Here is a 141772-nt window from a genome sequence, read left to right as displayed (position 1 = left end):
GCTGCAGCTGAAGACGGAGCGAGGGAGGAAGGAAGGAGGGAGGGAGGGAGGGAGGGAGAGAGGGAGAGGACCGTTAGAGGAAAAAGACGAGTCCAAATCTCTGTGCCTTTATTTTCACCCTTCCCTTTGACCTTTTTGTCGAAAAAAGCAAACCCTCGTTGTCCAGCGAGCGAAGAGGGGCGTGAGCAGCTGCTCTTTGTTTTGATATGTACTGATGCACAAGAATGAGGAAACAAAAGCACTGAATGTGTACATGGCGAGCACCTTGGCTATTATCGCCAGAAGAAATTTGCACTAGTTGTCAGAAATCGACGCTCTTTAGAGGAACTGCGGTGTTTATTCCCCACTGAAGGCGGTGGTACACTGGGCAATCGTTTGGGGCAACATGCGGTAGATTTGCAACACTTTGTGCAACAGATGACAAAGTGAGACACGCTGCAAGCAACCTGGCTAATCGAAAATAAACAGAAAAACTCAATAATTAATCAGTAATATAACTTCACAGCTTCCCATCGACTCCATTTTCTGTCCTTTCTCTAAAAGTTATAGAGAACCGGGAAGCTTTGAATGCCTGGAGTAAACTTGCCGTCCATTTTGAGTTATTGTTCATGAAACAAAAGCTGGGAAACAAGAAAGCGCAGACATCTGATTGGTTGATGAGAGTGAAAAGTTCGGCCCTGCCCAGCCTTTCTCTGCTGACTTGTGGGAGTTTTTTGAGCGTCCGCACATCGGCGCGTGGCGTTTTCCCCGTCGCTCGGCGCTGCAGGAAATGAAAGCATTTCCGGTGACTTGTTTATCTCGTTGCTCGCAGCGTGTGAGAGGTCAAATCAGTCTGATCGTTTCCTGGCAACAAGATGTTCCTCTGTGATTGAAGCAACAATGCTGAAGCCATTGCCTAAACAGTTGCCCTGTGTATCACTGCTTTTTTTAAAAAAACAAAAAACAAAAATACAAAACCATGTTCCAGTCGACTCCCACAGAAGCTTTTCATCCACTGCATTAAGCTGCTGCTGGAAGATTTGTGGCACAAAGCGTCCGGCCGGCCTCCTGGGTGCGGGCCTGACTCACACAGGAGGAGATTAGATTAAACAGTGTTCATTAAACATGGTCCGCCTGGCTCTTATTGCAACAGATGCTTATTCACAGCAAACCTTACGCTCTCTCAAACCAAACCGACCCGGACACACCTTAAGTTCACCGTCTTTTTTTTTTGTTTGTTTTTTTATACGCAGAATATATACCAGTCCTTGCCGTTAACAGCATTTCTATACATTGCTTCCTTTTAAAACATATCCATTTTGTTGATTTGTCAAAGATTTAATACTGTATATGAGCTATTACTTAGATCTTTTTTTGTCTTCTCATCATAGTGTCTTGAAGCCTATTTTCTATTCAGTATTCATTAAGCGTCTGTGAGTAGGTGTAGCCCCGCTGGTCGAAGATTGCTGGTCACCGTACAAAGTTTCACTCTGGGGTTGATAAGTACAACCTTAAAAAGGAGGATGGTAGTGAGGTAAAACACTATTTTCTCAAAGTTTTCCTGAAAAAAATGAGATTTGTACTATAATTTCTCTTTGGTATTCTGGTCCCAAATATCACCACTCCTCCTCTGAGGTACTTTATTGTATGCATATGGGAGTAATGGATTTGAGAATATTAATAGAATGAATAACAGTATTAACAAAATCCATGTTACGTGTCATTTTTGTGGAGAGACATCAGTGTATTGCTCTGATTTGTTAAGTATTAACACTAGAAAGGAAATGGGGTTCGGAGGGTCTAATAGAAGACCAACAAGCCAAGTCAACTGAAAAGGGTAAAATATGATTATAACTACTATTTCCTTGCATGATTGTGGAAATCTTAAAGTGCAGGTTTGTTCAGACATTGGTTCTAGGAAAAGTCATGACAGCTGAGATATTTCAATTCTCAAATTCAAAATAAAAGCCAGTTCACGCTTCCGAAAAGAATACTCTTTGAAAGAAATACAAAAAATAATAAAAACATTTTTTTAGGCCTCCTTCTTATAAATCCATTCTACAATATACCAATGTTAAAGAAAATAAATATGAACTTATTTTTTCTGAGAAAGAGACTACTTCTTCCCAGAATTACCATGACTTGGTATCAAAAACTGATAAGGAACCGAATTGATAAGCAGAATTGTAATGGATGAAGTTGTAGCGATACCCAAACCTGAACCAAACCCAGAGCTAAAATAACTGGTCAGTGTCCCGGGCCTCCTGCATGTGTCAGTCATCACACAGCGGCCTGTATTCCCCGACCTGCAAGAAAACAGGACAGGACCGCTAAAAGCAGCGCGAGGTCATCTGGAGTTTCTGAACTTGGTTGAATCAGGGAGGGAAATAAACACCAAACACAAGGCAAATACTGCTGTGTTTTGGCTGTGGTTGGTAAAGATTTGTCAGTAGGGCCGGGCGATAATTCAATATTATCGTTTATCGTCTTGCAGTGGAATCATATCATGATGATTTGGTGATTTTTGGGATATCATGACAAACAATTCTGTCTAAACTGATGATAACAAGCAAATTGTATTTTAAAAACTCTGACAAAATGAGGTATGAAACGCTTTTAAAGGAATATTTAAAAATTTCAGCTTTGTTTGACACCTAACATTACCACTCGGTTAAATGGGATGGACATTAAGTTGATTATTTAACGTGATTTTGCATCCTGAGACATATCATGATATACATCGATATTGGAAAAAAAAAAATTATTATTATGGTGATATTGATTTCAACCGTATCGCCCAGCCCTACATGACTTGAAGCTCTTATTCTACCCTAAAAATGTTGGCAGGTAAAACGGTAAGAGTGGCTTGAGGATTTAGAGACACTAAGTTTCATGCTGTAGGTTGAATGTAGTCACTGAGGAATGTTTTGTCTGTATATTTCTTTGAACCAAAGTTGATTTATTTAAGCGCACTTTTTTTAGGTTCCTTAGTTACTGTTTGTTATTATTGCTTTGCCTTTTTTTCTGTAAATGACAGGAATGTTTCTGCGATGGCAAAGGTATTGCATTTTTTTTTTTTTTTTTTTTTTTCAAAAATCAATATGTTTTTTTGAGTCGCCTTTAACTGCATTGATTGTGACGGGCTTTTGCGCTTGTACAAAAAAAGCACACTGAGACTGGAAAGAGTTGTGTGAATGCTCCATGGATAGTTTTGTTTTGAATTTGTATTCCTACCGCAAAATAAAGACGGCGAGTCTTGATCAGTGTTATGTTGATGTGTTTTATTCCTGGACCAGCAGCTCTCCAGAGGAGACGTGGGAACTCGACACGCAGCTTTAACACTGATCACAAATTCCACAAACCTTTAAAATGCCTCGTCAGGCTATTTTAAGAAACATATTACCAAGGGAAGCGGGATAAAAGACACTTCATGCACTACAGATTCACTCCCTGCAGTCGACTGAGGCATTAAAATTTCAGCTGACTCTCATGCAGAGCAGGTAGGAGGACTCTGGAGGACTCTGACAGGACGCAGGCTGCAGGATCAGACCCGCGTCCTTCCTGTCTCAGGACAGGACACCATGCTGCCAAAAGATCTGATCTGTAACTCTTTGATCTTAGTCAATTTTACCATCAGGAATCAACAATGGAAGACAGAAAACTGCAACAGATGAGTTACAGGATGACCTGAATCCAGAGCTTCCTTTACACAGGAAAAGAGAAACTGATTTTTAACTCCTTGAGGTCCAGATTTGATCTTTTCATGGCTGTTGAAACAGGGAGAAACCACATGGAGTCTGTTTTTCCTTCTCTGTTTCATCATATCTGGGCCACTGAGATTAAAATCAAATGTTCTGTTTCTGTGTAAACGCAGCCTAACATTTGACATGTTTCATTCCAAAAGTAAATATCCACCATTTGAATAAAGCGACACTTATACATACATGGTTAATGGTTAAAAGCACAAATTTAAAACAAATTTGGGTAACGTCTTAAAGGAGAGTGGATACCTCAGGTACTTGGTTGATAAAATGCTTCTAAAAACAGTTATATTGACTGGAGTCTCTCTATTTTAGATATGAACTTCAGGTGATGACTTTTTCCCAAAATGGATATATACAGTTTTGGAAATAAACTTAATTTAGAGAACAGGATCAGGCTCGTAAGATCAGTGTGTCTCTTGGAAAGCCACCCAGATAAAGGCCGCTCCTGTGGCCCAGTTTTATTCACTAGCATCCAGAGATGGAAAGTAACTAAGTACATTTACTCAAGTACTGTACTTAAGTTCAGTTTTGAGGTACTGGCACCTTACCTTTCAGAGGGAAATCTTGTACTTTTCCCTCCACTACATTTCTCTGCCGGCTGGAGTTACTAGTTACTTTGCAGAATAAGGTTTTACATGCAAAACATACGATAAGCTCATAAAATATGTTGCATTGTTAGAGTTTAAACTCCCCAACAGTATATGGAGCAGTTAGACCGACAACATTAAAATACTTCTTACAGATTAATGCTTCAATAATTTAACTCTCTGAAAGAATGAGGACTTTTACTTTTGATACTTAAGCACACTTTACTGCTAATACTTCTGTACTTTTACTTAAGTAAACGTTTGAATGCAGAACTTTTACCTTTAATGAAGTATTTTTCAGTGGTGGAAAGTAACTAAGTACATTTACTCAAGTACTGTACTTAAGTACAATTTTGAGGTACTTGTACTTTACTTGAGTATTTCCATTTTATGCTACTTTGTACTTATACTCCACTACATTTTAGAGGGAAATATTGTACCTTTTACTCCATTACATTTATTTCACAGCTATAGTTACTAGTTACTTTTCAGATCAATATTTTATATTTAAAACATCTTGATCATCTTTATAAAATAACTATAAAATAGCATTGTTATAGTCTAGACTACCCAAAAGTATAGCTTAATTGTTAAGATTAGCTTCACGTTGACAACTTTAAAATGCTGCTTACATGTACATGTATGTCAATAAATCAGTATTAATATTCCAATAATTTATGAAAAATATTAAGTAAGATTTAAGTAAGATTTTAAATGCAGGACTTTTACTTGTAATGGAGTATCTTTACATTGTTGTATTGCTACTTTTACTGAAGTAAAAGATCTCAGTACTTCTTCCACCACTGGTATTTTTCCATTATGGGTTAGGGTTAGGGCTTTTTCCACCACTGCTAGCAACCATGTTGTTACTGATAGCAACACATTCCAGCTATGGCCTGACTTGGACACTTAAGTATCAGTACAATTAGAGACAGTGTGTGACCCTAACCCCAACCCCGAGACCTTTACATGAACCAGCAGTTCAGTATCATCCACTTTGACGTGAAGTTTCCTTTGTTTTCAATATTTATTATGGATCTGTTTTACTGAGCCTTTGTTCTAACCTTTAAAAGGGCATTAAGTAATCTGTGACCTTTGTCTGTGACATTTATCGACCTCTATTGGCAACAAAGATATTTACTGGCACATAGCACAAAATTACCATAATAGTATATCTGTCGGGGGTTGGTGGGGTCATTGGTATATCAATACCAATGACTCAATGATTGATTACTTGGCCGGCTGCAAAGACTTCTGTCTTTCAAAACTTTCTGGCCCGAACTCTGTTTTAGAACAAAAACTCCCCACCTTTTTTTTTTTTGGAGGATCAGCCATCCCAGCCACTAGAGATGAGCTGTATTCCCTTCTCTGTCTATTAAAAACTCCCCACGTATTGGCATTTCAAGACACACACACACATACACACACACACACACACACACACACACACACACACACACACACTTAGTCTCATTTTAAACTGGAGCGAGCGAATGGCATCATGAGACGTTTCAGCTATACGAAGCCTAAAAAGCCTTGTTCTCAATCCAAAAGCAGTCAAAAGCAAATGACAAAGCAGTTTTTTTTATTATTGCAGTATTCTGCATGGTGATATTTTACCTCTTCACTAGACGTTTCTGTTGGATCTCTGCTCTAATTAGCCTACTGCTCTCTGTTGAGAAAATGTGACTTTACTGCTGTACCAGAGACTTGTGTTGAAGGAGAAGAGTTCTTTCAGTGTTGCTGCAGTTCCTACTGATCGCCTACAGAGGTCGATAAAGATCACAGATTACTTAATTAATAGAGAGCCTAAGCCCCGCCCCTTCCGCTGTCCACCATGGGACCTTATTTCGGAAAAAAATATGATACGGTGAGAGACAAATAACTGTTTGATCCCGTTTGAATTGTGCCATGAATTACACATATGATGTTTTGTCAATTTAAAAGATAATTTTCAGAGTCAAGAAAGTGGCAGTTTGTGGTAAAACAGTAAAGTATCATTTCGTTTTGTGTGAAAGTGCTCAGTGAACTACATCTCTGTCTCACGGACACCAACATGAAGGAAACATAGGAAACACACAGGCATGGTGTTAACGTTAGCCCCCACTGTACTAAAACTATCCTAAAGCAGTTTAAACCCGTTCTTCCTGTCTACCTTCCAGGTTGTGTATAATACTCCTGCTGTCTGAGAGGGACTGAGCTTCAGGCTCTGGGCAGCTTGTGGAGAGAGAAAGTTATGATGTCACTTACGCCACTTTTGGGTGTGTCGTCTTTCTAATTACATATTCTCACAGTCCTATACTTCAACAGTTTTACGACTTGACTTGCAAAATTATCTTTTAAATTGACAAAACATCATATGTGTAATTCATGGCACAATTCAAACGGGATCAAACAATTATTTGTCTCTCGCCGTTGACTACCGTACATATTTTTTCCGAAATAAGGTCCCATGGTGGTCCACCGGAAGGGGCGGGACTTAGGCTCTCTATGCCCCTTTAAGCGTCCGTGTCGTCCACACACTCTCATACACACTCGAGTCATTTGCATAAAGGTAGACCTAGTAGGTAGACCTAGTCTTAAGGATGAGGATGGTTTTTCTAGGAAATCGCAGCCGGCCCACATCTTTCTGATTGTTGTAGATCTCTAATGTGTTGTTTCTGTCTCTAAAGACTCATTCTCTTCTTCTGGCTCTTTCCAAAAAAACAAAGATTTGACCAAAGACAGCTTCAGTATTTAAACTTCCCGCTCTGACAGTTTTAGGCCGACTCGTTGCCATAACAACAAAGTTCATCTCACTCAAGCATAGCCAGTGGGGGGGGGGGGGTAACTTTGGCTAACTTTCCTACCTCAAAATAAGTCAGTCTTAATATTTAGAATTAGACTAGTCTAACCTGAGAATATAAGACCAGTCTAAGGCTTAGACCAGTGGCTCTCAACGTGGGGTCCAGGGACCACCAGGGGTCCTTGAGGGGGTTCCAGGGGGTCCACTGTTATCTCTCTACCTACAATACAGATAGTCATGGAATTCTGGACAAAATCACATCTAACAATAAAAATATTCTAAGATTTGGGTCTGAGAGACAAAATCTCATCAAATGGGGGTCTGTGGACCTAATGAGGACTAAATTAGGGGTCCTTGATATGAAAAAGGTTGAGAATCACTGGCTTAGACTGTCCTTAAACTAGGTTCATGGGATGCAGCTCAGATCTTTGTGAGGTTTTTCCCATGTCACTGTCATGGTCCATGTTCCTGTCACTGCCGTCCCGGTGGAGGATCCCTCTGTGACTCGACCCGCCAAAGGTTTCTAACATTTTTTTTTTTTTTTTTCCTTACAAAGTTTTTCTTGGAAGTTTCTCCTTGCATGCATTGAGGCTCTGAGGCTGGTGGAGCCGGTCGGTTATGGCTGTTATGTCTCGATAAAATCTGCTTTTGTGTGTCTTGCTCTTCCCGATGTTTGTCCCATATCATTCCAAATCCCTTAATTTTTACCCCTGAAATGTCCTGAATTTTTTCCATTACATAAACATTAATTATCCATTAAGAATAACAGCTTTAAAAAAGTAAGGTTAGTATCATGGTGTTTTTAAGGGATTTATTCATGGGTTGGTTCATGAAGACACTAGTAATTAAGGGATTTTTCATACCTTTTGTGCAGGTTTACAGGGTTATTAAGTGGAAATGAATGGAAAAGTTCCCGTCTCCCTGAATTTTTCATTAAATTAGAAAGTAAGGAGTCAAGGTTTCAATGGGATCTCCTCCATTAATTTATTTTAAGGGGATTTTGCATGAATTAAAGGGTGAGTTAATGTAAATTTATGAAAATATAAGGTTATTTTAAGGGATTACTGGTTCATAGATGTGGTTGATTGTAGATCAGCCAGAACTAGTTCGGCTCTTTCTCTGTTCAGTCCTTTGAGGCACACATGTGATAAAGGGCTTCAGAAATAAACTAAGCTTGAACTTGAACTTGAACTTCTCCAGATCTGTGACTCAGTGGGAGCCTGGGCCCGGACGAGACGAGGCCGCCGTCACGTTGTCCGGTCCCTGAGCGCCGGGCCGCCACACACACACACACACACACACACACACACACACACACACACACACACACACACACACACACACACACACACACACACTCTCTCTCGCTCTCTCTTCATGTGTGGGATGGGATGTCCTTTCACACTCAGAGGTCAAGACTGAGTCACATCTGCTCCATCAGCCTATAAGGTCACGTACATTTACATTTTAGGCATTTAGCTGTCGTTCTGATTCAGAGCAACTGACAATCAAAACTGACTAGATTGCCAATATTTCCCCTGTTGAGGATTTCTGCCAGATGCCATATTGCTTTCCTCTTCTCTGAGATATATGCTTCAGGTACAGAGCCAAAGTGTTTCTGTACTGCAGGGAAGCATATTTGATGTGGTTTAACATTACAGCTTAAGCTATTGATTACACCAGAAGTAGCATAATGAATTACTACTACTCAAATAAAGGCGTAGCACTCTGAAACTACTGGATATCACGTCAATGCATAATATATTTTTCTTACATTCAGGGATGTAGGGAAGCAAATCCACCTTTTTACATACCAGTTAGATTTCACTCATCTTTTAAAGACGACAAAACCATATAGTAAATAGTAACCAAATGATGTGGGTTGTACAATTCTTATTCTGTTTAAATATTATCTATATATTTTTAATTAGTATTCTACCTAAATGTACGTTCAGTGTTGACTGGCTTTGAATTGTATATGAATGTATTTTTAATTTTTTTTATTTCATATCAATGTAAGCTTGCATTTTTTTTTTTTATATTAATGTATATTGATGTAATTTAGTGTATAAACAGATAAACTGAAACGCAGCCATATTTGTAAATACAGAACTGGTATTCAAATACTAGAGAGTCTATCCTTCAACTGGAAGACCTGGGTTCAAATCAACCATAAAATGTCACATCACATTATTATTATGATTACAAGACACGTAAAAGAACCTGGTTAGGGTTAGGATTAGGATTAGGGTTAAGATTAAATTTACCCCCATAACGTGGTTAGTTAGGGTTATAGGACAGTAAGACAACTGATTCATAAAACAATTCCGTATGTTGAAATGTGTTTCTCCTTAGCTGATAGTCAATATACTCAGTTGATGAAGTCTATTGATAAACACTTGAGATTCCCCTTATAGTCCACTAGTGGTTTGTTGAATACATGTTACTTGTCTGTTGAGACAAATCTTGTTGACAGTTAACTGTTGTAGAGAATCAAGAATAAACTACTGTAAGAAACAACCATCATAGCAAAATGTTAACTTATTTCTTCTCAAAACATTATTCGTTATGTAATTAATTTCATCTGAAAAAAAAACAGATTATTATTATTTTAGGAAAGTTACAGTTAATTAAATGGTGTATTGTATTTGTGACTTTGAACATCATCTGACCTTAGGAAGAGCAGTATTTAGGGTCACAGAGCACATGAGGAAATCTGTGTCTGCTGCATCTGTGTCTGTCTCCTTCAAAATGACTGACAGAGTGCCCCTACCCCCCCTGATAGTGTGTGATACTTTAAATTAGGACCCATGGCAAACATGAACTCAATAAATAGTTCCATCTATTAAAACTGCATAGGCGGAATCGAGTGCTTTTGACTGGGGTCCCCAAGGACCCCGATACATTGGTGTTTTTAAAAAGCACTAATTAAAACAGAAACAGAAAAAAAATGATATGAAGTCATTAGGATTTAATTTAAAAGTATACCTCTGGGGTCTGCAGGTACCCCAGTTGGTAGGATGAGGGTTAAGACGACTACTACCTGGGACATCCCTGGTTTACACATGACCACCAGAGGGCGCCACATTACAAGCTCAGCCTGCAGCCTCTGACCCTGTAAATGTTCATAACACATCGGGGTGGAGGGGGGGGGGTTGATGAGCTGTTCTGGGCGAGGCTCCATTCACACATATTGATGATTACACTCTGTGGTCAGGCTCTGTGGTGATTGCATAAGCTGTGACACAGAGGTGATAAACACTCAGAACATTTCACTGCATCGACAACATGGATCCACACCGCTGCATTACAGGGAGTTACAGGCCTCAGGGGCGCGGCTCATCTCATTCTTCAAAGCCACAAGTCAGACTTTTGCTGCAGTAGAAACATTAAGAGTTCAATTCCAAACCTTATAGTTAGTTAGTTAGTTTATTTTTATTTCTGTGTCATGCCAAACATCTGGCCCATCCCACATGGGATTACAGGACACCACCATTTTACAAAACATACATCTTCTGGTGATACATATAAGAGCAAAAAAAATATTTGAAATGATAGGTTTCAAATGAACAATACACTGAAAATAACTGCTACAAACTTACAGTTTATCTTGATAAAGAGCTTTTTTTCTCATCTCCCAGGCTTTCTCCAGGTAACTAGCCAATCTAAATGTTTCATAAGCGAACAGCCAACTCAATCTTTGTGCATCATCCATATTTACAAAATCAATATCTGTTTTTATGTTACTAAACAAAGTATTGTGCAGTTCCCAGTAAAAATATTTATATTTATTTTTTGAGGACGACACATGACATAACACCATTCAAAATCTCTTGTAGAATCCAATATGTCACTGTGTTTCATTTTGTCAAAACAAGGACTTGAGTTACCAAAGTAAGAGATAAGTAAGGGTCTTTTATTTACCAGCTGGGCATTATCCCACATACCAAAAAACACTATAATCATGTGACACTCAATGTTGATTTAAAATGATTTTATTACAGGCTAAAGTAACTTACAAGCTTCCACCAACAAACTTAGTCCAGCTGCATACAAATCAGTATAATACAGCTATTCACATTTGGTTCACGACAATCTAAAAATACATGGATTGGCTGTATCCATGTATTGGCTGGGACTACTGTGTGTTTTTCCCTACATTTTTTCAGAGCCTAACCCTGCGTTCAGAAACATCAGACCTCAGAATGCATTCACTGGAGAGTCAGAATTGAATATTCAGCAAAGTGGTGTAATAATATGCTTCAAAAACGTACCATGACTTCATTTTGTCTCTTCAATCGCAGAATCACTTTTCTCCAGTGTCAGATACCTGAGGGGAAACTAGATCAGTGTCAAATTTGTTGAATCCATTCCCCCGCCTGCTGGATGTGTGACACAGGTCAAATGGGTTAAGAGTCCATTTTAACCCCTCGGCTCCCAGTTATAGCTGCTTACACTAATCAACCCCCCCCCCATCCACCCACCCCCCCGGCTCCTCCTCCTCCCTCCAGGCCTTTTCTCACCCAGTAAAGAGGCTCTGGGAATATTACATAACCACTCCTCCCTTTCTGCACCGTTACCCAGCTGACAGAGCGAGGGACCAAGCTGCATTCTGCATGACATAACCCTCCACACACTCAACACACTGCCTTCCCTTCATCTCTCTGTGTTTCTCTCTCCATCTCATCTCCCCCCCCTCCCCCGGCGCTGATCTCTCTCTTATCCCCTCTGTGTCTCTCTCTCTCAACTCAAAGTGCTTCTCTGGTGTGGCTGGTTTCACACGGGCAAAGCAGACACACTGCAACTGTAACGACTGCACAACATGAATGAACAGGGATGTAATTATGGGCAGAGAGCAGAAACTGAATCTGAATTGCATTAATGTGAATTTCTGATGCTTGAATTGAATCATTGCAGCCTGTGCAAAACACTGAAACGGAATTGCAGAATTGGAATTTGTCTCGTCAAATTTGAAACTGAATGTAATGGATTGAAGTTGAATTTCAAACTAGTTTGAGGTAAAAAAAAAAAAAAAATTAAACCCTCAATACGCTTTCAAATTCAGTTCTTGCAATTCAATTTAAAATCTCTAAGATTTATGGTGCATTCATGTGTTGGTGGGAAAGTCCGACAGCTGGGACTTCCAAGCCAGCAAATGTGCTTTTTTTGTCGGAAAATCAAACCAGGAAGACAAACAGTAAACAAACACAGACGCCCTGCAGCTAAACAAGATAATTTGACCAACTTCATTCAAACAAATGTTAGGTTAGTCTGGCTAACAACAAGGCGCATGTGTATGTGAAAACTTTATTTTTTTTCACCTTGTTGAGAAGGTTAAAGGTCACCAATTCTCAGAGTTTCCGACTTAATCATCCAACTTTGGAGGGTGTTCATGTGAAATTTCCAAGTAGGAAATTTGTTTTTCCGATGTATATATCCGATGAATGCACAAACACATGGGGGGTTTAGGTGGGCATGGCTATAACTTGAGGTGTGTTTGTTTTCTGCTAGCACTAATCTCTGCCCATGTGTAGTACTGTAGTTTGAGTCTTTTCTGAACATCTTGCACTTGTCTCGGCCTCATGCCTGTTTTGACTCGGCCTTGTCTCGGTCCTGGCCAGTACTGGATGACATAACCCTCCACACATTAACACACTGTCCTCCCTTTATCTCCATGTTTCTCTTCTCCATTTCCCCCCCTGGCGCTCTTAAAGCAATATTCCACTTAGTTTTAACATGGGGGTTATTTGCCACTTGACCGCCATGAAAACCAGAATATAAACTACTCAACAAGATCGGATGCAGTTGGACGAGTTTGTAGCGTTTTATTAAGGCCACGAGAATAGACTGAAAACTGACTGATTTAACATGTTTGTGAACAGATTCAACAACAGATCCCGCTTTTAAGAGAATAAAGTAGTCATTGGTCCGTTGTCATTTTGCATTTCTATTCATGGTTTACACTAAAAGTACATGCAGTCTCCCAAACAGAAACTATCTCTCCTAAATGGTATCCCTCCACTATGTTCTCGTCTATCAATAAAAATGCTATTTGGCAAAATTCTGTTCTGAAACGTTGGACCAACAGTCAGCTGAAAATCACAGCAGCAGGATCTGTTGTTCAATCTGTTCACCAATGTGTTAAATGTCAGTTTTCAGGCAATTTTCACTGCTGTTTGCTAGTACAGTAGCATGATTGACTATTTGTTAGTTGCATGTTTGTAGTTATATTTATTTCTTAGTAAGCTGAAATGTTCAAGAAAGTTTTATGTTGGCTTATCTTTGGTGTTTTTAGCATGCTAGCTAACATCCTGTTTGCTAGTAGCATGGTTGGTTTTGTTAGTAGCATGTTTTGATTGATTTCTTTGTTGTGGTTGCTCGGGCTATTTGTTAGAAGCATATTTGCTGGCATATTGATTTCAAATCCTTTTTATTGGTAAATACCCTAAATACCCGGTCTTTACTCAAACTCGACTGGACCTGGATTCAACTCGACAAAGTTGGTCTTGACTCCAGCTCTGCATGAACAGAAATAAAAGAATAATAGCCTAAACCCCAGTTTTCTTTCTCTCTCTCTCTCTCTCTCTCTCTCTCTCTCTCTCTCTCTCTCTCTCTCTCTCTCTCTCTCCTGACCCCTCTCTCCCCCCCCCGCTCCATGTCAGCAGTGTTACATGCTGTTCACTGTTGTGGATTCAGAGTGTATCTGTGAACTTGTTAGCATGGTAGAGCAAATACAGCTGTACGCTGAATGTGCAAAACATCAGGACCGCCTTCCTCACACTGAGTTGAATCCACCTCTCAATTGTCTCATCCATTTACATCTCCGCTTAATGGCTGAAGTGGATTTAATGAGTGCAAACAAAAATGGATCACAGCTTTAGACTGGATTCACCTGCTCAGTCTAACGGGAAGACAAAGCCAGCCTAATATTTTATTCAGCCTCATATAAACTGAAAGAATGGGAGGATGTGCACTGATTCATGTTCAATCACATTTTACACTGTGCTCAAGGCCTCCAGCAGTGGCATTTGAATAGATTATGAATTTTATGAGCCCCAAGGAGAATTTGTCTTCAATATAAAGAGATCCAATTCTCATTTACTGCAGAAATTAAACCGTTCATCCAGAACGAAGCAGAAGACTGGAAGAACATAATCCTGAAAAGAGTTTAGCAGTTGAAATGGAAGACGCTCTGTTGTACTCGGATAACTTGAAATTAGTCATTTATTATCGCCTGCTTTTCTAATTAAACATCATGGGATAGTGTAGTGTGTGTGTGTGTGTGTGTGTGTGTGTGTGTGTGTGTGTGTGTGTGTGTGTGAGAGAGAGAAGGGGGGGCTCTTTGTTAGCTTTTCACATATTCACAATCAAATATCGCCACTATTACTATATACATATTGATATTTTTATATTTTACAACGCTGTGTTTATACATACCCATATGTATACATTAATATAGCAAGTCTGTTTATACATACCTCTGTTTATTTATCTATATATCTATTTAAATGTACTTATGTAGGCCTACTGCACAAATTTCATGTCTATTTTGCATTGTTTTACCTATATTTCTGCACATTCTCCATCTTCAAGTGTTGAAATTGTCAGCAGCTACAGTTACATAACCCTACAAAAGTTTGTATTCTACTTAATTGCTTTTATTGCTTTATTACTTTTACTATTTTCACTGTTTCTACTATTTATTGCCAACTTTATGTTCTATTTGCTCTTTTCTCCCTGCTGAATCCTGATACTTTTGCTGCTGCAGTGACCTAATTTCATCAATAAAGGTTCATCTGATCTGATCTTATCTTGTGTGTGTATACAAACACACTGTCACAGCTCGGTTCAGATTAGCTGTAAGCGAGCGGCAGATGGTTTATCTCAACAACATCAACATTTTAAAAATCCTTCTTAGTCAAGCTGACCTTAGACATGTTCCAAACATACTCAAGTGACTTCACCGTTGTGCAAATACACATTCAAAAAAGGATGCTGGAAAATCTGCTCTGAACATTTTTACTGTACAGTCCTGTGCTCTCCCGCCGGGGTCAGGGGGGGCGTTTGGTATTTAGGGGAAAGTGAAGCGTCCCAGTGTGTTTCCAGCGGAGCGGAGCTGTTGGCCCGGGACCCGAGGCCCCATCTGCCTGAGCTGTAAGTGGGTTAGGATGACTAGTTTTGCTGGAAACCTCGCCAAATAAACACGCCAGCTCCGGCTCGGACGACAGCTGAGAGACTCATTTTCCCTCCGGCCTCCCTGTGAGAAATTCTGTGGCTTAACAGAATTTATGCACAGTCAGTCAGTCAGTCAGTGAACAACAGCCACAGATCTCAGACGAAGGGAACGCAGAGGACAGAGGAGGTTTTTTTTTTTTAAGCTTCGTTTATCCGGGGAAGGATTTTTCGGAGCACACATGGTCTTTTTCAGCAACGCCCTGCTTCACCGTCCTTCAGTTACACACAGTCAGACCAGCAAGCAACTCCTTTTTTTGAATGAAAGAGGAAATTCACTGAGAGTTTCATTATGACTCAAATTCCAACACATTGCATTAGGTGCATTCCATAAAAATGAAATAAAATCATTCCATCAAATCTCATCTGCTGACTCCAACACTTATCTGATGGTTGCCTTTCTTGTTTTTTTTAATATATAAAATTTGCATGTATTTTTCTAGTGATAACATACATATAGCCTCTCTATTCATAGCATTCCCATGATGTCACATACTCCTCCTGCCAGTAGGCTCATTTTACAGCTCATTGACTGTGGCTGTCATTTGATTATAATCATCTGTTCATTTATTACAATCACCTGTTATTTCTCCTACAAAGATGGTGATGTAACAGAATATTTAATATGCATACTAAGCATCTCCACAGGAGTGCCTTGCTCATGGGCAGCTTGACAGTAGTTGTTGAGTGAGGAGAGAGCCTGATTCACTCTCCATTTCCCTGCTAATTCACTTTCCTCCTTCCAGATTTTCCCAGCCAGATTAGGGATTCAAACTGGCAACCTTCCAGTCACAACAGTGAGGCAGACATTTGGAGAAAAGACATTACGCTCCAGTTGAAACAGAATTTCCAATTTACATAACCCCATTCAGTCCGGGTCAGGAGTTACCTACTTTGGTAGAAAGAACAGAGACATTTTGGAGAAGACTGGGTGGGAATATGTTTCAGGACAAGAGGGAAAATACTTGGAACAGACCTGAAAGAAAAATCCACAGTTTCCCAACTGAGATTAACTAGCTAACTAACCGCCTGCCTGTCTGTCTATACATGTACAGTATGTATGTCTGTATGTATCAGGGTTTACACCGACATATCTGGCCAATATTGAGCTTTTTTAAAATATCAGATATCCGCCAGTCATGTCATCCACCTCTGATATGATGGAAGTTCCTCCCGAACACAGCTACAGAAAATCCATTTTTATTTCTGGGTGATTTTATTAGGTAGATTTTTTTTTTACTAAGCCTCAGCAACTGTCACATGACTCCAGGGTGGACACCGTAGTGTGCTGTAATGCTATTTTTGTCATACTGTCCCCAAAAAATGATTTACTCTGCGTCTAATATCCTACAGCTAACCAAAACAAACAAAGCAGTTTTCAGTAGCTGAAATGTGGCTATTTTGTTGGCTAACCAAATAATATTAATCTGATGACTGAATTGTGTAGCTTGCCATCTTCAGTTAAGTAAACGATTGGTAACGTTAGCTGACGTTTGAGTGAGCATTTGGGGGGGACTGCCCATTGTTCTGACGGCCCATTATTCCAAAACCCCAATAGTCCGAAAAATGTCCACCCACTGGACCGAAAGCCCATTTGTCCGACAGCCCGTTATCCCGGAGGTGGTTGGGTTGAGGCATGGGGTCACTGAGGTTAGGGTTAGAGCAAGCTTACGGTCAAGGCTGTCAGAAGCCACAGTTGTGGATGGAGCCAGGCATGGAGTTTTGGACTATTGGGGTTTCGGAATAATGGGCCGTCGGAACAATGGCATGGCACCCATTTGGGTTAGTTCTTGATGTCACTCTACCTTATGTGAACATTAGTTGTTTCAGCCTGAGGCTACTTAGCTAACGTTAGCTTCAAGTGCTAGAATAAGATGTTAGAAAGCACGAAGGACAGCTGTTGGATTTCTACTCAAATTTCACTTCACAAGCTAATCGTTAGCTACCGCCCTAACGTTAGCAATTGCCGCTAGCTAGTTAGCTGATAAGTTACCTAAACAATTCGATTTGGGCTCCAATAAACGCCATCAGTCATACCCAAAACTGTCCCTATAGTGGGCAGCCCGCACCAAGCTGTGCAGCTTTGGGCCTGGTGTGGGCTGCCCACTAGGGCCCCAAACGTTGGGGCCCACATGTGGCCACCATTTCACGGCTGATATGGGCCCACCTTGGGCAGCACACAAGGGGCCCAATTTTCAGCCCACAGTGGCCCCACATGGGCCCCAAAAGGGCTTGTTTGCTGGGTAACTGATGTAAATGTATTATGTACTGTATGTATATACTCTATCTATCTATCTATCTATCTATCTATCTATCAGACAGATACAAACTTCTTGGTATTGGACGGTAATAGATTGCTACAACACCCCTAACTGACAGTGATGGGGACGGTGCCATATTTGGCCGGTTGCCACAGCAACAGCAGGAATTACTCACTCCTGCACGGCAGCTGCCCTCTGTTTGCCCTGTGGATATTATTGTGTGTCTCCACTCCCACACTGCACATCTACAATTCACTCTGAATCCTGCATTCCAGGAAAAAGCAAAGTGCATCAGAAATAGAAAGGGAGTTATGTAACACAATGCATTTTGCAGAGAGAGAGAGAGAGAGAGTATTCATGTAATAAATATCAGTGTAATAAGTCAGCTGAATGCCTAAAATATGAGAGAAAGAGAACATGTTCTTAATAGAAAAATAGGGTGTGGTCCATCCAAAGCATTTCCATTGCATTTCATACTTTCTATATGCATTCCAGCACCGTTTACAAATGCACAGGATCTGTCCCTGGTGCTATTAAAGTAGGATGAGCGCCTACGCAGAAACCTTAATGTTACAGTAAAGGGGGAGGCAGGGTGAGAGCGGGTGCTCATATTTAATTCAGATCCATAAGTTCTCTAATATAACCAGTTTCTCCTGGAATGGAAAGCAGCAAAATAGTTCACTTAAGAGCCGACATCTCTCTTTTCCACCATGTTAGTATTTTTTGGGTGAATGGTAGAAAGCTGGCACACTGCCGTTGGAGCTGTAGGGGGCAGCCGATCCTCGTGGCACGACTGAGTCCCTCACCTTGAACACAGTGTGCTATATATCGGCTTGTTTGGGTTTTTAGGGCAGGGGAAGCTGTTTTTCCCCCCCTGTGGGAATTTGTGCTGTTTATTCTAGGCCAGCGGTTCCCAACCTGGGATCCGACACACCTTTAAAGAGAAGGGGGAGGGGCTTCCAAAATGTCAGCCGTGGAAAAGGAATCATACTGAAGAGAGACTGTAAGAGCTCAGGGCAAAATGAGTCTTTCTAATTCCAGTTGTACTGCAATTAATTTGAATCTCATTTCGGGGTTCCTGGGGGAGAAAGGTCGCTTGCCGCTGCAGGCGGCGTCTGGCTCGACCAATAAGGAAGTGAAACTGGGCGGCGCCGCTCCTGCTCGCCACTCACAAATTATGACAAGCTTCCTCTTTGTTAGCTAATGATTACAGGGGAACATTTACTTATCCACCATTCCACTTTTTAAAGGGGCAACAGGCAATATTTTTACTGCCTCACAGCACAAAATGACCCCAATATATCAGCGGGGGGTTGATTGGGTTGTTGATCAATACCAATGACTCATTGATTACCTCACCGGCTGCTGAGATCTCTGGCTTTCAAACCATATTATCTATTGAATATGATGCTCTTTGGAGTATGTTCACTCCCTTTTCCAAGGAAACAGTGAACGCCCCACTTATCCTCTCTGGTGTTTTGGCAGACAGGCTTTCCATCACAGAACTGACCGATTCTAATTCAGAAAGAGCTTGGACCAGGTTCAAACAAATATAGGTTTTTGTGTTTTTTGTTTTTGAAGAGCCACAGTGTTCCCCAGCCACCGGCTTTATTACTATTGATTCCCGATCGAAGCGTAATGGCTGATGGAGTGAACGTCTCTCCCTCTTCCCGGTCTTGCTGATCTCCTCTCAGCCTGGCTGCAGTCCAACATGAGGCTCCGGTCTGCCCACCGGCCTCGCTGCACGTTCCCCCCGGCCGCATGCAAAACGCAGTCTGTCTTGTAACACCGGCAGGAATGTGACACACCTTTCTGTCACCGGCAACTGAAATGACACATGAAGTTGAAAACATTGCAACCCGCACCACCACTAACCCACTCTGCACAAGCACTGAAGGGTTTTACATCATGGTACATTGTAGGCTTTTAGCTGAGGCCTCTATGGAGAATTACAACGAGTGCAACAGTTAATATAAGCTTCAATTCATACATCAGCAATATTACAAGCAACCAGTGGTAAGGAGTGCAAGGGTCAGAGCCACAGTGCCTTGACAACAGGTCATTTCACTGTCCAATCAATCAATCAATCAATCAATCAATCAATCAATCAATCAATCAATCAATCAATCAATCAATCAATCATTTATTTGTATAGCACATGCCCATATTAAAAGCAGGGGAAAATTGCAACAGATTACTTCACAAAATAAAACCAACATAATGGATGAAAGTGATATGAGTTAAAATAAGCAAGAGAAAATTGCAGCAGATTACTACACAAAATAAAAACAAGCATAATGAATAAAAGAGTTAAATATACTATAAGTTAAAATAACAACCCAGAAGAAGATGGGAAGATGGCTTTTAAGTTGTCTTTTAAAAGTACTAAGAGTTTCAGTATCTTTAAGACTTTCTCGTGGGGTGATTTTCATTTTATCGCTCCAAATGAAGGATTTGATTATCTTGTATAGGTTGAGAAAATCTACAAACCATGGGATTATGAAAGCCTTTTGAAACCCTACTGAACAGTCTCAAAATTGCATGATGGTCAGGCTAAACACAAGGAGGTTTTTCTTAGTTTCTGAAAACATTTTGGGGACACAAGGCTTTCACCCGACAAAATATAGAGGACCCACTCTGTAAAAGTGCCAGCATTTGTTTTATTTGTTTTTCCCAACCTATTTGTACATTCATAAAAAAACATTTTGTACTAGTAGGTGTCACTTTTTCCAAACAGTGGAGATCTCATGTAGGAATGAATCTCTCCATATAGTTTCTATTGTTAGGCAGATGTCAGCTGTCTGCATGCAGCTCATCAGTCACACCATCAGACCATGTTTCCACTTTCTGAGAAGCAAACAATGGCTGGATGCTCACAGCATCCCATGACACAGTGACTCACCGGCTGCTTTTACATGGAAACAGAGAAAAACACATCTGATTTTAACTCTTGGCAGCCCGGCCGTGTTCTCCTGGAGGCCGGAACAGGCACAGATCAGATTCCACGTGGTTTTAGATCGGAGCCACTAAGAGTTAAATCTCTTTTCCTGTGTGGAAATGAAGTGTCTGATTCCCATCTGCCTGTTTCTAACCTCAGCTGTTGTAGTTTTCTGTCTTCAGTCCATTATAAATCTGTGTGGTTATTTGCACGCTTGATGGGTGAATTGATGATGGTTTATTATTGAGGTTATTACCTGATTAATGACATAATGACTCACAGGATCATATCTACCTGTCCTTAACTCACTTCAGGGCCGGCTGCAAAGAACTATTAAAGAATAAAAACTCTCTCCAAGGGGGCATGTTTTGACTTTGTTTTTTGTTTTCCACTAGATTTTAAATCACATCTGAGTACAAAATTTTGTTGACTGTCCACAAGCACAAGTCAGGAATTACAACCATGTGGAGGAAATGTACTGCTGAACACCAAGCAGAGGAGGAGTGGTTTTGTGGTTTGTTGAGTTGCTTCTCAGGAATCGTCCTGTTAAAGCAGCAGCTGGACAAAGTCTAAAGTAAAGATCTGCTTATCTAACCTTCTGGAGGTGTGGGGAAGGCGTTGGCACGGCAACGCTTTATAGAGACTGACTTGGGCATAACTACAGTGTAAACCGATTTCAAAAACTAAAAACAGTTGCACAATAATTCATATTTTCAATCTATTTTAACACCAGAAGTGACATGTTCACTCAGGTGTTGCTGTAGAGATTCATTAAAGACAACAAGTCTACAGTACAGTGCAGAGGGCATCTATAACCTGCTGTATTACATGTTGAATTATCAACCAAGTCGAGGACACAATCATGTGGCCACAATATAACCATCATCATAATCATATAACATGACCATAAACACAACCGTTATATCATATTCACAAAACCGGGGTGGAAACTGGGAGAGGCCGTTTCATTTCAGATCATTTCAACTTTGTAATCCACTCATATGATTTTTTCAACTTTCAAACCATGTTGCAAATTTTAATGAGTACGATGATTTAAATAAATTGTGTGTAGTTTTAGCTGGTAAATACTGTATCAACGAATGTGCCAAAGCTTTGCCACCTCATCCTTGACAGAAGACGTTCATTCATGAGTGTCTAAATTTTATAATGCAATACTAAGATTGTTTTATATTCTTTGTGTTTGTGTGTGTGTACTATGACCTCTATTTTTCGTGTGTGTGTATGTGTGTATATGTGTATCAATGTGTACGAATCAATCAATCAGTCTGTACGAATGTATGTACTTATGTGTGTATATTTGTGTGTATGTTTATATGTATATACATATGTATATATATATATTCTAGTATTTTTTTATGTGTATTATTTTTAGCCTGTGTCTCATAACTCTAAATGAGTGGTCCTCAACTTCCTTTTTTATTGGGGTACTGTGTTTGTTGCTCTGTTTGACCTGTATGTTGAGGAGTGACACATAAATAAAATTATATCTATCTATCTATCTATCTATCTATCTATCTATCTATATATTTATCTATCTATCTATCTATCTATCTATCTATCTATCTATCTATCTATCTATATATTTATCTATCTATCTATCTATCTATCTATCTATCTATCTATCTATCTATGATAAGTACTAAGTATAATTTTCTGTATATTAAAACTTATAAGTGCTTTAACTTCAGGAACAAAACAAGCACATTAACATACAACCGGGTATAATAAAGGAGAAACCTGCTGCATTCAGGCCCATAACTTGTTAGTAAAATATCACTCATTTGAATAGTTAAAATGGATTTATGGATGCAGCATCATTGTGAAAAGCCTTCTTCGCTCCAAAGTTTGTACTTGCAGCGTTGCTTATTAAAAAGCTAAAAGAAGTCAGTGTGTGTGGGATTAAGAGACATGCCTCTTCAACTAAATAGTTCAATTACAAAAGTCAAACAGTCAGACTAGCCTACATATGAGTCTGCTGCCCTTTAAAAAGGCAGTGACTGTTGAGCTGTTATCACAAGGTTAGGCACATTCAAACAAACCTCACACTGTCAGTATGTACAGTATAGAGATATGGGCCGACGTGCAGGTCACTAGGTCCTTGTTTGATATTGGCTGTTTATGACTTTACACTTCCTCGTGTGACATCACCGGCAGCCAATCAGCTTTTACTGGTCCTCATCTTCCCTGATAACACGTGTGTTACTGTTAGTTAAATCAGACATGTAAAACAGTCGACCAGAGAGTAGCATTGGACCGATATGAGTTTTATACCAATACTTATATTCTTGTTTCAAAGCCGATATTTTGTGCCGATATTCAATATACAAAAAATCACAAGTATTAAGTGTTTCCCTGGAATTTTCTTCTTGTCAGGGTGGAAAAGCCTCTGAAACAGCATTCAGACCATCATGGGACACTAAAACTCTCCACTGAAACCAGACTAATGCAATTCTTTTAGTGTCAGCAGCTCGTTAAGGCAGAATGACCCACCACACTTATTCAATGGAGGAGAAACTCTGTGATACATTACTGCCTTTAAAGTGATAATCCATGACATTTTCAAGTTAATAAATGTCCGTTTTGCTAATTGATATAACACAACAGTGATTCAACCTATATCCAGTTCATGAAGCTTCTCCACTGTCTGTTCTAACCAGCCGGTGTCTGGTCGCTCTTTCCTGAGAAAAATCCTCTGCTGCACAGGAAGTGATGCGCTTTACGTTTCCGGTTTGTTTGGAATCAACAGAAGAAGAAGAACTGGGTAGTTAGCATGAGCAGCGATAGCCACCATGGCTGAACAGACAAAGAAGAGAGAAACTCGAACTGCATCAACAGAAATCCCAAGCTCCGCCCACACTGTTTGATTGACAGGTGAAGTGCAGTGCAGAACAGAGTGCTGAGCAAATAAAAAAAAACACAAATTACCACTTACATTTAATGAGGAATACATTTACAAAACACACAATTGAACAATTAAATGAATGTAAAAAAAAATGTAAAAAAAAATGAAATGTCATTGCAGGTTTATATTTTATATATCGGCAAACTGGTATATCGGTGTAACCCTGGTAGGAACTGTAGGAAAAGTACTGCACCCTGGCAGTATCTTATCTGGACAAAGTGTAAGAGTGAAGCCTGAGCTGAGCTTCCAGCCAGAGTACATAACACACCAGCAGATACGCAGAGAGTTATCTTTATGTTTTAACCGTGAGCCGCTGTCCCTCTGTAAGTCCTCTGCAGAGGTAACCTCTACTGGAGATCTGCAGCAGCACTGCTGGAAGACTTCAAGTTCAAGTTTATTTACATTGCACTTTGCTTCACACTTACGCACTGCTGCACTTCTTTTAAAATGTTGTATTTTACTTGATTTTATGCATTCTATGTAGTCTATTTCTTTTACTTTATTTTTATTATTATTATTATTCAGTGGGTTTTATTTTCCATCTTATGTTATGCATTCCTCATTTTTATCTTATTTTTACTATTATTATCAAGTGGGTTTTATTCTCCATCTTATTTTACATTAATTATGGCATTCTATCCCTGTTTTTATGCTCATTCTATGTCTATTTTCATGTGAAGATGCATTCTATGTATTCTATTCTCCTCTTTATCTTATTTTCACTATTATTATCAAGTTTTATGTGAAGCACCTGGTGCATGTAATTTCTTTGTTGTAAAGCACTTTGAGCTGCATTTCTTGTATGAAAGGTGCTATACAAATAAAGTTTATTATTATTATTACATAGCGCTTTAATAAACAAAATAAGTTTGAGTGTTTTACAGAAATCTGTTATAAAAGACAAGAATAAAAATGGAAGAGGACTAAAAACACACACATAAAATGAGTAGACATACACACAGACACACACATACACACACAGCCATGGGTATACAGTACATCCATCCACAGACAGTGAAAGTGACTGTAATGAGGCCTGATGCAGATGTTTGTAGAGAGAAAGTGATTTTCAAATGCCAAAAGAAGGGAGGAAACACAATCTGCCGCTTGTTGGACGCTTTTATCCAAAGAGCCTTTGAGTGCAGACATTTTTAGCAGGTGGCCCCAGTGGGAACTGAATCCATAACCCTGGAAATATTAGTGCCATTTTCAACTCAAGCTATAAAGGCATCGTTTGTTACTGTCAGGGGGGGGGGGGGGGGGGGAAGCCTGTTAGTCCGGTGCAGTGGAGAGTTGACAGAAACGTACATGAGAGCAGCGGTTCTCAAACTCTTCGATCTCCAAAAAAACGAAGCGATACCTACAGGTGAGCGGGGAAACTAAACGATAACGATGCTGCCGAGAGACTGTCGTGTTTTCATAAGTTCTTGCTAGTTTTCACTGCAGTTACATATTGGAAGATTGATTTTTCCATTTCACATTTCTCTACAATTCAAACTGCTTGCGGAAGCATTTCACTAGCTAGTAGAAGATGAATTTCTTACTTTCCTGATAAGGTAAGTCGTGTCATTTTACAGCGTTAGATTGTTTGATTTAGGATCCGCACATTGTTGGGACTTCTTCATTGTAAGTGGGTTTAATCCTTTTGTTGGGGATCTAACATTAGCCTAGCAGGCCTTGCTAAGGGTATGTTAGCAGTAACATTAGCTGTTAAGTTGTAGTAGTGAGCTATTATTAGGGATTTGACTTCATTACATTATTTGCCAAGGCACTCACAGCAGGCAAGCATGTAATTAGAGCTAAACTAGTTTTCACTTATTGACATTTTTGCAGGCTATTTTACTTCATTAATTATTGGAAGCAGTTGCAAATGTTCATTATTTAAAGCAGCAACAGGGAACTTCACACATTGGCGGCTCCAAATGGCAGCGAGAGGTAACTATTCAAGAAACTTTAACTTCACTGCCCAGAAATCCTGAAGTGTGAGGTCAGTAAACGTCTCTCAGCTCGCTCATGTTAACCAAACCGGCCGGTCTGTGATGCTTTATACCGAAGGAAACCAAAGAGACGAGAGAGGAGAAGATCTAACGCTGGTGAGTCCAGCTTTCTCTGCTGCTGGTTAGGAGACAGTTTGGATTTCACTCTGAAGTTTTGATTCGTCACCTCCTGTGGGTGGAGAAGAGTTCGTCCCCAATCCCAGAATTTAATTTGGGTAAAAAGAGAGAATTTACAGCGTTGCAGTCAGCGTGGATGGGACGCTCTTCTTCTGTTGCAGCCCCACTTTGTGAATTTCTACATCCAAATCTTGTGTGGCTTTCCCACGAAGAACACATTCATCATTGCGATTACAAACGTTACTAAACATGTATCAGAGACATAATAATCCCCTGGTCCCGTCCGGCCAGGCAGAGCTGCATGCAGAGCCACTGCACAACACAAGTGACATTTTCAGAGCTGCAGATAACAAAGACTCAGCTGACGGGCCCGATGACGTCCGAGTGAGGAGAACAAAGCCTGGGCTCTGACCCTGAGAAACCCCGACAATCACAAGAGATAACACACACACACACACACACACACACATACACATACACACACAGGCAGAGATGCAGACACAAATACAAAGAGATACACATAAACACACACACACACACACAGCATCTCTACTCATCTCGGGGCGTTGCCGCTTCCTGTCTGTGATGTCAGATTTCTGCTGCACAGGAATAAAAGACATCTTGTTCTGGTTTTCCCAGATTGGGAGCAGACATGCGGTCGCGCCAATCGTACATTTTGTCAATGCATGAATGACAGTGACAAATTTATAACTGTAACTGTGCATAAGCAGTATTTGTTCATGTTGGGACACACAGCCACGATGAGGCAGCCGAGGGACTATTTAAGTTTCTGACATAACTGATCGTCCTCTTCCTCCTCTTCCTGTTCAGTGGCTCCAGGAAACCTCCAAAACATCCCAGAGATCCATTTTTTTTTTTAGCTCTTTTTCCGTTTTCCGTCTCACTTTTACAATTACCCAGTCATGTAGCACAAAGTAAAACACATCTAGCCCTGTTCTCTCTCCATTAGAATCAGCATCAACTCTACTCTCCAAGTACAGGCAACAGGAATTTGTGCCTGTAATGAGTATAATTTGTGTGTATGAATGGGTGTTGACAGGATGGTGGAAGTGAATGAGTAGTCCTCTCTCTTTCCTTCAAAACTACTGTCAAAACTACTGCCAAAGTGCCTTCGAGCAAGGCATTTAAAGTCACAGTGAAATGAAAAATGACTCTTTCCACCACGTGAGCTAATTTTCCATGTCAGAATACACACCTATTTAGCAATGAACGCCCCCATTTTTTTCCTTGTATTTTTTTTTTATCAACATCCCTTGACTTTTACTTACTGGAAAACAGTGTATTTTTAGTGGTGACCTCATCATGTACCAGTAAGCGTAAATAAAAATTCCAACCAATAAAACTATCGCAGATTTTTTAACAATCCCGCCCTTCCGCCCCGTCCCATCAAATAAAACTATTTCTCTCCCGAGCTGATATTCCCATTGGTTTACACTTTTGAATGATCCCTCCCTACGTTAAGCCCCGCCCCAACATCCTGCTTCAACAGGAAATACATCACATTAAGGAAGTAAGTTGCTCTCAAAATACCGTTTCACTGGGTCTTCAACCCGTGGTCTGGCTGCTCAGTGGCCCACAACAGAAGACTGACTGTGGTTATGATGGAAAACTCGCAGCCAGGTGTGAAAGTGTGTAGCTGTTGTGAGCGTGTGGCGGCGTGTTGCTGAAAAACAAAAATAGATCCTCAATAAACCTTCCTGTGATAAATGAAGGTTCAAAAATGCATCCAGTGAACAGAGGTGAAGATCCAACCTGCAGCAGATCACTGGGATCAGGTCTGGGATCAGATCTTCTCCACCTGTCACCTGATCATCTGACAACCCCCCCCATTAAATGGTTGAGATAAAATCCTCCATTCTTATGCTAATAATTGTACCCACTGGTACCCACTGATTGGCAGATTTGTAGTCCCCTAATAGGAAAGTATGCTAAAAGATCTTTGATGGAAAGGGGAAAAAAACATGGGACCGGATTCACCAATGTGTTCTTAAGATAGATCTTAAGAAATTACATAAGAGGAAATTTTAGGAAGTTCTTAAGAAGGCTCTCAAGTGCAATTCCTCAATATTTTCTTAGTAACAGTCTCATTTCTTACGAATTTCTTTAATTTAAGAACTTCTCAAAATAGAGCCTGAATTAATTCTGGTTAATAAACTTTAGGCTTACTGCCATTGAGGCTAGGAGACAAGGTTAGGAGGCTAGGAGACAAGGCTAGGAGGCTAGGAGACGAGGCTAGGAGGCAACCCAAAGTGCTTCCATCAACAAAACAATTGGGGAAAAACCTATTTAGAGCAACTACAACTGATGAAGTATATGAAAAGATTTAAACATTGGTTGCTGTTGGTAACTGTAAAATTTGCAGCTTATTTTCAACAGACATGAGACAGAGGCCTACCTGGCCCTACACCAAATAAAGCTTTACAATAAATGTTCATCTTAATGTTAGGTGTAGGGGAACCTATGAAGACTTTGAACTATAAGCTACTTGTCTAAAATGTGTTTAAATATATGATATTAGAGGCTTACCTTTTCACTCTTAACTAAAGTTAAGAAAAAAATGGCACTTAAGAACATTTTTTTTCTTAAGAGGGTTTTGTGAATCCGGCTCATGATGTGTAATTTCACCCATGCTTTGTATCCAGTGTGTTGTACAGTGAGCCAGCATCGGCTTTCCATCCCAAAACTGATCAATTCTAATTTAGGAAAGGATTGGCACAGGTTCAAACAAGCATGTCATCAATACTTCACCTCACCAGGCTGCAGGACGGTGCCTGAGGCCCTTTGTGAAATATGGATGTCCGCTCTGCAGAATGGAAAAATTTTCCCCTTCAGACCCGTTGACCATCAGCAAGCATCCGACCTGCTGAAGTGTCTTTGAGCAAGACACTGAAACCCTGCCAGCTGTAACTGAACTGGATCTTCTTATTACATTATTATTGAAAAGCTGGCACTTTAATGTTAATTTGCTTACTGGCAAATAGAACATGACTTACAACCCTTTCAGAATCACTGGGTCCACTGTTAAATATATGATTCACCAGGCTTTTTTTTTTTTTACACAAAATGTTTTATTTTTCTCAATAATAATGAACATATCATAGTAGTGACATTAAAAAAAGCAGACAGCATATATGCCTATAGACAAAACAACTGTTCACATTGGACATGACAGTCAAAGTGGAATCACACGCATAGAACATTCAGTAAACACACACACACACACACACACACACACACACACACACACACACACACACACACAATATACAAATTAGCTCAGTACAAAGGTGTTACCACTGCAATTATCATCATCATTATTGTCGCTCATTTTAATAAAATGTCACTGTTATTTTAAGGTTGTTTCTTTCACCCGGGTTGCTTTCATCCCCCAGCAGTGTATTTTGTGCATGAAGACTGTAGGAATAACAGGCCAACCAGTTATAAAAGTTGAAATTGTCTTGACATGAGTGGATCATTTACATGCAGAATTTACCAGAAAACCCTAAGAAAGGTCTTGAGTCATGTTGTGTGAGGTGTGTATGTTTTCTGAAACACGAAACTGACAGATTTTGCAACAGAGTTTGACATGACTTCTTTGTGGAGAGTGCAGCATGCATTGAGCTAACTTTAAAAAGTTAATTAAAATCTATAACTAATGCATATGTTATGTAAATAGATTCTAAACGCTCTCAAATAACCAGTGGTGGAAAAAGTACTCAAATCCTTTACTTAAGTGAAAGTAGCAATACCATAATGAAAAAATACTCTATTAAAAGTAAAAGTCCTGCAATTCAAAAGTTGACTTAAGTAAAAGTATAGAAGTATTAGCAGTAAAATGAACTTAAATATCAAAAGTAAAAGTTAAATTATTGATGCATTAACCTGTAAGAAGTATTTTAATGCTGTAGGTCTAACTGCTCCATATACTGTTGGGGAGTTTCAACTCTAGCAATGCAACATATTTTATCAGCATATCATATGTTTTGCATGTAAAACCTTATTCTCCAAAGCAACTAGTAACTGCAGCTGTCAGCTAAATGTAGTGGAGTAAAAAGTACAATATTTCCCTCTGAAAAGTAGTGGAGTAAAAGTATAAAGCCTCACAAAATGGAAATACTCAAGTAAACTGCCAGTACCTTAAAACTGTACTTAAGTACAGTACTTGAGTAAATGTACTTAGTTACTGTCCACCTCTGCAAATAACTAATCCCTATTCATGGAAACAGGAGGTGGTGTAAGGACTGTATTTCACATATTAAATCAGCCAGACATGTTATCAGGGATTTTGCAAGTGGACCGAAGGGGGGGGAGCTGTGATTGGTTCAGTCAGATACTGTCACAGCAGGCAGATTGACTCGTGGTCAGAGAGTCTGTCCCGACACCGAAGGGTCGCAGGTTCAATCCTCAGGTCAGCCAGTAGAGTCCAGTAGAGCGGCTCAGTGTCCGGCAGTAGATGAGACTGTGATGAAATTGTTTAGCTGTGTGAATGTGAAGCAGAGAGGTGTGTGCGCTCAGCAAAAACAAAAACCTTCCTTGCATAAATAATGTTTGAAATGAAAATGTCCTTAAGGGAGACACTGGGGCCTTACCTGCTGCAGGTGGACTGTGAATTGCTGAGTCGCTCTAACACCTCATGTATGTCACACTCCACTAGACAGTAGTAGAAATCTGGTGACTCAGGACAATATGTGAAGAACACAAACTGCTATTTACAATGTGTGTGAAAAGACGACGTGTTGCTCTGAATCCCCAGCGGATGACACTGAACTTAATGCAGAATTGCCGTGCGACCGAGACTGAAATAAAAATACTACCAGTCCTGTCATGTGACCGTCCATCAGCGACAGACCTGTGACCCATTTTGAGACACAGCGATAGTTTAAGACAGTGATTCTCAACCTTTTTCATAACAAGGAGGACCCCTAATTCAGTCCACATTAGGGCCACAGACCCCCATTTGATGAGATTTTGTCTCTCTGACCCAAATCTGAGAATATTTATCATATTGCATGTAGAGATAACAGTGAAACTATGATCAAAATAGTAATTCTTCTACATTCTCTAACTGTGTTAACTTCTTATAAATGAAATAATGGTGAAGTTTAACAATTTATCAATTTGCTGGGGACCCCCTGGAACCCGGACCCCACGTTGAGAACCATTGGCAGGTTACCTGAAGCCCAGTGAAGAGATGCCATTTTAAAGCTCCCATGTTATTCATTTTCCACGATTTTGTCCTCAAATCTACTCTGGCTAAGGATCAGAATAATTCTTCATGATGTTTTGCAATGAAGTTTAGTTAAAAGTTGAATTAGCCAAATTGAATGAATGTGATGAATGTGAAGACTAAAGTCCTCACAATACTGGACCCTGATTGGTCGCCCGCAGCAGCAGCTCCTCTAATTCGAATGAGGTAAACCTGCTGAGTGGAGGCTTTCCAGTTCAAATGCTGCAAACTGGCCTGACTGGACGAATTTCAGTGATTCTTTAGTGAGGGAGCCAATCAGGACCAAGTCCAGTTGTGATGCGTTTCCGGATGTAATGGTGCATTCCACTGGAAGTCGGAAGTCGGTAGTTCCAACTTGGAACTACTGATCTAAATGCGTTCCAGTGCGTCTTCTCGGGAAAAGTCTGACGCAGCAGCCTTTACCCACTAACGTTAACGGCAGCTATCTGACAGCTCGAGTAACGTTAGCAGACTAGTTCATACTAGCAAAGACTTCCATCTACTAACGAAGCACAAGTCAAATGAATTAAGTTACAAATACTACAAAGTTGTTAGGCTACAACTAGGGCTGGGTATCGTTTAAAAAATTACAATACCAGTAGCAATCCCAGTACCCTTAAAGTGATACCGATACCAATAGACTACTTCATTCGATACTTTTTTTTTTTTACGTTTTGGTGGCATCTCGGCACGCTGAACTGCCAACTTCACCACCACAGACTGTATGGGTTGTAGCTGCTGAGGTAGTGGGCCAATCACACATCGTATTAAGTCGAAGAACGCTTGCGGTGATTGGCTGCAAGCAAAACCATACAAATAGTCATTTTTTTTATAGATCTGTGTACAAAAAGTATCAAATGCAGGTATCGTTTGACTGGAGAAGTTTCGATACTACTTGGTACTGGGTTATTTCAGTCGATACCTTAAAGGTATCGAGTACCGATACCCAGCCCTACAACACATTTTCATAACACAAAAACTACAGTACATATCAAGTAAAATCAAGTTTTATTAAGTACAGATTGATGCTGTGACGTCAGCTGTGTTTATGTCGGATGAATCTTGCCTGAATTTCCGACTGGGAATTCCGACTTGAACGACCGTTCTGTTGCACTTTTCCGTGTTGGAAGTCGTTTTTCCACAAGTTCAGAGTGCAGTGGAATGCACCATTAGACTGAAACTGCCTGGAAAAAAGGATCGATTTCTAAAAATGCAATAACTCTGAAACAAAACCAAATTTTACCAGTGTCTTCATTAAACATCTTTGATTACATATGTATGTAATTAGAGGGAAACTTTAATTCCTGTAATAGGGGGCCTTTAACCTTCCCACTACTGCCACTACAGCTCACCCTACTTTGCCCTATTTATATCACTCACTATCTATGGGAAAAGGCTGTACATCAACTTCCTGCCTGACTGTCCGTCCAAATAAAGACCGGAGCAGAACCACTGCCATCGAGAAACCAAACTCAGTGTGTGTGTGTTTATAATTTACTCTCCTTAGTGTGTATTTCACTGTCCCTTTGCCCTGTGATGTGATGTTGTCTTCCTACCAAGTGGCATGAACCTCTCTCTTGTAAGCCGACAGCATTTATCTCTGCATCAGTGTCACCAAGATAAATTCCTGTGCATTTATTTCACTTTGTGGTTAAAGTGGTCATCACTTAAACCAAGATATCTGCAGTGTTTTTACTTGCTGAGAGGTGGAGCCTGTAGTTTTTCCTGATGTGTTCGCGAGTCCAAAAACACACACACAAACACACACACACACACACACACACACACACACACACACACACACACACACACACAGAGACTTGTGTAAGTGTGTAAGTGTGTAAGCGGTTTATTTGAACCCGAGCACCAACAAGAAGACGCAGCTTTGCTCCCTGAGTCTCTTTTCAGCTCCTAATCTCATCACTGCTACTTTTCTCCTCTCCCTCTCGTTCTCTTTTAGCCCCAGCAGGATTAAAGGGTTAAACGACAGTAGGTTACCGTGTTCTTGCAATGTCGTGGGTTCGAACTCAACACCTCCTCTCACTCCTGTCATCATACCCGTCTTTCTCCATTGCATACTGTCGAGTGAAGCAGAAAATGCAGCGGGGAGGGATGTGGATTAAAAGGGTGAGACAGTGAAACAGGAAATATCGTTTTCTATTTCACAGTTAAGCAGAAATGCCATAAAACATAATCTTTATGTGCTGAATGGGGGAAGAAAAACAGGGATGCAGATGGAGGATGGAGATTATCAGAGGGTGAGAGCCTGTGTGGTGTGTGGATATACTAAAAATATGCCGGATTAATCTCTTCTTATAGCCTCAGATACTATTATGATGCAGATTCCCTAACTGATGAGTGAATGATCATAACTAAATTACATTTTAGTAATTGCAGTGTGTTTTTATCACTCTTCTCCCTCTGAATCATTCTGTCCATTTTTGTGCAATTAATGACCAAAACTAAACTAGTTTTACTCAAAAAATTGATATAAAGTTTCGGTAACACTTCGCTAACACTTAACCCACAATAAGGGTCACTAAGTTAAGGGTTAGTTAATGCTTAATAAGGGTTAATTAAAGCTTAATAAGTATTAACTAACCCTTAATTAACAGTTAACTGATGTGTAATTTACTAATGGTGTTCATGTTAACTAAGGTATTAATTTATACATTATTTAATAGTTTATAAAGATGACTATTAAATAATGTATAAATTAATACCTTAGTTAACATGAGCACCATTAGTAAATGATTACCAGACACATTAGTTAACTGTTAATTAAGGGTTAGTTAATGCTTATTAAGCATTTACTAACCCTTAACTTAGTGACCCTTATTGTAAAGTGTTACCAAAGTTTCTAGATCTGTGGCATCTTGGTCTTCTACACCTCCTGTTAACCTTCTGACCTAACACAAACAATTCCACCCCATTTAGTTCAATTAGCGACCAAAAATAAAACACTTTTAACTTGAAAACATTCCTGTAAAGTTGAGTAAACGCCTCCTCTGCCTCGTCTCGATCTTATAAACTTCTCTCGACCACATAACCATCTGTCCCAACACGCCCTCTCCTTTCCGGGAAAATATCCCGCCCCATTTAACTCAATTAGCGCCGCAAACTTGTCTATTTTTATCTTGAAAACACTGACACAGAGTCGAGTACGCGCTGCTCGCGTCCCGTTCTCAGCTCATCCCCTGTTCTCATCGACCATGTAACCCCTGGCAGCCCGACACGCCCTCTCGCCTCCCTGTGGTCCCGGCGTCGCGTGCCGGCCCGGCCCGTACCGTCCCGTGCGTGGTCACTGGCGGTCTGTTACTCTTTTGGTGTTTCGGTCATGGGACGTTTGCCCCATCACAGCTCGGCTCAGGAGGGCAGATGACAAGCTGATTAACCGGCTCAGAGCTGCTATTCTCAGCCTCGGCCGTCCAGATTAGACTCTCCGGAGCGGCCTGCTGCCTCTGGCTGCTGCTGGGAAGACTCACTGAGTCCATGAGCATTTTTTACACATTCACTCAATTACACACCTTCATTTTCTGGGAGCGGCCCAGTACAGACACAGTTTGTTTTTTGTATAGGAGCAGTTATGCTACCTTCACATATTTATTTATGGTTTATTTGATAGGGACAGATACAATATACATAGACAAACTGAGAACAGCTCCGACGCAAATATCATAGTGTTTATAGCGGATGCTAATTTGCAACACCCGTCCCGAGAAGGGCTTTTGTGAAAATAAGAGATTAAAACAGTGAGGTAAAAAGAAGGTAAACCGAGTACAGCAAAATACAATAGAGCACAAGGTAAAAAAAAAATAACAGAGGAAAAAAAAAGGTAAACGGAGTACAACAAGATACCATAAAACACACGTTTAGTAGTAACATAACTGCAGAAAACTAGACATGAGTACAAGTTTGTTGCTGAATTAAACAGGATTTGAACTCTTAAAAGTAGTGAAGTTTGCAGCAGATTTCAAGTGATCAGGCAGCGAGTTCCAGGACTTTGCTCCTTTCACAGAAAAAGCCGTCTGAGCAAAAGATGTTTTGCAGAATGAAACTTTACAGTTGCCACTTGAAGCTGCTCTGGTGGATCTGCTGCAGCTCTGTAGTCTCTTGATGTATTTACAGAAAGGCTGAGGAGCAAGTCCATTTAAACACAAGCTTTACATAATGAAAATCAATAAAGTTTGCAAAACTTAAAATCTTGTATTTACTTAAAATGCGGCAATGATGGTACCTTATTTGCTTTTTGTCTAAGATTTTCAAGGCCCGATTGTAGCTACAGACACTCTGTGGATTTAATTACTGACTGGTTGGCCTGGGATATGAAGCCATAATTGCACCTCTGTGCTCTAATGCTGCAGAAATGAGTGGATCTCAAGAAACCAGAGGGACAGGTTCACATTTTAATATATTTGCCCCATTATCAATAGCTACCAGTCTCGCTTATGTAGCTAGCTAGTGGCTTTCTAACTAGTAAGCCAGCTAATTAACTTATCTGCTAAATTCAAGCAGTTGTGGTTGTTGGTCCTGAGATTTCTAAATAATTTGACAACTGTTTGGTCCATCTGAAGCCCTCCCTTATGTGTTGAAGTAACATTAGTTGTATACAGGGTTCCTACACATTTTCAGTTAAAAAGTTTGATACTTTTTCCAGATCTTGATTTGTTTTGAAGATTTTGTCTGGTGTTCAATATGATTTACGCAGATAGACATCTTGCCCCTGCTAACTAGGTCATATCACTGTATAGATGAAGATTGTTCTTCACAGCGACAAATATCAGAATATGTGAGATGATTGGCAGGGTTCCTACACGCTTTCCATTTTAAAATTCCATATTTTTCCCCAGACCCTATGTTCTTGACTGGATTTGATTTTGGTGGGTATTTGATATAATGCATGCTGACAGCGGCTGGGTAATAAGAGCGTCCCTCTATCTGAACATTATTCTTCACATCAACAAAAACTGTGGACTCAAAGTGGCTCTACAACAACATAAAAGCTAATTATGTGTGTATCGGACCTGAACCACATTTTCCATACTTTTCCAGACATTTTTTCAAATTTTTTCAAATTCCCAAACTATTCAAATTCCCAAACTGGAAATGATCAAATTAATTTTAAATACTTTTCCAGACTTTCCAGACCTGCGTAGGAACCCTGTGTGTATGTAACTAGTTTTACATGCCAATCTTCTGAATAGTTTCCCATGCTGAGTGTTCAAATTGGCCGCCGTATAACTGAGGTCAATTAGTGGGAGGGGGGAGCGTTACTCACTTCCCCAGACACATTTTCCTAGGAATACAAACCAGTCACTTCTCTAACCTTTACACTGCCGCTTCCCCATTTCCACAGCAGGGTTTAACAGGGCTGCAGCGGCTTAGTCTTTGTTTGTGTCTGCCAACTTCACATCAAAATATAGTATTTTTTTTCTTATGAGTCTAACAGTGTTACCCAAGGTTTGTAGTGGCCATTCAAAAACTAGTTGATTCGGTGTCTTCTGGCCAATGATTGTTAGACAAGATGTAGATTAGAAAACAATATTTTCCAATCACAGGTTGTGGTTTGACCTGGCCTTTGGCTTGGCAGATCCCACTTGGCCCAGAGGTGGAAAACTGTCTGTGTGACTCATGGTCACACACACCACAACCTGTCTTTACACAGTCCAACACATCACACCGAAGCAACCGCTGGGCTTTTTATAACCCACACTAAGCCCGGGATTATGCTGTTAACCAGCCTGATGTACACAAACACTGTCTCTAAATGGAGTACAGGGCTTTGACTAATGCAGCAGCCACTGTCAGGTGTTACAGCACTGAAAAATGAAGATTAATAATAATATTTAAGATTAATTTAACGAGATATCTACCGACTGAAAAATGTGGCACCTACTCACAAAATGACAAAATGACTCAAGTCCTTTGCTAGCAAAATAATATTTTAGGGATGATATAATCAGTGGTACAGAGAAACATTTAAGGTTTTTCCTATGGAACACCTCAGTGCTACATTAAAGGGTAATGACAACTTCTTGTATATTTGGCAACCCTTCCTTCATTATCTTCCTGGTGATCTTGTTGGACTACCACGCTTTGTTTTCACAAATAAGTCATAGACATTGTTTTTTCTTTCCTTTGACATGGTACTAATGTATACACAAATGTATATAATGTAATTCACATGTATGTAATGCAACCCATGTATGTTAACTAATTTATTCTTGTTTTGCAATTTGGCAATATCTGTGCTGTCTGGTTCTTTGTTTGGTTGTGTAAAAAATTTATAAAATATTATTAAAAAAAATAAAAAGATATTTTACAATGGACATCGTAAACCTTCTTTTCCACTAATGTTTTGGAAAAAGAAACCCTTCAAGTAACTCCTGAAAGCCAAGATGAATGAGAACACCCAGAGTCCAAATCAAATACAGCAGTAATGATTTTCCGGTGCGCCGGATCCGCTCCTCTGCGCCGGGGAATGGGAAACCTCAAGAGACTCGGCTGGCGGTGCAGCGATCCCTCAGCCTGGCGGCGAGGTGACGGTGTCCGTGTCTGGGAGGAGTGAAGTGAAGCACATCTGCACCTCCTCCTCCTCTTCCTCCGTCTGCTGCGGCAGCCATTTCTCTGCCTTTTTTGGTGTGGAGCCTCGGCCAGCTGAGCGGCGCCGCAGGTTTAAAAACATAAAACATGTCACAGCGCTAGAGGAGAGAGCGGTAACACAGAGCTGGTTTGAAGGTACAGGGGATTGTTTTTATGGACTGCATGTACCTTTAAGTTCTATTTTTTATGCCTGCAAGGATAAATGGATTGAAATGAATAACTCTGCTCAAAGTAAAAATGAATGGTGACGCATTGTATTTTACATTTTAGGCATTTAGCTGAAACTCTTATCCAGAGAGACTAACAATGAGTGAGCAGGTAGCCTTGCCTTGCTGAAGGTTATAATAATAACAATTATAAGAATAATAAACTATTTGTATGGCACTATTATAAAACAGGTTTACAAAGTGCTTTTTGTAACAGTGGAACAAGGAGACAAAGATCTTTTCACACGTTTATTGTATTCACCTAAATACAAAGTGCAAAAATAAAAAAGTAAGAACACTTCATCCCCCTACAAATGAAAACTTTGATAAAAGGGGAGGCACTTCAATCAATTGTTATCCAAACAGTTACTGAGCATATCATTCTTTTCAAATGACATCGATGTCAGCTTGATTTTCACTCCTGCTTGATGCAAGCAACAAACCGGCGCCAAGTGACAGTAATATAAAAATTATGTAACACAAAACTGTAAATCCTCTAGCGATGCCCTGCCAACCAAAACCTAGAGGGACTCGGCAACCAGCTGCATTTCCACAGTCTTATTAATGTGCGTGTCTTTGGGAAATATTGGAGCGAGGCTGGGAGGACGGATTATAAACCGCGTCCTCTTCCTCTGGGGTAAAAATACACGAGCAAAAAAAAAAAAAAAAAAAAGAACCGGAGCTGAAGAACATCTCTTAAATCACTCCAGTGGTTAGGATTTTCCAGTAGGAAGAGAGTTAAGTCTTAAGGCAGCAGATACTTTTGTACTACTGTATATCAGGCCTGGTTTTCCCAAAGCATCTGCACACTGATCATCTTTTGTCTGTTAATTCACACTGAACAAAGATTATCTTCACACTGAGACACTGTTGGGAAAGCTCTCTTATTATATACTGTCTGATTCTTATACTTTATTCTATATTTCTCCATAAACCTTGAAGGCAGTGATGCGTAGGAAACAAAACGAGACACAACAATTACAGACAAAGCCATCGAAGAAGTTAGTTTTTCACTTTCATATAAATAAATGTCCGTTTTGCTACTACATCTGATTTATGAAGCCCAACAGTGATTCAACCTTTATCCACTTCATGAAAGCTTCTCCATTGTCTGTTCTAAACAGCCGGTGTCTGGTAGCTTCATCAACAGAAAATCCAAGCTCCGCCCACACTGTTTGATTGACAGGTGATCTCTGGGAAGTGCAGTGCAGAAACACCACAGCGATGAGGCTGAGCAACAAAGATGGAGACAAAATAAAAACAATATGAAACTCGCTGATTAAAAAAGAGGTTTGGAAAATGAAACTTCTCTCGTCTTCTCAGGCGTCAGAAGGAGTTTGATTGAGAGACATGATGGCTGCTTGATGGATGACTTGTAAGATGGCTGCTAACTGTAAGACCGAGATCTCCTTTGCTTCAAAACGTCTCCCATGATGCACCGGGGCCTTTAGGTGCGCGGTTTGGTGGCGAAGGTCAGGTACCCCGTGTGACCGGCCATCTCCCTGGGAGGGGTGGTGGTTTTACAGGTGACCTGGTTGTGGGCGGCCGGGGGCGGGGCGGCGGGCTGGGCGTCCGAGGAGGAGGAGGAGGAAGAGGAGGAAGAGGAGGGGGCGGGGCCAAAGTCAGGCAGCGGCAGGGTGACGGTCCGGACATCGTGGACCCTCAGCAGGACCTCCAGGGTGCTGATCTCCTGGAAACCCTGCTCCGCCAGAGCCTCGCACGTCCGCTGAACCTGCTCTATACAGGGAGAGAAGGAGCACACACGACCCCCTGCAGAGAGAGAGAGAGAGAGAGAGAGAGAGAGAGAGAGAGAGAGAGAGAGAGAGAGAGAGAGAGAGAGAGGGAGAGAGAGAGAGAAAGAGGGAGAGAGAGAGAGAGAGAGAGATGGGGGAGAGAGAGATGGGGGAGAGAGAGAGTGGGAGAGAGAGAGAGAGACAGAGAGAGAGAGAAAGAGGGAGAGAGAGAGGGAGGGAGAGAGAGAGACAGAGAGAGACAGACCGAGATAGAGAGAGAGACAGACAGAGAGAGAGAGAAAGACAGACAGAGAGACAGACAGAGAGAGAGACAGAGAGAGAGAGAGAGGGAGGGAGAGAGAGAGAGAGAGAGAGGGAGAGAGAGAGAAAGGGAGAGAGAGAGACAGAGAGAGAGGGAGGGAGAGAGAGAGAGGGAGAGAGAGAGACAGACAGACAGAGAGAGAGAAACAGACAGAGAGACAGACCGAGAGAGAGACAGACAGAGAGAGAGGGAGGGAGAGAGAGAGAGAGAGAGAGAGAGAGAGAGAGAGAGAGACAGAGAAAGAGGGAGAGAGGGAGAGAGAGACAGACAGAGAGAGAGGGAGAGAGAGAGAAAGAATGTGAGAGAACGAGGGAGAGAGAGAGGGAGGGAGAGAGAGACAGACAGACAGACAGACAGACAGAGAGAGAGAGAGAGAGAGAGAGAGAGAGAGAGAGAGAGAGAGAGAGAGAGAGGTAGTAAATGCTGGGACAGCATAAAGAAGTTATACTGCCTATGAATCATTACATGACATTATTGCTGGTATACAACTGACTGACTGTATTTATGTTTATATGTTTTTATGCATCTGGCAGCAAGGAGAATTTCCCTCTGGGACAATAATAAAGTAACAAACAAGACCTCACATACAGTGGAAAGTGTAAGACACACTGAAGACAGTCCTTCAACATCTGTTTATTGATTTTGAAATGCGGTATAGAAATACAACGGAACAAACTCACAAACTAACAACAAATGCCCAGAAAAAAAAAGGAAAGAAGGAAAAACATTGGCGGTAACACAAAAGAGGAAAAGTTACACATAATGTATCACATAAGTTACAAGGTGTTGACATATGACTCAGTTAACCTGTTAGACCATTAACCATTCACTCCAATTTTTCAATCAGACTAACGACAGATTTTCTGAAAGAGTCCTTCTCTGTTTGACATAGTGAATCTGATTTTCTCTAGATGTAATACACTGAAGACAGTCTATTTAAAACCACTCTATATACATATTGCCTGGTCCTAACTAGACTTTGATTCTTTGACCCCAACATGCTGCAGCTGGACGGGAGGTCCAGCTCGCTCGGCTGTGCTGGAGCCACATGGCCGACAGTCCGGCTGCAGCTGTAGGAGGAAGAGGAGTGAACCACAAGAATTTATTGGTCCGTGCAGAACGAGTGGGAGAAGTGGAAATCTTGACTGTTGTCAACTCTGACCCTGGACAGGGTTGTAGCTAGCCTGTCAATCAAGTCACAATCTAACTGAAATCACAATTCACTTAGTAATGAGAGCCCTCGCTATTAAAATGTATTTATATGCTGGCTGTACACTGAGAACCATTTAATAGCAACATATTGTCATATTTGGGACAGTTGTTTATAAATTGTATATAAGAGTTTAAGGATGAGTAGTTGAGAAAGGGGTAGGAAAAAATAAGTGTATACTTCTTCCTACTCCTTTTCGAAGATGTAATATTCAATTTGTGTTGTTTATGAGAATTTATTTATTGAGTTTGTTGTATAGGTTTATTGTTTGTTAGATTATGTTTATTAGTTCATTAGTTTATTAGTTTATGAGAATTTGTTTATTGAGTTTGTTGTATGTTTATTGTTTATTTCATCTTATTGTTATTCTTGTTTTGTTTTTATCTGTTGTTTTTTTACATGTTCGAAATAAAAATTATCAATCAATCAATCAATATTTCAAATTTGAAGGAAAATCCACTTCCTGAATTGACTGAACTGAAAGCAACTTGTCCAAAACAAAGCAGAGGCCAAGTCTTCAGCTGCAGTAATCCTGCCCAGTAATACAGCTGACTCCAGGGCGAGAGACTAATTGGTTTGTCACTCCCAGTCAAAACTGTCAGGGCCAGACCAGATGAAGCCAAGGCAGGGACACAGATGCAGGAGGACAGTAGCTGTCTGCTGGTTCAGTGTCAAAGCCTGGGATACAAATATAGAGGAGAAGAAAGGAAAGGCCGGCAGCAGTGTGAAGTGTTGTTTACGCTCTGGGCTAGGTGGCCGGGTGCTAAAAACCAAGGACACAGTGTGACAGACGCAAAGCAGCCCAATGTTCAGCAGAGACGCGAGTGACTGATCCTGGTTCAGTGTGTCCTCTAGACCAGTGGTTCTGAACGCGGGGTCCGGGGACCACCAGGGGTCCCTGAGGGCATCCCAGGGGGTCCCCAGCAAATTAATGAATCGTTAAACTTCATTATTTCATTTACAAGAACAATTATAGAATGTAGGAGAATGACTGTTTTGATCATAGTTTCTCTGTTATCTCTCTCCCTACAATAAAGATAGTCATGGAGTTCTGCACAAAATCATATCTAACAATAAAAATATTCTCAGATTTGGGTCCGAGGGACAAAATCGCATCAAATGGGGGTCTGTGGCCCTAATGTGGACTAAATTAGGGTCCTTGATATGACAAAGATTGAGAACCACTGCTGTAGACACGGCCATGCCTCCTAATGGCCACTAGGGGCAGATAGGCTAACTGTGAGTGGGTGAGTGAATGAATGAATGCGTGAATGAACATTTTTAGAATGCGTTGACATCGTTCAGCCAAAAAGAGCAATCAATACATCAACTAACTAGCAACTCATCTTTGAATGCCTTTATTATTATCCTTATTAGCTAACGCTAGCTAGCTAATGTTCGGCTAACTGCATGCACAGCAAAGCCAGTCTAGCCTTTGTTTTCTTGGTATTTCTTATTATGCAATATGAAGTGTCCTGCATTAATTAGCTTGTTAGATAACATTTCCCCAACTCGCTCTCTCTAAGATATTAATAGTCCAAACCCAGATAATTTTATCTTCCCTTTGTTCTCACATTTCTTTTAACTTTTATTTCCTGCCTTTTATTTTCCTTTCAATAATAGGGATGGACGATTCAAAATTTTTGAATCGATTCCGACTGCGACTCCTTGTAATGGAATTGATGGAATCGATTCCAAATAAAGTTTTACGCCGGTTGGCATTCAACCAATGAGCCTTGAATTTCTCCCTCTCCCCTCCCGCCTCATTGTGAAATGGATCAGACCAAGGCAGTCAAACACAGATTAGTATAGCTAGGCCTAAATCAGAATTAATTACAAATTCATTTTAATGAAACAGTTTCTACAATTCCAGAGTCAGGAGTCGACTCCAATTCCGTTTATCAGTAGAATCAATTCTCAGAATCGATGTGATGGAATTCGAGAATGGACATTTTTGGAGTCGATTCTCCATCCCTATTCAATAATGCTCAGACCAAGATGGCAAATGGTAGGGTACAATTGCGTTAGGTTATACGCTAGAGCAGCTAAACTCCTGGTTGAGTTAGCTTCTTGGAAATGCCAGTGCGCCTGGTGATGATGTGATAACTACAGAAACACTCTAACTGACTGAAGGACGTTACCCTGTCATATTAGCCTTGTTGACTTTTACATATGTTGTTGTCTCTGTTATTAACAAACTGTAAAACTGTCAGAACTGATAACCTGGTAATCCTAAGAGGTATAAAGAGAGACTAATATGTTAGCTTTACCTGGAAGTACCTGGATGAGCAGTGTGTGTATCTACGCTCTGCTGAACCATGACTCCGCCCAGAGAGAGAGCCAAGGAAGAGAGAGGGAACGAAGCCACTAACAGGTGTAGTTTACCTTCAGTGATTCTCTTTACACAAGATCACTGCAGATCCACTTAACCCAGGATCTCTACTCACCTCCTATGGAGCCAACACACAGCTAGAGGTGCTTAACCTCCTGTAGTAACTAATATAGTGTTTGGAAGATTGTAGGCACCAAAACAAAATGTTTATGGATTGGAATAGTCAGAGAAAACAGGAGGTACATCCCAAATATGGTAAACACAAGAGATTACTCAATTTATTAGGACACTCATGATGATGCATTTCGGTAAATCTTTCTCAGAGCATCAAACATGAAACACATCAGCAGTTCATAAACAAGTGTCCCTAAAATAATTTTTCTTCCTCTACAAAATGACCATGCATCTGTGTAGAAGGCTTCTGTGTGTTTTCAGTGTTTTCTGTAATGCAGTTTGACAGGATTATGTGTAGAAATGTTTTCAATATTTCTATGCCAAAGGTTCCTAAACTTAATAAAGACTTAAACTTATGAAATATAGTCTCCCCCCTAGGGAAACCCATACTATGACTACTACTACTAACAACAATAATATGCTTTTCTAAGACCCAAAAGCTCTGTCAAAGCATATCCTCGACATGTGGGGAAACAAAAGGAGGCCTGCGACCTTTTCTGGGCTCCAGCTCCAGTTTGTGGATCATCGGGCGACGAGCCAGCGCTCTAATAAAGAGAGATCACCCACCGGTCTGGTCTCTCCTCTCTAAATGAAACCCTGTGGTGATCACAGCGGGAGGCCGGGGCAGCGGGCCAAGAAAACTTTCACTCGCTGACCTGAAGAGTAAAGAATGTGACTCCTGCGAGTTCAGCTGCCCTTACGGTAGGTACAGATGTATAGAGTTACTATATATTTTCCATTCTAAAATTCAACACTTTCCCACACCCCAAATTTTTTATCATTCATTTTTTAAACACGCTTGACTATAGGATAAGATTATTTCTGCTCAGTGGGATATACCTGGGCAAGCAGGTGTGGTAATTCCAGACGTTTTCTTTTCTCTCTTTTTTCTTTATGTTGTGATTCTTTTCGTGTTTTTCCAAACTCAGATATGTGGATATTGTCAAGAGCATTTTCTATATTTTTTGATACTGTCCAAGACTTTGATGCAGCCGCTGCACAAGTCCCACTTTCTACTCCACGCACCACATGCATCAGTAAGCTACTGTTGCTGCACTGTTGCTCCATTTCCATCATTTGGAAGATTCAAAATCTATTCATCAAGGAAAAACAAATTCAGCGATTCCTGGAGGCTGATGGATGGAAAAACAACAACAAAAAAAAAATGTTATTGGTACAGAACCAATTCTAACAATTGTCTTTATTGCTACAGAATTGGTTCACAAATAAAGACTTTTTTTGAACACCCATCGGCCTCCAAGAGAAGCTGAATTTGTTCTTTGTTTCTGTCGTTTTCTAGTTTACGCACTGTAAGACATGGTAGTTTTGTTTTTCCTTATCTATTGAGCAGTCAGAGGGTGAAAGAAAGAGTCTGGAAACATTTAAAGAAAAGAATAAGCCGCAGTGGCCACTACAATATTAATGAAAGACAGATGAAGGACAGATGCATGATGGGAGATGCGGTGTCAGTCTGTCACCACTAGCGCTGGGCGTTACGGCCTGAGACTCATATCACTATATACTGCCACATTTGCCTTGATAGCGATAAATGAAATGATAATGTATTTTCCGAACGCCGGTGCAGAAATACCACATTCACCATTAGCAACAAAAAGTATGCTTTTATTTTGAAGGTAAACCCACTTTACTTCTGGTCCTATTCTGTCCTCCTCTAGCCGGCTTGACACAGCTGATTCTACACTCGCTCTGCTGCTCTGAAGTGCAGCTCTGTTTAACTGAAGCAACACAAATGAAATCCTTCATTGCAAAGTTGGCTACTTGACAAAATGTATTTACCGAACAGGCCGACACGTAGAAAATTTGGTCGGTGAGAGAGTGCCAGTGTTGGTTTTGGCAAAGTTTCGGTATACCGCCCAGCCCCAGTCACCATGCCTTTATACTCTGAAGAGATAAAGACCTAAAAACACGTCTAGAGAGGGCAGCCATGTTGAAGAGACCATTGTGTGCAACAAATAACACAGGAGACGTTGGGATGTTTCAGATTGCTGTCGTTCCTTCGACAAACAGAACCATCATTCTCTCTCTGGACAGCTATAAACACTCTCTATGGTCTCCTGGCAACCAGGACCAACACACAGGGAGGGGTTGAGTTGATGATTACACAAGGGTGTCTCAAGCACTTATTAATAGCCTGAAATATACGTTATCGACCGTACCTTAACTCTAGGATTTGCCAGACTCTTGAACTCGAGGGCCATCGACACGGGGGGTTCTTCATTGTTTGTGTTCATGAGCCGTGTTTGCCTTACTCTTGCATAATAAGTCTTATAAGTCTCTGAGGGAGGAGGGAGGGACGGCTCTGTCAGGATCCAGAGAGCAGATACTCTAAATAGAGCGCCAGGCTACAGGCCAAGAAATTACAAGAATTACAATGTGGAAAAAAAAAAAAAAAGAGACAAAAATGCAATTTCCACTGCCCCTTGCCTTACATTCTGCCCACTGCGGTGAACCACTTCTCAGCGATTTTTGCGATGAGACCAGATTCCAGCATGAGAAAACGTCTACACGTCTCTCTGCACTGACAACAGGGGGGTTGCATGCAGAGAGAGGTGGGAAACAGGGTGACAGGGTGGGGAAGTAACACCAGCCAGAAGGCGGTGAAGTCTGGCTGTGGGTGCTACGTTTGCCTCTTACACCTTTTCTATTCTACAAAGATATTTATCTGGTAAAGTATCGAACATAGCGGAGTCTTCCAGCCACTTTGACTGGAAAGTACGCTTCCTTTCCCCGAGGAGAAACTACACATCTGACGCCGCTCCCTTCCCATGATGCAATTAACTCCTCGATCCGTCTGCCCTTGCCTGAAGCATTGTGGGCCGACGGTGTTCGGCTTGGCCCGCGGCTCTCTGGAGAAAAAAACAACTCCGGTCTCAGCGCCGAACAGGAGGAAGTGAATCAAGTCTTTCCTTATGGAGACACGTTCACACAACCTCTCCTTGGAGCATAACCCTGTATGGTCATGGGACTGGTTCTACAATGCAGATCTGGCTTGTATTTACGTGTGTGTGTGTGTGTGTGTGTGTGTGTGTGTGTGTGTGCGTGTGAGTGTGTGTGTGTGCAAGGGATGGGGTCAAGAGCTCAAGAAAGGAATATGTTGCAATGGCACCATAAAAGGGAGTAGGGAAGGAGGTGGGAGAGGGGTGCAGAGCAGCATCCTTGCTCCTGCACGGCTCAAATTCCACTTCATATTGGGGCTTGCTTTTTAATCACACTGTGCTTGTGATATAAAAAAAAAAAAAAAGCTTGTCTCGGGGACATTAGCATGCACTCAGGCTTTCAGCTCATAAACCACTGATCCCGAGCATCTGAACCTCGCTGAGTGGATGCAGGGCGAGGCAGTCGGGACGCTGGGTAAATGTGTTTGACTTACCGGTTGTTGGACAGGGCAAACGCATGTAACAGTATAATAGGTTTTCGGGGTGGAGCAGTGGTTTTCAATCATTTGCCATCGTGATCCCAAGATCTTTTATGTGGTAAACAGAAGATAAAAGTCAACAAGGAACAAGCTGCAGTGAGCGTAGGGTTTGGTTTTTAATGACAACCTGCAGAGTCTTTGGTCGTGATGGTACAAGACTGAAAACCAGTGTTGTAATCGAAAGTCACATGAACTCACACAGTTCACAGTCAGCTGATGTGAACGCTCAACTCTGGACTCCTTTTAAAACAAATGGTTGAGGAATTTGTATCTTTTGGCTGCTAGGTGCTCCAGCTAAAACATACATGACCTGACTTACCATAAACACACACACACACACCATGACCACCCCACTGAGCTGCCAACCTGTTTAGGCCTGCCTCCCCAGTGCACTGTGGGTCCTGGTTGCCACGGAAAACACAGCATGCTTTCTGTCCTCCCCCCCCCCCCACCCGCTTCACATTACTCTGTGCTCCTGTGACCAGGAACAAACAAGAGAGGACCAAACACGCAAGGACAAAGTTAATGAGAGCGCTGCTGCTGACCGGGATCGATGTTCATTATGGGATGGCAGAGGCAGAGTGGCGAGGCCGGGGGGGGGACAGATAGACAGACCGGCTGGTGTTTTACAGTCACAGTCATGTTCTCCGCCATGCTGGGACGAGTCATGGAGAAGTCACCGTCAAGTGGCACTGAGTGTTTCTCTGAGGCCACGCCATGTTTATATAAAACACACACACACACACTGATACATGCACATATTTGCGTTGCCATACTTATCACGATACTCCATTACCCTTCAATCATTCCCTAACCCCGATAGTTACAGCCTTTCTGTAATTCTAACCCCAACCCTAGTCCTAATCCTACACTGGGACCTTTTCAAAGTGGTAATAACGGTTAATAATAATGTAATAACTTGTCAAAATGTAATAAAATGTCATTCTTAATGGATTAAAAATGAAATAAAACCTGCTCATGTCATAAATTATGTCACATTATTACATTAACTGGCAATGTTTATTTCATGAGGGGTGTAACGTTCTCATGATGTAATAATAATAATATTGACTAAGTAGAAAATACATTTCCTGGAGAAAATGTGTGGGCTAGCTGTAAGCAGCTGGAAGTATAAGAACACCTAACATTTAAATGGTTGCTAGGGATTTACAAGGTGGTTGCTGAGGTGTTATTAGGTGGTTGCTAGGCTGTATTATATATGTATTATATATTGCTATGGGGTAACATTTTACCACGAGTTAAAAATATGTTATACCACTTAAGAGGGAATAAACGCTGGTTAAAATATAATAATGTGATGCAACTATCCAGCAATTTCTTACATTAACAAGTTTAAGTTTTATTAAATTTTTCAACTCATTCATATGGTTCAGTGTTTCCTCTGTGTTGCTAAAGAATATGTGAAATAAAAATTTGCATTGTCCCAAACAGGAACAGATATGGGACAAAACAAGAACTATTCCCCCAAGCACCACAGCTGCATCAAACTACAGAGGAAACACTGGGGTCATTTTTATTACATTTTGACGAGTTATTACATTATCCAGCAGTGATTACATTATCAGTTGCTACAGGGCACGAACACAACGTCCACACATTGACCATTTTCTTAATCTTTCTATCCTTGTGAGGACATTCTGTACAGAAACACACAACACATGCACACGCAGGGCAGGAGACTCAGCCTTCAAAAACCCATATCAGTCGAGCACCAATTCAAATTCAAATTCAAATCAGCTTTATTGGCATGACAGGAAAGAGACCTATATTACCAAAGTGATACAGTGCTTCAACTAGGGCTGGGCGATATGGACCAAAAATCATATCTCGGTATTTTTAGGCTGAATGGCGATACACAATATATATCTTGGTATTTTCTACAAAGTGGGCTAAATGTTCAGTTGTAAGTCAAAGCCACATGTGAGATGTCACAAGCACTTTTATTAAAACAAGACTGTGATCAAAATAAAATGCAAAGACAGGGTTTTCTTCCCTGTTTTAGAACAGTCTGGTAAGTTCAGAAAATGACATCACTTTACTGTAATGCAGCCTTTAAAACCAGGAAAAGACAACACTTATGCCATATCACGATATTATGATATCCAAAATCTAAGACGATATCTAGTCTCATATCACGATATCGATATAATATTGATATATTGCCCAGCCCGAGCTTCAACTATTCAAATGCACACACACACACACACACACACTAATGTCTTACCGTGCTTCTTCATAGCGGCCTTGGCGTGCCTCACCGCCTCCCAGGGGCTGGGGATGTCCAGGAAGACGGCGTCCGCCACCCCCGTCACTCCGAACCCGTCCTTGCACACGTCCTGGTTCCTGACGGTGACCAGGTGACCGACCCGGTGCTCCCTGAACTCCTCGTCAGCCTTCTCCGCCCGCTGCTGGTGGAACTCCACCGTGTGCAGGTGACCGGTGGGCGCGATGGTGCGCAGGATGGCGTGGGACAGGGAGCCGCTGCCGGTCCCTGCAACACACAAACCACCGCCACCAGAGAGACAGTGAGGTGACGGACTTAGAAACGCTGTAATGATGCGTTCCAGAGAGGTCGGGAAGTCGGGAATTCTAGGGAAAATGGCCCTTCATGTTGGAATTCAAGATTGGCATACACTTTGAACGCCACACAGCAACATTTACTTCTTACTTTATAATCCCCCATGTTTATACATAGCATTCTTAATATGGCATTTTGGTATATATGTAAATGCTGTATATAAAATTGAGTGTTTCCTGGATTCATGTCTGTGTCTCCTACTCTATATTGTAGTCCTCTATTACTGGGTTTGAGACTACAATTCCCTTGTGGTATTTTTTTTGTCACATGACTGGGTTTCTCCCCTTTATTTATGAACTGGACCACTGGAGCATACAGACGTTTTAATTCCGACCTAGTTGGAAATTTCTGACTTCCGACTATGAATAAAATGCAGCAAGTAACTGGAACATGATCTCCTTTTTCCCCAATATGAAGCATTATTAATAGAGCTGCAACGATTAATCGATTAGTCGTCAACTATTAAATGAATCGCCAACTATTTTGATAATCGATTAATTGGTTTGAGTAATTTTTTAAGAAAAATAAGTCAAAATTCTCTGATTCCAGCTTCTTAAATGTGAATATTTTCTGGGTTCTTTACTCCTCTATGACAGTAAACTGAATATCTTTGGGTTGTGGACAAAACAAGACATTTGAGGACGTCATCTTGGGCTTTGGGAAACACTGATCCACATTTTTCACCATTTTCTGACATTTTATAGACCAAACAACTAATCGATTAATCGAGACAATTATCGACAGATTAATTGACAATGAAAATAATCGTTAGTTGCAGCCCTAACAATTAACTCAATATAGCTGATGTAGCTACAGTTTCTTCATGGAAATATTTCAGGTGAGCAGCCACATCCACTGTCTCTCCCATCGCCCCCACCTTCACTTCCTATTCCATATTCATACTTTTCAGATCATGCTAGTCGCCTACAATCACTCAACACACTGTATGCTAAAGTGTCAGCATGGAGCACCAGAGTGAACGATCTACCGGGGACACATGGATGATTTCGGTGTCTATTTTCTCATCACTTCACCAGGTAAACTGCCCAAACTCCCAAAACTCACCGTATTGCTTTAAGTGTCAGGTCTGGACAAACACAAAAAAAAAAAAAAACAAGAAACAGATTTTGCTTACATTTCTATCACAACTTCAAACCAGATATGGAAGAGGGTGAATTCTACCCAACAGCCATTCTCAGGTCAAATGTGGACATACAGCCATGTGATCTCATTAAATTTGCCGGCAGCCTAATATGGAATCTAAACGCACGGCACACACTGATTTTCTGAGTGGGCCTTTATTGGCCTGCAGTACTTGGTGTATCTTCCCGTCGTAAACAATGCCCACTAATGTACAGTTTGTGAAAGAGTGATGCAAGTGTGCGTGTGTGTGTGTGTAAAAAAAAAAAAGTGAGTCACGTGACTTGCGGTCGAGGCGGGGGAATGGAGCGTCGGGAACACGGCTGCAGGCTCGCGGGTCTCGCCCCCCTGCTGATGTTGCGTCACTGCTGCCTTTTGTTCGCGCGGCGACAAAGGGGGCAATGTTTCCCCCCCCCACAGCAGCACTTTGACTCGCTGCAACGCCACGCTGCCCGACCGGATGGCCCGGGACGCCAAAAAGAGGTTGTGGGGGCGGGTGGAGGGGGGGTGAGGTGGAGAGGGTCTGTAACCGGGAACCATAGTCAAGTGCCAAAAAAATAAGCCGAACCAGAGCCCGGGCTATCCTTGTTTATTTCAAGATTATCTATATTAGCAGACGCACCAAAAAATAAACATCAGAATTCTGTTTTTTTTGCAGAACACTGTGGAGGTATTTTGGGATGGAGACACACGCATAGACACATTTTTAAAAAAAGGGAATGAATAAATAGGAACAAAACTCTATGCACATGGGTCCCTGCAACTAAATCTTATTAAACAGGGGTTTGTGTCCATGACGTGTTGTTTAGTCAGTATCATTCCTTTCCTCTGTCCGTCTGAAGGGACAAATGTTTTAAAGAGAAAGAGGAGAGAGAGCGACAGAGAGAGAGAGAGAGAGAGAGAGAGAGAGAGAGAGAGAGAGAGAGAGAGAGGAGAGAGAGAGAAAAAGAGAAAGGAGAGAGAGCGAGAGCGACAGAGAGAGATATGGAGGGACAAATGTTTTATGATTGAGGGGGAAGGGAGAGGGAGAAAGAAAGAGAAAGAGAGAGAGAGAGAGAGAAAGGGGAGAGAGCGAGCGAGAGTGACAGAGAGAGAGATATGGAGGGACAAATCTTTTATGATTGAGGGGGAAGGGAGAGGGAGAAAGAGAGAGAGAGAGAGAGAGAGAGAGAGAGAGAGAGAGAGAGAGAGGAGAGAGAAAAAGAGAAAGGGGAGAGAGAGAGACAGAGAGAGAGAGAGAGATATAGAGGGACAAATGTTTTATGATTGGGGGAAGGGAGGGGGAGAAAGAAAGAGAAAGAGAGAGAGAAAGGGAGAGAGAGAGAGAGAGAGAGAGAGAGAGAGGAGAGAGAGAAAAAGAGAAAGAGGAGAGAGAGAGAGCAACAGAGAGAGAGATATGGAGGGACAGGGAGGGAAGGGAGAGGGAGAAAGAAAGAGAAAGAGAGAGAGAGAAGGAGAGAGAGTAAGAGAGAGAGAAAAAGAGAAAGGGGAGAGGGAGAGAGAGAGAGGGAGAGAGGAGAGAGAGAAAAAGAGAAAGAGGAGAAAGAGAGAGTGACAGAGAGAGAGAGATATGGAGGGACAAATGTTTTATGATTGAGGGGGAAGGGAGAGGGAGAAAGAAAGAGAGAGAGTGAGAGAGAGAGAAAGAGAGAGATTGATTATTCATCCAACACGCCAGAGAGAGAGAGAGAGAGAGAGAGAGAGAGAGATTGATCCTCATCTGTAAAGGAGGGTTTTACTGTTGAGAGGAAGCGGCTGTGTGAGAGCCAAAGCGCTCTCTGAACCCGATCCGCATAAACAGCCGATCGATCAGAGCGAGGCTGGAGCCGGACCTCAGACCTCCGGGCTCTGAGCCAGGTGCCGCCCGGCCCGCCTCCCATCGTGGTTTTCATGTTGTAAAGGACAGTGAGGGCCGGTTAAGCTAAAACACATTCTACATCAGCAGTAATGTGTAAAATCAGAATTTTCATATCAGAATTTTAAAGCCACTGCACTACGGAGGCCTACGAAGGACAAATGGAAGGATAAATGCTAACAGCTAAGATAAACGTACCTACAGAGAAGTGTCACCGGTTACCAGTCTCACTTTGCCAGATTTTTCCCCTGCTGAAGGTCACATGTCCCACAATGACAAGTGAAGAGGCAGGTGGCAAGTTTACTAGTTTAACAAGTTCACTAGTTTAACACGGTGACTCGCTCGCTTCATCGATTCCGCCATTATGAGAAGTTTTTTCAGGAATGGGAGGGAGAGAGCACCGCTTTTAAACAGTGATGCAGGAGCCAAACAAATGAGAAGCTGCTGAATGGAGCAGGAGGAGCTTCGTTCAGGAGCGGAATTTGACAACAAGCTTTAGAAAAGAGGAGAAAACAGCAACACAGCTGGCTGCTGTGTGGGTATTGGTTTATATCATTATGTCTCAATGAAATCTCCACATACCACACATTAGTTTCAGGATTGGTTATAAGGTCTGATGTTGCTTACTGCAGGTTTAAACCAGTGAAATGTGGTTAAAAGGGCGCACTATCCAAGAGCCATTTTTTATCCTTTATTTTAAAATTTGCCTTGTTAATCATCAGCAATTTGCAGTTTACACCTCCTGACTACAAGAAAGAGCATTTTCCAACCGATTGGTTAAATCTGGGCGAACACACATGAGCTACAATGGATCTGGTGTTACAACTGCGTCTGTAAGTCAGGATAAATTGTTACATATGTGAACATGAGTCCCAAAGCTTGGAGCAAGAGCTGCCTGGCATCATGGGACCAGCAGATGTTAAGTCTGTTTTTGATGGATTTTCACTTCAAGAATTGCCTGGGTCCAGACCTTTGAATCCGCCCACTCCACCAGTTGACTGATTCTGGTCTGGCATCGTGACATGAAACAGCGGTTTCTCGGTTGAAAAATGATCAGTCCAATGAGCGGCGGGGGGGGACTAACGATTAGCCAATCAGCGCCAGGGACGGGACTAACGCCGTTGTCAAGCTGTTGTCAAGCTGTTGTCAAGCTGTGCACGGGAACCAAGGAGGAGTAATAACAACAATGGCGACCGCTATAGACAAGATAGACGCTGCTATCAAAGCTGTTCTAAATCGATTAAAAGTACCAACTACTTTGACAAGCACTTGGTCCCGATCCCAGTGTCCACCCTACAGACTAAACCCTGAGCCCTCACTGACTTAATTGACGTCACCTGTGTGTGCAGCTGTAGAGCCTGAGTGTGAGAAGTCATGAGGGCTCGAAATGGTTTAGGAGGAATGGGACGGCACTTTGTGGCATCACGTGTTGCCTTGACGACGTCAGACGTTGCTATCGCCTGTTAATTAATCAGTTTGTAATTTACTGTTTGCTTATGTTTTTGTCTAAACAGCATTATTATCCAGAAGTGCGTTTTGTTTCGTTTTTTTTTTTTAATTGGGATGCATGACACATTGATATTAACGTCACAAACGCTATAAATTATGGGCAAGTTCCTCAGAAAAGTCTGTTGACATGCAGACTCGCAGAGAGAGGCCGCATTAGAGCATTGAAGAGTCCCATCAGAGCCTCACACACTTGCACTTTTTTCACTGGGACGGCCCTCAATGCTCGCAGACTTATTGGAACACGCCTGGAAGTCTGTGAGGCCGTGAGTGCGGACGTTGGGTTTGGGCCTTGGTCTCCCTTCTCAGCTCTTGTCCGTGGTCATGTGTAATGAGCCAAGGCACAGCTTATCATTTGTTTGCACTTCCCCCAGGCTGCAACAGGGTTTGGTTCAGGCTTTCACAGAGATCCTAACTCGGACATTTAGCTTCGTTTTACCCCCCTAGACGTTTTTGTTTGAGCTAAATGAGGTTTGGGGCGTGTTGTAGCTGGTGGCATTCAATAATTACGACCCCCTGTTTATAATGCTAAAACTCATTCAAAACACATGACATTGTCTTTGCCTTTCCTCTACATTTTAGTGTAGAGTAGATGACTTCTTTTTTCCCCAATCAGTGGAGGGTTAGTGGAGGGTTTCAGTTGCCGGTGGTCAAAACTCAAAGCCTGAGTAACACTAGAGGCTCAAAGCAACATCGCTGAATCCCCTTCATCCACCGGAAAGCCCTTGATTCACAGTAGCCTTTCCGATGACAAGCGGCTACTAAGGCAACCTTAATGCGCGCTTTGCTCTGATGCAAATGGTCAAGGCAACCCATGGCTCCTATCAGGGTTTCTAATCTGTTCACAGAACAAGACGTCAAGCCAGTGGGCAGCTGCTGTACGAGGGGAAGAAGTGATACAGCAGCATGAGGAGAACGAGGGAGGGGGGGGGGGGCGAGGCTGCAGGGCTGTGAGTGTGTCATCCCTGCTTTCTCTTCTCCATCTTGCTGATAATTCAATCTTTCAATTTGAATATTTTTATGCATATTTTTAAGTATACAGTGTTTCCCCCATTTTTGATCCTTGCCAGGGAGGAAAAGCCTCTGAAACAGCATTTAGACCAACATGGGACACTAAAACTCTCCACTGAAACCAAGACTGATGAATTACTTTTAGTGTTAGCAGCTCTTTAAGGCAGAGTGACCCACCACACCTATTCAATGGTTGGGGAAGGCCTTTAAATGGCCTTTAAATGAAGAATTAATTCACGAGTAAAAGTAAAATGTGCCAGGAAAATAATATTTCACTGCAAGCAACAGTGGTCAGGAGAAACCTCCATCATATGGGCAGTGGATGACAAGACTGGCAGATATCTGATCTCAGATATCTGTGAAGCGTTAACGCAGGTGGAAAGGGGGGAGAAAAAAAAACGACATAAAAATCTAATCTTCAAAAAAAGGCTCGGCCATCTTGGGTAATTTCCAGAACAACCTGTGAGCAAGGTGACTCCTCCGCATGACCGTGTGTTCCCTGCAGGCCGAACAGAACGGCCAAACAAAATTATCACCTCTAATCACTGCGTGTTGACACAGCTCACCACCAAAGTCAAGCCCTCTCCCTCCCAGGACGCCACACACACACACACACACACACACACACACACACACACACACACACACACACACACGCCGCTTCTGGCCCGTCAGGCTGAACTTTACGAGTCACCGCTGCGCCGTTCGAGTGCCGCTTAGCACTCATCAGCAGATAATTAATGATATTCAGTGTGGGAATGTGCCGCTAATGAAATGCCGCATTCAAGGTGTAATTTGATAAACCGAAGCGTTTAATCGGCTGTTCAAAGCGATATTCTTCTGGGTTTAGATCTGATGAGGCTTCCAGTGTGAGGGCTTTCCTCTAATGCACGCGTGCACACACACACACACACACACACACACACACACACACACAACCAAGTATCAAATCTGCATAAAAATGGGCCACGGAAATGTGACTCCAATGCAGACATTGCAGCATTCTCCATAGTGCTGATGAGTGTGTGTGTGTGTGTGTGTATTGCTGACTAAGCAGATGCAGATACTATTGAACTCATACGTCACCTAGGGACCCCCCCACCCCCACCTCACACACACACACACACACCACACACACACACACACACACACACACACACACACAACCAAGTATCAAATCTGCATAAAAATGGGCCACGGAAATGTGACTCCAATGCAGACATTGCAGCATTCTCCATAGTGCTGATGAGTGTGTGTGTGTGTGTGTGTATTGCTGACTAAGCAGATGCAGATACTATTGAACTCATACGTCACCTAGGGACCCCCCCCACCCCCACCTCACACACACACACACACTCCCCCTAGGTTCCATCAATAACGCGGTGGGCAGGACTGTACGCAGCACAGCAGTTAAACATGATGAAGCACTGCGGCAGGGACCCGGCCTGACGAACACACACACACACACACACACACACACACACACACACACACACACACACACACACACACACACACAACTGCCTTAGGGCCGGGAGAAAATGCGACAGCTGACCATAACTCACCAATAGACTCAGAGTGATTGCAATTAATCAGATGGAAGAGGAAAGTGGAGCTGAAGGCAAAGAAGGCAAAGTGGAGAACAGAGGAAGAAGTGATAGAAAAGTAGAAGAAAGCAAAAAAAAAAAAAAACTATTGGAAAATATCGACATAACCCCAGTATCTTTTATAATGTACATCAACAGTCACCCCATGAGGCTGACAGACACTGTGATACTTGAGGAATACTAAGATTAAAATGGGTCCTTCGGTTCTAGAGAGATTAAAATCCGGCACTTCTTAAAGCTGCAGTAGGCAAGATCTTTATGTGAAAATAAACCTGTCTTTTCAAGCTAAATCACAAAGTGGGACCGCAATAGATAAGAGTGTCCCAACTCCAATATTTGAGACCAAATGAGATTCTGGACACTTAGGTATCAAAAAAAAAAAGAGCGAAATACAAACTGTCTCCTTCTCCAGGACGTTTTACCTCATCTTTACCTTTCCGTTTACACTTTAGAAGAGAGGTGTGTTACATTTCCGCTTAGATTCTGCTTAACGCTGCAGAACGAAGACGCTGTAGATTCGCCCCGACTTATGTATGAACACATCTCCACCCACAGGCAGTGATGAATCAAAACTTGAAGAGTGAAATCCAAACTGTCTCCTGAACAGCAGCAGAGAAAGCTGGACTCACCTAGGGCTGAACGATTTTGAAAAAATATCTAACTGCGATTATTTTGACTGATATTGCAATTGCGATATGATTTGCGATATTAGAGGGAATGATAATTTTTACATCATTATTCTCATTTTCCTTGAAAAACGTATTAAAATGATTATCGTGTGATTTATGCGGGGATCTGTACCAAACAAAGATGTTTTCTTAAGTCTGTAGAATATGATGTGTAGGCCAGGACATCTCTGCAGCACCACAATATTTAATTTAAAATGGTATTTTGACACACATTTCGCCTTTAACAAATATTGCGCTTCCTGCGATTTAAAAATTGCAGTAGGCCATATTGCGATTTCGATAAAATTTCGATTAATTGTTCAGCCCTAGACTCACCCACGTTAGATTTTTTTCCTCTCTCGTCTCTTTGCTTTCCTTTGGTATAAAGCACCACAGACCGGCTGGTTGGTAAACATGAGCGAGCTGTGTGAGACGTTTACTGACCTCACCGCACAGGATTTCTGGGTTTCCAAGTTCAAGCTTTTCAAACAGTTACCTCTCGCTGCCATTTGGAGCCGCCAATGTGCAAAGTTGCCGAGTGTAGCTCTGAACCAGGCTAGCGAAAATTTGTCTTTATTAGTCGGAATATGAATGGAGTCTCATGGGAAATGGTGTTGAGATTGATATCAAATATAATCCCGCCTCTTACTCAAAAATCCAAAAACCTCACCTGACTCGCAGACGACGGAGCCCGGCTTCAGCTCCAGCATCATGGTGATGTTGGCGATGTCGGTGGTGTAGAGGATCTGCGTGCGGTGCGGCAGGTTGACGGTCCACAGCTCGGGGGTGGGGTGCAGCACGTACACCCACCCGCCTTTGCTGCAGGTGACCTTCGACCCGTAACGCTGGCCGATCAGGTCCGTGGAATGGCGGATGACCCCGTAGCGCGTCTGCGTCTGGGCGCCCTGCTGCACCTTGACCGGCATCATGGACTCGTGGCCCAGGTAGACGATGGCGACGTCCCCTTCCTGGATGAGCTCCGAATACTCCACAAAACTCATGGTCACTCTGCAACTGCAAGGGTCTAAAAAGGGAAGAGGGTGAAGAGCTCAGGTCGACTTTACTAAGATTATCAATAAATTTAAAATGAAATCAGAACAAATAATTTATCAACAAACTGGACACCAGTCAAACAGCCCCATCAGCCCCAGCTTATATTCAAACTTTGAACATATTTCCACCACACTGAAATTAGGCAGAGAGTCTTTATTTTGTCAGGGAGAATAAGTGATAACTTTACAACAATCGCTACTGTTGACGTTACTGCTCCAAGATGGAGGAAGGAACCGTGTTACCATGGTAACCACTCTCCAGTTCTTCTGGGTCAAACCAGAAACTTTCTGGATCATCACGCGCACCGAATGTTGTGTTTCAAAATAAACATCTTTCAAACTGACTGCCAACAGTAATTTCAACTACCAGCTAGGTTAACTTAGTGGAAGACGGACTCAGTTTGCTGCTTCAAGAGGAAACGGACACAATATGGCAGAACACAAGGAAGAACTGTAAGTCAGATGAAAGAGAAAGTAACGTTAGCTATCGTTATTCAGCCACGCTGCATTTCCAATGTTATTTTAAGAAACTTACATTTTCTGTTACGGCGAAATCGTCTCAACTGACGTTTCCGTTAGCTGTAGCCAACACGATGAGCGTTAGCTAACATGTTAAGCACGCTAACGTTAACGTAACGTAGGCTTACATTTAACATGGTTTCGCAATTACAGACACAGTTTGTAACCGACAATATACGGCAAGGTCACTGTGCAAAACGTCTAAATTAACCTGCTCGTGAATTTTACGTTTGACTTTCGACACCGGCTCGGACGGCTAGCTAACATGCTAACGTTAGCCATTGAACCTAACCAGCCTACGCTGTTGACTACCGTTAGTTTAGCAAATGTCACAATGTTGCCGACCCTGAACCTACCTTCTGCAGAAGTTGTATTACTTAGTTAATGATATGAAACAAAGATGAAATGTAGTCGACTGGTTGTTGATGTTGTATCTGTGTGGCTAGCAGTGACAGAAACCCATTCATTCTCCACTCACCACACTGCTGTCACACGTGGTGTTGTTTTCAGAGGAAGTGGAGACGGCGGAAGGATGTCCAGATCACGAACCACTACACTCCCATCATCGGCAAAGTCCATTCAAACAGGCTGTACGGATGATCTGTAAATCTGTGATCCGCAAACGTTTCACATTAGAGGCGTGTTTAGGTGAATAGTGAAAGTTTCAGGCGTAATCCCACAAAGTTGTAAAGGTTATTTTTAGGTTCCCTTTCCCTGAAAATAGATATACATTCTCATTATTTTTATTAATAGGACACACATAAAAAATACGTCCCAACACGTTTAAAGGAATAGCACAAGAAGCAGCAAATCTAATCTTATTCAGATTGAAATCCATAGCCTTAGGGGTGAAATCTCTGCCAGTACAAGCAAGAAACCCACAACTCACACAGAAGCCAAGTCACCGCGTCCAATTGAATGAATGGACTAGAAATACCGACCAATGGGGAGCGAGATCGTCTACTATAAAGTACGATCTCAAGTCCTCAGCAGGCTGACCGGAGAGCTACTTGAACACTGGTGGTGGGTGCGCTCCTCGGCCGGAAAAATAGGGATCTTTGTATCTTCCCCTAGTAGTAGTAGTAGTCAGCCTCAAATCAGACGACAACAGGTAGGATATGTGGTTTTTCATTGGATTTCCCCGTTTGTTTTCATACATACAATCAGAAATATCCTCGGGTTTTTAAGGGTTTTTCGATAGCTGGGCAGTAGTGAGAATTTATCTTTGGCTTCACGAATAGGCCCGCTGTTTGTTGCACTGTGTGTTTAGAAATGCCGCTTTTCTGCACCTGTTTAGACACCTTTAGTTCACTGAATTGATGGGTGTATGTTTTACCGTGCATCTACAGTTGTTTAGTCGCTTGTGCTTTCTAACATCCATCATAAACCCGCTGACAGATGTAGTTTTACTGCCGAGTCTCCGCACTGCTGTCTCGGTTTGCTTCGCTGCTTTTCACCGTCTCTCCTCCTCCATCCTCCGCCCAGGGATCAGCCATGCCTTTCGGTAACACGCACAACCAGACGAAGATGAAATATGCCTCCGACCAGGAGTATCCAGACCTCAGCAAACACAACAACCACATGGCCAAGGTCCTGACTCCTGCTATGTACGAGCGGCTGAGGAGCAAACAGACACCCAGTGGATTTACTCTGGATGATGTCATTCAAACCGGGGTTGATAACCCAGGTAAAAACCCGAGCGGCTTTTCAGCCAACAAACCATCTGTTCCGCCGAGACCGAGCGCGTTCACCGGCAGAACAGGCGCATTACCGCTCCATGTTCTTCATGTTCCCAGGAGAACACGGCTTTGCACTGTGACCTTGCCAGTGGGATAAACTATTACCGACAGTTAGAAACATAAGGAGAGCTGAATCAGTTAAACCATGTCATCCTCCTCTAAATGGGCCTACATTATCATAGCAATATTCCACAGCTTTACAGCAAATGGTAAAGATTATCACTGTTATATAACTAATGTATGCAGGGCAGGAACAGGCCACAGCAGCTGCTAAATCCTCCAGCTACTTTCACTATTTTACTACATGTCAGACAGTTTGCTGGTAGAGTAGACAAACCTATCAGCCACAGCCAAAACCTGGTGTGTGTTAAGAGCCTCCCTGGCCGTTTGGCTGAGGTCTAATCCATTTTGAGGAGAGTTCAGATGAAGCTGGTGCCTGCCCCTCACCCTGTAGACTGTCTCTGTCGTTTAGCTCTGAAACTATGGCCAAGCTGACACTGAAGCTGTCAGCTGAGGATGACTTCCCAGAGCTCAGTCAGCACAACAACCTCATGGCCAAGGTGTTGACCCTGGACATGTACAGGAAGCTGAGAGAGCAGGCGACCCCCAACGGCTTCACCATAGACCGTGTCATTCAGACAGGGGTTGATAATCCCGGTACAGTAACAGGGTCCCGTCCTGAGACCTGGTGACATTCAGCACATTGACAGAGTTAGTGAGGCTGTTGGTTTGTCCCTGTGGTGTCCTGCTCCAGTGTCCCCCCTCTGACCCTGCTGTGACTCTGTCCAGGTCATCCCTTTATCATGACCGTCGGCTGCGTGGCCGGAGACGAGGAGACCTACGAGGTGTTCAAGGAGCTGCTGGACCCCGTCATCCAGGACCGGCACGGAGGATACAAACCCACAGACAAGCACAAGACCGACCTCAACCCCGCCAACCTCAAGGTACCGCAGCACTCTGTCACATTAGACGGCTGGAGACGTTTAACCCGGTTTAACCTAACACTCTGACTTGTCCTTCCTCCCCAGGGCGGAGACGACCTCGACCCCAACTATGTCCTGAGCTCCAGGGTCCGAACAGGCAGGAGCATCCGCGGCTTCTGCCTGCCGCCACACTGCAGCCGTGGAGAGAGACGTGCCGTGGAGAAGCTCTCCATTGAAGGTAAAGAGCCATTTGGTGAAGGAGTTAAAATTCTTATTTGCAGAGTAGGTTAATTTCCTCGGTCTGTTAGTTTGTCTCAGCCGACCGCTGGCACCGACTGCAGTCCAGACAGATGGAAGCATCACACTGTTGACTGAATCATGTTTGGTAAAAAACAGAGCTGGAATAGAAGGTTGTGGCTTCAGACTACAATGTTAGAATGAGCAAATAATTCAGGGTCCAGTGAAATCCAGCAAGATGCTTGTTGGATTAAATTGTGTAGTGGAGGCTGCACTCTAGTGGCAGCAGGTGGTATGACACAGGATTGGAGCATTTTTACATCACTAGTAAAGATAAATTGGAATAAGCTGTGACCTGTTTGTTCCATGAAACCTAATGGAAAAGCTGAATTTGCCACAATTTTAAAGCAGGTTTTTGTATCTGTGTATCCTGCTGCTCTATATGTGCAGTGTTTTTAAATGTTGAGGTATTTATGGTCTTGAAACTTTGCCCCCCCCTAGCTCTGGACTCCCTGACAGGAGACCTGAAGGGGAAGTACTACGCCCTGAAGAACATGACAGACGCCGAGCAGCAGCAGCTCATCGATGACCACTTCCTGTTCGACAAGCCCGTGTCTCCTCTGCTGCTGGCCTCTGGGATGGCCCGCGACTGGCCCGACGCCAGGGGCATCTGGTCAGTTTTTAATCCTCCTCACCTGCCTTAGGTCTGCCTGAAGTCACTCCCAAAAGTTGGCGCTATTTTAGGATTCTATAATATTTGGTAGTGAGTCTGTTGGTGTTGTCATTCTGTCAACTGGAGACTAAAATTATCTGATCTCTTGACCCAACTTTGTCTTTATCAAGCATTTTGTAAATGGTAGATCTCTCTTTTGAAGCAAACTTATTTTTCATTTCTCTCCTTGCTCCAAAGGCATAACGACAACAAGACCTTCCTGGTGTGGGTCAATGAGGAAGACCACCTGCGTGTCATCTCCATGCAGAAGGGCGGCAACATGAAGGAAGTGTTCAACCGCTTCTGCACCGGCCTCACCAAGGTAGGAAAGACACAAATCCCATTCATCTAGGCTGGGAGGGAGTCTGATTTACCAGTTGCCAGATCGTCTAGATCAGTCTGTCATTCTGCTAATATCGCTTTTACTGTATAAACGCGAGAGCTTTACACTGACGACATGAGCCATGGGTGTGTTGTGTTCAGATCGAGAGCCTGTTGAAGGAGCGAGGCCATGGGCTCATGTGGAACGAGCACCTGGGCTACGTGCTGACCTGCCCCTCCAACCTGGGCACCGGGCTGCGCGCCGGCGTCCACGTCAAGCTGCCCAACATGAGCAAACACGCCAAGTTTGAGGAGGCCCTCAAGAGGCTGAGGCTGCAGAAGCGTGGAACCGGTACGGACTCACTTTCACTTTCCACAGGAACCCAAATCAAATATCTAACTGTCTGTACTACAAAATCCACCTTGATTCCCATCTCATCATCACTGACAAATAGTGCTGAAACGATTAGTCGATCAGCAGAAAATTAATCAGTTATAATTTTGATAACAATCGTTTGTCTTATAAGGTAAAAATACCAAAAATTTGCTTCACAAATGCTTAAGTGTTTTTTTTGGCTGCTGGTCAGACCAAGCAATTTTGTAAGAATCACTTTGGGCTCTGGTAACTTTTTTTTTTGTCATTGTTTTTGACATTTTACAGTCCAAATGATTGATTGAGAAAATAATCGGTAATGAAAATAATCGTTAGTTTCAGCTCTACATTTAAGAAATCATATTTGTGTGTTTGGACTTGTTGCTCTGCATTTAGGAACAGTCATTGTTGGGGCAAAGTTACTAAATTGTACTTGGTGAGAGAATTTTGCCCCAGATCATCATGTGATCACAAACTGAGACTCTAATGGCGGTGCGTTCTGCCTGTCAGGTGGCGTGGACACGGCTGCTGTCGGCGGCGTGTTCGACATCTCCAACGCCGACCGGCTGGGCTTCTCTGAGGTGGCGCTGGTGCAGATGGTGGTGGACGGAGTCAAGCTGCTGGTGGAGATGGAGAAGAAGCTGGAGAAGGGCCAGTCCATCGACGACCTGATGCCCGCCCAGAAGTAAAACTGTCCTGACCCCCCCCCCCCTCCTTTCCCCTCCCCCCCTCCTTTCCCCTCCTTCCTTTTCCCCTGTCTGAATGAATGTTTGACTCTGTCCTGGAATGCACTCTGTATTAAAGAGCACTAACTCACACGGTTCTTGTTGTAAGGTGAGGGTGGATCTGAAGTGAAATAAAAAAAAAATTGTTCTGGTTGAAGTATTTGCCTGATATATATATTTTTTTTTTAAATCTGTAGTGAGAAGTTGAATGTACCGACAGTGTCTGGTTTTTTAAATTCATGTATCTAAACTGCCTCCTATATCAACAGGTTACTGGTACATGCAGGTATTGTGGTTCAGATTTCTCTGTTCAGACAAGATGAAACATTTTGGTCCCTGAATGTTGCATATCATGGACTTCAGTGGTGGAAAGTAACTAAGTACATTTACTCAAGTACTGTACTTAAGTACAATTTAGAGGTACTTGTACTTTACTTGAGTATTTCCATTTGATGCTACTTTATACTTCTACTCCACTACATTTCAGAGGGAAATATTGTACTTTTTACTCCACTACATTTATTTGACAGCTTTAGTTACTAGTTACTTTGCAGAGTTTTGACCCAGCAGTATATAAAGTAATTAAAATTAGCTCCACCTTTACCAGCTGCAACATTAAAGTGATGAACACATTAATGCATCAATAATTATAGTCCAATAACATGATATATATATGATTCTGAAATGGGCCATTTTGCATGACTACTTTTACTTTTGCTACTTTAAGTATATTTTGATGCTAATACTTTTGTACTTTGACTTAAGATTTTGAATGCAGGACTTTTACTTGTAACAAAGTATTTTTACACTGTGGTATTGCTACTTTTACTTAAGTCAAAGATCTGAATACTTCTTCCACCACTGATGGACTTTCATTTGTCAAATACAGATAAAGTAGTTTTATTGACAAACTACACATGCAGTAGTTCAGCACTCAGTATAGTTTCAACCAAATGGACATTTTTCATGTTAACAGCATAATGTGACTTTTTACAACTGAAGTGGCTCATGCAGACATGTCTGTTGTCTGTTTGTCTGTTGCAGTCAGTCTGTAGATTTGATGGTAACCCAGTTCTGAAGTGAATGGTTTCCATGATCATAACTACATTACAATGGTGCAATAGGCTGACTGTTTGACAAAATGCAAAGGGGAAAGTAATTTTATGTGGCGATGTGCCAGAAGTATCTAGGAAACTCTTTTGGTAAGTTGATCTGTCAAACTAGTTTGGTCCTAAAGCTGGTGACCAGGCAAGTGTTACACTGCCAGTGACATTAGAGTCACTCAGTTCTTTCCGCTGAATGGAGTTCATTTAAATGGGATTCACACGGTGAGGATGGTGTTTCAGCTTTGTATTAAAACCATTCACACACGTTGCCGGCCAGTGAGGTGAAACCAGCGGAGTGAAACACCGGCTTCTAAAGTGTTTTGATCCGAACAGCTTATATTTCTGAAGGAGAAATCAAACAAACCAGTACCATAAGGGACTCAAGCCTTTGTCCATTAGCATGAATGACACAGTAATATTAGCCTAGTATCCAGCCCCTATGAATCGCAGTCTTCAGCACTCTTCGAATTTGCATAGCGATTCATAAAGCATGCAAATTCGAAGAGTGCTGAAGACTGCGACGACTAATGTGTCAACAGCGCATGAACTCATTTCCAAAACACTCTACTCTATTTAGGGGAAAAAAGAGTCCCGTTAGTTCAGCAGTCCAATATTTTCTAAACTCTAGAGGATCCGTCTGTACAATTGTTAGTATTTTGACAACCAAGGATTCAGGTTTCTGTTTCTGATTTTATGCCTGCGATCCTTTTGTAAGCACGAGTCACGTTTTCCCCTCCAAATGGTGAACAACTCATTTAAATATTGAAACGAAACTCTCCTCACACGTGCAGCACTACAAACATTAAAGAAACACTTTTACCTGGACCATGTGAGGACACAAAATGAACGGCATGAGACGGGCTCATCAAGTTGACAGACACTTTAATTGAGACATGAGTGAACCTTACCATGTGGGCATTTACATGGACTCCCCATCATCTCTACTTTTAAACGAAATACAAAAAGAAAAAAAAAATGAGTATTGCAGTGAAGCTGTCTTGAAAGTAAGATACATTATTTACACTGAAAACAAAACGCTACGTTAATTTTTTTTTTTCTTTTCAGGAGAAAAAACGATGAAATAAATAAGACTAGAAATGCTCTTTGTCCACATTCACAGCATGACAAATCATATTCAACTCGTTAATGTCGACCCCGTACGGCCAGAATAGACTGAGATATTAGTAGGTAATTCAGTGATTATTGCCAAAAGCCTTACTCTATACATTATAATATTCAATACATACTCTGTATTTTGTTTAGAAAAAAGGAGACATTTGGAAACTGCTACTTGGATGATTGTACAGCTTAAATACTTCTAGATATATATATATATAGATTTTTTTTTTTAACCCTTTTGTTCATAGCTTTAACTCGTTGGCAACTTTGGAAGCAATGTTTTTGAAAGCGATGGATGATCCGGATATCCGTTTGAACCTGACGCCGTTGAGGGAGAGGCGGGGCAGCTTGCACACCTCCATCTCCCACTGGACCAGGTTCTCGGCGCGCCCGTCCCCGTGGACGCAAAGAAGCAGGAAGCTCTCTTGCTGCTCGTAGTCGCAGTTGTTGGCGTCGAGCACCTTGCGAATCTCCCGCATGATATCACAAGGCTCCATGGAGCTGGTGGTCCTCATACTCCAAGTGAATCGGAGGGAGCGGGGTTTACTGTCTTTATTTTCCCCCTTTTGATCCCCAGGTACATGGCGACTGGCGGGAGGAAAGGAAAACACACACAGAAGAAACAACAGTTTTAGCCTCGCAGATTTGATTCGGTCGTCGGTTTGTTCATCACAAGGGCGGGAAATTTAGGTTTTTCAAAAGTCGTGCCTGGTGGATTCCAAGATTCAACAGCCACTTTAACCATTTTACCATACAAATTGTTTGTTTTTTTTGGTATAGAAAATACACCGTCTGGCTGTAGACAAACTTACCAGCCACAGCCAAAATTCATCAATATTTAGCTGGTGGCTGGTGTTCGTTTCCCACCAGGGACACACACACATACACCCATGCTGGATTAAAGGTAGTCGGGTATTAGGACGACGTTTTAGGTTGATAATAAAAATAAAAAAAAACACATGCAACACTAACATAGCAGCACACAAGTACAGCACCATGCAAAACATCCAAAAACACAACAAAACACTTAGGGCAAGGCTCAGGTACAAAATAAAAAAAAAAGAGTTCAAACCCTACAACACATTCAAACATCCCAGGAGAAACAAAGCAGGTAGAGGAAGGTCCTATGCAGGGGGTTGAGGCAACCTGAGGTTGGCCAACAGATCGAACACGGACAACAAGGAACACGCTGAAGCCTACAGTGAGGGGGAACCGACACACGGGGCAGAGAACCTCACCTTGAGCCCTCAAGTCTCCCGTTTCTCTCAAACTCGGTTGAGACTCTGAGGCGCATGAGAAGATGGGGGGAGGGAGGGGGGAAAAAAGAAGAAAAAAGATGTGGATTGTGCTCTACAGAAGAGTTTTTATATAGATCACAGTGAAATAAAGCGAATAACTTGGCGTACATTAAGAGGGAGAAGAGTGATACCGAGGTGCAACAACACAAGAGCCACCACCAAAAACAGAGAAGAAGAGAAATGGAAGATTTCCTTCCATTATGATCAGTGGTGATGAGAGAAACAAAGAGAAACCAACAGTGATGGTCAGTGGTGAATATTCACTGAGATGTGTGTGTGAGATCCAAAACTAAAACCAAGAGCAGACAGAGAGAAACCAGTCCGTCAACACCAAGCAGGATGGAAATGCATTTCATGAACTGAAGTGTGTGTGTTGGCTCAGTACAGCGGCATGATGACAGATTTACCAGCCTGCAGCTCACCTCCACATACATGAAGGGCTGCAGTTATTCACAGAAACAATATCAAAACTGCATCATCAACCACTGTGATTTGCGAGAAGAGATTTTTTCTGAGGGGGAAAGCTGCAGCAGCCCCGGTCTACCAGACAAGTTTCTTTTTAGAGCAAATATGTCGTGCAAGTATCTATTTTCTTTAAGCACTTAACACTGTAAAAGTAAATACCAAGGAGAAGCTGTGTCCACATGTATTGCAATTAATATTACAATTGTAATATTCAGCAAAGTAATTGCAAACTGATTGTTTTGTCTCCATCATGCAGCCCAGGTACAGACAGTGTGCAGTGTGTTGCTGCCACAGCATGCAGACGCTCCTGTTGATGCTGCTGTGGTGTTTTCACCCACCGGGCAACTGTCTGGACTCATTTATATGGCAAACGCTCTCAGTAACAGGCAACTAGATCAAACACAGAGTCAAAACAATCTATTCAAATGTTTCCCAGCAACAGTTTGTTCCTGTGATTGAAGCAACAACGCTGAGGCAACTCTCTGGGGCGATGTTGACCAACACTGTTCACACTGCGAGCAACACCATCAACCAGCAGGGCTGCACCATGCTGACAAATAATCACATTGTCATCAAACTGCAATATAGCATATAGACACCTATTTTCTAATATTTTAGACTTTTGAGCAAACAGGAAACAATTTTAACAATAACCTGATGTTGTTGGCTGTCAACAGCCAATCAGATTTCTGTGCTTTCTTGTTTCCTTACTGATGCGATTAGTTCCACCTGACAAATCAAAATGGATCAGAAGCTGATTCTGGTTCCCAGTTCTCTACAGGAATAAATGTCACTGGAATAACAAAGCTTGGAGAACACTTGCATCCATTGTTTGGGGTCAATGGTAATCTCTGAAATCAGTTTATTGATTTTAAGGTTTATTTTCAATTAATGCGACCTAATTAGCAATTGTTACTTACGTTCACTCAGCAAAACAATTTAACGCTATGAAAAGACAGCAAAAAATGCTATGATTAGCCTGTTCACAGCTTTGTAGTCGCAGATCAGTACACACACAGATGCTCTCAGATCCTCTGGCCCCGCCCACAACCAGTCAGAACAGAGCGACCCATCAACAAAGTTGCTCGCAGTGTGAACGCACAGACGGGGTTGCCCAAACAAGTTGCTCCATGCAGAAAGGGAAAAGCAGCATGGACCAGCTGTGTGTCTTAAAGAAAGCTAATGCTGGGAATATTATATAAAACCAAGATATATTATATTAAAACTAGTTAAAACACTTGATAAAACTAGTTTTGTCTGACAGACAGGCGAACAGCCAGCAGAGTCTTGAACCAGTCTCTGAATCATGAGCCACGCACATATTCTTTTAGAGGAAAAAATTCTTAGCAATTCTAAGGAAAAATCAGATTAAGGACAGAAGTCGAGCTGTGGGTGGCGCCCTGCTCCTCCTACAGGACTGGGTTTAGGGTGTCAGGCTCCCAGCATGCACTGTGGCCTGGAGGACAGAAAACAGGACGAGGACGGGCAGAGGAAGTGACTCCAAGCTCCTGACTGGTTCTTAGTTTCTGTGTTTTAAAAGGCATCAACAACAGAGGGAGGACTGACAGCGAGTCTTGGGTTCGTGGGGGAGGAGGAGGGGGGGGCTGTGAATGTGTAACACAGACAGGAGGAGGGAGGGGGGGGGTTAGAGGGTTACGTCCTCCACATATCACTGACACAGAGTTCTCCGACTCTTGTCCGGGGGGGTGTGTGTATTGGGGGGGGGGGGGGGGGGAGGTGAGGTGTCGAAACAATCCCTTACTCTAGATCTCCATCTGCGACTTCCTACAACTCTCTATATCTTCTGCTCCTGAATCTGCAAGAAAAGATGGATTCTGAACAAAAAGTATTTCCCAATGGATACATGACAAGAAACAGAGAGAGAGAGAGAGAGAGAAAGAATATTTCATGTACGGCATGACTACAGGCCCAAAAAGAAAAAAGAAAAAAATGGAAGGATGAGGAGGAAAAAAGGAAGGAAGGAAAGGCTGATGAAGAGAGACTGGTGGACAGAAGACTTACTAAGGGTCTTTCCTCCCTGGGCAGAAGGGATGGCAGGGCCTGTTTTGGCTGTCTGCCGTTTGGCCGGGTCAATACTGACCCTAGGCGGAGAGGAAGAGCAGTGAGAGGTCCAAGGTTAAAGGGCACAGAAAGGTTAGGAAGACACACACACACACACAGTGAAGAGAGGAGTGGAGGAGGAAGCAGGGAGTGACTGAACCTCCTGGAAAAACTCCTGTGACACGTGAACGGATAAAAGTCTCAGGATGTTGTGGTGATGACGATGATCGCTTTCTTTCAGCAGAAATGAGAACCAACAGAAAAATCAAAAGGCCTGATGGGAGGTGAAAGAGTGAGATGGATGGGCGGTGATGACGGCCTGACACACGATGACACCGGAGCTTTCTGTCTGGGGAAACCATCAAAGACACAAAGACTGTCTGCCAAGCCGCCACTAGATGGCACTGCTGAGCCTCCGGACGGGAGCCTGCGAGGGCCACAAAGCTTTCCTCATGTTCTAGGACACAGTCTGTTGCTGTTGTCCTTGAGCGCTGCTGACCATCGACACACTAACTGATCTATATGACAGAGGCTGGTGAGTTTGTCCACCAGCAGGTAAACAAGAAAAAACAACATTTAAAAGGCTCAGATCTATTCTAGGACTCTAGTTGGCCGGTAAAATAGTGAAAATCATCAAACACTTTCAGGTTTGGGAAGCAAATAACTTCCGGCCTTGACTACAGATCAGTTCCACCGCCTCTTTCATAATCCCAACCCTTCATTGGGAGAACTGCAAAACTGACCCCGGATCAGCGTCTATGGAACATCTTCACCTACACCTTCAAGCAGCGAGGGGGGTTATGTGTCAACAAATTGATAAACGTTTGAATCTGGTTATTGGTTTGTCATAAATGATTCACCAAAGCTCCACAGGTACTGGCCCGGATATCCAGCTCAGGAACACTGATTGTTCCTGAAAAATGGCTACAAAATTGATCTAAACAATCAACAATCAAGTGAAACAATCGTTTCTAGTGGCATTTACTTAACTTAAAACTAAAACATCTCTAAGGCTTTATGCAATAAAACATCTCTAAGGCTTTACGCAATGCAAAGCGCATCACTACTACATGACAGCGATGAAAACACATTTATCACCACTGGACAGATCAACCAAGGACAGACTGGCAAGATCAAACAAAATCCTAAACAGGCAACAACAAAGGCTATATATATATATATATTTACAAAGGAATAGAAAAATCTGTTTTTTAGCTCTTTGTGGCCCAGATATTATCTCCTCACAGCCGTCTAAAAACAGGGAAAATCTCATTCAGGGCGATTTCTCCCCGTTCCGACAGTCATGAGGAAATCACATCTGGGCCACGAAGACAATCCGTTTATCTGTTCGAAATAATTCTTTTACCATTAAAAAAGGCACAGTCTGTAGTGTGTACGTTCAGTTACTTGACAGAGTTCAATAGTTAACAATCATTGTGGTGAAAAACAGACCGTAGTCAATAGCAGCTGTAGAAGCAACCCCATGCATGCATTGGCGATAGATTAGTGGCAAGCTGTTTCGCTGTTGTTGGCTGTTGATAGACGTTCGACTGATTGTTCCAGGAGGATCCAATCTGCTTTCACAATCAGCCTTTCCCCCACTCCACAGCCACACTGGGTACATGTACACGCACAAAATCCAATTTAAACCCGATTGAGGCAATACTCCGACTGCAGCAGCTGTCATGTAAAACGCCTTAGTCTGATTTTCTTACTTCAAATCAGATTAAGTTTGTAATCGGTCTAAGCGTAACCCGATCACAACACCTAGATTTAGTCTTCTGCATTCAGCTAACCCTGAGAATAATGCCGCTTGCATCAATGCGTTCTGTAAGTGAATCAACAAAACAACAAAAGAAAAGTTTAATTTTAACATTATTTTTTGTTTGATAGAGATAACTGCGGCCTCTCCAATCCCCCTCTAAACCTGACCCAGCTATTAAATTAATTCACATTAACCGTTTCTAGGATAAATAACGACACTTAAACACTTAAAACTTTCACCGTAGTCTGAGTAGAGACACTTTCACCTTACTCTGATTAGCTGCAGTAAAACCGGAGTATTGTGTGCATGTAAACGTACCCAGTGACAGTTTCTGCTAAGCGGTGTGTTAGTGAAGCGCCAGCAGCCCCACGCATTTTTTTTTTTTTTTTTTTTAAAGAGTTCGGAGGAGTTTTGAGTGAGATTGTTTTGTGAAGTTATTTTGGCACAGAGCGAAGGCAGTACAAAAGTCCTACCTTTTGGTAAACCTGAATGACATGTTTCTACAACAGAATCAGACAAAGAAACAGTGAAAATGGTGAAGGAGAAAGTGAGGGGGAGGGAGTGGGTATGAGACATCTGAATGAGTGAACGAAAATGGGGTGATTGGAATCAGCAACAGTGAAGGGGAGATTCATAATTATCAAAAAAAAAGTGTTGATTTCAATTCCTCATTTTTGATCAGTCATTACAGGACAGTTGTCGCTAGCCTGGCTGCCTGAGAAAGATCCTTTTCCTGCGAAGAGCAAATGTCTGTTCCCATGTTGGGGCATTGTTATTGAATATAGCAGAAATACCTGAGAGGGCGATCGTTACTGTGATTATGGGTGACTGGGTACGCTTTGCCCCTGGAGACCGTCAGGAGCACCAAAGTGCCCATAACCACAGTAAGAAATCCCCTCAGAGGTGTTATGACTTAAGGCGCGTTCCCACCAAGCATGTCTATTCAAACTCTGCTGTGTTTACTCCTTTATTTTGGTTCGTTTGTCCAGGTGAGAACGATGCCATTTGAACTCTGGTGGCACCACATAACGGCACCGAGACGCCTGAAAATGTGAGATTCAGTCTTCTAAAAAAAAGGGAACTGCAGTGCGGTTCCTTAGCAGGGAGAATGTAATCAAACCAACTACAGGAAAAGATCCCAAAACGTAAGGGTTTATGGGTATAAGGAGACGGATGTTGACATCTGATAGCCAGCAGTTCCTCGTGCTTGGAAAGCCTAGCAGAACAAAATGAAATCTGATGCTCATATTCAGCTGTTTCTTCATGTGTTCTTAACTGGTATGAACACCAGAGAAGAAGAGACAGACAAGTCCATCATGTTTAGAGTTACAGGAACTGGAATCAGGTTTGTTTTGTCTCTATCCTGGCAGGATGTCAGGTGACCAAACCTCTGGCCAAGAAATGAGCCATTTGTGAGTCATGTGACTTTTGTTTACAAGCGATGATTCACCTGTGATTGGTCAGTGTGAACCTAAACAGACCAAATACAAAAATGCCACAAACTAAACTTTTCCACTGTGGTTTGGCCCAAAGAAAACAAACTGTAGGCATGATCACACCCTTACATACACACAACAGTTAGCAGTGGATATGTACTGCAAAAGTTTCCTTCATGATTACAGTATGTAAGCGCTGCTAACCGTGCTTTATGAAATTTATCACACGTGTTTAACCAATCAGATTGCTTGGCTGAAACCACCTGCTGTGTAACACTTTGTAAGGCCAATTCCAGGTTCATAAACTCCGCGCTTTAACAATTTCATGACTTAAAAAGGCGTTAAATTCAGTGATGTTAATTTCCTTAGCTGGCAACCAGGCTGCGACAGATATACAATTTAGACTTAGGAATAAATCATCTTCTACAGGACAGTGAGTGTTCCCCAGCATGTAATTAATCATCCTAATTCTACAAGGCACTGTCTTGATTGGCTTCTAATTCGAACAGACAGAGTCACAGGGGATTAAACTGTACAGAGCGGGGCTGGGGTCTGCTCGCTTTCTATTTAAGTCAAGAGAAGGGCTTTTTTCAAAATTTAAATACTAATCACAGGTTGAAAAGTGCTGAAAAAAGAACATATATCAAAAACCTTTGCTGTGAAATAGCCTTTTTAACCAGCCGATGATGAAAGATGAAAATTAATGCTCCATCTTATAACTAGAGTCTAAATTTAGCCTTTGAAGTGACTGAGCAGAAAGAGAACTAAACCCCAGCGGCTGTTATAAAAAGGTACATGACACTTAGGAGAGGAAACGCAGCTTCACTTCGCCTACCTGCGGGTGAGTTTGGAGGTGAGTTTAGAGAAAAGGTTGCTGGTTCCACGGCTGCGGGTCTGGGAGAGCGGCGCGGCGTCGTGGGAGAGGGTGGGCGAGGCGGGCGGCCCGTTGTAGGTGGCCGTGCGGCGGTCTCTCAGCTGGCCGCCGTGGAAGGTGCTGCGGCTGGCGGTGCCCCTCGGGAAACGGAGCCGGTCGGGCGTGGTGGCGTTGGTGATGCTGTGGGTGGACGCCACGGGGTTCCTCTGGCCGCCGGGGGACACAGCCACGCTGCTGAGGTGTGGGGGGGGGGGGGGGGGGGAGAGATGAGAGTTGGAAGGGTTAGAATCAGATCGACACACGGACAAACAGGTTTTTGTTTTTCCACTGCAGAAGTGTACCGCGATATACCCGTACTGGCACAGTTCAATATGTTTTAATCTATCGTAGTTTGTTTATAAAGCCCCCTTTTTCACAAACACAGCTGACGTACTTCCGCAGGTTATAGATCGGCTCTCATTTTATTAAAAAGCTACTTTCTGTCGTCTCTGTCTGTGATCACTGATTTTGTGTTTCAACATACTGTCTAGTAACACAATACAGGTGTTATCACTGACATATCTTTCCGTTTCTGTTGTCAGACGACTGCAACGCTATAAAAGAGTTTGATCGAGGTTTACCAAATGCTGGCCAACAGTAATTTCCGTGTCAAGTCTAGTCAAAGTTCAGTTTAAGTGCAATAATCACACCAGGGTGTCTTGATGCACTTTACAGCAATGAAACAATATTAAAAGAACCACAGAGAGATTTAACAATAAATGATATACAAATTTAACAATACAAAACCACAAAAAGAGCAGTTAAAAATAAGGTTAAAACAGAGAAATACCTTGTAGTAGTAGAGATATGAGGAGGCTTAAGGTTGATTATAGGAGAGGGAGAAAAGGTGTGCTGTTAGTATTTTGTGATCCTCGATCAAATGTTGGCAATGGCGAGAACCGATCTATAACCTACTAAGACGAAGCAGAAGAACGTCAGCCATGTTTGAGAAAAGAGCTCGATTGAGTTCAGTATGTGTATGACAGAAGTTTGCCTATAAAACAAACAATGGTGCTTGCAGGGTAACAAACTGGTTTCTTCATGCTGCTCTCCAACACGAACAGGACCAAACCTGCTCAGTATTCACATGGAAGGTCAAAGGTCGCCGCTACTGCATCACGCTACTGCATCACTACCACAGTAGTCCCAGTACAGGTACAGAAGGGGACCGGTGCAATGGAAAAACTCTAGTTGTCGTCATGTCACATTTTGCTCCTTATCTTCAAAATGGCCGACATTTGTTATTGCTACATGGATTTTTGGTATCGTCATGGATTTTAAGTAAATTAATCTTGTTGGTTAGATGTCAACAGGGCAGGAAATGTAACTTTTTTAAGCCACCAACTCATTTCACAAGCCTACTAGATTAGGCCGTTACACTTGAGTTTGGTTAACAACAGGAGCGCAAGAGAAGATTAGGTAGCCTTAGAAATAAGCCCACAAACTCCTGCACACTGTCTCAGTTGCAATGAAAACATTTTATTGAGTATTTTACTGAGTGATTGTCTTGTGAGCTTGGGTCTTCTGAGGAAGGTCACAGGACCAAAATGCATGTTTGTAAGTAAAATGTTTAAATTTAAAGTTCAAAAGACAGTGTGTGGGAGATTCTTTGCACCATTTCACCAGCCAAAAGGATTTTTTTTTAGGATAGATAAGATACAGAAAAAGAGGCTGGTAGACAAGACATATTCAGCAGCCACAGCTAAACTTCACTAACATTCAGCTGGTGTTAATTTCCCACCCTGCATGTCAAGTTTAGGTATTCTGAACTTGTGCAGTGACAAGAGTGAGTTGGTCCCTGCTCAGTTTAGTAAACAGTAAACTAAACAAAAACAGACGAGATGGTCTGAGGGTGCTGGGGCGACAGGGGGGGGGGCGACCCGTCTGGGCCGTCCTGTCAGGGACAAAGCGGTGAGGGATCCAGACGGAGAAGAAGATCAGGGGTCAAAGTTCACGCCAGAAGATGGGAGGAGAGATCGGGAGCGGAGTTGCGTGAGGTTGTTATTGCAGAGGAGCTGTCTGCAGAGGAGCCGAGGCGTCCTCCATTTTGAGGTTTGGAAGGGGATGATGCAAACATGGAAAAATATTATCACACAGAATTCAAGACCTTGTTTGTCAGAACACTGCAATAAAATACTGGCTGCTTGAATCCAGTGTGTTGATATATTTTTTCCCCCGCCTCTACCTTTGTCGGCACCCAGTGTCCGAAATTAACAGCCAATCTGAAATTAACACGTGTTAATTGCAGCTAAAATTTGTCTTTGGTGGATAAATCAGTGGCGGTCACCTGCCACACTGGTGGCAACGTTTTGAGACTGTCACATTCGAACATCTTTCATAGAGTCTTTGGTCTTTTCCAGTTCGAAAACTTTGTCCCTGCTGGCCACCATATACTCTCTGACAGTGAGCCAATCAAATCAAAGCAAAACAATGGGTCTGTATCAAACAGGCCATTTGATACGTCCGTTTCTCCGCTGTGTGGACGGTTAACTAGCCTAACATTAGCTGTAATATAACTTAGCATTTTTCCCATGTAGCGCGTCATTTCATAATGAAATACATATTTGATCCATTGTATAAATGAGTAAGTTTTGAATTAAAATGCCAAATCTGAATGTTTCACACAGTACACAATTCTATACAAAATAACAGAGAAGAGTAGGGTGACATTTCTATGAAAAAGGTATATCAATTATTTTGGCTGGTAAAAAATTCTTGGCGGGTAAATTATTTTGGTTTACCAGCCCCTTGACAGGTGAGAATAAAAGTGAATTTCGGACACTGGCGGCACCTAACCAAAAACAAGTTGGTTGTACTCATTTCTTCCTCTTCTCGGCGAGAAATGATGCCCATGATTTAGTTAGAGTGTTAAAGAGCGTGAAGCCGGCTGGATGTGCGGGTTAGCGAAGGGTCAGAGAGGGGTCGAGACATGAGAGGAGACAGACAGGGGGGTTTGGAGGCCCTGCCGTCTTACTTGGGCGAGCAGTAGTCCAGAGCGTAGTAGGAGTGGGGCAGCGTGGCCCAGCCTGCCTGGCAAGCGTACAACGGGCCGACGGTTTGATACCTCAGCCGCACCGAACTGGACGAGGCACCGAACGCAGCGGCCGCAAAGGCAGAGGAGGGGCTAGTGGCACAAGCCATCTCAGTCATGCTGTTCATGCCACAACGAAAACACCCCGCCCCACACACACATACATAGGCAGAAATGAAAAATAAGATGATGAGAAAAAAGGGGAATGTAAAATAAGAAACACAAGAAAGAAGAAATAGAAAGAAAGAAAAAGAAGGAATGCAACAAAGGATATTCTCTTCTTGGGATCATGTCTGGTTTTTCTTCCAACAATGAAGGAAAGGTTTGAGCACATACATCGATACCTTGCTACTAGGGTTTAACTGATATGGGTTTTTGAAGGCTAGTATTTTTGCATTGAACCTGCCGATAGCCAATATTTAATATCTTTAAATCTGACCATTCCTAAAATGGCAAGTATTCAGTGTTTCCCCCAGAATTGTATTCTTGTTGCAGTATAAAAGCCTCTGAAAAAGAGACCATTATACAGGTGATGGATAACACCGACTGGATATTTTATAAAAGCCAATATCAGCCTGATATATTGGTCTAACCCTCCTGGCTGCCTTAAAAATGGGTCACAAAGCTGAACAGGTGCAATACTCTTGATTTAAAATCGTTCATTCATGCCATTTCCAATAAAAAAGGAACAAATTGTAATGAATAAAGTGTTAAATCTGTTCATCACTACTGCATGTTATTGATCAGATGTAAAAATAGCACCGACTCACACCACCCAAACTGTGCATCTGGTTTGTGCCGACACCAGTCTTTTTTTGGTGATGAAACCTATAAAAGGAAGCAGCGGACATCGTCCCTCACCTGTTCTCCTTCCCGTTGGGAATGACAGAGAGGCGGTCGGTGTTGTTTCTGTCGCTGCAGACGTACGTGTTCCTCCTGGTCATTCCTGCCGACGCAGTGTTATTCTGCAGGGCCAGCAAGAGAAGGGGTGAAAAATCAGATAATACAGTATAAAACAAATAGAAATTAGTGTTTTCATGTCTGCTTTTTGTGCAACACATTTTTTACAAAGAGCAAACAGGTAAGATTGTAAATTTTGACTTCTAAGGCAGTTACATTGTCTTGCGTTACATGTCGATTGAATTGAAGACTTTTTTCACTCTCAAACTCTAACTGTTTTACTGTATTTATTTATGTTTTAAACAGTGAAGTAAAAAAGGTATCAAAAAAATTATTTAGCATTTACAAAGTATTCCAGGACATATGTGGTGTGCGAATACACCCAAACGTTTGAGGGTTGAAAAATTATGGTTAATATCAATCAATCGATCAATAAATAAATATGAGACAAATAAAATAAATAGATGACTCGACAAAGAAGTAAATAGACAAATAAATTAAATAATTCTGCCTCAAAAGGGATGCCATCCTGTACGCAAGTCTTCAAAAATCGGTGTGAATATAAGACAAATATTCATTTATCACCAAGCTCTGGAGATAAATGAATATTGTTGAAATATTTGAACCGACCTATATTTCTGGGGTATGTAACTGATAAAGTGACTCACGCTCGGGCCGGTGGTGGCTCCTTTCTTGCGGTCGGGGATGTCGGCCTTGTTGGGGTTGTTGGCGTTGCCCAGCAGGGGGCTGGCGGGCGGGGCGCCGCGGCTCCCCGGGGTGCTGGGTTTGCGGAGCTGGACGCCCCCCTCCTCCTTGCCGTTGTTCTCGGCTGTGGTGGTCTGACTCCTCTTGGGGTGGCCCGACCCCGGCGGCACGTTCTGACCGACTAGAGACAAGACACAGAGACAGATGTGATGGATTATCTGAGGATATTTTCGCTGCTTTTGGCAAAAAAAATATAGGAAATGGTAAAAGAAATAGACAGGTTTTTTTCCCCTCTTTTTCTTGTTTAATTCAAGAGCTTTGCCCCAAAATGAGATAACTGCAATTTAGGCAAATACCCCTGACACCTACTCAACATGATTGATTGCATAATCGGAAAACACATTATGGTTTTTAAAAGTAGGCAGCCTTAGTCCATGGTTGACAAAATTAAAAACGTTAGAGACTGGATCCTCTATATTTTAGAAATGCCACATGATGAACATAAGGCAATGATTTCCCCCCCCAAAATAGATATATAGCATTTTGTAATTGAACTCTTCAATTTTAGTTGGTTATTTTTCTTCCCCAAACACTACATTGTGGTAAAACGTTTCTAAATGTGTCTTTTAAGATCCCTTAAAATGGCTTGTTGGCACAACTAGCTGCACCAAGGCAAATATTGCATTTTTGGGAAAATGAAAAGACATAAGAAGAAACTTTCTACCAAAATCGTGCAAATGTGAAGGTATTCCTTTAACTTATGGTGAACAATGCCAGCGAAGCTCTTTGTACCCAGACTGACCAGAGAGGAAGCAGTACAAACAGAAGTTATTGACAAAGCATTATATCACACCGGACAGCATTGAGCTGTGCAAATAATCCAAAGGTTAAAGTGCCTCCACTGTGTGACTGGTTTGATTTAACGGCTTTTATCAGCCTGTTTCTGACAATAAGCTACTGACAAAAACGAACCTTTATTGAAGGGAGAGGCACAACAGTGTTCCCTCTGTTTTCAGTCAGCAGTGGTGCAGCAAAAATATCACCACGTCGACGGAGAATGTGAAATCGAAAACAAAATAGCGCAGCCACATTCCCTCTAAACCATGTCTCAATGTTTACTGTTCATGTTTTTAATCATGATAACCAGGAAGGAAGGAAGGAACTACTCTAACCATGCAACCTGCACTGGAACCACAACTGCAACCAAAAGACAAGTTGATGTGGAACCAAAACTTAGATTATCATTATTATTATTATGAGGAGGAAGAACTGCAGCATGCAACCGAAGAAAATGCTGGGAAGAACCGCTTGTGTCCTCGAGTCCGGAGAGGACAAAGACACCGAAGCCTCCGGCGGCCTCACCTTGTTCGCTGTAACGCCGTTGTTTCTGATTGGAGGAGACGCTCCTCTGGACCTTGAGGTGCGAGGGCGACTGGCCGTTCAGCTCGCTGTTGGGTCTCGGCTTGGCCAGAGACAGGTTGCTGCTGGAGGCCGACTCACTGGGCTCCAGCTGGGGGACGAACACACACACACAAACATTAAGAGTGAAATTCAGTACATAAAGCCAACTTCAGATTACATACAGTATTATTAACTGGGCACTGATTCTTCCATTTTAACAGGGGGGGGGGGGGGGGTAATCAGGAAGTTTTACCTCATCTTTACCTTTCAATTTATATTTCAAACGAGAGGTGCGTTGCATTTACACTTAGATTTTCAGTATTTAGTTGATAGTCTTATTGAGCATGACTAAAGCTGCAGAAGGCAAGATTTTTATGTAAAAATACTCCCATCTTATCGATCTAAATCACAAAGTGGGGATGCAACAGAGAAGAGTGTCCTATCCCTGCTAATTGAGACACCGTAGATTCTCCTTATTTGCCCAAATTAAATTCTGCCGTCAGGTTTGGTCACTTCTCCGCCCACAGAAAGTGACAAATCAAAACTTAAGAGTGAAATCCAAACCGTCTCCTAAAGCAGCGCTCCGTCCAGAGAAAGCTGGACTCACCAACGTTAGATCTTCTCCTCTCTCGTCTCTTTGGTTTTTCTTTGGTATAAAGCATCACAGACCGGCCGGGTCGGTAAACATGAGCGAACTGCGTGACGTTTACTGATATCACCTTACAGGATTTCTGGGTATTAAAGCTCAAATTTTTCAATTTCTCATTTGGTGGCGCCAAAATGTTGCTGAGCGCAGTTTTTTAATTCTTAACAACAGAGAAGTGCTAGGTAGAGAAGGAAGAGCCTGGCAGAAAGTTTGATAACCAGGGGAAGTGGGGATGTTATTTTACGGGAAGGGAAGGAGCAAGCTGACATGGTTTTATTCAGTTATCCGTGTGTCCCATATTTTGACCTTATAAAACTATTCACCACATAACCATCCAGCCCAACCTGCTCTGTCCTCTCTATGAACCCGGCAGAAAAGGTTGGGTTACATGTCTGGAGTTGATAGGGGGGGGTGTTTGTACCTCAGAGGCCTTCCTGCCCAGCAGCAGGTAGGTGGCTGTGATCTCGTCGTACTTCATCTTGGCCAGAGAATCCTGGATCTCCTCCAGGTTGTAGCCCATCCCCACCATCACATCTGGGAGAGGAATCACAAAAATAAGACATGTACCATTTAAACAAAGTAAAGTAAGTTAACCCCTCACACACGTACACGGAGGTACGAAAAATCTCCCATTCCCTTCCTCTGCACCCTAATCAATCCCTTCATACTACCAACATTTGCAATCAAATTCTCTGCCTATGTCTTTTTAATTCTGCTGATGTGCTCTTTTACTGCATCTTATGTATAATCTATGTATAATTTATATTTGTAAATGCCCATGTATTTCACATGTATGCAACTGCCATGTGGGATAAATAAGGTAATGGGTTTTCTTCAATTAATTAAATGGTTAAGTAGGATCACGGTGTGTGTGTGTCTGTGTACACGTGGGGCAGGGGGTGTAATCGTTATTAAATGGTGAGCGAGTCCATCAGTCGGCAGCAGACAGATGTTGATGATGATTGGAGAGAGTGTATGTGCGCACATATGTAGACACACACGCACCACATACATAAACATACACACACACACGTATACACACAGAGAAACACACAGATGCGTGGCCTTGACGTCACACACTCACGTTGAGAGCAGCATGCCAGGTGGAGTGGTGTTCCCTGCTGCAGCTCCAGCCTGCTCTCCCTTCAAACATTTATCTGCGTGTGTGTGTGTGTGTGTGTGTGTGTTCCACATTCCTTCTCTCAGTACCTCCCTCTCTGCCTGCTGAAATATGCCCCTCCCCCCAACGCACACCATATGAAGGGTTTTATCCTCTTATCACATAACACTATATAGCCTTATCCATATTGGAAATTAATTATGTTGCTACCTGAAATGCATTGGACAATATTGCAAAACAAATCTGATTCTATCCTCAAAAAGAGAACTGGTTTGTAAGCAAAAAGTGTTAAGATGACTCATAACTTAACTAGTGACTCATAATATGCTTTACTGTCTCATTCTGTCAGAGTGGATGTTACTTGTTTGTCTCATTTTGGACTGAAACTCATTGTTTGTGTAAGTCTGGTATGTTTTTAAAAGGTTCAGACATTCACCAATACTCAGTATGTGATGCAGCCTAGCTCTCCTTTGTGCTATTCAGGGGGAGCGTCTGCACAGATAGAAGCCTGGCTGGGATGTTACAGGAGAGGGGGGGGGGGGGGGGTTCAGCAACAAGGACATCACAGTATCGCTGTATCACTGTATTTTTAGCAAATGTTAGCTAGCTTCCAATACCCGTCCTTGGCTCCGGCTGCTACACATGAACACAGCAGCCAGGAGCCACGCAGCAACTGATAATGTAAAAACCCTGGATGATATAATAACTTGTCAAAATTCCCTCTAAATGTGTTGAAAATGTAATAAAACCTGTTAATCTTATAAATTACTGGTATACACAATAATAACAGTATCACATTAGCTGGCAATAATTACTTATTGGATTTAACTTAATTTTTCTATGATATAGTAATAACATTGATGAATAATGTAATAAATCAGAGCCAGAAGAATGTAATAATTCATTATGTAATGCCTAAATATGATTATGATTGCATCATCAGTTTAAAATAGGTTACACCCCTTGTGAAATAACAATTGCCAGTTTATGTAATAATGTGACATTTGCATTTCCCCGCAATTTATGACATCAACAGGTTTTATTACATTTCCAACCCATTTAGAGGGACATTTTATTATTGTGACAAGTTATGAAATTATTTGGTAGTTATATTATCAGTTGCTACATGTCCTTGCTCAAGAGATCTTCAGCGGTACACTTGACTAGGGGTTCAACCAATATGTGTCTCTGAAAAATTTTACATTAAAGCGTGTTTAACAAAGAGAAATGTCTTGTGACTGATATGATAAATCAGTTTTTAAGTAATTGAAGCATATTACAGTACTGGTTTTAAGGTTTTCAACTTATTAATAACTATCCAGATACTATCATATATCGATATAACTTTGGCCAAGACAATTTAAATCTTATAGTGAAATTTTAATATTGCCGCAGGCCTAGTTGTTGACCAACCCGCTGTGGGACACCAGGCTTCATATAAAAGCAGCTGAGATGTCAGTTGCAGTGCAGGGAGAAAGAAAGAAGAAAGAGAAGAGAGAGAGAGAGAGATGGAGGAGGAGGAGGGGAGGGGGGGGGGGCTCCCAGGAACGTGCTCTGCCTCTCTAATTAGGCAGAACATGTGATAGCCATCTTTCCTTATCCATCTCTATCCACTCTCTCTACCCTATCTCTCTCTCTCTCTGTCTCTCTCCTCACTACTTCTACCTCTTCGCTCAATTCAATTTCTTTTGCATTCAAATGTGCTTTACTGGCATGAAACACAAAAGTACTTATGGCTAAAACACAAACAACAAATAAGATTAGAACCAGATTCAGCAATACCCTATATATTACTTGTATATGTTGTATATTATTTGTTGTATTACTTGTGTTTGTTTACCCCCATTGTATACCCACCCTAGACTTTATACTGTTCTTGAGATGTAATGTTTTGTATTTGTGTGTTCACTATCCATTCTCCCCTGTCCAGATTCAGACAGCAGCCGTGACAGTGTGACAAAAACAACAAATATATCCTGATCGATCACTAAATCAATGGACAAATTTATCGAAGGACATTGAGTATCATTGAGTATCCCCCCTCCTGTCTGAAGTCGTGACAGGCGAATACATATTTTGCAGCAAGTGCGGGACGCTTCATCTCCTACAATATATTGTAGGGGAAAGGTTTTTTCAAAATGACTAGATATTGTTTTGGATTTAGGAAGACAGTCTGATAGATCTCTCCCTCTCCTTTCTCTTCTCTTCTCTTCCTTTGTTTCTCCTCTCTTTACTCCCCCCCTCCACCCCCCACCAACCCGCAGTCTGTACTTACTGGGTGACTGGGAGTTCGTACCAACACATGTGCGCTGACAGCCAACCCAGCTGCTGTTATGTAACACCCCCCCCTCCTCTATTTACTGCTTTCATCCAGGGCACGATGGGGAGGCTTCTCTCCCTCTTCACCCTCCCTACTAGTTTTCTCTCTCTCTCTCTTGTTCTCTCTTTCCGTGTAACGGCGCTGCTCTTGTTTATTTATTCATCATCACGTTTCATCTCATCTTTAAACGCTCTTCAGCGCTGAAATAATGAGACCGCTTCTGTGTTTGTGCCGCTGCAGCCCAGCTTGACGTTTGATGCTTCGTACGTTTTGCCACCGTCGGACAAAAACCACATAGGTGTAAAAAATTAGTTTTTCCAGTAATAAAAAGGAGAGAATGCTTTTTTTTTTTTGTTGATGATGCCTGTGCATTTTTGAGATTATTACACAACAGGGTTTTTCAAGGTTTCTCAGGCCCGAGGGTCATGAAACTCGCTCAACACATAAACGACCAGGCAAACTTTCCATTCAGGTAGGAAAATGAAAAACAGCACATTTGCAGTTGTGTGATTTTCCCAGCAACATCAGCAATTTGACAAAATCAATTGGTTGTTTTTTGTTTCCTTCGGTTACCTATTCTCTTCTGATCTGTGATGTCCAGCTCTGGTTCCACGAAAGGCTTCAGCTCATCCTCCTCAAATCCTGCATTGATCCAACGGTCCTTCATGATTTGCTGCAAAAGAGAGTGAGACAGTGAAATATGGACACAGCGAACAAGACAACCAGGCTTTTAAAAGAGCAACTACATGCTACAACCACTTTTTTCGCACTACAACCTGACAAATTGAGCCATGTTGTATAGAAAAAACATCAACCATGTTTAAAATCCAGACATTACTCAGGCATATCTGACTCATTTTGTATTTTTGGGTGGGCGGCATGGTGGTCATCCCAGGTTCAAGCCCCCCATTTGGTAACCATCCGCCCTCCGAAAGAGAATTTCCTACAGGGATCAATAAAGTGTCACATTATTACTATTCACAGATTGTTGCTCCCACTACTGATCCAAGTCTCTCTTGGGTATTTTGATGTAATTGTGTACTTTCTTTAACAGCCTGATATCATATGTGGGAGTTTCCAGCTCTGCTCTCATCTCAACAACTCTCTCTCTCTCTCTCTTTGTGCGAAATGCCAAACTGCACTGTCGCACTTTATAAAATGGCGGATGAGGAGAAAGCAGCCGCTATCCAGAGCGCCATCCCACTTAAACCTCTGCTATTTTATGGTTATGTGCATAAATGTTACTGTCTTCATGTATTGTGTTGCACTGTGTGGTCTTTTTTTTTTTTTAATTTGCTGCTGATCAATTGCCCTCTGGGGTTATAATAAAGACCGAGCCGAACTCATTATCAATACACAGGCTCTGATGTAACTAGCTCTTATGGCATTATCTAGGGCAATCATGTGGCATCCGCTGCTGACCCATGTGCCCCTCAGAGTCAAGTCAACCGCATTAGGCTTCATTCACTTACATCCAACTTAGATGCACTGAAATTTAGTCTCCTTCAAATATAATGAATTGGACCATAACCAATCTCTTTGATTAAGTGGTTCAATTTACAGGAGAGCAGGCTGGAGACTGCCTTTAAACCTGATCCAGGTTTAAAGTGAGGACAACACACATGTATGTGCCATAATGATCTTGGAAATAAATTGTACATGACATTTTAGAATATATACTATGTTTATGATATGATGTTGCGTATCTGCACAACTATGGCTAAAAAATAACCATGACAATAATCATTTACTGCCCTTTTTGCCTCTTATATCAACAGCTTTTCAACCACAGTGGACGTTCTACATGAAATTAAATGTCTAAATATTGCTGATATGCCAATATTCTACGGTTATTAATTATTCCTTGAGCTATGAGCACATGTAGGCACATTAAAATTCTGGGGTACACTTTGTGGCAGGGCTGTAGAGCTCAAGTTAGGCATCTAGACCACTTTTCTGACGTCTCGGCCTCGTCTTGGACTTTTTCCCGCCCATCTAAAGATAGAACAAAATGGGTAATTTTATTGATTGATGTTTGGTTTACTTTCCAGGTATCTGTACTGTACCTTTCAATATCCAACTAATCAATGAGGATCATTACATACACAGATTTCTACAGGTGAAATCCCTTAAATAGTTTGTGGGGCTAGGGAAAAATGTAAACCAAACATCAATAAAATATTCCCTCCTGGATTCCAGCACCTGGATATAAAGCCACATCTCTGTTGATCCTTAAGAAACTCCATAATCATTATTTTTGCATTTGGAAAGAGAGTTATTTTCCTATATTGGTCTTGGACTTGACTGGCTCTGGTCTCGACCCCCTTTAGACCTGGGCTTGACTCAAACTCGACCGGACTTTGATTTGATCTCGACTCGACTCAGGTGGTCGTGACTAACAGAGATGAAAAAAAAAAAATCTGTGCTGCCCTGGACTAGAAGATAAAAGGCAGAGAGAACTGAACAAGGAAGACAAATTCGGTACAGACAAGAGTGACGATGCATTATTCATGGTCTGGACATCAGAGGAGAGGGAGAGTGTGGGCTGGACAGAAAACACCGTGGGCTTCGGAGGGGATGCAGGGAGGATGCAGGGACCAGGAGACGTGACGGACAGACGGCATTCTCCGGTGGTGTTGACGTGCCGGGGGTTAATAACTGAGAGGTATATTTACGTTTTCTCCTTCCTCCCTCACCTCGAGAGTACCCCGCTTGGCCGGGTTGAGCACCAGGAAGCGCTTGAGGAGGTTCTCGCAGTCTGTGGACATGTAGAAGGGGATGCGGTACTTCCCTCTGAGCACCCGCTCCCTCAGCTCCTGCAGGGGGAAGACGACAAGGGGAAGTTAGGGAAAATACTGATGTAAGCTAGGCGTTAGGGTTTATCATTATTAGACAGCTGAGGAAGTAGTAAAGAGAAGTGGTAGTTGGGTATTTTCACGCTACAAACAGAAATGTGACGCCACTATTCCAGACAGTAGGTTCAATAGTCTGCTTTGTGCTTTCATTTTGGTCATATTTGGAGAATTCATTCTGGTTGAAGGTAGATTGGTAAGTTAAGCATCAGAACGACCACTTATTTAAGTGAAAGCCAATGAAATTCTACAAACTAAACCAGCTAAGCTCCAGTATAAGAAGTGGTGAATGCCAATATATTTAAGCATCAACACTGGTTAAAGGGATACCATGACATGTAACAGTCTGGACCAAAAGGCAGCAAACTGCTGACAGGTGTATATAATACAGAGCTGGACACACTGTGCCACTTCCATCACCAAACACAAAAGGATATTATTTCAATACTATCCAAATATTGCGATAAAAAAAAGTCCTTGTGATACCCTTAACACCAAGGATTTTCAAGTATTATTAAGGATTGCATAATTTGCTGAATTTATTGTCCGTACAGGATAGCAGCTTGTGATTGTAGCATTAATATATGGAAATGATGCATCCTAATATACGAGTTTTAAAGAATCTAATGAAAAGACAAACTGGTAAAAGAGCTGGTTAGCTCCCAAATTGGTGCCATCAGCCGATTTCTATACTGAGGTTTGCTCCAACATCCAACCTGTTCTCACTGTTCTCTGGTGTTAATGGGGTTCTACCTGATGCTGTGATTCTTTTCCTGATATACTACGGTAAATTTAACAGGAAAAAAAAAAAAAAACCTGTCGCAACCTCGCAGCTCCTCTAAGGCGCATGAACCAACATACAAAAAGGAATGAAAAGAATTCAGCTACTCTTTAAGAAGAATTGACAAAGCTTTAATACTAAAAGCCAACTTGTTTTGGCCGAAGCACATTGGTTTTTTAACATTATGGTAACCAGAACTGTGGTATCACCAACCTACCTTAAGGTTCTGTCCATCGAAGGGCAGCGAGCCGCTGACCAGCGTGTACAGGATGACCCCCAGGCTCCAGACGTCCACCTCCGGCCCGTCGTACTTCTTCCCCTGGAACAGCTCCGGGGCGGCGTACGGCGGGGAGCCGCAGAACGTGTCCAGCTTGTTGCCCAGGGTGAACTCGTTACTGAAGCCAAAATCTGCTATCTTGATGTTCATGTCTGCGTCCAGGAGAAGGTTCTCCGCCTGCAGACAGACGGACAGAAGGTCGGGGTTAGGATTCTTTTTACATGTATTTACCTAAAGCAAGACATCCTGAGCTTGCATGCTCTTTTCCAGCAATGTCTTAATTCACATTTAATAGTTCTATACATTCACTGAAAGTTTACCAGTACATCTGATAAACATCTGGTCTTTCATCGTTGAACAATACGACACTCCACTGGAGCGAATGGAGGTTTAAGCATCTTGCTACAGTATTATTAATTCAGTTTCAGCAGCAGTCTGGGGATTCAGATTGCCAATTACAAGGATTAGGGGCGATTGTGATATGAGGAATTAAATAATAGAAGTTAATAATGTAGTACATTTTCTCTCTCTGCAAAACAAGCATTCAAGAATAATTAATAGAAATTAAATGAAAGAATTAGCCCCAAAACATTATACATCTATTTTGAAAGTTCATTACCTCAAATGAACTTATTTTTCATAATAAGGCTGATTTTTGTCCTAATAAGTGTTACCATTTTGTAAGCAAACAGTTGATTGGGAATCAAACTCTTCAAAATGTAGGTGAGGATTTCAACTCAAACATCTACTGGTTGCTCACAGGCATTTGTGGGCAAAAGACTCATTAAGAAGTGAAGTCAAAGAGAGTGGAGAGATCTTCCACCGAGCCGAAGGACTGAACCGGCGTCCCGGGAGGCTTCCGCTCACACAGGCTGTCCTCGCAACGTGGCGAAGCGTTATCGATACAAAGAGCGGTTAATGTCAGCGGGCGACACTTTTAGAAAAGTCATCAAAAAGTCGTGAAGCCGTGAAGCTGAATCCTCCGGAGAAAAAAAAAAAAAAACCCCTCAGAAGAACAAAGTGCCCTACAAGTCTGAGAAGGTGTAGTGGTTAAAGTTTAACTGTGTTCCTCCTATCCCTCTCCCCTGTGGCACGAACACACACACACAGAGAAACACATAACACACACACAAACACTCAAGGAGAAACACAGCAAAACCTCCATGCTGAAACACGCACTCACACCCGTCCTCACACATACAGGGACAAACACACACATACAGTATTTTACACACATATACACAGAGAGAGAGGGCAGAAGACAGCTCTCTGCTCCTCTCACATCTCTCTCCTCATGGATCATTCATGAGGCGGCACGGGGGAAACAGGGTTTAGACATGCAGCTGCCGGCGGAGCAGATACACTGGCTCTCCCTCTCTCCCTCTCTCTCTCTCTCTCTCTTAGCGGAACGACTCCCACCGACGCCGAGATAAAAATATATAGGAGCATCAATATTTATTATACGCGTGGAAGCGGCACGCATCACGCTGGAGAAATGGAGCGGTCCATTTACACGACAATAGGTGATGTGGTGGAGAACATGTGAGCAGGTTAGAGGTCCGCCCACTTCCTCAACGCCTGACATTTATAGACACTCGTAAAAAGAGATGGGTAGGGTTTAGTATTCCTGTGTGTACCTTCCATTACACTACTGGTAAGCATGTATAAAACGAGCAAGGTATAATAATTTTAGCCCATGATGCCACATCACCGTCTGCAGATATATGTTGTCATTTGCAACTGGCAAAAGGTTTCAAGCCAGTAGTGAAGGAAACAATCTGATACTTAGATATGAATCTGTGATGTTCAATGCATTCCCGGAGTTAATTTGTCGGTGTAAAATGGCGGCTCTAGAAAGAAGCCCTCGCTCTTTGATTCTGAGGGACTGACACCAAAACCTGACGTTTACCGCTGATGTTTTAGATCCTGAAACATTTTCTGCTGTCAAACTCCATTGTAGCTGCGTCAGAAATATCTCAACATCGAGACATGTCAGATATCCACAGGAATAAGAAAAATACCAAACCACAAAATGGGCCCAGAAATGCAACGTGCATCATTTATTTGTTTTAACATCTATTAAGTGCTTTAGGGTGGACTTTTCCTTTAACACACTTTGACACTACTCTTCTGAAAGTATTTGGAACATTTGCACAAAATTTCATGAATAATCCATTGGATGAGAGCTGTAGTGCTCTCACTCACAGTAGTCATTTACAGTCCTAGTTATACAAAGATGGATGCATGAAGTCTTAACTGTCATTGTCAGTGGGTAGATGCCCTTATCACTATGAAGTTTCAAGTGTCAAAACAGTATCTGTGAGCACTGCCATGCAGCTTTTGACAACTGTAACCTGCTTGAACCTTTATTTACCTGGCATTTTGTGCCATTATTCAACTTCAAAATAAGCTTGCATGGTAATAAGATAAGCTTCATTCATGCAAAAGGTCTGTAGAACAGCAAACTGTCTGTGCAATATATGCACAGTTTCGGCAACACGTTTTAAGTTGCCTCCTCAGAAAACACTTAATTCAAAGTGGTTCGCTTGTTTTACAATATTTGCCTACTTGGGAATGTTTTACCCTTTTTCACATCCTTCACAGTTGCACCCACTGAACTGACTCCAAACCAGTGTGGGCCGTCTCAACTCACCTTGAGGTCTCTGTGAACAATGTGCTTCTGGTGGCAGTACTGCACCGCCGATACAATCTGCACGAGGCAAAGAGAAGCACAGCTCAGTTAAATATCTGCCGTTCTGCTCACAAAACACATGATAAAAGGATGTGGTGGAGGAGGAGGAGATGTGGTCTAGACTGACAGGAAAACTAAGACAACGCAGGCGTGGGTGAAGACACCAGGAGTGTGACAAAACAGGGTTTTCTCCGTGCAGTACCCAGATTAATCTGTAACATCCTGCACTTACAGTACAGAGAGGCTGTGATGCATGGGCAATATGTTGGCACACAGTGTTCCTACACATTTTAAAGTCTAAAACTTCCCTTTTCACCCTCGTTTTAGACATTACAATTTGAATTCTCATTATTTTACACGTTTGGCTGTAGATTAATAATACTACCAATAATTAGTCATGTACACAGACCCTCTGAGGGGCGACGTATTCAGTGTGGTGGTGAAATGCCAGTCTCAAACTTTTACATGATTGTCAAAATCAATTTCCTTATGTTTCCATACATTCCAGCTCTTTGTAGGAACCGGGGAGATTTACAGATAGGTAATTTTGCCAACTTGAACAATAACAGATTTTTAATTACACTGGTGTTGCTTTTAGCTCAGTGTGTTATCCATAGTTGCTTTGTCCCATTTTTGCTGAAGGCTATGTTTCCTACGTACATTGCTGCAAAATGTAATCAAACACTGTCTGTGGCAAGAGCAAGAATTGGCAAATAAAACCAAGACATTTTTTAAAACAAATGTCTATAAAGCATTGGTTTTATATAAAAAAGAAATCACTATTTCCAATCAACATGAACCTAAAATGTTGCCCGTGTGATGTAAAGGGAAGACTGAGGATTTTTAGAAATAGAGGCTGGAGTTGCTCAAGACAAAGCGAGGTGGAAAAGGCTCACAAGCTAGAACAGCAGCCAACAAAAAAAAATTAAATGAGCTAAATCTTTATTCAACAGCCACAATGAACAGGTTTCAGCTAAACAGCCTTAATCAGCTTCACACTGCGTGAAACATGCTCTTGTTTCTGCTGAAGAAAAACACAGCCCAGCCATTTTTTCCCAAGAGTGCTGACTCTTCAGTTTCTCTTCAAATCACATGCAAGTCCTTTCATATAGTTCTGATACATTTTTTCCTATGCCTTAATGAGGTTTAATGGAACAGGTTTCTTGCGATTTCAAAACATCGTTTTGTTCCTCATTTAATTTGCTTTGCTAAAGACTAACACAGGGTTGGTACCAATTTCTCATATGAAACCCTCAATGTCCCAAGAGGGGTCTTGATTAGTGATCAATAGCTTGGGCCTCTAGAAGCTGTGAGCCTTCCCTTAAAACACAAAGATAGTGATGGTTGAAAGTTTCTTATCTTCACACAATAGGCATCAATGAGTCTGGACTGTGTGTGACAGTCAGTGAGAGATAAGTGATGAGGAAGGAGCGGGGTTTGGACATTTCTCATAAGTCATAAGCTGACGGGGACGGTGCTGCAGGACTGAGGACAGCGGTCCGTCTGAGGAGCAGCCGGGAGCAGGGGTGTGAATCCAGAACACTGCAGGGGGAGGAAAAGCTGGGTACCTGTCTAAATTTAGCCCTGGCCTCTTTTTCCTTCATTCTTCCATGTGCAACCAGGTAGTCAAAGACCTCTCCTGCAAAACAGAGAGAGAGAGAGAAAGGGAGAGTTGGAGATGAAGAGAAAGATAGAAAGAGCAAAGAGTGAGAAGTCAGAGATGAGGATGAGAAAAGAGAGGGGTCGGGAAATGAAGACGGAGATGCAGAGAGCAAAAAGTGAGTCACAACTCAAAAACTCAGGAGGGAGATATAAAAAAACAAACCAAAAAATATAAATAACTTCATGATGAACTATCTGCCCCGACTTTTCATAGCAGCTGGCCAGCACCATCACCCATGTGCATGGTTCCAGGGTGTTTCTTGACCATATTGAGGAGGGTGCAGCGCTGCTTCCTCCACACCGGGCCTGTCCCGGAGGCACAAGCTGCTGCCGCGCTCGGCTCCGACAGCAGACCCTTCCTTCCTTCCTTCCTTCCTTCCCGCTCTCTTCCAGCCAAAACGTGACTGCGCTCGCTCGTGTGCTAATTGAAGCGGAGTGGCTGGCGTGTGCGTGTGCATGCGTTTGTGTGTGCGTGTCGAAGCAACGCAAGGGGCAACTTACACAAAACTTGCAACAAAAAACACCTCCCCCTCTTTCCCTGCATCCTCAAAACCCTCCCACTCTCTCAGCGCTGACCTGCGGAGGCGGTTGGATTGTGTGTTTCTGTACTTTGGCGCTCTGGAAAGGCAGCGATTCATCGCCGCTCGCTGACTCAACTGCTAAAGACAGAATGCGCCAGCTAACGCAATCGCAGGTCGGAGCTAAAGGGCACAACGAGTGCTGTACATGGAGATGTGATCAGGGACAAGTTGGAAAATAGCAGGAAAATTGTAATCTCCCTTTAGAAATGAGTGTGTGTCCAAAAAAAAAAAAAAAAAGGAAAAAAATAAATAAATAAAATCTTTGACAATGTAGATAGGTATTAGGTAACACTCCCTGCACCTTGTAAAACAACTGAGACAAAAGGTTAAAGATCTATTCAAATATTTTCTGGCAACAAGACATTCCTACGTAACTAAACAAACAATGCTGAGGCAACTCCTTAGAGAGAGATGCCCAAAAAAGTTGCCCTTTGTCACCGCTTGAAGGCATACTGCTGTGCTGCAGATGGAGCCGAGAAGTGCCTTGAGATTCTGTTTCAGTGTGAGGAAAATCAATGTCAAACAAAAAAAATATATATTAGATTAACTTCATTAAAATGTAATGCAATTGGCCTATGATCATAGTTTCCCATCTCAGACGTAATGTAATTTGCTCCATGGCCAGCAGGTCTTTACAATTTCTCATCTCCTCTTGGCTCAGCAGTCTGAATGTGACCTTTCCAAGAAATCAATAACAAGATGTGGCTTTTACGTCTCGCGCATGTTGTGACGTTGCATTAAAAAGGTTGCGGACCCGTGTGCTGCTAATTTCTCCTGACAGAATCGTCATTAAACGCGGAGATTCGGTCGCAGCCGGGTTGCTCAAGAGGAGGAACCAGATTGCTCATCTCAAATTGCTGTCAGTGGGGGAGACAAGTCAGTGGGGGAGCTGCTTTCACACCTGGGCACAGCTGAACTAATATGGGTAATATATGGATATCAATATAGCCAACATCATGAGAGGATGACAAAAAAACAAAACAAAACAAAAAAATACCCAACAATCTAATTCGAATTTTCTGATTTGATTCACCACAAATATCCAAAAATGCCTGGTGTGGATGGGAGTCTACGGACACGTTTTTCCTGCTTGGCCCCGCCTCTCCCTGTGTATCTACGGAGCCGATCGAGTGAGTCCCTGCATTGATTCACATTGATGATGTCACCGCCACTTTGTGCGTCACCGTCACTTCATGCGTCATCCTCCGAGGAGCAGGTTTCAAGATTCACAGACACTGATAAAAAAACTACATTTAGTTGTGAAGACGCTGAACCCTACCTCATCTATTTTACGGATGACACCTCGCGCTCAAGTTAAGGACAGACCTTTGGGATTTGTTTGTAAAACCTGGTGACGCTGCTTCCCTCGACTGTAGAGACGCTGAAGCTTATTTTGAGCATAAGATTCACTTGAATATTAAGCAAATACTTGTATTCTACTCTGTAAATATAGTCACAATGAAATCCACCACCTGTTTCAAAAAACATGTCGTCTTTTTATTTTTTTCGTCCTTTTATCTTTGTTAGGTGGGACTGTAGTTCATTTCAAGCTAGATTTGACACTGTAAAGTTTGTATTTGAAATGGGCCAAATGACACCGATATGCTCCTTTAATAAAAGTGAGTGTACTGCAAAATTTGACACCTAATTGCTCAAATTGGTAAAACTGTAAATAATACTCAAATTTATAATACACACTATGAATTGTTTGTACTTTTTTCATTTTTCTTTAAAAAAAAACGTGTCCTTTTCAACACATTGGTTTGTCTAGATTGGGCAAACAAGCTACTTTTCAACATGATATATGTTAATAAAGGCATACATTATGTCACTGTGTTGTTATTAACATAATTAGCATTTTCATCTCACCTCCACTGGCGTACTCCATCACCAGGTAGAGCGTCCTCTCTGTCTCTATCACTTCAAACAGCTTGACTGAAGGAGGGAGAGAGAGACAGAGAGAAAAAGATAGAGACAGAGAGAGAGACAGAGAGAGACCAAGAGAGCGAGAGACAGAGAGGAAGAGAGAAAGTAAGAGAAAGAGACAGAAAAAGAGAATAAGCGAGACAGAGAAGATTACTCAGTGAAATTCAATTATACCTTAAGATGGAGGAGAGACAACACACACGCAAGTAAAACGTGAGAAGTCACGTGTGTGTGTGTGTGTGTGTGTGTGTGTGTGTGTGTGTGTGTGTGTGTGTGTGTGTGTGTGTGTGGCGTGCCCATGTATGCATAACATCAAGCCGAGCAGTGCTCAATATTTATTGTACAGTCCAAAAGCTGTTCTCTCGCTGCAGCATGTTCAGCTAGCTGATATAAAAGACTGCGTGATGAGCGGCTGAGAGCTCCACCGCTAAATATAGACGAGGTGGGATGGAAGAGAGAGAGAGAGAGAGACAGAGAGAGAGAGAGAGACAGAGACAGAGAGAGGCTGGTAAACACTTACTATCACCCCAGTAATTATAATCACATTTCTGCAGAGGAAATCATGGAGCGCGGGGAAAGGAAATTAAAAGTAATTAGCGGGGAATCCCATCTCCAAAACTAAATGCACCATGGTAGTCTTGTCTGATGTGCTCTTTCTCCCTCTCTGTGTTGTGAGACTGCATGTGTGTGTGTTTAAATACCTTCTGTGTGTGTGTTATGTGTTAAGTTTATGAACAGGTAACCAACTGAAACCCCGTCTCGTATTCTGGATGGCTGCCTGCCATATTTACAGAAGCCTTTATATTACCAGCTACGACAGAACCGTGTATTTGATGTCCAAACACTATAAAACTTTATTAAACCTGGTTATAAATCAGAACAGGCAGGTGCAGATGAGCCAGAGGCTGGCAGCAGGCCTGGCAGTTTGAGTGACTGCCCAATAACAGAAAGGTCAAAGGTCGCAGCCCTGCAACAACCAAGTGTCCCGTCACAGCGTCCCAGAGCCAGACACTGAACCTCTACCTGATCGTTCTTTTGAACCTAAAAACATTCAAATCTACATTTCTTTTTACGCAATCTGACAAATAACCTTTAATATATCAATTTGTTTATGTTGAAATTCACAGCAGATTGACATATTTGTCATGGATTGTCATTTATTTGAGTTATGAGACGTTTTTCAATGGATGCCGTTTGTGCTAATGTGCAGTGTGTGTGTGGGTGAGCGATCCACTTACCTATATTGGGATGATTCAAGATCTTCATTATTCTAACTTCTCTGAAAAGCTGAAGAGAAAATAAAAAAAGAAAAAGTGCTTGGTGAAATTCACTCTACAGAAGTGAACCTTTCACACATGATAACACCAAAGACATGATGTATATAAACCAAAATGATAATGTTCGTTCAGTTCATATATACATATTATTCTTTGATTACTTTAATGTCTTAATCAAAACAGATTGGCAAGTTTCAGTAACAGTAGGAATTCAGGAGCAGCACGCATAAAGTTTCTGAGAATAGTAGCACTTCATTAATATCACATGCAGATAGCAACTCCAGTGTATAAAAACATAATTTTTCTGTTTTTCCAGGACGTCAAGCTTTTTGTACACACAGCTCCCATTCAATTCTTATGGGAAATTACCGTTTCCCTGGTTTTTGTTCCTGTTCACATTCCTGAGTCTGACAAAAGAGGTGAGCAGGTTCCCTGATCAACGCTCCTATTCTTATTCTTAGCTCACTCCTATTCTTGGATACTTCATAACAGGAGATCACGGGTTCGGGCCCCAAACACTGGTCCTTCTGCTCGCAAACATCAACACAGTCATCAAGGAAATGTGATCATTTTGTCATCACTGCCTTATTCACAGCGTCACAACAACAAGGATCCCTCCGCAGCCCAGCGGCACTGCGTCTGTTTAAATGAGCTGAAGAGAAGCTCGCACATGTGGACCCCGGGATGAATAGCCGTCACCCTTGGTAGCGTCTAAAAGGGGATCTGAATAAACTTAAAACATGCGCGGTCACATCCCACCCAGCGCGCTAATACTCAGAGACTCCGTCGGCAAGCGCTCCCTTCGCATCAGCATTCACAGTGACCAGACAAGCAGATTTGTGAGGGCCAAAAATGCTTTTTAGCCTTCCGTTGCACGAGGAATAAAGGGAACTAAGTGCTATTTATTATTGATCCACTGTTAACTACATCTCCCTCCCTCTCTCTCTCCCCCCCTCTTACATAAAAATATAAAAAGGCATCAATCTTTCATGAAGCAGGAGCAGCGAGTGGTGCCACGAGTGTGCTAGTTAACTTACTGATGGGCAAAATATATGGTTAGAAGACACACACAGATGCACAAATATATTCTGTCAAATGAACAAATGCACATGGCAAAAACGATAGATCCCCTGTATTTAGACATTCTGACATGATGCTGTTGTTGTACCCAAAACATGCTGGTGAGATAACATCGCTTATTTGCATGGAAAGAAAAGCTAGTTTCTCTTATTTTGTTCTCAAATTCCAGCTGTGCCAGACAGCATCCAGCGGAGAGCGACTGAAAAGACGAGACAAAAGCGAGGAGGGCGGCTAGGCGGCGGGCGACGAAGGTTAACAGTCGGACTCGAACCCACGGTGCCTCGGGCGCGGACCCGACCCGCAGAGCCACCAGTGAAAGCCTCCCGTCCTGAAGCCTCTACCGCTGAGAGGCAAGCAGATGGTGACAAACAGTGGGTGACGTTTTCACATTCGAAACGGCACAGAGCGCCGCACTGCTTGAACGCACACAGTTACAGGATGTTATGTAGGGTGATACGTAATGTCTACTGTCTGTCTCGCATTGTCCCCATTGCACTGGATATGAGGTCCTGTTGTCCTTGTACCATGTGTCAGTGTGTACTGTGGAGCAGGTGCTGTACGTCTCTGTACCAATGTCACCAAGACAAATTCCTGTACATCTGTAGCCCATTTTGTTTTCTGTGGTGTATTTTTCTTATTCCAGTGGATAAAATGGCCAAACATAGATGATGCAAGATATTTCCAGCAGCTACAATGGAGTTTGATAGCAAAAAATGTTTCAGGATCTAAAAAAAAAAAATCAGCGGTAAACGTCAGGTTTTGGTGACGATGTTCAACAGAGAGACCAATATCTCCACCGACAATAGCCTCAATATACCAGAATGCAATGCAGCCATAAGACAAGTTGCCTTTTTAAGTTAACGACTCACTTTTTCATGACGCGAAAAACTGACTTTGCTCTCATCGTCTCTTCCTAAACGTATAACCAAAAGTTGAATGCAACAAGTTCATGCCCGTTCTAGGGTGGTTGTTGAAAGGCATTCTGGGAAATGTAGGAAATCACTAACTGAAGTAGACGAGGGAGGTTGAGGGAAGGTGGGTAAATTACAACACAAAATAACTCATTGTAATGCACTGAACATCACAGACTGATGATATCTTAACAGTGTAAGAGTTTCCAGGAGTAGATTTTTCCTTTAAGACATTCTGATAGCTACATCAGATCTTGTGTATTGTCATTATGTTATTTTCCCCATACATGTTTCCTCCAAAAATAGTTTGTCAAGGAGGATCTTTTTGCTTTGAAGGGGGATGCCATCCTTCCACACCCTTATTATTTCTGTCTGGAGAGCAGCTTGACAGCGAAAATATTGTTCCAAATCAAAAAATATCACTTCAAACACATGATCCCAAAATATGGTTTTATCACCCTGATCCTCCGGGGAACTCCTGGCTCTGGGAGGAACCGAGATAATAAATCGCACTTTATTCCCGGTTCGGAGACAACTGAAGGGTTAATTAGGAATGACAATCATCGGAGCCTTTCGGATGAACCGGACCGCTTTGGAAGCCATGTTAACAAACTGAGCCAGGACCGAGTCTGGCTCCCGACGAGGAGGAGAAGAAGAGCACAAGACTGAGCCTGAGGTCTACCTCACTGTCATTACACTCTGCCTATTATACAGCTCTGCCCATCATTATACTGAAAATACTCTCCTGAGCGCTGCAAAAAGTATAGAGGAATAAATCTGAGCTCGTTTTTCATACGACAGGGGAAGCCCCGTCATCGCTGCTGCTCAAGGAAAAGTCTTATCTTTGCTGGTTGCTAGTGGGGAAACAGTGACTATGTACCTGGGACAAATCAGATCATGCTGGGTAGGTTGTCAGTTACAGAAAAGTACACCAAATTTTCTTTCAAATACTTTCCTGTGTGTTCCTTTGTGATAAGTTTCTGTCACTGTGCATTGTCCTATACGGCTGAAACAAACCATGACAAGCATTTGCAAATACTATGACCCATGTCTGCTATGTAGTAAACAGAATTAGTTGATTCCATCCAAGTGGAAAAACACAGGAGGCAGTGATTCACCACATAATACAACCATTAGGTCGAGGACATAAACCTGCTGGTGATCAAGTCATACCACCGCAGTGATGCACGGCTTTCCAAATTGCGTAATCTGTCTTGTGATCAATATGAGGCACCTTAAGGCCAGATGACACATCATGTAAGGGTGCAATTACACCTACAGTTGGGTTTCTTTGGACCGCAACATAGTAGAAAAGTTTACTTTTCTTGGATTTAGTGTTTAGGTTCACACTGCCCAATTACAAGCGAACCAGGGCTTGTAAACAAAAGTCCCATGAACTCACAAGTAGCTCCTTTATTGGACAGAGTTTTGGTAACCTGACATCCTGCCAGGTTAGAGATTCTGGCAGTGGGACGGGGGTTCAAAACAAATCTGATTCCAGTTCCTGTAACTTTAGCTAAACATGATGGATTTGTCTGTGCTCTTTGTTGTAATTTTCCCTCTCTGGTGTTCATACCAGTAAAGAACTTATGAAGAAATAATTGAATATGTTCATTTTGTTCTGCTAGGCTTTCCAAACATGAAGAACTGCTGGCTATCAGATGTCAACATCCGTCTCCTTGTACCCATAAAACCTTGCAGTTTGGGGTTGTTTCAGATTACATTCTCAATCCCAACTAACTGCTTGGATGTTCAAATGGCATTGTTCTCACCTGGCCAAACCGAACTAAAGGATCAATGCTCCGCAGTTCGAACAAACTGCTCCAAAGATGCTTGGGGTGAACGCGCTCCAAGTTTGGGACATCTTGTCACAGATAAATCCAGAATGTCACTCACAACACACTGTGATCTAAAACAGTCCCTCTTAACCTTTTTAGTTCATGACCCCAGAAACAAAGCAATCCCTCTTCATGATCCCCCTGTAGCAGACTTAAACAGAATGGACAACTTTGCCAGCAAGAGACTTTTTTCCCTTGTCAGGCCATTTTAGACAATTAATTAAGAAAAAGACATTTATTACTAGGACATTTGTGTGTTTTACAAATACATTTTCACACAACCCACTGGAAAGTACCGACCTCAAGGTAGACCGGTGCTCTAAATGAGTTATTAAAGCCCTAAACGTCAACTACAATCACTTAATGAAAAGAAACTAGGTCAGCAGAGGGAGCGGACGTTGTCCCAGAGTCCAAAAGCACATTATTGGACAGTGTTTACATTTAATCAAGACATTAAGTGGCATGCTCCTTCCCCTGACCTTTAACCTGGACGACAACAAGAGGCCCTGCTGTCAAAGGAGGAGAGAAGGAAGAAAGGAAAGGGAGCTAAAAAGGAGATTACAGCGCGCCTGCGACAGATGTGAACTCCGACTCAGCTCCTCCAAACTATTAAGAACAGAGGCTGAAAATAAACATTTGGGCTTTAGAGACGATATCCCCCGCAATCAGTATCTCGCCAATGCTTCCAATTACATAAGAGGTCAGGACATAACGGTGTCGGCTCTGATATAGGTTGGCCGTTACCGCAGCAGCAGCTTAGAGACAAGAGGAGGAAAATAAACAGCGTCCAAGTTTCAATCCTTTGACTTACTTGAACTTGAGCACAAGCAGAACAATAACATCTGAGTCTACCGTTTACAGAGATTTACCTAATGCCATTCAGTCTACAGCGTACACATTTTTAGTGTGGGTGGCCATAGTGGGAATCAAACCTGTAACCCTGGCAGCATTAGTGCCATGCTCAGCCACTGAGCTACATAGGACCAGGACCAGAACCTAAAAACCAGCCACAAATCTGATCCATATCAGGACTTCCTTCTAATCGGCCAAAAGAAAAAACACAGAGAGCTAGCCTAAATATAGAAGCACATGACAGGGGATGGGAACATTTAAGATGTCACTCATAAAAAAAAAAAATATATTCCAATTATTGAAATGCATTTCCTTTGTTAATGTGATTCCATTCCTTTAAATAAACATTAAAAGATGTCAAAACCTCTTTGTGCCACAGCAAGGAAAATAACTTGACAAATACCTAAAAAGAGGCAGTTTTTTTTTCCTTGATTGGGACAAAGTAGTAACCTTAAAACAACAAGGACTGCCGACAAAAGCCTAATGCTTTGTGTTTCCGTGAACAGCGCTGTCATGACTCAGTGTTTTTCTGTCAGCGTAGCGCCGCGGCCAACGCCAAAGGGCCCGGGCCTCTGAGATACAAAGGCCAGAATCAATGGAGCTTTGGAAAAACTGATGGAAACTGCTGCCGACCGCCGAGCAAAACGAGAGAGAAGCCGAGCGGGAGGCTGGTTGCAGACAGGCCGGCTGAACATCAACACCCTACATCGTTACCGTCGCCACCAGCAGCCGCCACACTCTGCCCCGTTATCTGTCCGATGAGCAAAAAGCCTCCAGCGCAGCAACAGCCCAGTCAATATCGCGGCTCTCTGACTTCCCCGAAATACATCCCGGCCGAGGTACAGAGCCAAGAACAACCACGCACAGATCTCTTTCGCACTCGTTAATGAGTATACATGTACACAAAAACCAGCGCTATGGTGAATTCACTCTCACTTCAATGACTTCAAACTGTAATGTGAAACTGCTATTCATTGCATAATAAAAGAGCCTTCATTCTCAATTGTTTCATTTGCGTTTTAAAAAGCAAAACCGCCTCCTGAATTGGTTGAATTAACACGAAAACAAAACGGTTGCTTCCTCGCCAAGGAGCATGAACTAGAAAAGGGTAGAAAAGAAGAACAAATTCAGCTACTCTTAGAGGCTGATGGATGTTCTTTAAAAAAAAAACATCTTTAATGGTGCAGAAAAAACAGCGGGTTTTGGCAAAAAGCCTCCAGAGTTACATGACAAAGAGAGTGGATCTTAAATACCTCTCCAAAATGGCCACTTCAGACAAAGTTTGAGTAGCTGAATTTGTTCTTCTTTTCTAAAACTGGTTGAACTGAAGGAATTCAAACAAACACCAACACACACAATCTCCATTTCAAGTGACAAGCTGAATTTGAACAGGTTTTATAGTCCAATATAGTGCAAAATCATTATGTGTTCTCTAACTTCATGGGAGAAAAAAGAAAACCGAGGTAGATCCAATCATTTTCTCTAGTGAAAGCCATCACACTGAAAAGCAGAGATTGTAATTCATCCAGGGAAGGTATGTGGAGCACACATGCTCTTTTCCAGCAAACCCTGCTCCCCATTTACACAATTAATACCCAATCTGTTGTGGTTCATGAATTAGTAAATGAATTCTGCCGCAGCATGAGTGTATAACAGAAGCGAAAGCAGGGGTAAATTACCTTCTGAAGGCTGTTTGGGTTCAGTTGTGTCTTGTCTATTATCTTAATTGCCACCTGTGGAGAAAGAAAACAGCATTGAAACTGAGCTAATGGGATAAACAGAGCAGAACTGAACACTGAATAGGAGGAAGTAGAACAAAGAACAATGAACTAGAATAGAAGACAACTGATCAGGGATACGACACCGAAAATGAAGAACCATAGTATATTAGACGATAACAGAGCAGAATATATTTTTCTAGGGCAAAACTTGGAGGGAAAAAGCCACCATCTTAGATCAAGGCTTTAGTGGCGATTTTGAGAGGGGGATAAGACAGTTTCAACACCATACTTGTTAACAGATACGGCAAAAGGCATCCACTGAATTATTAACAATAGAATCAAAGGGAGAATGAGAGAAAAAAGCACCCGTAAACTTGTTAACTTGAGATAAACTGTAAATCGCTGTGTTAAAAGAAGCCTGCTATTCCCTTCATTAATTATGAACAAAATCGACCCTGAGCAGCACTGGCTCTGCTTGCGTACATCTATTACCCTCGCCTAGGGTTTGACAGATATATTGATTTACCAAATATTGGGGCTGATATTGGCCTTTTAATAAAATTTGATATCAGCCAGTCAGTGTCGTCCGCTGCCAATATGATGAAGGTGAGGATCTGATTTTACTGAAACAGCTTCAGTCTGTAAAACCTGCAATAAAACCTGCCTCATCCTGCCTTGAGGAGCTGCAATCCACCTAGAAGAATTCATTAGTCTGGTTTCAATGGAGAGTTTTAGTGTCCCAGTGTGGTGGTCTAAATACGGTTTCAGAGGCTTCTCCAGCCTGCCAAGAATACAATTCTGGGGGATCTTCTGCAGGGAACACTGCATCTTGTATTTTGGGGGGATTTTTTTGGCAAGGAAATGGTCAAATTTAAATAATAATTTTGGCCATCAGTAGCTCCAAAATACTGGTATCGGCCTTCAAAAATCCCATTATCAGTCGAACCCTACATTCGACTTTCAGGCTAGCAGACCAAATGTTGAGGATAGAAGCAAGGGTGGAAGTAACATTGTTTCTTTCTATTAAAATAACCTAGTTTGAAGTCCATCTTCTCATCTTGTTGCATTGCAAGAGAAGATCATATGCAACAATGTCTGTTCTTTAAAATAGCTCAGTAACATTTACTTTGATTACACTTTTAAAATTAGCTACTTTTTACTTTAGTACATTTTTACACTAAAGTAAACTTCAGCAAATAACATGATATTTTAGTACTCTTTCCACCCCTGAATACAAGTATATTCCAACAACATGGGAATAATCTTTACCTTTACTGTCTGGTTGCTGCCGTTTTGGCCCTTTAACTCCTTTTACTGGTAACAAAGAATTGAATCTGATTCTACTGTTTCACTTATTTCAGGTCTCTCTGAACAGGAGAGTCATCTAAGCACCTAAATATAACTGTAATGTTAGTATAAATACTCCATCTCACCTCTCTGCCGGTGAGGATGTGTCGGGCCAGTTTGACCTTGGCGAAGTTGCCCTTCCCGATGGTTTTGAGCAGCCGGTAGTTGCCGACGTGCGGCTGCTGCGGCTCGTCGGCTCCGGAGCTGCGGGAGCGCACGCCGGACCGGACCGAGCGCGTGCCGATCTCCTGACGCCCATTGCTGTGAGACGTGTGCTGTGGAAAACACAGATTATTTTAGACAATGGCTTGGCAGTCTCATCGCGCCGACTGAGAAATATCTCCATGTATCGGCCGGTGACTCATGTTGACCCACTGTGACAAATCCACTTAGGCTCTGGAAGGAAAACACCTGATATTTACAGCACAGCATCCAGAGAAGGAAAACAAGCTTCTCATCCACCGGCCACACTGCCAGATGAAATCACAGTATTCACCAGACACTTTCACCATTTCATCAGCCAAAATGTACCTTTAGCACAGAACAAAACCTCTGAACCACGGTAAGAAATTAAATTTTACAGCACAGTTTTTGCTCCTTGATCTGATTTTTGGGGCCATTTTGGTCCTTTCCAAGGGAAACTGAACTATGAAATACTACACTTGCAATGCAAACTGGCAGAAAACACTCAATTTATACCACTAACATTTGTTTTAATTTAACTCATAATGTATATCACATCAATAGAATAACAATCAAGAGACATTATTTACTGCTTCAGGCTGCCCACTCAGTTGATTTCTAATCAGTAGTTGCATTTGTGCGTGAATATTTGACAACTCAACAAAAATGTGAATAGAGTGAAATGCAAATATCAGTAGTCCAGTATCAGTATTGTTTTTACACTTTACAACTACAGCAACTATTACACTTTGCCAACAATGCATGTACTGGCGCATGTTTTGCATTTATTATGCTTTTTATCCTGTTTCTTATATGTCTGCCCTTCTATTGAACTTTTTTTTTTTTAAATCTTGCTTCTTATGTATACTTGTGCTTTTTACCCTGTCTCTCGTATGTGATTTTTGCCTAAATGACACGAGGCTTGTGATGAAGAATTCCATTGCATCTTTTTGTAAATGGAAAAAATGGAAAATAAACTTGAAACTTATCGGGAGCATTTTTTGCCCTCTCCTTTTTCATTTCACAGGCATTTGCGCCCCCCCGCTTATTTCCTTGCCCTGCTTTGAACAATAGCCGGTCACCTGCCATAACAGCTGGTAGAAACTCACACACACCCACGGCCAAAATTCACCAGTATCTGGCTGTTGTCTAGTATCAATTTCCTTTCCTTCAGGCACGCAGACTTTGCTCAGCAGCGCAGGATGTACGGCAGCAGAGCGTACGGCAACACAGGAGGAGAGAGCGGTTTCTGAAGGTTAAAGGGTCGGTCCGTAATTGCAGTCTGGCTCAAACACGACTGTCTTGATTTACTGAAGACGTTTTTCCATTCTCAAAATGTCTGACTGAGCTTTTGATGCCAGAACTGGCAGTGTGTGACAGCTGAATATCTGTCTCATATGTAGTTGTTTTTTTGAGGCTGTAAAAATATACTGAACTGAATAGAACAACACTGAAGTTTTGAGGTCAAATGGATTAGAAAAGTTGCAAAAATGTAGAAGTCAAACTCCTCAGGAAGCTTTGGAAATAGACCAAACATTTCATATGATATCAAATAAATTATTGACTGCACCTTTAATTAAAAATCAAAGTTATCTGCTCACTGTAGGAAGGGGGCTGGTGTCATGGCTGTTGAGGCGAGGCGGTGGGGGGGGAATACGCTGTGACTCCACCCTCCGATATATACATATATTTCAATGGTAATTACCTTGAACGATTTCACTTCTCTTTCGGTGTGCAGCCGTGACAGCAGCACCGATGGGGGAATTGATTCTTCGGGTGCTGTTTTAAAAGCCGTGTCGAACCCTCCCTGCCCCCTAACCCATAAAAATCTGATAGATACCCTCGGCGTGGGCTCGGTAGCGACTCGTCAAACCGATGCCTCATTAACGGTGGCGGTGCTCTCTGCCCCGCCCGGCCGGCCGGCCCCACCCTCCCATCTCATCCACTCTTCCCCAAGTGGGAACTTTTACGAAAAAAATAAAGGAACAGGGTACAAACTAAGTGCAGATTTTTATGCAAAATTAAGAGAACCTAGAATTGAGGTCAACAAAAAAAAAAAACAACAACTCATTCCTACTTTATGTAATTTCATTCTACACAGCATCAATCCCCTTAAAAACAACTATAGTTATCCTGTTAGCATACACATTTTACAGCTAATATTAAGTCCTAATAACAATATGATAGTAATTTCATAGGAGATAAAGATACCATCAGACTGGACAAGGTCACTTTAAACTTACCATTTACCACCACAGACATACTTTAAGTAGGCTATAGTAATTATTATAGGAATGTTATCGTGATATTATAGGAGATAAAGATACTATCAGGTATGATAAACTCACTATTAAGCACCACAAACATACTAGAGTCCCTTTAGCAATATTATGTCAGTATTATAGTAATACTCTCTGAGGTAGAAATGCCATAAAGCACAATAAGGTCACTTTAAACCACACACATACTATAGTCCCTACATGAGTATTATAGGACTACTATAGGGATACCATAGGAGATAAAAATACCATCAAGTAGGATAAGGTCACTGTTGAACACCACCAAGTCTCTATAGGAACATTATGGTGGATTTTCATTAGGATCCATGAGATCTTCAATCGGAAAAAACCCCCCACAAATCTCTGAACTTCTGCTCCCATTTTCCTTTTCTCCTGTTGTCTTCCGTCCACCTGACAACTTCCTCAACATTAAATCCCTGTAAAAAATTCCTCCAAAATATTTGAATACAAACTCACAAAGCTGCGGTGTCTCTTCGCTGCCTGGGAGCCCGTCATGTTCCTGCCGGAGACTTCAGCAGGAAAACACTCATAGATATTCCCCAAGCTTTTTTTCCCCCCTAACTAAACAGCCCCGATACCCGCAGAGAGAGAGACAGAGAGAGAGAGAGAGACAGAGAGAGAGGAACGAGCTGCGTCAAGCTCGCTGCAGACAGCCAGTCTGAAACGGGAAGCTGAACTTTTTTTCCCTTTCATAATAAAAGTATATACTCTCGCCTTTTTTGGGGGTGGGTAAAGTGTTTGTTATTTTGCTCATCCCAACACTCAAAGTGTTAAACTCAAAAGCAACATTTGTTCCATTTACTACAGAATCCTCTTTAAAAATAAAAGTGTTGTGTAGTATGACTCTTTCCCCCTATTTCCCACTCATACAGTGTACCTAAGTGTTGAAATTGCATAAAATATGATGCCACCATTTTTTATTTTCTATGTGAATTACTCATTTCCCTCTGCTGAATCCTATTGCAGCAGCAACAACCTAATTTCCCCCACAGGGATCAATAAAATGTCATCATATGCTATTTACAGTACTATTTGTCTTGTTCTTATCTACACCCCATTCTGTGCTGTTGCCATGACCCAATATGATGAGACCAGATTTTTATGATCCTCTTGGAAAATAGGCTGTTAAGGATCATAAAATAGCATACAGCAAAGAAGATGGAGAAGGGTGGGTTTGTATGAACATACACAAACAATGATTTTAAAACTAGAACATGACAGATAGAAATGTATGATTTAAAGTATGTAAAGGGATGGATTATAGCATTAGGAGGGTGTGCAAAACAGCTGTAAAGGCAGCAGAAGAACATTTTGAGGCAAAGACAAACTAGCGAAAAACATGGGATTGCACCATATCTTAAAATCTTTGACACATTAACATTTCATTAAAATGCCACTAAATTACTTATAGATTATCTAACTATATTCTTCAATTTCACTTCGGTGCTTTATTCTAAATCAGACATGTTGCAAAATGTCCGTCGATATGAGTTTTATTTTGGGGGAGAAAATTGACCGGAAGTACCAATTGTTTTACTCTGGCTAACTTCACACTTGTGAGATTCTCATGGTCAGGAGGGGGCGGGACTAACGAAAGCCCATATTTGGAAGGCGAACGGTTGAAACCTTAGACTGACACCTGGGGAAACCAGTAGCGAGCTTGAATAAAAAAGTACTGTTGCCTGCCAGAACCAGTAGGCAAAACTATTGTAGTTTTGTTCGTGGTTGGGCCTATATCCTGGCTGCATCCGACATTTCGAATACAAAAAAAAAAAACTTAGTTGAAAAAATATATATAACCTACACACACACACACATCAATCACAATGCCGACTTTGCCATGCAGGCACGGGAGAAGATTGCAGGGCGTGTTTGACGTTGAGGATATGAATGTTTACGAGTTAGCAACACTGTTTAACCCCCCCGTGTGAAACAATTATCTACCAGTCAGACAATACAGTAAAAGACGCCATTTATCAACCAAAATCTGAGTACAACATGCACTCCTACCTGGTGGTAATTCGAGGATATCTGTAGCAATGAACCGAGCAGTGTTAGCTAACCAAATAACCAACCGTTTATACTTACGCTTTCCGTCGCCTTCTCGTTGACCGTAGGCAGAGGAGTTTTTGTTGACATTTTGATTAAGTCCTTCCTTAACGAGTTGCTGCCTGACTTCCAAATTCCGCAACAGCTTCAATCCAAACAGCCGAAAATGAAATTATTGCTTTGCTTTGTGGCTCCAGACCATGCAGCCCTCTGGGGAAAGAGTCTCAGCATTGATCGTGACAATTTTCAAACAAGACCGGACGTGTTTTAGCCCTGAGCACCTGAACTGTTACGACCGACAATACCCACGAAAGAGCATAATAATCTTATGCTCGATATTTACATTGCGCAGACATACCATACATGGCCTGTGTTCAACTCGACAGGCAAATGAAATCACTGTCCGTTTGGGTTGAAGTCAATGAGCTACAGCGCTGTCGCCACTTCCAAAATCGCCCCGGGCTTTAAAAAAAACTCTTTCTAATAACAAGCCATGGCGTCTAGTGTCACCCGTCGATGATTTTACAGAAATTCAACAGATTTGGGTTCCTGAAACACTCGCCGTCGGCTCCGTTTCCTCCATCTCCGGCCCAAAGTGAAGCTGGTCTGTTTTAGGTGGGACCAAAATGGCTACTCAGCGGCTGGGTTGGATTATGCTGCGTTCACGTGCTCCTCGTCTGCTCCTACTTCCGAGCTCCCATGGCATAAATAGGATTTGGCGGTGCATTCGAGTGCGTTTAATCGGGCATAACTAAAAAAAAAAATAGTCCCTGTAACAGTAGCTTTAGATGAACGTTTTGTTTTGGAAACCAATCCGCGCAGAGATAGTTGCAGCGGGGGAATTAAGGGAAGAAAATGTGCAATGTAAATTCAATTGATTGTGTTAATTGGTTATTCGCTGGAAGCTGCGGTTTAATTAATCACCTTTACCATCGATTGTTGACACGGCTTCCACGCCCCGCCCCCACCGTCACAGACATCTTGTACTTTCCCAGTCTTGTAAAACACCCTGGACCTCACCAAGTCGTTCATGGGAGTTTAAATCGTAATTACAATATTTCCGACAGCACCCGAAGGCAGCATTAGTCTGTCCAGCTGAACGAGCGGCGGAGGAAGTGAGGAAACGGGCTGACCTCATCTCTCATTGGAGCACAATGCGAAAAGCACAGGACTGGCATTATTTCTGAGGAGGAAACCTTTCTCTGGGAATGAAAGATCATTTTTAGAAGGCTTTTACATTCACAATTTTAAATTTTATCCAAGTATAATGAGAAAAAAAAAAGTTTGAATATCTAATTTAATAGCTACATATTGGAAAGCTTGGACAGTCTTATGTATGCATTTTGTTCAAGTTTGACAAATAAAATTGCAACTCATCCCACACTTGGCATTGAAGTGCATTTCCCATTGGGTAAAATTTAGGCAATATATATTTTCACATAACCTGCCATTCTTGCATAATAAACACAAAGTAGGCCATTACTGAACTCTCTTGGATAAGAAATTAAGCAGTAATATATTGACCATTGCACAGTAAAACAAATTCAAGTGTGGTGGATAGCAAAACATTCTTTATTGACTGGAAAAAATACAGACACAAACAAAAAAGAAAAAAAAAAAAAGAAAAGAAATGTGCAGTCAAATGATCCCCAAAACACCCATGATTAAAATCCCCAAAGCAACTTCATTTCATCGACTGAATACATCTCAAAATTACAGAGTTAATGTGCAGCAAGTAAAGCGCTATGTTAAATCATGCCACAAAGCAGAGAGGGTTGTAAAGGGAGGGGGGGAGAGGGGGGGGGGGGTAGAGGAGGGAAAGGCCAGCCACTTGGGTAGTATGGGGCATCGTGTGAGTCAAAGCCACAACACAACAAAGCATTATCCTCAAAGTCTCTCTTCAGATCGCATCGATATCAATGTCTTCTTCTTCCTTATCGGGTTTGTCTGGTTTCACAGTCTCCACTTTCAGTTCGCGGGCAGAGGACGAGTACACAACCTGGACAGAGAAAAATATATAAAAATGTTACATCATTCAGAGATTTATGTCATTATACCTATAGGGTTTGACCAATATGGGTTTCTGGAAAGCAGACACTGATATTTTTTTCTAATCAAGTCACCAACAGGCGATGTTTGACCATTTAATGCCAAAAGCTTGCAAGTATTCAGTTGTTTCCCCCAGAATTTTCTTCTTGTCAGGGTGGAAAAACCTCTGAAACAGCATTTAGAGACCTCATGGGACATTAAAACTCTCCACTGAAACCGAGACTGATGAAATTCTTTGTGTCAGCAGCTCTTTAAAAAGGCAGAGACCCACCACACCTATTCAATGGTTGGGGAAACTGAGGTATTTTAGGCCTTACATTGGGAATTTACAAAAAAAAAAAATATATATATATATATATATATATTACTTTACAGTTAAATGAAAAGATAAAACAAAAAATGTCAGGTTTTAGATCCTTTTTTGTAGCTGTTCAGAGCCAAATGTTAACGCTCTGACAAGTAATAGTTTGTCGACCTGTGGTTTGATTGGACTATTGTATGCAGTAAAGTGCAATGAACAATGCTAAAAGTTATGAGGTTGCTTAAATCTTCAGTTTGTGATGGGAGGGGAGGTGGGGTGTAAAATATTAGAGGAACTGAATAAAGTTTCAATCTGGAGTTGTCATTTCACTCATGTTTTCTAACTAGAAAATCACTCAAATTAAATATAGGAGAAGACATGGAGGCCAAACAGAGAGATGTAAAATGTAATGTAAAATGAACCGCTGCAAAACAAAGTCAACCACGTTCATGGGACCGTTACCTCAACGTTCTCGTCGTCTTCCCCCTCCTCTTCCTCGCTGCCCTCGCTCTCCTCCTCTGCCTCTTTCAGCCACTTGACAAAAGGGGCGGCCTTGGCATGGATCTCTTTGGCAAGTTCCTTAGAGACGTATTTCTTAGAAACCTGGAGGAGAAAAGCAAAGCAGGTCAGACAGTCTGGCAGCAGACTGTTGAAAGGCAACGGCTGCATAAATCAGGACTAACTCAATCCTGATCATTTGGCTTGTCGTCATAATTTATCACAATTAATCAGTCTTGATGCTTTGAAGAACAATTATTTTACTGCACTTTCTGCACCTTCCATCGACAATATTGCTAACAAGCCAAGGCTCTATTGTTGATGGTGGAAATTAAAATCATGATTACACATGATGAGTGTGCAGCACTAACTCAAGGCCAGGACTGCTGGGGTCAATTAACTTTCAATTAAACGCATTAAAAATGTTGAGTTAGGCTGCAATTTATTAGTTATATAATGGAACGATCACTCTCAATTAGTTCATTTGCAGTAATATATTTGTCAAATTATTATTTTTTTTAAAAACAAAATCCAATAATTGAATTCACTCCAATATGGGCTTTTGAAGGCCAATACAGATATTTTTGTATTCAAGCTGGCAAAAGTAAATACCCTTTATTTTAACTTCACTTTCTTAAATCTTTTCCATTTTCATGCCAAAAATGTCAAATATTCTGTGTTTCCCTGCAGAATTTTATTCTTGTCAAACAATTAAATGAATAAAAAAAACTGCAAAGAAAATAAAATTTCATTGCAGGTTTTCCAGACATCTAGCATATCAGAGCTGGACGACATGATGGCCGATATACAATATTTAATAAAAGGCTAATATCTGCCTGATATCTCAATCTAATCATAGCATCTACACGTCCGCCTACCTTCTCTGCCCAGGCGAATATGACGTCTTCCTCCAGTAAGTCTGCGTCGTACAGGTCTTTGAGGATGATGGGGACCCGGGGCAGCAGCTGGGCTTGGTGCAGCTTCACCAGACACTCGAAGCCTCCCATCAGATACTTCTGGGCTTTCTTGTTGTTGTGGCAGAACTGAAGGAGAGAGAACAACGGTCACAACGAGACAAACTCCAAGTGTACGCTTCATATTTCAAGTGAATTTCACATGGTCGGGTCACATCTGCTCTTCTGAAATGTTTAGAGGCACAATTTAGGAGCATCATCTGTTAGAATGACTCCTCACTTTGAATCTCAAGGTGCTTCTTTTTCAGTTTTCCAAACAGCACCAGTCTATTTTTAGGATCATATGCTACTAAAAATGGAAGCACTGCAAAGCTCGAGCGTACTTGACAAAACCAGACGACAATCACTGTCACACATCAGTCAGGAGATCAAAAGTATTCTCCTGCGGTGGATTTTTAAAGAGTCCAGGTCCAGACGTCAACTCACCCGCAGGAAGTGGCGTTTGTACTTCTTGATCTGGTCGCGGATGTTCTCGTTGAAGAGCAGCTCGCTGAGGATGAGTGGGCCCATGGCCTTCACATCCAGACGCTCCGCCTCCGCCAAGATCTCCTTATCAGCCCCGTCGATGGTTCCACTCTCCTTCTTTTGCTGGAGACAGAAAGAGAGAAGTTGAGGGTGGATGCATCAGTCAGAGGGCTTATTTTTACTACTCTTTGCCTACAGGCTGATGTAAGGCTGGGCGATAAGTCAATATTATTACTCATCGTCTTTTAGTGGAATCATGTTGTCATGATATGGTGATTTTGGGATATCATGACACAAAATTCTGCTCTCTAAACTAATGATAACAAGCAAATTTTATTTCAAAACTGACAAAATGAGGTATGAAACATTTTCAAGAATATTATTTTATTTGTTTGACATCACACCTAACACTACCGTTCGGTTCAATGGGATGAATATTAATTTGATTATTTGACATGTGATTTTGCCATATCGATATATAGATCCGAGTGTCAAATTATTTTCTATCCATGTTTTCAAGACCTATGTAGTAGGGCTGGGCGATATATCAATATTATATCGATATCGTGATATGAGACTAGATATCGTCTTAGATTTTGGATATCGTAATATGGCATAAGTGTTGTCTTTTTCTGGTTTTAAAGGCTGCATTACAATAAAGTGATGTAATTTTCTGAACTTACCAGACTGTTCTAAAACAGGGAAGGAAACCCTGTCTTTGCATTTTATTTTGATCACAGTCTTGTTTTAATGAAAGTGCTTGTGACATCTCACATGTGGCTTTGACTTACAACTGAACATTTAGCCCACTTCGTAGAAAATACCGAGATATATATCGTGTATCGCCATTCAGCCTAAAAATACCGAGATATGATTTTTGGTCCATATCACCCAGCCCTACTATGTAGGAACCCTGAGATTCACTGAACCAAAAGTAGGCATTAAAGTTGCCATGATCCAAGCCAAATTTGACAAACACTAGCCAAATCAGGGTGCTACAGACAGCGAGGGGAAGTAGAAAACGAGGGGAAGCAGATAAGGACGATGTAGTCACATTCACAAAGTCTAATTTCCAAGTTCTGCTAATAGCTCAAAGCCAAATGACTGAGCTGTAACGGCAGACACCGCCTGGGAATCCTTACTTTCACAAAGTTGTAGAACAAGTTGACCCTCTCCTCCAGCGGTTTCTCCAGGTCCTCGCTGAGGGTGAGGTTCTTGGCGTGGTCGCTGATCTCCTCCATTCGTCGCCTCTGCGCCTCCTCCGTAGTCTCCTCTGCCCAGTCCTCGTCATCGTCGTCTCCATCCTAACAGCCGGAGACACGGGAAGAGGTCAGACGCAGTAAAAAGGTGGTGGTGCAGCAAAAAAAATTCAAAATGATGTAAGTATTTTACTGCACACTCAAAGGCTCACACAGTTCCTTTACTTGTATCTCGTCTCTAGAGAAATGGTAAATACAGTAAAAGCAGAATTGTTTTTTGCCAAATATGATTTTTTTTAATGACTGCAGAAAAGGGGAAATTGTATTCGTATCATAAATGATTCAGCATTTTGTGTCGAAATAAGAGTTCCAGATAAACCAGGTAGAGAGACAACTGTTTGAACTGCAGACTCAACTGAATCCTCCCTTATTTAAGCTGGCAGGACTCCTGTCTTGTTTGAGGAGTTTCAGTCAATGTAAACTCAGAAACAGCCTGATCTATGGAGGTAAAGGTTAATGGACTATAAGAGTTACGACATTTTTAAAAGGTTGTGAAAGACTGAAGTCAGACCAGTCGGTGCTATCCTTCTGCAGAACGTCCATTGAAGGAATGGGTATGAACACCACTTTCAGTATTTTCACAAAAAACATTGGAATATATTTTCTTTGTTAATGAGGATCCCATACTTTCAAAAAGATATTTTGAAACTAAGAATTTACTGAAAACAAACTATAGTACCGAGCCAGTGTTCATGGATGATCAAAGATTGTTTTTTTGTCTCCATATTTGCTGCCAAACTGTCATTGCTGTGGTGTTTTTGCACCAATTGATCGGCTACCAATCATAATCAGCCGATAAACTTTCTAAATAGGTCACTGGTGATCGGCCAATAACCGTTTCAACTGCCTGATCAAATACAAAAATTTTAAATTTCCAGATCAGGAAAGCGGTCAAATGTATGCCGTACAACCAATTCGCTGCAGTCAGCAGAACGTTGGCAGCGTAGGCATGTCGACAATCTGGCATCGACAGTTCATTTCTGACGCTGCGTTTTGAATTTCACAGCCTATAATCAGAGAATCAATCACTAATAATCAATAGATCAGAACCGGTTTAATATATTGACAGAAGACCCAGCTGCAAAGAAAAACCTTTTCATGTGCTAGCAGTGGAAAAAGGTGAGCAAGCACCTTGGTCATCAAGACACACTGACATTAAAATGACTATGTTTGGATAACATCATTTATTTATATGAAAATATCATAGATTACTTTAAAGTTTGCCTCTCAATGCATAGTGAAATTACTTCTGCCAAAGTGCCATTGAGCAAAGCATTCAAAGAGAATGACAGTCCAGACAGTCCAGTGAAGGCATGGAGGTGTTTAACTGCAGAATGTGAAGCAGAGTGTTGCTGAAAAACAACATGCGCACTCTGCAAACCTTCACCAGATACACAAGATGGTTAAGAACCAAAATGGCTGCACGGATCTGGATCTCCTTCTCCAAGAACCCCGCTGCAGGAGGATACACACCACAGCCTCAGGAGCGTCGATGTCGTTGTGGTTCCCGGCCTCGCCGCTGCCGGAGCCGTTCTCCTTGTCCTTCTTGCGGTTCTTCTTCTCTTTCTCCTTCTTTGCGGATGCGGATCCACTATCATTGGTCTCTGTTACCGAAGTGGCAGGCACGTCGTTAATATCACATTCATAATGTATAATCTGACATTAGGTTGATTGATCAGATGTTTACTTTCCGCCCTCCGTTACTGCATATTTTACATGATTAAGAGTACAATTAACTGCTTGTATATTTACCCCATCCATTCTTTTCCCATGTTGATAAATACCGCTATGATGACCTACTTATCACGTTAACGATAATTGGCAGCCATGTCAGATTCCTGCCCATCCTCCACTTGTTATTTAAGCCTCTTGTTTCTTACTGTGCACTCACAGTGAATAAATAGGCCTATTCTCTGCATTGGAGTTATGAATGTGAAGCTACTTTTTCCTGTTTAGTTAATATCACATTTGTCTAGACAGGATGACAGTATTTTACAGCTGTCTAAAAACACACATTGTTTATTATGGGTGTCGACAATGGGACTCGGACCTCCTGAGCTAAACAGGAGCAGAAAAATGGCAGGATAGTAACAAAACCCAGTTAAGATATAAATGAGTCTCACCTGGTGGGTTTTTGAGGATGAACGTGCAGAGTTTGTGTCTGGTGTCTAGCATGCCACGGTAGCCACAGGCCTTACAGGAGTTGCCGATGGTTTGTTTCTTGGGATTGACATGCTGCGGGGAAAGTCAAATAAATGCAAATTCTTATAGAAGGACAACAGCTTAACGTTCCAGTCAAATAAACCGCTGTGAGGAAATCTTTTTTTTTTCCTGCTTCCAAAATATTTTCTGTTTTAAGGATTTAGCCAACACTCTTATATATAGTGACTTTGGGTTTGAAAGAATAAGCTTAATTTTCTTGATCATCATCATTACAAGCAACAAAATAGAAAAGGGGTGCAAGAGTCAAAACATCCTCGGGGATCCATAGAACGGTCAGGTACGATAGTGAAGTGCTTGGTAAAGAAATAAGAGACAGGGAGAATTGTTTTTTTACTTATAAAAAAGGTGAATAGTCATTTAAAAACTGTCAAATAAACCATTATGCTTTACTTTGTTTCTTTGGGTTCTTAAACATTTTTCCCTTTCACAACTATTCCAGATGTAAGTTGGCAACTAAAACTCCCTATATGTGAAATGACAAGAACAAAAAGGAGTTGTCATTTTATTGGGACTGAGCCATTTGTGTAATTGGAAACTTGAAGACCTGGAAGACCTGGATCAAATTCACACTTCACAAGACCCGCCTAAGGATGCTGTGAAACATTTACCAGATCAGTTTCAGGGTTGTCACACTCGGGACACAGCACAAATTTTCTGATGAATCCATCAAGCATGTCCTGCAACTTGTTCGCCTCGTGGGATCCGTTGACGATGTAGCGGTCGTTCTTGGCATCAAACTGGGTCTGAGCACCGAGTTCACAACCAAAAAACTTGGTCGGGTCTGTGGAGGAGGTCAGAGTTAACAATACAGTCGCAATGAAATAAAAAATAACTTTTTCACCTTGTTAGCCTATTCTTCATATGATGTATATCTATTTAACAATAAAGACTACTTACTTCCTAGAAAATGGCATATTTTTATTAGTTACTTCATGGTGTACCAGTAGGTTTTCATAAAATTTTCAGCCAATAATACCGTCACAGATATTTGAACTACAACTTTCAAAATGACTGTCAATATTTCCTTTTGCTAAGATTGATGGCAGAATTTATTCTTTTTGAATAATCTGGAATTCATGAAGCTCAAGATTATGCACAAAGCATTTTTGATCTTTGGAAAAGTCCATCCCTGTGTTTTATCCTTCCCCAACATCCCATTTAAAAAGACACCATTAAAATGACTTTTCCATGTGATATTATAAACTTCATATGCCATATTTAATATACAAGGCAGCAGCTGCTGCTGAATTAAATTAATTTGTAAACTTTACAATAACACTCATTCTGGTTGATCCCCAGTTACAAAATGGCTACTGGTGCATTTTCCAAAGTGATGGTTAAACACAAAACAAATGGAGGGATTGAGACAGAAGATGCTACACATGGTGTGACTTACATGTTGGAGGCCTGTTCAATGCCTTTGCAACATCAACCATGTTGACAATGACCGTCTTGATTCCATTCCCTTTGCCTTCAACCTGGAGAGGAGAAACACACAAACAGAATAAAGACCATCAATGGAAGAAGTCAAAGCTCAAAATAACTGATTCAAGGCCCATTCATATCTAGAACAATATCTATAAAATAACTATGAATTGTTCCAAGTAAATAGTATAACTGTGTTCCTACTACAACGATACCTGTAAAAACATCCAAAACTATATTTCTGGTGCGATCTCAGAGAGATTTTTTGGATGCAGAGTCTACGATAAAACATTTTCAACCAATCAAATTAAAATTCTAAGAAAGAAAGTGAACGGGCCTTAAGATTTAAGCTAAATTACAAAGTAAAAACCATCTCTGAAACCGTGTGACGGCGATCTCTACCTTGGCAATCAGACGGGGCATCTTGTAGCGATAGAACTGGTCTGACACGCTGCGGTTGACGTTGACAGACATTTTGGCTGGATGTTAGCACTATCAGTAAGATAAAAGGATCTTGAATGGGGATTTTTCGGGATCTTCTGTCTGGAAAAGAGGGGATGACATAAACGACTGCAAGCGTGCTCGGTCTCTGACATGAAAAACGCTGTGCCGCTGTGGCCGCAAGCTCCTTGCTTGAAGGCTAGATTTCCACCACACAGGTTCCAACGGCTGCGCAACAGCTCTGCAAGAGGAGAGGGACACGGGTTAGGAAAAAAAAAAAAAAAAAAAAAAACCACCAAGCAATATTTAATTAAAAGAAATAAATAAATAAATTCAGCGGCAACTCCATGTATGTTCTGCGGTGTTCTACCTGGCAGTGACGGGTGCTGCCCTGGCTCTTCGTCATCAGTGCTGCCTTGCTCTTCCCTGCCGCTGAATTACGACTGCTGCCCTCGTCTCACTGAGTTTTCTAGCGCTGGCCTCACCCGTCTCTCATCGCCGCATGCCACTTCTCCTTTTTGTTTCTCTCTGTTTGCTTCTGTCATTATTGCTGCCCATGACTCTGTCAATGTTACCTATTGCACGATAAGCCGTCCCGGAGGGGGGATCCCCATTTGCCTCAGCCCGCCCAAGGTTTCTTCCAAGTTTTCCTTGGGAGTTTTTCCTTATGTGCATTTAGGGTCTAAGGCTGGGGTGCCGGGTAGGTTAGGCTATGTAGAATAGGTAGTTTGTTTTGTCTTGCTAAATCTGCTCTTGCCTACCTGTGTTTTTTTTTTGCTATGTTTGTCTTACATAACTTTGTTCATCACTGATTGTGTTTAGTTAGACCTAGCTAGACACATTCTCTGTAAAGTCCTCTGAGACATGCTTGTGACAAAGGGCTATATAAAATAAAAAAATAAAAAATAAATAGACTTGACTCCAACCTGACTGAATACCGAATGTATATTTGCATAAGTGGAATGAATAATTATCAATTGTATATGTCTTGTATTGAATGTGAGGTTGTCCCTGTGCCATGTGTCAGTAAGGCTGGGCGATAAATCAATATAGTTTCATATTGTGATGATATGGTGACTTTGGGATATTGTGACACACAATTCTGCTGTTGAATTGATGATAACAAGCACATTTTATTTAAAAACTCAAAAATTGAGATTGAAATTTTAAGGAATATTATTAGAAAATGTCAGTTTTGTTTGACATCAAGGCTAGCATTACCATTCGGTTCAATGGGATGAACATCAATTTGATTTAGGCTAACGTGATTTTGCATTCATAAGCCACATTGCGATATGTGGTATATCAATATTGTATAAAACAATATTGATTATTGTGATATTGATGTGCCAGCCCTGTGTGCCAGTATGCAATTGCATTACGGCAACTGCTATGTCTTCACCAATGTCACCAAGACAAACTCCAGCATATTTATTTATTTATTTATATTAATTTAAATTATTTGTATTTTTACAGCTTATCACCCCACCAAACACAGCTCACAGGATGCCCACCGTCAATATGTTAATTCCTGTACTAATGCCTCCATTTAGCCAGCCCAAGCAGAGTTATGACACAGCTACTCCAAACCAGAAAGGGAGACAAAATGTCAGCACAGAGGATCCTGAGACTCAGGCTTACATTTTAGGCATTCAGTTGATGCTTGGATCCAGAGAATCTTAGGATGCATAAATCCCTGGATTGCTGACATTACAAGTAACCAAAAGTAAAGGGGGAAGTGATAGAAAACAAATTTGACAAATAACCCTGTTTTCCTAGAATGGGCAGAGAAGCCCAAAGAAAAGTAGTAAGAACCAGGGAGAAAGCTAGATGTTTTTTGCCCCCATCAGCCATTTATACGTATAAAATGGCTTTGTTAGAGCCCTTTGTCTTAAATGCAGGCCTCTGGCTTTAGTCAAATAAGGCCTGCTACTGTTAATATGTCACAAACAGGGGCCTGACTGCTGCCAGAGAACCCCCTCCCTGCTGTCGGCTAACACCGCACAGCGTTGAGACCCAGACTCTTAATCGTTTCACAGCCTCGTCAATATAATTAAATACTCTTTGACTTAGTGAGTCATAACTAGTTTCTCAATGACACACGGGTCTCCGGTCAGGAGGCGGCTCAGGAGGGCAGAGGTCGAGCCTATTTCAGGAGGAAGCTAGCCTGCTGGCTGCTTGGTGCATAGTGCGTCATGAAGCAGAGGCTGAACACTCACTGCACACGAGTGATGGAATAGGGAGACGCCATTTTGATACCGTTGCACAGAAACATGGCATATTGTACGATATAACGAAACCATCGCTTCGTTTATTTAGACAAAATATATATATATACAGAAAATATATCGTCAACCCCAAAAATTTAAAATAAAAGAAAGAGGATCAAACTCTTACCGTTTTCGCAAAACAAAGACATAAACACAACGCTGATCGTCCAAGAGGCGCAGTGAAGGGTTGTCGATCGCTGGTGGTTGTTATATTGATTGTAGCAAGGTGGTTATTTGTTTCTTGTTTTCAAAGATGCAGAGTTGCACACCAAACGTCCGAACAATGCAGGTGCCAGGCTCACAAAGAAGGAATATCTGGAACGTCCTCGGGGTTTGGGGACCTTGGGAAATAAGCGTATTGTTATCCATACAAATTGTGGGCTAAAATGCTAGCATCATCAGGTGTGACAGATAGCGTTAACTGGGCGACGCTAAAGTTCATTTGGTGGATGGCTCAATCGTGAGGTACAGTGGCGTCGATAAATAACTCAACAAACTATGACACAAAACAATCCTTTTAACCTTCCGTTATGCCAAATAAAATTAGCTTCGACACAGTATGAAGGCAGCCAGCTGTTAACTGGCTCGAGTTACACGTGTTTCATCCCCCAAATCCCAAAATTGTGATAATATATAAACAGATATTTACAATTCATAAATCCAACGACTAAAGTTATCTATACGGTGGTAGAAGTAAATCTTCACTCCAACTACAGTTTCAATTTTAGTCGTGTCCGTTCTGAAAACTCAATCGCTGATAGAGCTCCAGGAAATAGTCAGAGCCGAGATGCTAAGCAAGCCAGTTGACGTCCCGTAGCTGCACTAGCTTGAAAGCTAACGGTAACATTAGCTACCAGCATCGTCAAACATCGTCGACGCTGTCTGATGAAGAGACGATGAAGATACAGCGAACTTAACGTTGGCTAGCTAGCTACCTTTCTCTGTAGAATTACGACCAACGATCTGTTATCCAAGTCGTGATGTGAAGAAAAAAAATATGATGAAATTTGTTTCGCATCTTACCTCTCGAATGTTCTGCGAAATACTGCTGCTCACGTCGCTTTTACTAACGAGTGTCAAGCGAGCAGAAACAAACAGGATAAGACTTCCGGTGGGATGATTTATTTGAAAATAAAAGCCAAAAAGTACCAAGGGTAAAAGATTGAAAATATTTAATGGGCAACTGTGGTAAATTAAAGGTCAATTGTTTTCTCAGCTGATATATAAATACATACATAGCTACAACTCATGTACAAAGAGAGCATACATGTATTCAGCAAGCAAAGAGCTAAACACAAAAAACAAAGACTCAAACACAAACTCATACCAAACAACTTGTAAGGATGAATCATCAGAAACAAGTGCATTTAAGCCCATTGCATCATTGCAATTAATTCTTCTGGCTTTTTACTGCAGCCAGCAGTTGACAAAATCGATGTCAATACAGCATATACTGTAAGTTCAAGACACAAACAGCCCAAAAGAACTTGGAAAAGACATTTGCTGTCAGAAAATAGTGAGTTTGCTGCATTAAAAATGTGGCCTTAATTTGAATATTATCTGTGAGGTAATATGAGGAATAGAAGAGTAGGACAGCAGTATTAACATCTTTCCAAGCAGTCTGGTATTGGTCTTGTTTCTACAGCTTTTTGCAATCCTATCTATGCCGCCTGTTTGAACTTTAATGAGTCTGTGCATTTGTAGCTCCTATTTCCTTACAAGGCCACCAGCACAGACCGCCATGTGTCAATGGCCTTAAATTTACTTGTTTATCATAGTACATGTAGTAGTTTTGTACACGTTTCGTTACAGTCGTGAAATACATCTGTCTAGCCCTTTTGCAAGGTCCTTTAAAGTCAGAAATACTATTTGAAATCAGAAAATACTATTAACCATAATACCATATTATCTCTTTTGTATCTATACTACAGTTTATGTTCAATCTAGGGGATTCAACTGTATATTTGTATAGGATTTTTTTGCTGCACTCCTCTCCCAATTCGTTTTAGAACGTTTCCTCGCTTTTATTATGAAAGCAACATCGCCAAACAGGAAGTTAAACATCTATTATCGCCTGTGAGTTTGACAGATACTCCTACTGAATGCGTTCTGTTTTTTCATTGGCTGGGGTGTTGACGCTGTACGTGCGTAGACGCTTCCTGAACTTGACTAGCAGAAACAGCAAAATAGAAGATGGTGAGTATGAAATGGCGAAAAGGCCCTGTTTTCCCCTATTTACAGGCGGCGTTTCGAGCACTTTGGTTGCATGACGTTGCTGAGACTAGTTGCTGATTTAATGAAAAGTGCCCACGAGTCTTCAGCACGGCCGGAGAGGCTCAATTTTAGGGCTTTATTTCAGGTTAGCAAACCAAGTAGAGCACCATTCCGAGATGGATCAACGGTCACATGACAGCTGAGTAGTAGTCACAAAAATGCGATGCAACAAGCTTCAAGCACCCCTGAAATCACTCTTTTCATTTGCACGGTGGTCTTTTCAGTTTGTCGTTTATGTTCATCAACCATTTTTTATTGTTTGTTGGATTAAAAACACACGATTTTGACTTTTTGCTGCTTCCCAACCAGTTAGCTAGCTAGGCTAACAGGCTAACAGCTATTCTTTTTTTTCCTGTCAGTCACTTTACTGTGCAACAGGGTTGACGTTTATCCCCTAATTATTAACCGATACTATAACTGAGATTTAAGTATAGTCAACTGGTTAGGCAAAACACCTTTTTCCCTGTCACGACTAGAATTACTGATTCATTCACTCACTCATTCATTCATTCATTCTCTCTCTCTATTTCTCTCTAACTTCTCTCTGTCTTACTGTACTGTACACACAAACAGCTACACAAATATATTATCACAAGATGCACAGCAGGTTGGGGCGAGGTATTTGTTAAGAAAGCATATTTTTACACTGTTTTAACTTAGTTAGCTGATTGATTATAACTGGATGCAAACAGTACTTCAATCTGCTTCACCACATGGTTTTGCATTAATTCCTTCTCACTCAGGCGAACACCATACATTTGCTTTATTGTAATCACTAACCAGCAACCATTAACAGTTGATTTAACCACATTGTCATTTAACTTTTCTTATGTGTTCGGAATGATTAAAATCTGTCTACTTAATCCATTCACTTTTTTTTTTTAATTTCTAATTTCAGTTTTCCCCTCTTGTCCCAACTGTTTTTCTTGTCTTAATTTTTTCTTTGATCATGCCTCATGTCGTTCTCTCCACGCACACCCCGCCTTCCTCCCTCTCTCACCCGCTCTCCTCCCACCCCTCCTTGCCTGTCTCCAATCAACCAGGCTGGTCACCGGGTAAGTTGCCCTCGCTCTGTGTTGGATCCCTGTTCTCTGCTCGCTCTCCTGCCTTGCACACTAACGTGGGGTTGGGGTTGGGGTTGGGACGGTTGGGATTGGGACGGCACAGAGGTGGAGGTTTGTTCTTACTGGGTCACACAGCACCATACCAACGGCTGCTGATACAGTAACTGCAGTGCGGTGATGTTGTGCTTGGTAGGCGTTGATGCTTTAACTGTATCTGCACTCAGCTATGATCCTAAATAATAATAATAATTATAATGAACTCCTCATTTACCCAAAATAATCCACAATAGAAGCCAGTGTAGGAAATTTAAAGATCCCATATTGTTCAGTTTTCAAATACACTATGGCTCAGGATAAGAGTAATGTTCTGATGATGTTTTGCAAATTTAAAAGGGTATTTATTGTATTAATTAAAAGTCCTTACAGGCCCGACAGCAGCAGCTCCTCTACTTCAAATGGCCCGATTGGATGGATTTCAGTAATTCTTTAGTGAGGGAGCCAATCAGGACCAATTCCAGTTGTGAAACATTTCCTGGAGTTAATCTGAAACTGCCTGGAAAAAAAGGATGCATTTTTGAAAATGCAATAACTTTAGATTTATCCACTCAAACAAATACATTTTTTAACAGTGTCTTTAGCATTTTTGATCACATATGTACAGTATATAAATAGAGGAAAATTAGAATTCCTATAATAGGGCCCCTTTAACTTTGGATGTACAGTTGCTGGTTCATCTAAAAAAAATCACCAGCTATTTTCACCGTTTTATCAGCCAAACAGATTTTTGGCGTAGGATAGGATCTCCAAATGATGGTTTGTTACCTGCCAGACTGTCTGTCAGAGTAGACAAACATACTAACCAATATTTACCAGCATTTGGCTGCTGGCTGGTAATTATTTCAGCCCTGATAGGAGCGATTAGGTTATTCATGGGTTTTATGTTTAATATGGAGCCTCAGGTTTGTGGATGTTTATCTTTATTGATCCCTTGTGTTGTGTGAAAATAGGATTATCTCTCTTATGTCCTACACCAGATATCGAGTGTCTAAAATTAATCTGTTCCCCATTGGTGATGATCATATTTTCATGATGTCATCATGTCATTACTTGGATATTCAGTTGTTCTCACATTCTTTGTGACCCAGTTTGAATTCAGACACTCAATATCCCAGAGCCCTTATGCTTTTCGCTTACATCCATTGCTTATTCACCAGTTAAAATCTCCCTATGAACTGTATGAATTTAATTTTGGTTTGCGTTGATGACATTTTTGCATTATCTACTGTATTGCAGTGGTCTGGACTTGGCTATTGTTTGTGTGTAGTAACATCAAACTAGCTAAAATCTTGTTTTTCTCAAACATGAAACAATAACACTAACCAAGGTGTAAAATAGTCCTGGTGGATTCTGTGTACAGCAGGGTTCTATCCTAGGCCCCCTCCTTTTTTCACCGTTTACATGCTACAACAACATGGTCTAACTGTACAGGCTAACTGTCCCAGGCTTCGCTGGTGGTTTACTAACTGACCTGTGTGTCTGTGCGATGCCGTCAGTTGGTCCTGGTGTTAGGTGACCTGCACATCCCCCACCGGTGCAACACCCTGCCAGCCAAGTTCAAGAAGCTGTTGGTCCCGGGGAAGATCCAGCACATTCTCTGCACGGGAAACCTCTGCACCAAGGAGAGCTATGACTACCTGAAGACCCTCGCTGGAGACGTCCACATAGTCAGAGGAGACTTTGACGAGGTCTGTGTGTGTTTATACTCGATAGAACAGCTCTTAAAAAAATACCTCCCAAACATAAAGAAGGCACTGCCTTTAAAGGAAGAACACCTGTGTGCTTCCCCTATATATACATGTCTTTGCTGCTTTTTTCCTGTTAATTTCCATAATCCCTTCATGTTTGTTTGTTTGTACTAGCCCAAAGAAGGAAATTCTGTTGACCAAGAACAAATATGAAAAACGAGACACACGAGAACAGAGAATGCATTATCATAGGAATTGGGCTGGCTGTCTGAGTGCAAAGAGGGATATTTTAGTTGCTTATTAAGTAGCCACTGACCAGTCTCGAAGCTCCCCTACGTCTCAATACTGTACCACCCAGTCCTGCTGAATTTTACAGAATTTTACAATAAGAAGTTCTCAACTCAAAACAATACAAAAACTAATAAATTACACAACAAAATATTTAATTACAAGGATGAATGGAATCGAGCCATCGCCAGTGACCTAGACTGATCGCAGTGTAATGAACTTGTTATTACTCCCTCTTTGCAAATTAACTTTTACCCACCTAGTTCACAACTTTTAGAAATGATCACATTTGAGTACTGACACCTGTTAATGCAGTATTTCTCACGCATGTGCCTTCGAAGCCCGAGAGTGTGCAGGTTTTCATTCCAACCAAACACTACAGCAGTTGATTTCTCTGATTAGTTCCTCCTCTGTGGTTGAAGGTGAGTAGATCGATGAAATCAACTGCTGTAGTGTTTGGTTGAAGTGAAAACCTGTAGCTTTGGGCCTCGATGGCACACGGTGGAGAACATTAATGCAACTGAAGAACAGTCAGATGGATTACAACATTCTCCCCTCTTGCCCCCTGCAGAACCTGAACTACCCGGAGCAGAAGGTGGTGACGGTGGGCCAGTTCAAGATCGGTCTGATCCACGGCCACCAGGTGATCCCCTGGGGCGACATGGCCAGCCTGGCGCTGCTGCAGAGGCAGCTGGACGTCGACATCCTCATCTCCGGGCACACACACAAGTTCGAGGCCTTCGAGAACGAGAACAAGTTCTACATCAACCCTGGTTCTGCCACCGGAGCCTACAACGCACTGGAAAGGTAGAGGAGCCCTTTTCACTGTTCGCTTTTTGCTTATGTCTGATTTTTTGTTTTTTTTGGATGACTGTTCATATCTATTCTTCAGTGTAACCCATATCCAGTATCAATATGAACTGATAGAGATGTCGAAAAGAGAAGCAGGCACAGAGTAACAATAATGAAAGATATCACATCTGTTTTTGTGCCAACACGTCTCCCACTTGTTTCCAACACATTTCAGTTACAGTATGTGCCTTCAAGTTCCCCAAATACCAATCAGATTTCTCTTTCTTTCCATTGTGGTGTCTAACACTGACATATTCCAATTTAATCGCTCAAATTAACAAGTCACATGTAGGTCGCATGCTTCAGGATCCGATTTTGTAGTCCAGATCAGAATTTAAAAACTGTGACTTTTTGTTGTTCACACTCATTAGGAAACATCAGATCTGTGTCATGTGAGGGGAAAATTACAATTTCAGCTGCAGTGTGAACACAGCCTTTATTTGCCAAGTACCTTAAATATATAAATGCAGAGGAATAAACAGACATATTGGATATTGACAGTAACACAGTACTGACACACATGGTATAAGGCCTCACATATAGTGCAACACACACAATAAACAGTAGGTTATACATATTGATCCACAAATATTAAGGATTCACTCACTATTTGCTTTAAGGCAGCATTGTATATTTTGTGGTTGCTCTAGCTCACAGCAAGTGGTAGTGATTCATAAGTTAATCTGAAGTTTTTTCTTCAAGGTGATTTTCACCTTGCTTCTGTGGCTACATATGAAGAAGAAATTGGATTTCTGATGCGTTGTGGCACAGACCGCTGATCTTCCCAGATCAGATTTAGACCACATAGTTAAAGATCAGATCTTCTGAGCATGTGTGAACCCAGCCTATGCTGCAGAATGAACTGCCTCACCGAGGACATTAAAATATCCATTTTACATTGTAGACACTTTACTGATATCCAGAGCGACATACAGCAAATGCAACAGCAGAAAGAGATTCAGTTTCTAAATCACTAAAATCACAAGCAACCAGGAGTAAGCAGGTCAAAGGTTAGGGGCTTGGTATTCTTGTAGCCGTAGAACGATTATGTATGAGCTGAAGTATTAGGAATTATCTAACCTAAATATAATTCTCACCTCTCTCCTCACAGCAACATCATCCCCTCTTTTGTATTAATGGACATCCAGGCGTCGACTGTGGTGACGTACGTTTACCAGCTCATCGGAGACGACGTCAAGGTGGAGAGAATCGAGTACAAGAAATCTTAAAGGGTGGGTGTGAAGGGGGAGGGAGGGAGGGGGAGGTGGGTGAGGAAGAGGAGAGGAGAGGGGAGGGAGGGAGGGAGGGAGGGGGGGGGTTAGGGTCCCTCCTCGGCTCTGCGTATTGTTTCATTCCTTTCCACCGCGGGCCGCAGCCCCGTCACCACAAAGTTAATGCTGTAACAAACTGTTTGCTAACTTAACTCTAAAAAAAAAAAAATAAGTATGTATTATATCGTTTATATGTTATCAACGCTTGCTTGTATCCAAGCTATCATTTGGTAACTTTAGAGAATGCAATAATGTCACATGTATTTGTAATCAAAAGAAATATTTGGTGCCATTTATTTTTTATTTTTCCCCCCTTGTCATGTCCAGTACATGTAACCCGCAGGCCTTTAGTTTGATGTAGTCGGCCTTCTTTCAGTCATTTATTTCCCAAAATAAACTTCTAATTTCACTCATCAGTTGTTTTGTTTTTTTCCTTAAATTGCATTGATAATTATAATTCCTGTGCTTATGTGGTTGTGTAAATTGTGTCTGTAGCACGATATGAATGTATATACATAATTGATAATATTGTGACTGAAGTAGCAGAGGCAGATCATGTTCAGTTTATTATGGAAAATTGTCTGTTTTTAACTCCCAATGATACACAAAGTGGAAATAAACTACAGTTCGTGTAACACTTATATAGCAAAGGACATCACTGTCAGGAAAATGAAAAGACATTAAAAATAATAAATAAGTAAATGAATACCAGTGCACAAAAGAGTACAAAACAAAACCATAAAAATAGAAAATTAAAGAATGCAAAGAATGGGACACAATACAGTAGAAACAAAACCATAAAGGCAACTAATGTCTTTTTTAAAAATAGATGTTGGTTTTGCCAGCCTGATCTCCTTGGACTGGGTCTTTCCAAAACCAGTTCGTACCAGCTGAAACATGTTGCATTAGAAACATGTTGAGAATTTAAGCCTCACAACCTTCAAGTTGCACTAAATGAAATCCTGCTGTCGGGTTTGGACACTGGCAGGAAATCCTCCAGGCACACAGGAGGTGATGGACAGAAAGTTACAAGCAAAATACAAAAGTTCCTCCTAAACAGCAGCAAGCAAGAGAGCGCTCCCTCCAGAGAGAGAGATGGACTGAACCTCTTCTCCTCCACCAGACACTAAGAAGAAGAGATTTAGGTCTTTATAGCAGAGAATCCACTGATGTTGACAGTCAAATGTAATAAAAATATAAATTATCAGTTCTATTCACAATTATACAATAAACCCCTTCTTATGAAAAGTAAGAAATATCTGCTGCTGTTCGTGTATGGTTAATTTTAAAGTCATAAAAATATAAAAATTATTTTGGATGTGGCCGTTCCAACGAGTTAAACACGTGAACGCTTCCAATTTGTAGAAACAAGATCCCGTTGTTCAGCTTCCTCCAATATAACGGTGAACGCAGCATTACTGACGTCATGTGACAGGACTTCTGGGTAATGAAGTCCTTCAAACTTTCAAGACTTCAATCAGTTATCTCTCGCTGCCACTTGGGGCCGCCAAAGTACAAAGCTGCCCAATGCAGATGATTCCCAACAACTACAACAAGGTACACGGCGTGTGTGTGTGTGTGTGTGTGTGTGTGTGTGTGTGTGTGATCATCTAGTCAATACATAAACTGAGCTGCCATTCACTATCTTTACTCTCTCGACTCTTTAGATAATGCATTGTGTGTTTTAAGATGTTGTTTTCTAGTGACTTTGTTTCACATCATTTTGTCGTCTTGAGGATTAACACCAGGTACCACAGGCAAAAATTAAGATTATAGTTCTACATGTTAATTCAGATATATGTGCATATTCTGCTTCAAAAAGCTCCCTAGTTTCATGAAAATTATCAATTATTTATCTACGACCGCTTTAAGAGGCTCATTTACTTCCATGTAATAAAGGAAGTTTCACACTCTTCAGCCTCTCCAAACAGGGAAAACAGGAGCGAGTCTCTGGGCCTCTTCACACAGACTAACCCAAAGGAAGTACCGGAGCGCACTGTTTCTATTATATATTTAATTTATTGAGTGCAAACAACTTTCAACGCACCCTGCGCCTTCATCAGAGTCAAAACCTCATTTACTTTCACTGGAGGTCTGAAAATGGAAGGAAAACATACCCATTGACCACTAATCTCAGGTTATAATAACATAAGATCTCATTATGACAACTCCAGTCCAGAGAGACAGAAATTTCAGTAGAAATGTCATAAATCTGAGAACATGTCGTCGTCTTCCCCCATAGAGAGCAAACTGAAGCATTCGCTCAGAGAGTCGTCCGGTTCGCCCTCTTCCTCCTCCAGCAGCTCCATCCTGGATCCTGGAGACAAATGGACCAAAAAAAATGACATTAATCAACATAAAATAAAATAAAATCCAGTTAGACATACAAATGCAATGACAATAAATAGGTAGAATTAGAGAAATTAGGAATAATAAACACAGATTGCATAGAAGCTTGTCTTCAAAGTTGTATTTGAAGCAGTGACTTAAAAGATTAGCCAAATTTTTCCAGCCTAAAATGATATTAAAGTGGTTTTAGGCAACACTGGATAATATAGTCCTACTAAGAACATTTTACTGACTCACTTCTTGGACTTCTTTTCAAAGTTGGCACCTTTGTTGTGTGTTTCTTCGACTTTCTCTGTTTTGATGCTGATGTGGTCGAAGGCCTGAGAGATTAAACACAGACTGGAGTGTTACATGAGCCCAAAATTTCTATATAAAGTTTTTTTGCGATGTGAGATACACGCCACTCGACTCAAAGTGACACCCGGTCTTACAGAATGATCGGTGACGTAAAATTAAAACCAGTGGTGGAAGAAGTACTCAGGTCTTTTACTTAAGTAAAAGTAGAAATACCAGAGTATAAAAATACTCTGTTACAAGTAAAAGTCCTGCATTCAAAATGTTACTTAAGTAAAAGTCCAAAAGTATTAGCATCAAAATGCACTTAAAGCAACAAAAGTAAAAGTACTCATTATGCAGAATGGCCCATTTCAGAATAATACAGTATATATTATATTATTGAATTATAATTATTGATGCATTAATGTGTAAGCATCACTTTAATGTTGCAGCTGGAAAAGGTGGGGCTGATTTCCACTACTTTATATACTGCTAGGTAGCTTACAGTAATCTATAATAATAAATCACAATTAATTTGTTGATTATATTTTGTATTCATAATCTGAATCTGAAAAGTAACTAGTAATTTAAGTTATTAAATAAAGGTAGTGGAGTAAAAAGTACAATATTTCCCTCTGAAATGTAGTTGAGTAGAAGTATAAAGTAGCATAAAATGGTAATACTCAAGTAAAGTACAAGTACCTCAAAATTGTACGTAAGTACAGTATTCGAGTAAATGTACTTAGTTACTTTCCACCTCTGATTAAAACACATTTTACTGCTTTTCAGGTGATAAAATGCAACTTCAGCCCTTGGATAAAGAAAATGCTTTTATATATAGACATAGAATGATGAATTTGAGGGGAAATACTTTCCAAAATGGATTCATACTGTTGAAGAAATGAAGTCTATGTAAATATATATTGACATTTTTACTTACTTTACCTGATTTGTCTGGTTGGGATTTTTGGGAGAATGGGTTTCCCAGGATTCCTTGCACCAGTGTTTATCTTCCCCTGGCGTTTTGCCCTGTCAGGAAGTTTTGATTGAGGTTGTTCACTCTCTTCGTTTTCCGGTGTGGTTTCAACTTCTGGACTCACAACAAAGTCGTCTCTGTCGGGGTCGTAGCCTACAAACAGAGCCGAGATAAACAGAGCAGAGTTCATTCATGAGTTGAATTGAGAACGCATGGTAAATTCCAATTCAACTCCTGGAGTGTGAATGTCACCCAGTTGTAAGGAAACACAATGTGAACTGAATTGGAATGACAGGAAACAGAACTGAATTCCATTAAATTCCATGAAATCCCACTTCCGCTAAACATTCTAAATCAAACATTATGAATCAAATAAAAGACAGTTCAACAAATAAAATAGATTCAATCATAATGTATGGATTACCATTATGTATGTTTGTATATTTGCTGTTTTTCCATTGTGGGATATCTCCTGGAGCGTTATTTGTGGGAGGTTTATGTTTATGTTTATGTTTGGATGATGTTTATGTTTTTGTTTATGTTTATATTTATGTTTGGATGATATCTATGTACTGTGCTGTTAGATGATGGTGGGTTAACATGCCAGAATGTTTGGTTTGTTGTTAGTTAATGTGTCTGAATATTCCATGAGGGATGGTTCATGTAAATGACCAGACACGAAAATATTCATTCATTAATTCATTAATTCATTCATTCATTCATTCACCATTACATGTTCTGCATCAAATACCACCTTAAACGTACTTTTAACATTTTATGATATTCAGTATTGATCATATATAACACTACGTGTAATCTCAGATATGTGGTGAGAAAACATGGAATTTCACAGAATTCCAATTCCAGTTCAATTCCAATTTGTTTCCTGTAGGTTTTTTCAAATTCCAATTCCTCAGTTTAATTGGAATTGATGAGTTCATTCATGAATTGACCCTCAGTGCTGACACACAGCAGAGTATCTAATGGGTTACACTGCAGTTAGTCAGTTTCCATTTAAAACGTGAAGGAAATCTCACACTCTGCTCTTGCAATTCAACACCATCGACTCAATTCAACTAAACGTTCAGTCCAATGCGTCTAATGGAAGTCTGGAAATTTAAACGGTATTTAAATTAATGTTGTTGAACTCCATCATGTTTTTATCTTAAACAGTTTGAGAACGCTTCTGCAATGAGAAGGCTTGGTTCAACGAGATTTCTGTTTCTTTAAAAAAAAAAAACGTACTTGCCCCTTTAAAGTCACAATGAAGCAGCATTTTGAAAGCATCTTGCTTCCTATTTCCTATTGAAACAGGATGTTGAGGCGGGACATAACGCAGCGAGGGATCATTCAAAAGTGCAAACCAATGGGAGATCAGTTAGGGAGAGAAAGAGAGCGGCAGAAAATCTGTGATGGTTTAATTGGTTGGAATTTATATTTACGCCTCCTGGTACAAGATGAGGTCACCATTAAATATGTTTTCCAGTTAGTTATAGTTTCAAGTTTCAAGTTTTTATTTAACACTCATATGGCAGTTTTACATCCAGAAAACAATGCACACGTCAAAATAAAAGCATGGTAATTGAACCTTATTTTATAGTTTTTCATTTAAAAAGTGCAAACCAATAGGAGATCAGTTAGGGAGATTAATATTAATAATGTAATTTGATGTAAAAATACCTAAAAATAAAAAAAATATGTAAATGTTTTTGGCATTTATTATTAAAAAGGTGTATGTTATGGCATGGAAAATTAGCAAACGAGGGGAAAAAGTCCTCCTGTTGTCCCAAGAAAGGACAAATACAACAAGGACAGACTGCAGCTGTGTTCTCTGACCTGCTCTGATGCACCTGTGCAGCACGTTCAGGTAGTGTTGGTTGATGAGGTTGCGCACGTGCTCCTGGCTGCAGGAAGCTGCGACGGTGTACAGATACTCCTTCTGACCCGGAGTCAGCTGTGTGTGCTGCGGGACAGAGAGGTAACGTTTCACTACTGGGTTTCACACCGTGTCACTCAGTGGGTTCCCACACATCTGACTGACAGACAGACAGCCTGGAGTGATTTTACTCTGTCAGTGTGTGGGAGCTTACTTCATATAAGCAATCTAAAAAGCATATGGCTTTGATTTTGGAATATGTTGTAGGAAGCATCAACACATCTCATTTGGATTATTTTCACAAGACTTTACAATAAGGGTACATTAAGCATTAACTAACCCTTAATTAACAGTTAACTAATGTGTCTGGTAATCATTTACTAATGGTGTTCATGTTAACTAAGGTATTGATTTATACATTATTTAATAGTCATCTTTATAAACTATTAAATAATGTATAAATTAATACCTTAGTTAACATGAACACCATTAGTAAATTACACATTAGTTAACTGTTAATTAAGCATTAACTAACCCTTAACTTAGTGTACCCTTATTGTAAAGTGTTACCGAATTATTTACACGAACAACAAAATGTGTTACCGAACTACACTACCCAGCATGCTTTTAGCTAGTTGGAATCTATCATGAGCCTGAACTCAGACTTGCTCAGCTGCTGTCAACAGTTGGTTCATTTTATGTTGTTGTTCTCCATCGTTACAAAGTCTTTTCTTTAGGTTTCTGCGCCCAGAAATATGCTAATCGTCTAAAAGCTTCTGTTATGTAGTGTGGTGAGCAGCAAAACTGAGATTTATTTATATGAAAATGTTGTGGATTGCTGCTTTAACTGTGTGGAAAGAATAGAGTGCCATATAACATGATAGTTTACCTTCAGGAACGGGGCTGCGGTCATGGTTTTGGGGATGTGTACGGTCGTTACATGTTGGAGTTGGGGTTCATGTCTTGCAGCTGGAAGTCTCTGGATCTTCAAACCGTTATCGAAGCTCACATTCGCTGCTAGCAACGCTGTTGACCAGAGAGAAGAAAACAAACAAAGAGTTTAACTGATAATTTTTGCTGCTTTAATGGACAGTTGACAGTACAGAGAGACAGGAAAGAGGGGAGAGAGTCCTGGACTGGATTCAGTATTAGATACAAGACACATTCAACCTTATCTATGGCACTTCTGTACCCTGTTTTGGATTTATGTCTTGTACTTTTATTGTTTGTCTATTTATTGTTTTCTTATTTTTGGGTAAAGTACTTTTTACTTTTCTGGAGTCTTGGAGCTAATCATCTCTCACTGATTTTCAGATATCTCGTTATTATTTTTTACACTGATGAAGGAAAATTTACACCAGCCACCAGCCAAACACTAGTAAATTTAGCCGGTGGTTTGTCTACTCTACCAGTTTGTCTACTCTACCAGCCATTTTGGCAGATAACCAGCCACCATCAAGAGGTTCTCTTCCATTTCAAAAAGTCATATTTGGCTGGTAAAGTTGTGAAAGTGTTGTTGTATTTTGAAACCCATGAGCCAAAACCAACAGCCGGTGGATGAAAACCTTATTTTCCTGCCTGTCTTGTGTCTGAAACACTTTGGGACTGGAGTTAACGAGTCAAACCAAAGACTCTCTAATTAGAAATCGGCATGTGAGCGCTCTTCCTGACACAAACCCGATTCTGACCCAGAGCCGGACTCAGGTTTAGGATTTCCCCCTGGTTTCCACTGATATCCTCCTGCCGCTGTGTCCCCGTTGGACTCGGGTTTCACAGCAGCCAGGACAGTGACCTGTTGTGTTTATTTAGCGAGGAGATAGAGTTTGCACATGTGAAATCCTAACCAGGGAAAGACAATGAAACAGACAGAAGATACAATGGATTCAATGTGCTGAATAAACCACAAAGGGAGTAATCAATTGTTCTGTTGTGCTGTTTTTGTTTGTCTCATGAAAAATGTCACTCTGTATGATTTGAACTCACCCGTCTTTGACTCATGTGAGCCTGTGCACCTGCAACATAAAGCAAGCTTCGTCTGAATGGTTTCATCGCTACATCAGGATCACATCTTCTGTTCTATTCTGTTCTATTCTATTCTATTCATTGACATACCTTTCCTATCTTAATTGCTGAAACTAAATGAAAAGATATTCGAAAATACAGATTAATCAATGCAGTACAAAATTTAATATGCATTGATGTTTCAAGAATAGATGATTAGCAGAAGTGAAATGATTGGATACAAAAGTGAAATGATTGGATACAGAGTTTCACCACACAACCATTAAAATATGACTTTACCTCGGCAAGACGTCATCCTGATGAACCCTTTGCACTTTCTGATTTTCTGAAAATGTCACTTGCTTTTTCATGATGGGAAGAGGTGAAGCTGTCGGCATCCTCTGGTCCAGCAGCAGCAGCCAGTGAAGCTGCAGGGTCAGAGCCAACTCGTCTTCCTCACTGAAGTCCGTCCAGGTGATTAAAGTGAAGCGGCTGCTGGATCCACTCAGTACCTGGAGGGCCAGGGGGCGTGGCCTTTTACCAGGAAGCTCCGTCTGATTGGATGGTTGGATAGTTCTGGTTTGGGTGGCTCAGTGTTTAGCATTGTGGCCCCACATGAAGAAGCTCCGGGGTCTGAATCTCTGCCCCGGTCCTTCGTCATGTGTGTGTTTCCTCCCAAAACCTGTAAATCAGGTGAATTAAACTCTAAGCTGCCCATAGATGTGAAAGTGAGAATGAGTGTGATAGTTTGTCTGTCTGTGTGTGTGTTCGCCCTGTGATGGACTGGTGACCTGTCCAGGGTGTTTCCCATGGAAGTTTTACATATATTATGTTTCCCGGCCTTCCACCCAGTGCATGCTGGGATAGGCTACAGCCCTTTAGAGATGTGAAGGGCATTATAACCAAGAAATTGTGATGCAACTGAATATGATTGAAAGCAGTTTGCTGAGAAATGTAAAGTTTTGTTTTGAATATTTGAGACTGTGCATTTTGTCTTTAAGATTTTATGTCTTTCACACGTTTTCATCCAGCTCACTCAGGCCTTTTTGGCCTAGCAACATGTTGTAACATTATTTGTCCAACAGATGGCAAGACAGAGGTCGATTTAAACAGTCCTTTGGCTCCCAGTTTGTTTCTCTCTGTCTATTTGAAAAATGCAATACAGTGGGCGTGAAGAGCGGGGTGTGGGGTTGGGCCGGGTTGGAGAAGAGGAACGAGGTGGAGAGTTTCAAATCTACCTTTATACTGAGGGAGGGAACTTTTTGTTTTACAAAATGACGTATCTTAGGACAGTTGTCCCTGAACTGAACACAGCTGCATCTCCAATTGAACACCGGCTGCTCATTTTAACCACTGGAGGGCGAACTGAGCCACGTTTAGTGAGATATACACTGAGATAAACACTGAGATAAACACTAAAATAAACACTGAGATAAACACTGAGCAGGTTTAGTCAGATAAACACTGAGCAGGTTTAGTCAGATAAATACGGCACTGGCACATTAGTGCTTAAATGTTGGCAGTATGGCCAGCGTGTATTTCATAACTAAATACCACTAAATACCAGTTTACGACTCAAAACAAGTGTTATAGTGTGGAGAGTACAAATCTGGATAATGTCAGCTTGATCCTGTGGTATCTGGATCAGAATGATCCGATCTGATAAATGCACACCTGTGACCACAGGTCATTTAAATACGAATGCATTGCCAAGGGTTCAGAGTAACTCTGGCTCCACCCATTGAAGTTTAAATCGACCAATGAGATTATTTCTGCCTCCAGAGTAGCTCTGCCTCTGAAATGTTTGCGTTCATGTGCTATCAGATATATCAGAAAAATGACTTTCCTACTTGGAAATTTCACATGGACACTGTCCAAAGTCAGAAACTCAGAGAAAGTGCAACCTTTAACCTTCTCAAATAAGGTGACAAAATTAAGCTTTGTGTCAGTCAACAGTAAGAAAACACACACACACACCGATGCACCTATATTGCAAGTTTGTTGTTAGCTAGACTAACCCATTTATTTGAATGTAATTAATCAGATTGGCTTGTTAAGCTGCAGGACGTCTGTGTTTGTTTATTGTTTGTTTTCTGCATTTGATTTTCCAACAAATTACCACATGAATGCAACACTGTTTAGCAGCCAGCTTAGAAGTCCCAGATGTTGGACATTCCCACCAGCACATAAACGCACCATAAACGTCAAATCTGCTCCTGGAAAAGTTGGGGAATACTCAGCATGAAAACCAACGGCCGAGCCGGAGGGCTGATAGAAAGAATTCAAGGGAAGATCCCTGATACTTGCCCAACAGCTTTGTGTCTTTGTGGTTGCAGCATCACACACACCCACTTGCAAATATGCAAGTGGGTGTGTGTGATGCCCATGACTATGATGAATGCACCAAATACCTTTTTATAACATGTAAAGATATCAAAACTATATATGTTAAGGACATTAATATATACAGTATATATATTTAAGTTGAATCTGGGTGTGCAACATCAGTCACTTCTTCAGGTAAAAACAACAAATATGTCAGGTTGTTAGAGACAGTGCTTCAGCCAGAGAAAGTCAGGTTCAAAGGGCAGAGATCAATAAAATACCATATTATCTAAATTATTTAATTTTATTTCAGTGCTGCACCTATTTTGCATCACTCTGTGTGTCTGCTAATGCGTTTTAAGTTTTACTTGGACTAGTTTTGGACTCACTTTAATTTTTACCAAACATATTTGTATAAGCAACGCCTTCTCAGCTGACTAAAAGGGAATTTCCCAAGTTGGATAATTAAAGGGTAACATTTTTTTTTTTTTAATATCAGAAATGTACACAGAACAAAAACAGACTGTGCAGGGCAGTGCAGGTGTTTTCCCATGCTGAAACTCCTTTCTCACCATGGTGCAGTCAGGAGGAAGTGCCAACTCCTGACCAGTACCAACACACCGGATCTGATGTAGCACAATTTGTCGTCTCATACCACTAGTGTAGATGAGGTGAGATCTGAATTCATCTAAGTCTCTGTACTGGGAGGAGCAGTGACTCACTCTGCCTGGCTTTTCATTTCCTGTAAGTGCTTTCCCTTCCATTTCAATCATCACAAGGGAGAGTTGCATCATCCTTTGTGTTTTGGTAAAATGATAAAGCCCTGAGGTTGTGGATATTGGTCATAATGTCATTTTTGAAAGTCAAGGTTTACATTCAACCCTGCTGCATGGTTTTGGTGTTTTGCATGTGTTATTGTATGATATAACATAATATTACAGTATTATCTTTTAAATCACTCTTTAAAACTCCTTTTTATCGTAAGGCCTTTTTAAAATCTCTGGCTCTTAGTTATTTTATTCTTGTTTATTCCATTTGTTGTATCCATGTGGCTGGAACTATTTATTTATTTATTTATTTTTTAAAGATTTATTTTTGGCATTTTATGCTTTATTTGAGAGATGTAGTGAGAGAGAGACAGGAAGGTATGGGAGAGAGAGCGAGGGGAGGACATGCAGCAAAGGACCACGGGTCGGATTCGAACCCCGGTCGCTGCGGGAAGGCCTGAGCCAAATGGTACGTGCCCTACTTGGTGAGCCACCAGGGCGCCCCATTTTTTTAATTTTTTTATTTTTTTTTTATTTTTTTAATTCTATTTCTTTTTTTATATTATTTCACTGCTCTAACTCATTGTCCTTCTCTTTTTATATTGCTCTGTGCCATTTGTTCAGTCTTTTATTTCTCTTGATTGTGAAGCAGTTTGTAGCTTTGTTTTGAAAAGAGCTATATACAGTAAATAAAGATTATTATCATTATTATCATTATTGTTATTATTATTGCTCCTCCCAACCATGATGCAACAACTTTCACTTCTGTGAGTCTCCAGGTGAAATCAATGATTGTGAAGCGCTTTGTTTTGAAAAATGCTATTTATTATATATATTATATAGTATATATATATTATTATAATTCGTAGTAGTAGTGTAGCAGTAGTAGTAGTTGTATTAGTATTACTAGTTGTCCCCCACCAAATGGGGGACTATGGATCGGTCTCCGTCCGTTCGTTTGTTCGTTAGTTAGTTAGTCACACTGTAACGTTGACTTTGTGCCGCTAGGGGGCGCCATTGACAATGAATGGGGACTCAGTGGTAAAGCAACACAGTTAAATTTATCATAGGTAACATAATAGCCTACACACGCTACACACTTGGAGACATCAGACTGGGTTGATGTGTTGAAGTGAGAGTCAATGGAGAATTTTTGGGCAAACCTCTAACCACAAGACACTGTAGTTATTGTACAGTTGTACTGTTACTGTACTGTTGTACTGTTACTGCACTCATCACTGCACTACCGCTGTGCCGTCAGTGTTGACTACTTATATCATATTACCACTTACCTACAGTGCAATACCATATATCACTTATCATTTAGCATTTATATTATTCATAACACTCACACTCCTGGTGTTGTCTGTTATATTGTATATTGTATTATAAATTGTAGTGTAGTGTACATTGTGTAATGTACGGATTGTATTTATTGCGTATTGTAGTTCTTATATTTTGTACTGTAGGCTATTGAGTAAAAACAGGACAATTACAGTTGCTACATTTCAAGATATAACTTGTAAGCCTAATTCTGAGGAGAGTAGACAACAGAAATATATGGTCAATCTGTCCTTTCATTGTCTCAAAATGCTTATACAATTTCACTCATATTTCAAGTAGGCCTACACTCAGCAATCACTGACTGACCCAAGGGTGGAATTATATCACTGGTGGGGGACAACATGTTTACTATTTGCTTGTATTACTCCTCTCAACCACGATGAAACAACTTTCTTGTCTAAGGTGAAAGTGAAAGTAATAGAGCCAGTTCTGTCCCGATGGGAAAACCCCTCGTTTCCCTTCTCTGGCTATTAAGTCATGGAAACCCGGAACTGGAGATTCATACTGCAGCACCGCTCAGAGGCAGACACAGCTCTGCAGAACAATGGCTCACACCATAGACCGGCTGAAGCATTCACACTTCACACTGAAGAAGGAAACCATGTGGAGGAAAAAGACAAAGAGCTTTACCTGGAGGAAAGAGGAGAAGACACCTATTTTAGAGAACAACAATGCACTTCTGGATGGTAAGAGTCTGTTTTGTTGATATGGGTGCAGCCTCTGTGTACAACAGGCCTAGAGACTTACATTTTATTTGATTTATCATCAGTCCTAGGTGTTATTAGTGCAGACTTTTGTTGTTTTAAAAGGTTTGTTGGGGTTAAATATAATTCTAACTTCCATTTCCTCATGTGATTTAAAAATAATAATCAAACGGCAGCCACAAGTATTGAGCTGTGTGTATGATAAAGCACCATATTGGTAGGAAATGCATGTGACATCATGGGAATGCTGTGAATAGCACCTTTCAAAACAGAGTTACAATACAGATTAGGCTAATATGAAACAACACAATCTAGAAGTGATAAGATAAGAATATAACAAGGTCAGATAGTTCCTGCACCCTTTCTGTCTTGGAGCAAGGATTTCAGTTAGGTAGGAGCGAGTAAAAATGTGTTTTAAGGATAGAGATTTAAAAGAAGATACTGGTTCAGAAAAGAAGATACTATATTTAGAAACTCTAAACACCGGTTTGTGGATCAAGGATGAGTCATGGAGGGACATTTTGAAAGCTGTGGTATGTCAATTAAAAAATTCAAAACAGCTGTCAGTCGGCCTTTCTAGTGTTAATGTGTTACTTGAGAGGCAGTACTTCAAATATCACCGCAATAATTGAACTTTCAGTCAGGCATGCAGCATATTTCCAAATAGCTGTTTCACCTTTATAATCCAGGGAAGAGTTTTACTGAGAACACACACTCTGCTTTACTGACCAAACAAATATTACCCCAATCGGCCTGATGGGGGGTGCTATGATACCATGCTGTGAAATTGTTAGTGGAAATGGGTGTGGCCTATAAGTAACATATTTTATATTGAAGTGCATTTGTAAAATCTGTAAAAATTGACAGCCTTGTCTGGAAAGGCTTTTCAGATTTACCAAATTTCATGCACTTTGGCCAGAGGGGGCAGCGTGCCATTTTAAAAATTTTAAAGGCGATATCACACGCAACATAAGTCCAATTGACATCAAGCTTGGTAAGCTGATCCAGCTATCGTTGCTCTACAAATTTGTCTCTTGGACCACCCAAGTCCATCATAATGAATTTTCACCATTTTGAATTTTTTGGAATACATGTTTTTTCCCTGAGGCTTTTTCAGTTTTTGACCTTTCAGCACCAAATTTGGTAGACTTCGAGAGAGAGCTGAGGTACACTTTGTAACTACAAACCAGCAAAATCCAATATAAAATATGGCTACCATCAAGCAATGAACTGAAGGAAAAAGGCGTGAACTGTCCAAAATTGGTCATAACGCATTGATCCTCTGTCCAATTGTCATGAAATTTGG

At 41.5% G+C, this 141772-nt stretch overlaps 5 protein-coding genes across 22 annotated transcripts; 2 read left to right on the top strand and 3 right to left on the bottom strand.

Moving 5' to 3' along the window:
• Positions 1-37904: 37904 nt before the first annotated feature.
• Positions 37905-59299, bottom strand: trmt61a (tRNA methyltransferase 61A). 2 transcript variants are annotated; one of them, XM_071512349.1, is made up of 4 exons: positions 59161-59299; positions 57904-58247; positions 49093-49359; positions 37905-39410 (listed from the first exon to the last, which is right to left on the bottom strand). In XM_071512349.1, the coding sequence occupies exons 2-4, from the start codon at positions 58232-58234 to the stop codon at positions 39088-39090; spliced, it is 921 nt and encodes a 306-aa protein (XP_071368450.1). In that variant the 5' UTR covers positions 58235-58247; positions 59161-59299; the 3' UTR covers positions 37905-39087. The 2 variants fall into 2 exon arrangements, with proteins under 2 accessions (XP_071368450.1, XP_071368449.1); XM_071512348.1 differs by having other exon boundaries at positions 57904-58257; positions 59161-59295.
• ckba (creatine kinase, brain a) lies at positions 58716-63982 on the top strand. Of its 2 annotated transcripts, none has more exons than XM_071512347.1 (8): positions 58716-58738; positions 61016-61200; positions 61333-61487; positions 61572-61704; positions 62205-62376; positions 62614-62737; positions 62899-63088; positions 63620-63982. In XM_071512347.1, exons 1-8 carry the CDS (start codon positions 58716-58718, stop codon positions 63796-63798), a joined length of 1161 nt encoding a protein of 386 aa, XP_071368448.1. In that variant the 3' UTR covers positions 63799-63982. The 2 variants fall into 2 exon arrangements, with proteins under 2 accessions (XP_071368448.1, XP_071368447.1); XM_071512346.1 differs by lacking the exons at positions 58716-58738; positions 61016-61200 and adding exons at positions 59809-59915; positions 60290-60491.
• Positions 63983-65805: 1823 nt separating this feature from the next.
• On the bottom strand, positions 65806-109063 carry mark3a (MAP/microtubule affinity-regulating kinase 3a). 13 transcript variants are annotated; one of them, XM_071512378.1, is made up of 18 exons: positions 108489-109063; positions 104004-104192; positions 102529-102582; positions 96130-96178; positions 94835-94900; positions 92291-92361; positions 90684-90740; positions 87971-88207; positions 86796-86936; positions 84694-84793; positions 81102-81214; positions 79996-80143; positions 78597-78814; positions 77890-77993; positions 73920-74192; positions 72122-72148; positions 67298-67342; positions 65806-66647 (listed from the first exon to the last, which is right to left on the bottom strand). In XM_071512378.1, the coding sequence occupies exons 1-18, from the start codon at positions 108537-108539 to the stop codon at positions 66302-66304; spliced, it is 2289 nt and encodes a 762-aa protein (XP_071368479.1). In that variant the 5' UTR covers positions 108540-109063; the 3' UTR covers positions 65806-66301. The 13 variants fall into 13 exon arrangements, with proteins under 13 accessions (XP_071368479.1, XP_071368480.1, XP_071368481.1 ...); XM_071512379.1 differs by having other exon boundaries at positions 73920-74189; XM_071512380.1 differs by having other exon boundaries at positions 86817-86936.
• Positions 109064-109998: 935 nt separating this feature from the next.
• Positions 109999-121430, bottom strand: eif5 (eukaryotic translation initiation factor 5). Of its 4 annotated transcripts, none has more exons than XM_071512352.1 (12): positions 121378-121430; positions 120482-120695; positions 118046-118325; positions 117615-117696; positions 116827-116999; positions 116119-116230; positions 115469-115599; positions 113879-114040; positions 112698-112859; positions 112176-112340; positions 111262-111402; positions 109999-110448 (listed from the first exon to the last, which is right to left on the bottom strand). In XM_071512352.1, the coding sequence occupies exons 3-12, from the start codon at positions 118115-118117 to the stop codon at positions 110350-110352; spliced, it is 1299 nt and encodes a 432-aa protein (XP_071368453.1). In that variant the 5' UTR covers positions 118118-118325; positions 120482-120695; positions 121378-121430; the 3' UTR covers positions 109999-110349. The 4 variants fall into 4 exon arrangements, with proteins under 4 accessions (XP_071368453.1, XP_071368456.1, XP_071368454.1 ...); XM_071512355.1 differs by having other exon boundaries at positions 118046-118186; XM_071512353.1 differs by having other exon boundaries at positions 121290-121390.
• A 1081-nt stretch (positions 121431-122511) lies between these two features.
• vps29 (VPS29 retromer complex component) lies at positions 122512-127826 on the top strand. Its single transcript, XM_071512360.1, has 4 exons — positions 122512-122550; positions 125246-125437; positions 126297-126532; positions 127689-127826. Exons 1-4 carry the CDS (start codon positions 122548-122550, stop codon positions 127804-127806), a joined length of 549 nt encoding a protein of 182 aa, XP_071368461.1. The 5' UTR covers positions 122512-122547; the 3' UTR covers positions 127807-127826.
• The last annotated feature ends 13946 nt before the right edge of the window (positions 127827-141772 follow it).

Source organism: Centroberyx affinis, unplaced genomic scaffold, assembly GCF_046629955.1.
Source record: "Centroberyx affinis isolate AG114_WGS23_722 - 3 ecotype Tasmania unplaced genomic scaffold, CSIRO-AGI_Caff_v1 ptg006247l_1, whole genome shotgun sequence".
Lineage (NCBI taxonomy): Eukaryota > Metazoa > Chordata > Actinopteri > Beryciformes > Berycidae > Centroberyx > Centroberyx affinis.
The sequence above is the reverse complement of the archived record's forward strand: the minus strand, read 5'-3'. Positions and strand labels throughout refer to the sequence as shown.

What these genes read in the sequence shown, in the direction of transcription:
- trmt61a (XM_071512349.1), bottom strand. Translation starts at nt 58,234, where the DNA reads ATGAGTTTTGTGGAGTATTCGGAGCTCATCCAGGAAGGGGACGTCGCC. An exon ending in CTCCGTCGTCTGCGAGTCAG is followed by an intron (nt 49,360 to 57,903) that starts GTGAGGTTTTTG and finishes TGTGTGTTGCAG; the next exon opens with GGACCGGCAGCGGCTCCCTG. An exon ending in GGCCGCTATGAAGAAGCACG is followed by an intron (nt 39,411 to 49,092) that starts GTAAGACATTAG and finishes CTCTCTCTGCAG; the next exon opens with GGGGTCGTGTGTGCTCCTTC.
- ckba (XM_071512347.1), top strand. Translation starts at nt 58,716, where the DNA reads ATGGCAGAACACAAGGAAGAACT. An exon ending in GACAGGGGTTGATAATCCCG is followed by an intron (nt 61,201 to 61,332) that starts GTACAGTAACAG and finishes GACTCTGTCCAG; the next exon opens with GTCATCCCTTTATCATGACC. An exon ending in TCTGCACCGGCCTCACCAAG is followed by an intron (nt 62,738 to 62,898) that starts GTAGGAAAGACA and finishes TGTTGTGTTCAG; the next exon opens with ATCGAGAGCCTGTTGAAGGA.
- mark3a (XM_071512378.1), bottom strand. Translation starts at nt 108,539, where the DNA reads ATGTCAACAAAAACTCCTCTGCCTACGGTCAACGAGAAGGCGACGGAA. An exon ending in TGAGGGAGGAAGGAGAAAAC is followed by an intron (nt 84,794 to 86,795) that starts GTAAATATACCT and finishes TCTCTTTTGCAG; the next exon opens with CAAATCATGAAGGACCGTTG. An exon ending in GGGAGACTTGAGGGCTCAAG is followed by an intron (nt 66,648 to 67,297) that starts GTGAGGTTCTCT and finishes TCCTCCCGCCAG; the next exon opens with TCGCCATGTACCTGGGGATC.
- eif5 (XM_071512352.1), bottom strand. Translation starts at nt 118,117, where the DNA reads ATGTCTGTCAACGTCAACCGCAGCGTGTCAGACCAGTTCTATCGCTAC. An exon ending in TGCCCCGTCTGATTGCCAAG is followed by an intron (nt 117,697 to 118,045) that starts GTAGAGATCGCC and finishes TCTCCTCTCCAG; the next exon opens with GTTGAAGGCAAAGGGAATGG. An exon ending in TGTTCTACAACTTTGTGAAA is followed by an intron (nt 112,860 to 113,878) that starts GTAAGGATTCCC and finishes TTCTGTCTCCAG; the next exon opens with CAAAAGAAGGAGAGTGGAAC.
- vps29 (XM_071512360.1), top strand. An exon ending in TCAGAGGAGACTTTGACGAG is followed by an intron (nt 125,438 to 126,296) that starts GTCTGTGTGTGT and finishes TGCCCCCTGCAG; the next exon opens with AACCTGAACTACCCGGAGCA. An exon ending in GCCTACAACGCACTGGAAAG is followed by an intron (nt 126,533 to 127,688) that starts GTAGAGGAGCCC and finishes CTCTCCTCACAG; the next exon opens with CAACATCATCCCCTCTTTTG.